Below are 121,536 nucleotides of genomic sequence, written 5' to 3' on the forward strand. Positions count from 1 at the left end.
ACAGTTGACAAGAACGTCTGAGGAACAGCGGGGGGAAGGGGGGGTGGAGAGGAATAAACATGGGAAAATAGTTTTACTTTGTGTAATGACCCATCCACTCCAGAGACTGGGAGTGGATGGGTCACCTCTGGAGTGGATGGGTCATTACACAAAGTAAAACTATTTCCCCATGTTTATTCCTCTTCCTCTCCCCCCCCCCCCCCCCGCCCCGCTGTTCCTCAGACGTTCTTGTCAACTGCTGGAAATGGCCCACCTTGATTATCACTACAAAAGGCCCCCCCTCCCCCCCCTTCCTCCGCTCTCCTGCTGATAATAGCTCATCTTAAGTGATCACTCTCCTCACAGTGTGTATGGTAACACCCATTGTTTCATATTCTCTATGTATATAAATCTCCCCACTGTATTTTCCACTGCATTTTCCACTGCATGCATCCAATGAAGTGAGCTGTAGCTCTCAAAAGCTTATGCTCAAATAAATGTGTTAGTCTCTAAGGTGCCAAAAGTCCTCCTTTTCTCTGTGTCCGGACCCCTGCACACACCTGCCCTCTAGGGCTCTGCAACGATCATACACCCTTATCTCACCACCTAGATACTTAAGAACTGCCTAGGGGAAACTGAGGCACCCCCACACTATTCAGAGGAAACATTAAGAACAGTCCCGCTTTGTCACACTCATGTAGTGAGCATCACAATCCCGCCTTTAAATGCACAGATGGGGAAACTGAGGCACAGAGCAGTGACGTGACATGCCCAGTGTCACATATCAGGTCAGTGGCAGAGCTGGCACTAGAACCCAGACTCCATGCAAAATGTGGCCCACCCAGGCAGGGAGAGAGAGTAAAATATGTTCAAGTGTTTATCGTCCGTGTCATGGGAAATTCTGAGGGAGCAGCCTGTGTGTCTGGGGTGTGTGTGTGAATTTCAGGACAGTCTGGCAAGGCTAACAACGTACGTATCACTGATCAGCTCCCAGACTGGGCTGGGAACGGGGAGACATTCAAGTTCCGGGGCCAGGGACTCAGCATGTGTCAGTGGGTGCAGCTCCGCGGACGTGATGCAGAGGAAGGATGAGGAGGCCAGCATGGCTGCCCAAGTAGGTTTTAGCTCTCTAACCCCCGCAAAGGGATCCAGACAGGCAGTGGCAGGAGGGGCATGTCACCAAGGAATAGCGCACGTGTGCAGGGACAAAAGCCAAGGCAAAGAATGAGTTACAGCTGGCAAGGAATGTTAGAGACAACAGGAGGCTCTACAAATATGTCAGACAAACAAGGAAGTTCAAGGACGGTGGGCGTCGGCTGCTCAGTGGAGAAACTGAGCTGGTAACGGACGACGATAGGGAGGCAGAGCAGCTCAATGGCTACTTTGCTTCGGTCTGCTCACAAAAAATAACAGGTGACTGGATGACTAGTGAAGTTCCCATAGACAACACAGGGGAAGGGACGCCGATCGGGGTAAGTAAAGAATACCTCAGAGACCTTCTCACCAATCTGAATGAATTCAGATCAGCAGGGCCTGATACTATTCACCTGGGGATGCTGAAGGAATTAGCTGAAGAAATCTGGGAGCCACTGGCAATAATTGCAAACTCATGGACAGGCGCTGACTCTGGGGGTGCTAGAGAACCCATGGGAAAAAACGTGGGTGCTCAGTACCCCACCGGTGGGCCCCGCCAATTAGCTCCTACTCCTCCCCCTCTCACCTGCCTCTGATCAGCTGTTCAGCGGAGGGTGGGAGGCGCTGGGGGGGGAGTGGGGGCAGGAAGAGGTGCAGTGAGGGTGGGGTGCGCGCGTGGGAGGGGGTGGAATGTGGCAGGAGGAGGAGGGGTGGGGGCGGAGCGGGGGTGGGAAGGGACAGGGCAGGGTGTGGCTTTGGGGGAAGGGGTGGAGTGCAGGTGGGGCCTGGAGCGGAGCGGGGGTCAACCACCCCCAGGCAAATCAGAAAGTCGGTGCCCGTGAACTCACAGATGACAGGAGAGGTGCCGGAAGTCTGGAGAAGGGCTAGCCTAGGGCCCGTCCTTAACAAGGGGGGAAAGGAGGAGCTGGGGAACTGTAGACCATTCAGCCTGACTTCAATACCTGGGAAGCTACTAGAACAAAGGTGGGCAAACTACAGCCCAGGGGACCCTCCTGCCCGGCCCCTGAGCTCCTGGCCCGGGAGGCTCGCCCCCGGCCCCTCCCCCGCTGTCTCCCCTCCCCCGCAGCCTCAGCGCGCCGTGCCGCCAGCGCAATGCTCTGGGCGCGGGGCTGCGAGCTCCTGGGGCAGCCCAGCTGCAGAGCCCGGCCTGACCCGGTGCTCTGCGCTGCACGGCGCGTGGCTGGCTCCAGCCGGGGGGCCCGGCTGCCTGTCCTGGTGCAGCTGCCCCCCAGCCACCGGTGCTCCAGGCAGCGCGGTAAGGGGGCAGGGAGCGGGGGAGGGGGGTTGGATAGAGGGCAGGGGAGTTCGTGGGGTGGTCAGGGGCCGGGGGTGTGGATAGGGGTGGGGGCGGTCAGAGGGCAGGGAACAGGGGGTTGAATGGGGGCTGGAGTCCCGGGGGGTGGTTAGGAAGGAGGGGGGGTTGGATGGTGCAGCGGGGGGCAGTCAGGGGCAGGGGTTCTGGGGGCTATCAGGGAACGGGGGGGTTGGATGGGGCAGGAGTCCTGGGGGCAGGGAGGGGCCTCAGGGAGCGAGAAGTAAGGGTCAGGGAAATAGGGGGCAGGGGCTGGGCCATGCCTGGCTGTTTGGGGAGGCACAGCCTCCCGTAACTGGCCCTCCATACAATTTCCGAAACCCAGTGCGGCCCTCAGGCCAAAAAGTTTGCCCGCCCCTGTACTAGAGCAATGTATAAAACATTCAATTTGCAAATACCTGGAGGATAAAGGGGTGATCACTAGCAGTCAGTGTGGGTTTACCAAGAACAAATCATGCCAAACCAGCTTGATTTCCTTCTCTGACAGGATAACTGGTTTGGTGGACGGGGGAATGCAGTGGACATAATATACCTGGACTTCAGCAAGGCTTTTGACACAGTCCCACAGGACATTCTGACAAGTAAGCTGAAGACATGGGGGCTTGGCAGAACTAGCAGTAAGTGGATACATAATTGGTTAAACAACCACAGACAAAGAGTAACTATTAATGGACTGAGGTCAGATTGGACGGAGGTCTCCAGTGCGCTCTGCAGGGATCTGTTCTGGGTCTGGTGGTGTTTGACATCTTTATTAATGACTTGGGTGTGGGACTGCAGACCACACTGATCAAATCTGCAGACGACCCAAAGCGGGGGGGAGGTGCTAACACGCTGGAGGTGAGAGCTAAAATTCAGAGGGATCTGGATAAACTGGAGAACTGGACTGTAGACAACAAACATGAAATTCAGCGAAGACAAATGGAAGGTGCTGCACTTCGGGAGAAAAAACCAAATGCACAAAGCCAGACTGGGGGTACCTGGCTTGCTCGGCAGCAGCCCTGCGGAGAAGGCTCTGGGAGTGGTGGGGGGTCACAGCCTCGACATCAGGCAGCAATGCCATGCTGTTGCGAAAAAAGCAAATACCATTTTGGGTTGCTGTGAGGGGGCGCTACCAGCATCACCCTGATGGCTGACATTGCTGCAGGCTGGGGACTGCAGGCTCTGGTAGGGGACTGTGAGCCCCTGGGTGACAGTCACTGGGTTTAACAAGGTAACTGGGGAGAATATAAGGGGAGGAATCAGGAAACAAGGGGCAACTCCAGAGGGGCTCAGAAGGCAGCTCAGAGAGCGAGGGCTGCAGGGAAGCTGCAGTGCACAAGTGTTATTCTGCACGAGGGAAATAAACATGCCCCTTGGTGAAAGATAAACAGTCTGGAGTGTGTGTTTGTGCCAGGGGAACCATCTGAACTGGCCAGGCAATGAGGTGCATGGGGTAGCCACAGAGGCGTATAGCATGCAGGTCACAGGGGTGACAGTACCACCCTACTTGGTGCTGGTTAGGCCTCAGTTGGAGACGGTGCCCAGTCTTAGTCACCAATGTGTAGACAGGATGTAGAAACTGGAGAGGATCCAGAGGTGACCAGCAAAGATGATCAGAGGGATGGAATGCAGCTGTACGAGCAAAGGCTGAAGGAATGGGGTAAGTTTCGTTTGGAAAAGAGGAGATTAAGGGGGGGACATGATAATGGTCTTTAGAAACTTGAAAGGCTGCCACAAAAAAGGTGGAGAAAAGTTGTTCTCTCTTGCCACAGAGGCAGGACAAGAGGCACTGGGGTCAAACTCCAGCACAGTAGATTTAGATTAAATCTGAGGAAAAACTCCCTCCCTGTAAGAACAGGATGTCGATGGAACAGACGCCTCGGGAGGTGGTGGAAGCTCCTTCGCTGGGGAGCTGGAGCCGTCTGCCTTGGATGGTTTAGAGCCAACAAATCCTGCATCTTGGCAGGGCTTAGACCAGATGACCCTTGCGGTCCCGTCTAACCCTGTGGGTCTATGTCTATGAGTCTCTGCTTGCCAGAGCAGCTGGGCACCTGGCCACAGGGTCCTTCATAGCCCAGGTGGGAAATGTGTCACACAGAGCCAGTGTCACACAGGAAGCTCTGTACTCGAGCCCCCCCACACCGCCACACCAGGCTGCCCCCTCGCAGACATATCCTCATTCCACAGCCCAGCTCTACACATTCCCAGCAGAGCAGCTCCCCCGCCCCCCCGGCCCCTGGTGCTATTCTCAGCAGAGGGGCCATGAGGAGCACTCTTCACTTGGTCCCAAGCGTGTGTTGCCCTTTCTGAGGAGCTAACCAAGGTTTGGGGCTCTGGACATTCCAGCTGGGAGCAGAAATCAGTGATAGTCACATATTGCTTTGATGCAGTTTTATTTACTTGCAAAGACTGTATGAAGTTCTGCTTCTCCAAATGCAGGAGGACCAACAATAAAGGGAGCAGTTTCTTAGCTGACAGCCTCAAGCCTCAACAGACCCAAATGCTGGCTCTAGGGTTGCCACCCGTCTGGGTTTTACCAGGACAGGACAGTTTTTGGTTTCTGTGTGCGGGTGCCATAGGGTTGCCAGGTGCCCAGTTTTTTACCAGAAAGTCCAGGCGGAAAGGGGACCTGTCAGTGTGTGGTCAGATGTACTGACCAGACACCAAAAGTCTGGCTACCACGGGGCGGGAGGAGGTGCCGGGCTGCACCACACCCTGCTCAGCCGGGGCCACCTCCTACCTGCAGACAGGCTCCTTGTCAGGCTGCAGCAGCTCCCAGCCCAGCCCCACTGCAGAGGGAGCACAGCTTGGGGGGCGGAGGGGGGAGGATGGAGGCAATCCAGCTAGCAGTTAGGGGAGGGGGGAGAGGAGTGAGCAACAGGGTTAGAGCCTTGGGGGAAGAGGCGGGGCCTGGGGGAAGAGGTGGGGCAGAGGGCAGGGCCTCGGGTACCAGCAATTAAAAAGGTGGCAACCCTCACTGGTTCTCCAGCTGTTCCCCGCTACTGCCTGGCTTTCTTGCTTTCTGCCTTGGCCTCTCTCTGTTCTTGCCTGTCCTCCGTTCCTAGTCTCCCCTGCATCCCCCTTGCTAGCAATACTCAGCAGCAGCCCTACGCCCACTCAGCCCCTGCCCTCCAGCCCAAACTCCTGGCCAGGTTCACAAGTTAGGTGGGGGGCTTGACTGATTCTGCTGACAGTTCTGTGCATTGCAGGCTGCGTTCCCTGAGAGACGCGTCCCCAGCTCAGCGTCACACGTGGTTCCTCCCGGTCCGGGTTAGGGCCCGTGGGCGGTGGCTGGGGGGAAGAGAAGCTGGCTATGTGGCTGCCCATTCCTGCCCTGCTTCAGGGACTAGCCTGACCTCCCCTGCCTGCCCTGTGCAGCACACCCCTGGCACCCGTGGAGGGTGGGGGGCGCGGTCCTGCTGCAGACACAGGCCCAGCTCTTCGCCCTCCTCCCTCACTGGACAGACACCTGCCCCGTGTCCTCCTCCTGCGTTTCCTCCCCCAGCTCCTCGGCTCCCCCTCGTGGCAATGCACAGGAGTGCTGGGCAGAGCCCGGGCCTGGGGGGAGGGTGATGCACTGTGTTCACGCGACTGCTGGTTGTGTTTGAAATGATCTCTGTTGTACACAAGGCAAAGGAGGGAATTCAATTACACACACACACACCCCGTGGTGCTGCTGGCACCGATCCCACAGAGCCTGGGAACGCACTAGGCCAGAGCCCAGCTGGGGTAAGCCAGGGCAGGGTCACTGAAATTACAGCAGCTGAGGATTGGGCCAACTGTCTTTAACCTGCTTGTGCCTAGGTCCTGACGGGCTCCCCACAGGGCTGAACTCACCTGTGAGCTGCAATGAGGAGGCCCACTGGGAAGAGTTAATGCGATTAGCACCTCGCCTGTCTCTAGTGCCTTCCGCCCCAGGATCTCAAAGCACTTCACAGACCCTGGGGGATGGTCAGTGTCATCACCCACATTTTACTGAAGGGGAAACTGAGGCACAGAGAGAGGAAGCAGTGCTCCCCAACCAACCCCAGGGAGGGTGTGACAGAGCCAGAAGAGGAATGCACATGTGCCAATGCCGGCTCTAACCGCTAGCTAACACGGTCCCATACATCAGAGAGAGGGTCTTCACCTTCACTCTTTGCCCTCTCTGCTCTGGGACCGGGTTCCTTTGCTCATTTCATGCCTGGTGTAAGAATGGCCCACCCGTAGTTGGGGCTGTTCAGCCACGAGGGCTGCCTACAGCCCAGGATTCACTCCGGCGCCGCTCCAGGGTGGGGATGTAACTGAGCCCAGCAGCATGGCACAGAGCCGTCGCGTCAGCAGTGCGGTGTTTGAGTGGCATGGCCAGGGGATTTGAAGACAGACGTGAGAGGACCTGGAGAGACAGGGAGGATCTCCCCTCCCCTTGTGCAGCGTGTCGGGACAGTGAAGAGCACTTCGCTTCTCCTCCTGCCACAGGAGCGAGTGGGGCACTGACCCAGAGAGAACAGCACCCCCTACTGAGCCTTCCTGGCGCACCTGGCTCTCCTTCCAGCCTGGCGTAGCTCACTAGGACGGACAAACTCCCTCCCCATGGCGGTGCCAGTTAGCGCAGTACACACCCGTGACACGCCCCTCGTCCCGAATCGGGGTGGCCAGGCCGCAAGGCAGCACGTAACCGGACTTTGCCTGACTTCTCGCCAGGTGATTGAACGGGGAGGTGGCTGCTCTCCAACTGAGCGTCCGGCTGGGAGCAGCCTCAGCCTCAGGAACAGCCAGAGCCCGTTGCTGGCCGGCTCGCAGTGCAGCCCAGGCCTGAAGCAGGGGCTGTTGGAAGAAATGAATCAAGGCAAAATGAAAAACAGAGCTTTAAAGAGTTGTAAACCTCATTCCAGACCCTAAACGGCTTCAGTACACAGGGAAATTTACCAGCACGGCTCTATGGGTATAATTATACCACAAGCGTTCCACGCTAGAATTCCCCACGTGGGCATGCTGTCACGGAGTGTGGGGGAGTCCAGGCCCTGCACCCCTCTTCCAGGGATTCACTGAGACTCTCAGCCAGCCAGTAAAACAGAAGGTTTATTGGACAACAGGAACACAGTCCAAAACAGAGCTTGTGGGTACACCCAGGACTCCTCAGTCAAGTCCTTCTGGGGGAGCAGGGAGCTTAGACCCCAGCCCTGGGGTTCCCTGCGTTCCTCCACCCAGCCCCAAACTGAAACTAAACCCCCCCAGCCGGCTCTCTCCTGCAGCCTCTGTTCACATTCCTGAGCAGAGGTGTTACTTCCCCCGCCCCCTCCTGGCTCAGGTGACAGGCTCTCAGGTCTCCCATTCCCAGGGCACATTCCCAGGTCAACACTCCCCTCTCCCTGCTGCGTCACATCGTCACACATGCTTATTGCAGAAAAAGAGGGCCTTGCTGTGGTTTAGCATTTACTGCTTTCAGCCCAGTAAAGAGCCACCTCACCTTGGTGCTGTGTTGTTCCTCCAGCCACAATGGGTTTTATTCTAATTTCAAAATGAAACGAGGACTTTCTAAGCGGTTCTACATTTTAAAGACCCCTTCTGGGATGTTCCATGATTTTTATGTTCATGACATGCAGAGAAATTGAATAAAAACATGAAAATCCTCCTGCTGGAAGGTTGTAACGTATCACGAGTTTATTGCTTAGAATTCAGAATGATAACACACAGGAACCCAATGCCAGAGAGAGACAAAGCAGGCTGCTCCATAAAACAGAGAGGCACAACTCACATCACTTTACTCTAGGCTGGGTTTTTTCAGGTTGACTGAGATTACATGCTTCCCTACAGAGCCCCTGGGCCTGCAGGCAGGACCAGGTAGCCCCTTACTCTTAAAGTGACAGCTTACAATTTGAACACCGTTTTCAGTACACCACAATGATGAGCAAAAGGGTTTGGCTGATATTTTCAACTGAGCCTTATGGAGCTCGGGGCTCAACTCCCAGAGGATTCCCCTGGGATCTGGGCTCCCCTAGCCCCGTGGAAAAGCCCAGCCTCTGCGCTGTAGATTTGGTTTGATTTTAATGCATGCCGAGCAAGCGCTGCTGCTGAGAAACTCCAGACGAAGCTGATTTCCCTAGCTCCTGCGCTGAGGCTCGCTGCGCTCCGAGGGAGCGCACTGCTGTGGATGAGGTTTACATTGCTCCACATCCATTCACAGAGGTCCAGGCTTTGCAATACAGACCCGTTGCCCAGAGGGTTAGTCCCACTGGAGATGCCCCACCAGGTGATGCTGGGGCCCAGGCAGCTCCCTTGATCCTTACTGTTCACTCCATGATGCACATGCTTCAGACTCCATTACTCAGCCAGAGAGAGCGCTTCAGGCCGCTGACAGACACAGAACAGTGCTGAGCTCTGAGGAGCACACTGAGCTTTCCATGAGCACACACCAACCACTGGCCTCCAGCACGTGGAACATCTCAGACATTTCTGAGACGCTGCTTCAGAAGGCCAGGCAAGAGCGTGAGCAGTCCCACTAGGCACTGCCTCAGGTGGGGATGTTCCCCCTTTTTACCTGAGATCCCTTGTGGGATGTTCTGTGATGAGGGCTTGAAGATGGCTGACCTTGTGGATAATGCCCTGCTAATGGACTCACCTCTCTTGGGCTCTGTTCCCAGCTCCGATACAGACTCTGAGCCTGATGCAGACACTTCACCTCTCTGTGCCTCAAACCTGCCTCGTCCACTCAGACATCTCACTCTGCATCGGGTGCAGTGCCCGGCATGACGGGGCCCTGATCCCTGCTGGGCCCCGGGACAGAAACCCTAATAAAGCCTGTCTGAGGCGGGTTTCTGGCTTCCCAGGCCTGACACAGCGGGGACAGTTTTGTCATTCATGCATGTCTCCCAGACAGAAGTTTTCCAGGACTCAGCACAGGCAGGATGCTGTGTCCCACCTCCTGACATGTACAAATCCGGCTGTATCACTCCCTTCTCACCAACTGCCCCCCGTGACAGCCCAATATTCATCACTGTCAGGTAATGAGGATGTGTTTTGTACAAAGTATGCCTTGTGAGGTATCCTTCTAGAAGTCACGATCTGCTAGACAGTAATATCTCGTTGGATTGTACGTGCCAGCGTCGTCTGTGAAGTTATGAAGTTTGGCTCTGTAGGTGCTACTGAAACCTGTCATGAGGTTGAAAACACCCACAAGCCGCCTTTCAGGTACAACAGTGAAAAGGCCAAACAATGTTAATGGCTTTTGGAGGAAACGCACACAAGCACCAGGGTTACCCCAGGAACTGTGTGCAATAGAAACCTCTCCGAGATAGCGCCACACATCGGGAACTGTCTAATCCAGGTCACAGCAAAAGAGCTTTCCAGCAAGTGGGAAGAATACATAAAAGGGGGACAATGACATCATGAGGGGACCTCACTCTCCTGACAACAACACACCTGGGAACACCTGTGGGGCAAGGACTGAACTGTGGGAAGCGATGGTCCCAGGCTAGAGGGATTTTTAGCCTGTGTATGAAAACCTGGGAAAGCCAGCCTGTTTATCACTCAGGGTGAGAATTTGCTAATTTATATCTTACCTGTCTAGTGTGTTTGTGTTTGTTTTATCTGCTCAGTAATCTGTTTTGATCTGTTTGCTATCACTTATAGTCATTTAGGATCTATCTTTTGTAGTTAATAAACTTGTTTTTGTTTTCTGTAAAAACAGTTTGTGGAATTCATAACTGGGTGGGAGGTGAAAGCTGTGCATATTTTTCTCCACATTGAGGGAGGGGGTGGATTTCATGAGCTTACGCTGTACAATTCTCTGTGCAGCACAAGACGATACGATTTGGGGTTTACACTCCAGACGGGGTGTGCACTTGGGTGCTGGGCAACTCTCTAGCTGAAGCCTTCCCATGCAGAGCTGATTTCAGTATCTGTGTCTTTCTGCAGCTGGGTGTGTCCCTACCTATGTGTGTGCCAGAGGAGGCTTGAGGGCCTGGCTCAGCAAGACAGTGTAAGGGAGCCCAGGCTGGCGGAACAGGTTGGCTCAGTGGTACCCCAATACATCAGGTGGCATCCCGGGGGGGGGTAACCTGTCACACCCCCATTCCCATCAGTCCTGCTCAACCCCGACCCCGGGCTTTGGCAGACATTGCCTGTCACCCACTCCGCTGGCCTGGCCCCAGCCTCCTCTCTCTCCCTCCCTGACTCTCAGCCTTCTCTGCAGCTCCTGCCATCCAGAACAGACCAGAGTCCTGATGCTCCAGCTCACTGCCCTTCTAAGCCCATCTCTTCTCCCACTTGCCGTCACTCCTCCCAAGCTTCCTCTCCCTATTATTAAACTGCACTGAGTGTCAGGCAATCCCAGTGTGCGTGACAGGGCACAGCTGGGGGACACCTGCATATTATAAGTTATTTAAACACAGACAGTGCTTAACGGGCCCCCACTGCCACAGTTCTCCCCTCTCACCACAGCTGCCTTCTGTGACTTTCTGTTCCTCTTAGGGGAAGCACCTTACCTCAGGCAGGACCTTGCTTCTCATTAGTATTTCTACCCCAGTAGCATCCCCGGCTCCAATTAAGCTCAGGCCTTCATTGTTCTGGGTGCTGCACGGACACAGGGTGAGACAGGATGATGCTGCAGGGGGGACCCAGAGCTGTGAGACATCTCGCTACCACCTGCCCTTAGCGTGAGGAGCCTTGGCTGTGCCTGCCGGGGTCAGCACCTAACACCACCAGCCTCTAGCAACACCACCACTGCCTGCCGGGCCTCCACAGGCCCCACTCTCTACAGGTGACCGGCACACTCCAACCCCCGAGTCCTCCGAACATCCCCATGCAGTGCCCAGCCCCAATCCACTGCACGCCCACAGACGTCCCAGCCCTCTGCTCCCAAAGGGACAGCGCACCCCAGCTTACCAGCCACACCCTGGAACTCAGCTCCGCTTAACACAGCCCAGGGATTTGTCTACAGAGACAGCGAGTGTCAGTTCACTAACAGAGCAGAGACGCAGGTGACAGCAGGCAGAAATACTGGAAACAAAGGGCTACCTATAAAATGAGAACATGCAAACTGAAGCCTAAGATTAACGAATAGTCCTTCTCATGGCAAAAGAGCAAAAGCTCATCCCAAATCCTTCCAGCATATCCATGCTGCCCTCTCACCTCCGCCATGGAAGGATGCCCAGTGTGTCTCTGTCCCTGCAGTTATAGTCCAGAAATCCACTGACTGCACGTGCAAACAGGGTCACTCCCCCACTGCCTGGGTTTTCCTGCCGAGGGTCTCCCCTGGAGACTTTGCAGTCACTTGATTAGCATTTTGCTCAGACTGTAAATAGGTGCTCATTGTGAACCATACAATACTCCATTTACACGTAGACAGACAGATAAACATCTCTGGCCCAAAAGAAACCTGTTTCTCCCCTTTTCCGGTGACTGGCCACAAGTCACAGACCTTAGGAACACTGTGTTCAGTGCCTGTACATAACTTCCCGTGTTATCCGTACACACATCTCACCATGGTTATGAGGACCAGTGTGACACGGGCTTTCATTAGAGACCTTACATGGCACTCTTTGGTGAACTAGTATGTAGATACCAGACCTTGGGGATCCCTGCAACCCTTATGCACCCTGTACCCTCTGCCGGTTGGCATCAAGACATCCCTGAGTCACACCTCCCCTCTTATGTTGATACAGTTGGGTCAGCCTTTGGCTGATGTGCAAGCGTGATTTCAGGGCCCTTCTGCCTGGACACAGCATCCTCTACCACATTTGCTTTACCCTTCATGTGAACAAATTTCCACATCATAGTCTGGAAGGGTGTCACAGAGTCCCCGGGCGATGCTCTGGAACTGCTCCCTATGAAGCCAGTCAGGACTCTGGGGAAGTCTCCTCTCTGTGAGAAGACTGTCTTCAGGACACACAGCTCACACAGCTTCCACCTTCCTGGGTCTGACCTCAGAGCATTCAGCATCCTCTGCCCCTCCGTGTGCTTCCCACAGCGAGTCCACCCACGCGGGGTCCTGGGGAAGCCAGAGGGTCCTGCACCCCAACTTCACAGTCAGACGTGACTCTCAGCCAGCCAGTAAAACAGAAGGTTTATTAGATGACAGGAACATGGTCTAAAACAGAGCTTGTAGGTACAGAGAACAGGACCCCTCAGCTGGGTCCATTTTGGGGGGCAGTGAGCCAGACAACCACATCTGCACTTCACTCCTCATCCCCAGCCAGCCCCAAACTGAAACTCTTTCCAGCCCCTCCTCCTGTGGGCTTTGTCCCTTTCCCGGGCCAGGAGGGCACCTGATTCTTTTGTTCTCCAACCCTTTAGCTCTCACCTTGCAGGGGGGAAGGGCCCAGGGCATCAGTTGCCAGGAAACAGGGTGTCGGCCATTCTCTGTGTCCAGATCCCTGCACACACCTGCCCTCTAGGGCTCTGCAGCGATCATACACCCTTACCCCACCACCTAGATACTTAAGAATTGCATAGGAGAAACTGAGGCACCCCCACACTATTCAGAGGAAACATTAAGAACAGTCCCGCTTCGTCACAAAGGGTGATTCTCCAGTGTAGCAGTTTGGAGTTGGTACTTTTCGCTCTGTAGCCAGGCCAATGGAGAGTGGTGGGTTAGGACCCTGAACGTCCTATTAAACAGGGAAGGTCTTCACCGCATGACCCCCCCACACAATCACATCACAAGCTTTCTATGACTGAGTGCTTTTGTTCAGCGGGGTTTGGTTTTTTATGCAGAAAAGCTTTTTATTCCCGTCCCCTTGCACTGCCCTAGACCTGTGCCAGCTGTGTCAGTGCACAGTTCAAACATCTTGTCAAAATCTGGCCTGGCCTGTGTGCCAGCTGCCCTCCACGCTGCCTGGGCCGCCTGTGACTTTCTGCACAAGTCTGTGCTAGCAGGCACAGTGCCACGGAGCCCCCCGAAATCTGTTGCAATAATTAGCCACTCCTAGAAAAGACTGGACTTGCTGTTTGGTTCTGGGTAAAAGCCAGTTAACAATGAATTCCACTTTCAAGGGATCCAGGCAAATTTGCCCCCTCCTCTCCAGAGACTTTAGCTGCCCCTGTCTTACACTCGGACTGTTTCACTGTGAGCTGGGCTCAGACATTTTGCCCTGCCGGAAGTGTCTAGAGCGTGCCCTCAGTTCTGGGCATCGGGTGCGCATCAGGAACTGTGACAGCGTCAAGCTTTCTGCAACCAACACAAAACCTTATGGCCCCATTGTTTTGGGGGACCATCACAACCGGCGAAGCCCAGGGACCGTCTGGCTCAGTAACTAGCCCAGCATGCTGGCTAGCGCCTTGCGAACTCACTCCTGCATTTTCCCAGTTGTTCAGTCTGCTCTGCTGGGGGCCGCTTGCGATCCCCCAGTGTTAACCTCGTGGACCATTTTCGGAGTCAGACCTGGCCAGCTGGAAGACACCTGCTGCGGCCTTTTCAGCACAGCCACGACCTCTGTCTGCTCAGTTAGCCGTAACTCTTCCCATACTTCCGTGCCCTCCAGCAAGCGTAACTATGGCGTTCAGCCCCCAGATCTACAGCGGGCTGGCTTGCAGCCCTGCTCTGTACAACGTGTCATGTTCGTGGCAGTGCTGTGCTCCCGGGCAGGGCAGCGGGAGAGGCAGAGACACTGGGAAGGAGACAGAAACCAGCCCTGGCTGCGCAGGTCAGGGCGACAGACAGTGCCTGGGTTGGGCGGAGGGGGCCTGTGCCTGTTTGTGTGGAGAGTGCCAGGGCCTGGGGTGTAGGAGCAGCTGAGGGGAAGGGGTGGGGACAGCAAGGCCTATGAAGGGAGAACAACGGGGAGGAACAGTCAGGGGTGGGCAATGGGGGACAGTGAAGGAGGAGGAGGAGATGGCATCCAGGAGTGAGACCAGGATGTGTAGGGGTGAAGGAGAAGACAAGGCAGGGGGAGACAGAGGGAGGCTCAGGCAGATGAATGTCTCTCCAGCCCAGCTCCTCGGGCCCCCGGCCCAGCCCCAGCCCAGCTCCTCGGGCCCCCGGCCCAGCTCCTCGAGCCCCTGGCCCAGCTCCTCGGGCCCAGCCCAGCTCCTCGGGCCCCCAGCCCAGCTCCTCAGGGCCCAGCCCAGCTCCCCAGACCCAGCCCAGCTCCTCGGGCCCCTGGCCCAGCTCCGCAGGGCCCAGCCCAGCTCCACAGGGCCCCCGACCCAGCCCCGACCCAGCTCCTCGGGCCCCCGGCCCAGCCCCAGCTCAGCTCCTCGGGCCCCCGGCCCAGCTCCGGGGGCCCCCGGGCCCTGGCCTTGCCCACCCTAGGAGGCTGGGGATGCCCTGCCGTTGCCCTGCTCTCTGGGAGCCCAGCGCAGTGCGCACAGGGTGTCTGCCAGAGAGGCCAGGAAGGGAGCTGCTGAACTGCCGCCCACCCTGCTGTGGGGCTTCCCTGCAGAAGGCGCCTGGCCCGAATCCCTGCCCCTCTCTGCTGGCTGGGCGCAGCGTATTTAACCCTTTCCCTGCTGAATCCTGCTCCAGCTCAGCAACATTTTCCAGCCCTTGGCAGAGACCGCCCCGGATCGGCGAGCCGGGCACACAGCAGAGCCCCCCCTCGCCCAGGAGCCTGCCTCCAACAGTGCCCTGAGCCCCAGGCTTCAGGGCAGAACCTGTGCCACCAGGGAAATGTCCAGGACTTAGGGGTCAGCTGCTTGTCCTCTGAAGCATGGACCACAAAGTCCTTCCATTGTCGGGGATGGAGGAGCAGCTGCACATTCCCAGTATGGGGGGGGGGGCAATTCCCAGTGTCCCTGGGGGGGGGCAATACCCAGTGCCCGGGGGGGGGGCAGATTCCCAGTGTTGCTGGGAGGTGTAAGGGGAGAGCCAGGACTGGAATAGAGCCCAGATGTTCTTATTCCCTGTCCCCAGCCTTTCCCCTGCTTTCCTGCTGTGTTTCCCCCTCTCCTCCGCAGAGCTCTCCCTACATTAACCCAGCCTCACAGCCCGCTGGGGTGGAGCGACGTGAATATCCCCAGCAAGGGGGACCCCCGGTCACCCAGTGAGTCAGAGGCAGAGCTGGGAAAGGAGCCCTGGAGCCTGCTGGAGTCAGGAGCCCCCCTGCCCACTGGATCCTGCAGCAGGCGAGCAGCTGTCTGTTCACGTGCGTTGGTCTCACTTCCAGGGATGTGACCCACCCTCAGGGCAGCCCCTCTGCTCCAGGTACCTTGTGCACCAGGCAGCATGGAAACTGTGTGGAGCAGCCTGTCATGCTTTGCAGAGCATACGTGGAGGCAGCCCCTCTGCTGTGATTGGTGCCAGACCCCTGACACAGGCCCTGCCCCAGAGCTAACGGTCTGGCTGGATGAGCAGTGGGAGAGGGGCAGTGACTTACCCAGTGGGTCAGTGGCAGGGCCAGCAGTAGAAGCCAGACTGCTCTCTTGAGCCCTGGGCCGGAGCCCGTTTGCTGACTCTCCTCCTGCGTCACCCAGGGTGCGGGGCAGCTGTTTTGTCTTGCTCACTGGAAACAGAAGCATCAAATGCCCAGGTGGAACCTGCCAGCTCTTGCTCCCGCCTGGGGCCCAGCCTGGAGGTGCCGTGGGCAGGGGCTCCGTGCCCACAGTGCCCCATATCACTCAGCTTTACTGTGTGTCTGCAGAGGCTCCAGGGCCCTTGGGAAGCTTGTCCCATCAAATGGCCTTGTGCTGAGCCCAGGGACAGGCGCCAGTGCGGGGGAGTCTGACAAGCCCAGCGAGCTGGGAGGGCAGCGCTGCGCCTAGGCTGGGAGGTGGGGCTGGAAGCACTGGAAAGGGACGAGCCTGGTGGGTGGCATGAGCTCTTCCTGCCCGGGCACCAGGCGTCTGGTAGCCAAACACAGAAGAAGGATATTTACAGGGGCCACCCAGTCTAAGCAGCAGCAGGGGCTCTTTGGGGTGGCGCCGGCCTGGTGCTTCGGTGCAATGGGTGCTCTGTGGGGCTCAGTAGACCTAGGTTCTGTTTCCAGCTCTGACACTGACTTGCTGAGTGACTTTGGGCAGGTTCCTGCCCCTCCCTGTGCCTCAGTTTCCCTCACACCTTTTGTCTATTCCAATTGTGAGATTCTTGTGGCAAGGCCTGTGTATGACCCAGTGGCCTCTTGTTGCCAACTGGCAGAGGCTACAGGAGTGCATAAAGGCTACAGGCATCCCTTGGCTCTAGTTCACCAAAGAGTGCCGTATAAGGTGTCTAATGAAAGCCCGTGTCACACTGGTCCTCATAACCATGGTGAGATGTGTGTACGGATAACACGGGAAGTTATGTACAGGCACTGAACACAGTGTTCCTAAGGTCTGTGACTTGTGGCCAGTCACCGGAAAAGGGGAGAAACAGGTTTCTTTCAGACCAGAGATGTTTATCTGTCTGTCTACATGTAAATGGAGTATTGTGTGGTTCACAATGGGCACCTATTTACAGTCTGAGCAAAATGCTAATCAAGTGACTGCAAAGTCTCCAGGGGAGACCCTCGGCAGGAAAACCCAGGCAGTGGGGGAGTGACCCTGTTTGCACGTGCAGTCAGTGGATTTCTGGACTATAACTGCAGGGACAGAGACACACTGGGCATCCTTCCATGGCGGAGGCGAGAGGGCAGCATGCTTGTCTCATGGATGGAAGATCACAGCCAAGCCTGGCTGTGATACACTGGAAGGATTTGGGATGAGCTTTTGCTCTTGTACCATGAGAACAACTATTCGTTAATCTTAGGCTTCAGTTTGCATGTTCTCATTTTATAGGTAGCCCTTTGTTTCCAGTATTTCTGCCTGCTGTCACCTGCGTCTCTGCTCTGTTAGTGAACTGACACTCGCTGTCTCTGTAGACAAATCCCTGGGCTGTGTTAAGCGGAGCTGAGTTCTAGGGTGTGGCTGGTAAGCTGGGGTGCGCTGTCCCTTTGGGAGCAGAGGGCTGGGACGTCTGTGGGCGTGCAGTGGATGGGGCTGGGCACTGCATGGGGATGTTCGGAGGACTCAGGGGTTGGAGTGTGCCAGTCGCCTGTAGAGAGTGGGGCCTGTGGAGGCCCGGCAGGCAGTGGTGGTGTTGCTAGAGGCTGGTGGTGTTAGGTGCTGACCCCGGCAGGCACAGCCAAGGCTCCTCACGCTAAGGGCAGGTGGTAGCGAGATGTCTCACAGCCCTGGGTCCCCCCTGGGAGCATCACAATGGTGTAGTGGGTAGGATCTATACCCAGTTCGCTGGTTAGCTCAGGGTCACACTCCAGGCACTTCTGTCCCAGCTAATATAAATACTGAGAGATTCACAAGTATGAAGGTTGGAAACATAATAAAAAGGCTACGGTTAGTTACTTTCTGTCTGTTTATTTCCAGTATGGAAAATAGAACCAAAGGAGGCCAGTATGAGTAAACCAGAGACATATGCTAAACTTAACAGACAGTATTGGAAAGACAGTGTACGGATCGTGGCTTGAATGCTGCAGGGAGGAATGTGGCTGGGATGAAATCTCTGCTCCTGGAACATGATAAGCAGCAAGGAGATGGGAATGATCCATCCACAGGGCCGGAGATGCAGGCTGAGAGAACCAGCCTGACACAATTCTCAGTGAGGCAGCAATAAACTAGAACGGGCTAAGTGTGGAGAGCCCACGGCTGGAACGAGAGGAGACAGCCAAAGAGCAGGAAGCAATGCGGCCAAAGCTGGAGGCGGAAAAGCAAAGACCGGAGGAAGAGAAAAGAGCTAGAAGTGGCCAGCCAGAGACCTGGAGCTGGAAGGCAAAGTGCAAAGCCCAAGAGAAGGAGCTTGAAGCAGACAAGCGACAGCAGGAGGTAGAAGGCCAGGAAAAGAGAGGGACAGACAGTAGACTCTGAGTATTTTGGATGTAAAAAACCAGATCCCTCAGCCCACCGGTCAGCCCCACCAGGGATCACCCAGCTGGGACAAACTGGGCTCTAGTTACTGGGCAGGTTGCCAGGTGTCCAGTTTTCAACCAAACACCCAGTCAAAAAGGAATCTTCCCCAGCCCTCCCCAGCCTGGTGAAAATGAGTGAGAGAGTGAGGGTGGGGGATAGCGAGCGACGGGGGTTGGGGTGGGGATGGAGTCAGCAGGGCGGAGCCTCGAAGAAGGGGCGAGGCAAGGGTGTTCGGTTTTGTTCGGTCAGAAAGTTGGCAATCCTAGCTTGCACTGAAGACTATTTAACCACCTTCAAAAGGAGAGGCAGTGTACGTAAAATCCCTGGCGATCAGAGAATGACTGGTTCACTCTGCAAACTGGCAGGGAACGCCTGCAGGTGTTTAATGAGATGGATGTAAATGAGGCTAGGAAGTATGATATTTCTAATGTATCTAACATTAAAAAACATTTCAAATCGCACCAGCAGCATGTCGCTGGACATCTGGAAACCCCCAAACTTGCCAAAACTAAGGACAGGATATTAGGATATTGGTTGGATATTAGGAAACACTATTTCATTAGGAGGGTGGTGAAGCACTGGAATGGCTTACCTAGGGAGGTGGTGGAATCTCCTTCCTTAGAGGTTTTTAAGGCCCGGCTTGACAAAGCCCTGGCTGGGATGATTTAGTTGGGATTGGTCCTGCTTTGAGCAGGGGGTTGGATTAGATGACCTCCTGAGATCTCTTCCAATCCTAATATTCTATGACAGGGATTCGGTTTGCAAAATGGAGGATTTTTGGAGGAGATGAATAAAAAGTAAAGGGCACCACATTATAACAAGGGAATAGAATTGCTCGGCAACATCTGCTCAGCTGAGCTGAGCGTGGCTGGGGAAGAAATCACAGGCTGCTGACTCATACTTACCAGCAAGACCCTTCATAGAGTTACAGGCCCCAAAGGGAAGGGCAAAAGCGTGTAGTAAAAGGGAGGGCCACGGTTTGTTCTTGGGAGGAGCAGAGACTAGCACCCTTCACTCCAGTCCCGACCACCTCCTGGTAACCTAGTGAGGTTAGTAGGCTGGCTAACCTAGTGAGGAGGGCTTTAAACTAGGTTCACCGGGGGAAGGAGACCAAAGCCCTGAGGTAAGTGGGGAAGTGGGATACCGGGAGGAAGCACGAGCAGGAGAGTGTGAGAGGGGAGGGCTCCTGCCTCATACTGAGAAAGAGGGGCGATCAGCGATTTATTTCATGTGCCTATACACAAATGCAAGAAGCCTGGGAAACAAGCAGGGAGAACTGGAGGTCCTGGCAAAGTCAGGGAATTATGATGTGATTGGAATAACAGAGACTTGGTGGGATAACTCGCATGACTGGAGTACTGTCATGGATGGATATAAACTGTTCAGGAAGGACATGGAGGCCAGAAAAGGTGGGGGAGTAGCACTGTATGTCAGAGAGCAGTATGACTGCTCAGAGCTCAAGTATGAAACTGCAGAAAAACCTGAGAGTCTCTGGATTAAGTTTAGAAGAATGAGCAACAAGGGTGATGTCATGGTGGGAGTCTGCTATAGACCACCGGACCAGGGAGATGAGGTGGACGAGGCTTTCTTCCGGCAACTCGCAGAAGCTACTAGATCGCACGCCCTGGTTCTCATGGGCGACTTCAATCATCCTGATATCTGCTGGGAGAGCAGTACAGCGGTGCACAGACAATCCAGGAAGTTTTTGGAAACTGTAAGGGACAATTTCCTGGTGCAAGTGCTGAAGGAACCAACTAGGGGCAGAGCTCTTCTTGACCTGCTGCTCACAAACCGGGAAGAATTAGTAGGGGAAGCAAAAGTGGATGGGAACCTGGGATGCAGTGACCATGAGATGGTCGAGTTCAGGATCCTGACACAGGGAAGAAAGGAGAGCAGCAGAATACGGACCCTGGACTTCAGAAAAGCAGACTTTGACTCCCTCAGGGAACTGATGGGCAAGATCCCTTGGGAGAATAACATGAGGGGGAAAGGAGTCCAGGAGAGCTGGCTGTATTTTAAAGAATCCTTATTGAGGTTACAGGGACAAACCATCCCGATGTGTAGAAAGAATAGTAAATATGGCAGGCGACCAGCTTGGCTTAACGGTGAAATCCTAGCAGATCTTAAACATAAAAAAGAAGCTTACAAGAAGTGGAAGGTTGGACATATGACCAGGGATGAGTATAAAAATATTTCTCGGGCATGTAGGAATGAAATCAGGAGGGCCAAATCGCACCTGGAGCTGCAGCTAGCAAGAGATGTCAAGAGTAACAAGAAGGGTTTCTTCAGGTATGTTGGCAACAAGAAGAAAGCCAAGGAAAGTGTGGGCCCCTTACTGAATGAGGGATGCAACCTAGTGACAGAGGATGTGGAAAAAGCTAATGCACTCAATGCGTTTTTTGCCTCTGTCTTCACGAACAAGGTCAGCTCCCAGACTACTGCACTGGGCAGCACAGCATGGGGTGAAGGTGACCAGCCCTCTGTGGAGAAAGAAGTGGTTCGGGACTATTTAGAAAAGCTGGACGAGCACAAGTCCATGGGGCCAGATGCGCTGCATCTGAGTGTGCTAAAGGAATTGGCGGCTGTGATTGCAGAGCCATTAGCCATTATCTTTGAAAACTCATGGCGATCAGGGGAAGTCCCGGAAGACTGGAAAAAGGCTAATGTAGTGCCCATCTTTAAAAAAGGGAAGAAGGAGGATCCTGGGAACTACAGGCCAGTCAGCCTCACCTCAGTCCCCGGAAAAATCATGGAGCAGGTCCTCAAGGAATCAATTCTGAAGCACTTCGAGGAGAGGAAAGTGATCAGGAACAGTCAGCATGGATTCATCAAGGGCAAGTCATGCCTGACTAATCTAATTGCCTTCTATGATGAGATAACTGGCTCTGTGGGTGAAGGGAAAGCAGTGGACGTGTTATTCCTCGACTTTAACAAAGCTTTTGACACGGTCTCCCACAGTATTCTTGTCAGCAAGTTAAAGAAGTATGGGCTGGATGGATGCACTACAAGGTGGGTAGAAAGTTGGCTAGATTGTTGGGCTCAACGGGTAGTGATCAATGGCTCCATGTCTAGTTGGCAGCCGGTATCTAGCGGAGTGCCCCAAGGGTTGGTCCTGGGGCCGGTTTTGTTCAATATCTTCATTAATGATCTGGAGGATGGTGTGGATTGCACCCTCAGCAAGTTTGCGGATGACACTAAACTGGGAGGAGTGGTAGATACGCTGGAGGGTAGGGATAGGATACAGAGGGACCTAGACAAATTGGAGGATTGGGCCAAAAGAAATCTGATGAGGTTCAACAAGGACAAGTGCAGAGTCCTGCACTTAGGATGGAAGAATCCAATGCACAGACTAGGGACCGAATGGCTCGGCAGCAGTTCTGCAGAGAAGGATCTAGGGGTGACAGTGAACAAGAAGCTGGATATGAATCAACAGTGTGCCCTTGTTGCCAAGAAGGCCAATGGCATTTTGGGGTGTGTAAGTAGGGACATTGCCAGCAGATCGAGGGACGTGATAGTTCCCCTCTATTCGACATTGGTGAGGCCTCATCTGGAGTACTGTGTCCAGTTTTGGGCCCCACACTACAAGAAGGATGTGGAGAAATTGGAGAGAGTCCAGCGAAGGGCAACAAAAATGATTAGGGGTCTGGAACACATGACTTATGAGGAGAGGCTGAGGGAACTGGGATTGTTTAGTCTGCAGAAGAGAAGAATGAGGGGGGATTTGATAGCTGCTTTTAGCTACCTGAAAGTTGGATCCAAAGAGGATAGATCTAGACTATTCTCAGTGACAGCAGATGACAGGACAAGGAGTAATGGTCTCAAGTTGCAGTGGGGGAGATTTAGGTTGGATATTAGGAAAAACTTTTTCACTAGGAGGGTGGTGAAACACTGGAATGCATTACCTAGGGAGGTGGTGGAATCTTCTTCCTTAGACGTTTTTAAGGTCAGGCTTGACAAAGCCCTGGCTGGGATGATTTAGTTGGGATTGGTCCTGCTCTGGGCAGGGGGTTGGACTAGATGGCCTCCAGAGGTCCCTTCCAACTCTGTTATTCTATGATTCTATGAACCTGATGATTGGACCCCAGCCCAAAGGCCCAAGGAAATGTTACTTACACTCATGAAAAAGCAATGCCCTGAGCATAGGGCATCCAGAGTCACTCCCCAGCTGTTCATAGATTCATAGATATTAAGGTCAGACGGGACCATTATGACCATCTAGTCTGACCTCCTGCACAACGCAGGCCACAGAATCTCACCCACCGACTCCTGTGAAAAATCTCTCACCTATGTCTGAGCTATTGAAGTCCTCAAATCATGGTTTAAAGACTTCAAGGAGCAGAGAATCCTCCAGCAAGTGACCCGTGCCCCATGCTACAGAGGAAGGCAAAAAACCTCCAGGGCCTCTTCCAATCTGCCCTGGAGGAAAATTCCTTCCTGACCCCAAATATGGCGATCAGCTGAACCGTGAGCATGTGGGCAAGATTCACCAGCCAGATACCCGGAAAGAATTTTCTGTAGTAACTCAGATCCCACCCCATCTAACATCCCATCACAGGCCATTGGGCCTATTTACCATGAATATTTAAAGATCACTTAATTACCAAAATCATGTTATCCCATCATACCATCTCCTCCATAAACTTATCGAGTTTTAATCTTAAAGCCAGATAGGTCTTTTCCCCCCACTGCTTCCCTGGGAAGGCTATCCCAAAACTTCACTCCTCTGATGGTTAGAAACTTTCATCTAATTTCAAGTCTAAACTTCCCAGTGACCAGTTTATATCCATTTGTTCTTGTGTCCACATTGGTACTGAGCTTAAATAATTCCTCTCCCTCTCTGGTATTTATCCCTCTGATATATTTACAGAGAGCAATCATATCTCCCCTCAGCCTTCTTTTGGTTAGGCTAAACAAGCCAAGCTCCTTGAGTCTCCTTTCATAAGACAAGTTTTCCATTCCTCGGATCATCCTAGTAGCCCTTCTCTGTACCTGTTCCAGTTTGAATTCATCCTTCTTAAACATGGGAGACCAGAACTGCACACAGTATTCCAGGTGAGGTCTCACCAGTGCCTTGTATAACGGTACTAACACCTCCTTATCTCTCCTGGAAATACCTCGCCTGGTGCATCCCAAGACCGCATTAGCTTTTTTCACGGCCATATCACATTGGCAGCTCATAGTCATCCTGTGATCAACCAATACTCCAAGGTCCTTCTCCTCCTCTGTTACTTCTAATTGATGCGTCCCCAGCTTATAACTAAAATTCTTGTTATTAGTCCCTAAATGCATGACCTTACACTTCTCACTATTAAATTTCATCCTATTACTATTACTCCAGTTTACAAGGTCATCCAGATCCTCCTGTATGACATCCCGGTCCTTCTCTGAACTGGCAATACCTCCCAGCTTTGTATCATCCGCAAACTTTATTAGCACACTCCCACTGTTTGTGCCGAGGTCAGTAATAAAAAGATTAAATAAGATTGGTCCCAAAACGGATCCCTGAGGAACTCCACTGGTAACCTCCCTCCAGCCTGACAGTTCACCTTTCAGTAGGACCCGCTGTAGTCTCCCTGTTAACCAATTCCTTATCCACCTTTCAATTTTCATATTGATCCCCATCTTTTCCACTTTAACTAATAATTCCCCATGTGGCACAGTATCAAACGCCTTACTGAAATCGAGGAAAATTAGATCCACTGCGTTTCCTTTGTCTAAAAAATCTGTTACTTTCTCAAAGAAGGAGATCAGGTTGGTTTGGCACGATCTACCTTTTGTAAAACCATGTTGTATTTTGTCCCATTTACCATTGACTTCAATGTCCTTAACTACAGGAGCCCGGGGTTAATCTGTCAGGGGGATGGAGTTCATGGAACATGCTCAGGTAGATGATACGCGTGCCACGCTGGAGCACTAATGTCTCTAGGCAGGAGCGACGTGACTAGGGAGGGTGATAGAACCCCAGGGGAGGAGGTAAACTCCCAGCCTTGGAGCCGTTAAAGCCATGGCGCCTTTACACTGCACTGAATTGTTAGGGGTTAAGAGGTGATTTCAGTGTGGGAGTCCTTAAACGTTTACCAGCTGCTGTGCTGGTTGAAAAGGACGTAACATCACTGCCCAAAGCCATGAGTGCTGTGATCCGCACGCGGCGCAAGGGACTATGTCTCTGAGTTCCCAGAGGTGAATCCTGAGCGGGAGGGGCAGCAGCAGATGGGGGACGGGGGGAAGAAGCGTCTGTGCCCTTATTGTTGGAAAGCAGCACTGTGTCACGGGGCTGGGGAGGAGACATCCCTCTTACCTGAGGCAGCCTCAGGGCAAGCAAAAGCTAATGGAGCTTGCTGCAGAGCAAAGTCCCCCCTCCACTCCCGAAAGCATAAGGGGTCCCCACGGCTATGCCCGATACCCAGATGGGAGCAGCTCTTCCTGGAAGAGGGACGGAGGTGCAGCCCAGAACGGACAAACAACCCAAAGCACCGTGCAGAGTTAATGTTACTAGCCCAGGCCTGCCCTTTGCTGCTCACCTGGGAACAGAAAGGGCATGAGAGAGATTGAGGGAAAACGTCTCTTGGCCTCAGATTCCAGCAGGACAGGAGCCCTGCAGGAGCCCTGCCGGACCTGGGACTTCTGCAGAAGCAGAAGAGGACACGGCAAGGCTCCCTTGCACCCACTACCGGTGACCAAAGAAGCTTTTTCCAGGGAGGCCCAGGGTATCCTAGAGCCCAAACCTCACCAACCCAGAGGGCAAAGATCTGTGTAACAGTCGTGGTGGATTTTGCCAGCAGGAACCCAGCAGCAGTTGCTCTGTCTAATGCGGCAGCTGAAAGAGCTGATAACACACTCTTTTCTCTATTCAACGGGCCGGGTTTTCCAAAGGAAACCTTACCAGCTCACAGGTCAGATTTCCCATCCCAGCTCCGGAGTGAGTGATGGAAGATGTGTGGGTTACAGCCAATAAGATCAGCCCCATATCACCCAGACACAGACAGGTCAGCTGGGAGGGTCAGGGGGACTCCAGAATCTATGCTGCAAACCAATGTAAATGCAAGGGCAAGTGACTGGGATGTAATGTTATCCTATTGGTTATTGGCTTATAGGGAGGTACCCTGGGACACCACAGGATTTGTCCCATTTGATCTCCTGTGTGGGAGAAAGATCAGACTTCCCCCTGGATGTCATCAAAGTCAGCACCTCTGCTAGGAGGATATAAAGACTCAGGTGGGAATGGCCCAGGAAAAGCTCACAAAAAGCCAAGCAGCTCAGAAAGAATGGTGTGCGCGCAGCAACAGCGAGCGAGCATTTGAAGTGGGTGATCTGGTACTGTCCTCACATCGCCCCGTAGCAAAATACAAACCGCAGACCTCCTGGGCAGGGCCTTTTGAGGGAGTGAAAAGGGTTAACGAGGTTATTTACAGCGTACTAAGGACCTGCATCAGGGCTGCACCTCAGACTGTCCCGATAAACAGGGTAAGAGCGTCTCACAGCTATGCACGGTGGATAAACGGACAGGCCCAGGGGGCCCATGCCAAATTTGGGCCCCCCACAGGAGCGCTGGAACCTGTATAGAAGTGAGGTGGCCCCACCCTTGATTCTCCTCTTCCCCCAAGGCTTCCCCCCACCCCCTGCCCAAAACGGGACACATGGTGACCCTAGGCTGTGGTAAGAGCCACCCAGGAAGCCCAGAACCCTCCACTTGCCCTGGACGAGGGCCCCTGAAAGCAGCTCCCAGGCCGTGTCCCCACCCCCTGGGGCTTACCGCCATGGGCAGATGGAGGGTCCAAGGCTCCCCACAGAAAGCCCAGGCTCCCTGCATAACTCCTATGATAACCTGACTCTGGCTTGGCCAGGGCGCCCGGCTTGGGGAGGAGCAGGGGGCAGGGCCCCATGGCAAGGGGGACTGTGAGGGCCCAAATGTTCTTCATGCCCAGAGCCCCAGTAAATCTTAATCCATCTCTACCCTGCCGTTACTCCTCCAGGCTCATGGAGTTTCTGGAATCTGTCATCTTCTCCTTAGAATTATAGAATCTCAGGGTTGGAAGGGCCCTCAGGAGGTATCTAGTCCAACGCCCTGCTCAAAGCAGGACCAATCCCCAGTTTTTGCCCCAGATCCCTAAATGGCTCCCTCAAGGATTGAGCTCACAGCCCTGGGTTTAGCAGGCCAATGCTATCCCTCCCCTCCCCGCTTCCTGCTCCTGGCTCCACGTCCCTGCTGTCCTGGGGAACCCCTCTTCCCCCCCAGGATCCCCTGGCAATCAGTGCTGACCCCAGGGCAGTGCGAGCGTGGAGGCGCTGTCTTTGAGCTGAGATGTGGACCCAGGCTCTAACTACTTGTGAGCAGGAAAGCGTCCACCGCACTTTTCACAAGCGTCTCTGCCCAGCTCACCCATGGCAACTGCGCTCTGCCTTCCTGCAGTCCCCTGAAGTTTCACCTGGGTGCAGTATTCTTCCCCGAGTCCCCTCCCACCCACTTGTGGAAGGCTGTTGTGCACTGTTAAATAGCTGCTGGGTCCCACTCCGGAGGTAGCTGCATTGCAGTGATGGCGGGTACCATTTCTGCACCACTGGGTTTCTTTGGGACCAGAGGCAGCACAGAAATACATGGCAGCAGTGCTGTCTTCTGCAGCAGGGGGACTGTCTGATACCATTACAGATGTCAGGCTAACCCATTGCCCCCTCCCCAATCAAACAATCCCACATGTGATGTGATCACCACCGCTGCTCGGAAACGGACTCTTGCATTTCAAAACCTCCTGGCATTTTGTCACCTGTTTTCCCATTTCTTTGTGATGCTCTGGCACTGCTGCTCCATGGGGCCATGTGACATTATGGCCAAATCTCACAAGTGAGTTCCTACAGTCAGCCACCTGCTGCGTCATGTAGCGTAGGCGCTGCAGGGCCCTTGCCCCTCAGATCACGAGGCCACAGCAGCGTCACTGTTCTCACTTAAAAAGAAAATTTCCAGCCCTCCTGATTGTGCAGGGAAGTTTGAAACCGTGCCCTGAGTGTAACTGCTGCAGCCGAGTCCGCCTGCGTCTGCAGAGAGCCTGAGGCAATCGCTTTGAGGAGGGATGGCCTGTGTATCTCCCTGGGGGGTTACTCGGGGGGGGGGGGGATCCTGCCAACCCCAGCAGAGGACTGTGTGTGTGACAGGAAAAGAAGAGTAAAGCAGGCCCTGGCCACCTAGCCACGCAGACACAGCCTGGCTGCTGGGAGAAGTACCAAGGGGCACCCCCAATGCCACTCCTGTTCCTGAGGAGTATAAAGGGCCGCCTGCCACGGCCCCCCGGGGGGGGGCATGGTGCAGGGGCAGGAGCCCTGTGTTGGGGTGAGCCAAGGATCCTCATCTGCCTTTGCACCCAAACCTTTAGGCACCTACCTCAGTGGGGGGGTTGATTTCCCATATGGTGCCCACCTCCCGGCCCCCATTGATTCAAGCACCCGCTCAGGAAGTGTTGCTCTCTGCTGGTTTCATTAGCAGCAGTTGGGTGATGCTGCAGCACGGAGAAACACGGCAGCCTGGGAGCCCCCAGCATGCTGCCTGCCAGGAAGCCACGTGCAGTCATATTTTTATATCTATATTCATCTTGCCGCGTTAAGGACTGGATAGTCCTTTCAGAAGTTTGTCCCTTATATTTCAATGTGTAATTGGGTTGCCTGTCACTCGTTCAGAGCTGCTATCCATCTCTGCACCTGACCCAGTGGCTTTAAGCACGATATTGGCTGGTGCTTTGAATGGAGGCGAAGCTTTATTATTTATACATGCAGCGCTGGGCGCGTGGAGGGGTGGGCGAGGGGGGTCTTCTGATTATTACATTTTCTAATTTAGTGTCTTTCACTTAGAGGGTATTAAAAAGCCATAACATTGTTCTCCAAATTGGCCTTAATAGAACATTATTGGATTAGAAGATGAGGGTTGGGGATTTTCTTTTCCTCCGCTGGTGCTGATTATTAGAGGGTGTCGAACGAAATTATCCAGCAGAAAGGGACGTATTCAGAACTGTTCCCAACGCCAGCCCAGATAAGCCCACGGCTCCAAAGGCCTTCCCAGAGTGGAGGTGCTCAGGCAATTAGGTGGGAGGAAGCAGAGAAAAGGCAAATAGAAAGGAAAATTCTGTCGACTAACATAATCATGGACTCAGCTCTTATTGGCCAAGAAAGACCATCCTGTCCTCTCTGCACCCCGGGCCCCTGCCGTGCTGGAAAGAGCCTCTTTGTCTGAATCTTCCAGCTCCCCTGTCAGTCTCTTCCCCTGCAGCCTCTCACCCTGTCAGCTCTTTGGGGCAGGGCCCGTCTCTTTGTTCTGCATTAATATAGCAGCAAGCACAACGGGGCCACGGCAACACAGCTAATCACTGCTCTTCCGGCCCTATCGGCACAGCATGCGAGCATCTCACCGACATTTACTGGATGCCCTCCCTCCCTCGGGCCACGCGATCCCCCTTGCACAGAAAGGGAGCTGAGGCACTCACTGGCCAAAGGCCACACAGGGAGTCTCCGGCAGAGCTGGGAAATGAATCCAGATCTCCTGAGTCCCAGCCCGGTGCTGTAACCACCCATCATCCCCTCCAAGTGCCCAGCGCTGCAGAGATCAATAAGGCGGCTCTTCTACCCATTCAAAACACTGGTCAATATCACGCTTAAAACCCTGGGGTCAGAAGCAGGGCTAGATCGCAGCTATGAACGAGCGGACAGTGGCAAGGGAATCCTTCCTCTCTGGAGGCTAATGGGAGGAACAGGTATTCGAGCCCTTTGCTGTGACTCCACCTGCCTAGCACTGAGCCCGCTTTGCACCCCGGGGAGGTCTCACACGGCCAGGGAATCAGGCCAGAAATTTGCTCCTCCACTGGCAGGGAGAGGCCGGGTAGGACTCACTTCCCCTTTGGCCCAGTGGGCTCTGGAGCAAGGGTGGGGACTGGAAATCGAGTCGCAAGTCCGCATGGGTCTGAGCAGCCTCCCGTAAGGCTGGTCCTGGCCTGGCGTGTGGGTCTCCTCTGGTAAATGGGGACGATGCAGGGCTATACGTCCAGTCCCACTGGCACAAAAGGAAGCAATTCGGCCTCCCTCCTGCTCTGTGAATACCGGGCTCTCCCCACGGGAGCCAGCCCCAGCCTAGCAGGTGTCCCTCAGTTACTGCCACTAGCTGCAATGCTGGGGAATGATCACTGGCAGTCCAGGTATTCCCCCTTTCCTGGTGCCCACTGGGCTCTGAGCACTTCCCTCAGAACCCGGGGAAAGTCTGGGCTGGGAACCAACCTGAGCTCATTACAATCACTAACGAAGAGCCTGGCATGGCCACACTGCAATCAATGGGGTTACATCAGGGATGAATTTGGCCCTTGCATTGGGATCCCGAGAGGTGCTGAGCACCGGAAACCCCTTTGACTTCAGAGGGAATTGCTAGCACTCAGGTCTGTGGCTTGGGCCAGCAGCTGGGGAATCGGGCAGGTCCTTGGTCATTGCACAAAGCTCTGTTTACTGGAGTGAGAAAGGGCAGACGCCCAAGGGCGCTTTGCTTCTTTAGTCTCATCTCTGTGGGTCCCAGCCCCAGGGCTATGCAATTAGGGATAGTGAGTCATGCTCCTGGGACTGGGGCAGGATCCCACGGCCTGGTTCCCCTCTCACACTGGGGTGGGCCAGGATGGACTCTGCTGAGTTAATGGAGTGACACTGGTGTGAAAGTGGCATAAGCAAAAGAAGAATCAGGTGCCGAGCCTGCCCCCTGTCCAAAGCTTCCCCCTGTGGGGCTGAACTCACTGAGCCAAGGCGGTTCTGCAAAGTCCTGATAAGAGGGTCCAGGTATCACAGGAAAGGCCTCTCCAGCTGGGGCAGGAAGCTGAAAAGCTGGCACCCTCAGGGAAACCCTGTTCTCTCCAGATCCTCAGGGAAACTGGGTGGCCCAAGCAGCTTAGGGGAGCACCCACACATCTAGATGGCTGTGCGAGCCACATGCCAAGCACTTGGCCATTCCTCCTGGCTCGTGACCTCGGGCAAAGAGCTGAGGCCGGGCTCACGAATTCAGGGCTCTAGTGATGGGCTGGATGCAGGATTTACTTGGTGAACTTCTCTGGCCTGTGCTAAGCAGGAGGTCAGACGAGCAGTCCCTTCTGGCCTTGAAAATCTGTGAATCGAAGGCATGGCTGGAAGTGGGTTGGTCCAGGAGCTCTTGCAGAATCTGAGGCATTTCAGGCACTGACTGGGGGCAGACACCACCAGCAGGTGCTGCCAGGTCTTCAGAGGTGGCTGTTGATTCGGGGTGCCTCGGGTTCTGAATGCCAGCCTGAGCGGCCTCCCAGACTCCACTCGCTCCAGCAGCAGCCAGCACGCTGAGCCCCACCGAGAGCCAGCTGCAAGCTGGGGTCAGAATTGGAGACAGCCAGACTCAGAGGCCACTTTTGAATATGCTGATGCTACAGTGACTCAGAGGGCCCAGGCATCAGGGCACCCCCCGAGGAAACACAGAGACCCCTGCTGCAGCCGGTGGCCGTCTGCTCAGCTCCCTTGGGGTGATTCCTGCAGAGAGGCACCGCGATTGTGCCTTTTCCTCGTAATTACCGGAGAGGGAGAGGACCCCCCCACCCACCCCCGCTTTTCCCTTCCTGTTAAACTCCCTGGGAGCAGCAGCAGCTCATGGGCCAAGATGGCTGTTAATTAACACGCTGGCGCCTTCTGCTCGGCAAAGTTTGAAGCTGTTATTTTCCACTCCAGCGAAGCATGGAGAATCCATCCGGGGCTGACAGCCACGGCACTTGGGTGGTGAAGGGAGCACCCGTGGGGGGAGGGCTGAGGACAGATCTCCGGGGGGTGAAGGGAGCACCCGTGGGGGGAGGGTTGAGGACAGATCTCCGGGCGGTGAAGGGAGCACCCGTGGGGGGAGGGTTGAGGACAGATCTCCGGGCGGTGAAGGGAGCACCCGTGGGGGGGAGGGTTGAGGACAGATCTCTGAGTGGTAAAGGGAGCACCCGTGGGGGGAGGGTTGAGGACAGATCTCTGGGGGGTGAAGGGAGCACCCGTGGGGGGGAGGGTTGAGGACAGATCTCTGGGTGGTGAAGGGAGCACCCGTGGGGGGAGGGTTGAGGACAGATCTCTGGGGGGTGAAGGGAGCACTCGTGGGGGGGAGGGTTGAGGACAGATCTCGGGGTGGTGAAGGGAGCACCCGTGTGGGGAGGGTTGAGGACAGATCTCGGGGTGGTGAAGGGAGCACCCGTGGGGGGGAGGGTTGAGCACAAATCTCCGGGCGGTGAAGGGAGCACCTGTGGGGGGAGGGTTGAGGACAGATCTCGGGGTGGTGAAGGGAGCACCCGTGGGGGGAGCGTTGAGGACAGATCTCCAGGCAGTGAAGGGAGCACGCGTGGGGGGGAGGGTTGAGGACAGATCTCCGGGCGGTGAAGGGAGCACCCGTGGGGGGGAGGGCTGAGGACAGATCTCTGGGTGGTGAAGGGAGCACCCATGGGTGGGAGGGCTGAGGACAGATCTCTGGGTGGTGAAGGGAGCACCCGTGGGGGGGAGGGTTGAGGACAGATCTCTGGGTGGTGAAGGGAGCACCCGTGGGGGGGAGGGTTGAGGACAGATCTCGGGGTGGTGAAGGGAGCACCCGTGGGGGGGAGGGCTGAGGACAGATCTCTGGGTGGTGAAGGGAGCACCCGTGGGGGGGAGGGCTGAGGACAGATCTCTGGGTGGTGAAGGGAGCACCCGTGGGGGGGAGGGCTGAGGACAGATCTCCCCGCTAATAGGGGGACCCCGGCACAGGTGGCTCTGGGCTGCAGGGAGAGGTGAGTGAAGGGTCATGGTGGGGAAGTTTGGGACTCCCACCGGGACCCTGCCTGGGTGCCCGATGCCTGAAGGGTGGGTGTTGCCAGAGGCCCAAAGCCAGGGGATCTCACCTGAACAGGTGGGTGGGAGAAAGGTCCAAGGACAGCAGCAGCTCCCTAAGCTGATGAACCCCATTTCAGCTCAAGTAGCCGCAGGGCCATGGAGCTGGGCTGGGGGAAGAGGCCAAGGCCCAGGGAAACTCGGCAGCTCCTCCTCCTTTCCATGCCCCACTGCGAAACTTCAGCTCGATTCTTTACCGGGGGAGTCGGACCTTACCTCCCGAGCAGCCTGGCCCCGTCCCTGGCCGGCCCGAGTCGGGGGCGCTGGAGATAAACTCGCTACGGGGCGGGACACGCCGCTTTCCCCGCCTGGCTGCACGGCTCGGCTGGGGCAGGGCTGGGCTGTGCGCCGGGGGAGACCGAAGCTGACAAATGTCCCGATGGCAGGAGACGCAACTCGCTTTGCGCAGCAGGGCCACGAGCCGCGGCAAAGGGAAACAGCGGCGGGCCGGGCCGGGCCGGGCCGGGCGGAGCAGCGACCCCGGCGGCCTGCCCCCGCCGCCCCCCAGTGCCCGACAGGCTCCAGCCCGAGCGACAAACACTCTAGAAACGGGCGGGGGCTGCAGTTGGCAGCCAGGTTTGGGGAGAAAGAAACTGAGGCACTAGTGAGGCCGGGCCTGCAGGATCCTGTCCTGCACTAGGAATAATGAGCGGTGGGTCCCCCCCGAAAGTCTCTCACTCCCCCCCCTCAGAAGTGAGGCACCCCAGCCCGAGGAGCCTGTGGGCTGAGCGGAGAGGGGAGGGCCATGGTCAGGGAACCCCGCTAAGTGTGACCCGCTCGGCCGCCTGCCTCCAGTCGGCGGCTCTGTCCGGTCGAGCTCAGCTGAGCCGTGGGACCCGAACGCCGGGAGCTGAACCCGCGACTCATTCCTCCGCTGGGCTCCCAGGAGAGCGAAAAGCCAGAGAAACCCACGGGAACGGTCCCGTGCCTGCTGGGTGCTGCGCTGTTATTTGTAACCAGCGGCAGCCCCCCCCCCCCGGGAGACAGGGCCCCCAGGAGACCCGGACCCCCCCGCCAGCCAGCGGCCCCCAGGAGACCCGGACCCCCCCGCCAGCCAGCGGCCCCCAGGAGACCCGGACCCCCCCCAGGGAGACAGCAGCCCCCAGGAGACCCGGACCCCCCCGCCAGCCAGCGGCCCCCAGGAGACCCGGACCCCCCCCAGGAAGACAGCAGCCCCCAGGAGACCCGGACCCCCCCGCCAGCCAGCGGCCCCCAGGAGACCCGGACCCCCTCCAAGGGAGACAGCAGCCCCCAGGAGACCCGGACCCCCCCGCCAGCCAGCGGCCCCCAGGAGACCCGGACCCCCCGCCAAGGGAAACAGGAGCCCCCAGGAGACCCGGACCCCCCCCTCCCGGGAGACAGCAGCCCCCAGGAGACCCGGACCCCCCCGCCAGCCAGCGGCCCCCAGGAGACCCGGACCCCCCCCCCCAGGGAGACAGCAGCCCCCAGGAGACCCGGACCCCCCCGCCAGGCAGCGGCCCCCAGGAGACCCGGACCCCCCCCCCAGGGAGACAGCAGCCCCCAGGAGACCCGGACCCCCCCGCCAGGCAGCGGCCCCCAGGAGACCCGGACCCCCCCCCAGGGAGACAGCTGCCCCCAGGAGACCCGGACCCCCCCGCCAGGCAGCGGCCCCCAGGAGACCCGGACCCCCCCCCAGGGAGACAGCTGCCCCCAGGAGACCCGGACCCCCCCGCCAGGCAGCGGCCCCCAGGAGACCCAGACCCCCGAGTCCTAGGGACACCCGGAGCTCCCTGGTCAGACCCAGAGCAGCTCACAAAGCGGCGAAGGCGACTTCTCCCCGGCCAACTTTCCGGCCGGGGGGCGGGGGACGGGGCGGGGCAGGGCCGGCCATCCCGCTCTGCCCCCCCCCCCCCGCAGGTATCGGCAGGAACCGCTGGTGGCGAAACCGAAGCGCTCCAACCAGGGGCGCGACCAATCCGCCGCCCCTCGGCCGGCCGTTCCCTGCCCCGCGCCCCCGCCCGCCCCGCCGCTCTTTGCCGGAGCCGGGCGCCCAGCCCCGCTGCGCTCCGGCGGGGGGGATCGATGGGCAGGGACCAGCCTCCCGCAGCTCCAGCCAGCAGACAGGCGGCGGGAGGAGACGAGCAGCCGGCCGCTCCGCCTTTGCTCCTTTCCCGTCCCGGGCTGGGGGCACCGCGCCGCGGTCACCCGCCCAGGGGACCCCCCGGCCCGCCGTCCCGCCCGGCGGCCCCGCCACCGGGCACCATTCCCCCGCCGGGGCGGCCGCGGCTGAGCGTGGGGAGGAAAACTTTGCTGGCCGCCGCGCTCGGCGTGGTGATGCTGCTGGCGCTGGTGATCCTCATCCCGGCGCTGGTGAGCTCGGCGGGCGCGGGCGGGCGCTACGAGATGCTGGGCACCTGCCGCATGGTCTGCGACCCCTACCTGGGCCGGGCGGCCGCCACCGCCAGCGCCCGCCCGGAGCCCGAGCGCCCCGGCGGGCCCCCGCCGCCCTCCACGCTGGTGCAGGGGCCGCAGGGCAAGCCGGGCCGGCCGGGCAAGGCGGGGGAGCCGGGCCCGCCGGGGGCCGTGGGCCCGCCCGGGGAGAGGGGCGAGCGCGGCCAGCCGGGGCCGCCCGGGCCGCCCGGGCCGGCGGGGGGCAGCGGCGCCTTCAGCACGGCCACGTACAGCACCGCGCCCCGGGTGGCCTTCTACGCCGGGCTCAAGAACCCGCACGAGGGCTACGAGATCCTCAAGTTCGACGACGTGGTGACCAACCTGGGCAACAGCTACGAGGCGGCCACGGGCAAGTTCACGTGCAGCGTCCCGGGCACCTACTTCTTCACCTACCACGTGCTGATGCGCGGCGGGGACGGCACCAGCATGTGGGCGGATCTGTGCAAGAACGGGCAGGTGGGTGCGGGGCGCCGCGGCCCCCCAGGGCAGGGCAGGGCAGGGGCACCCCAACCCCCCTCCCTCGGCGCGGGCGGAGCAAGCCGCCGCGGGGCAGGGGCAGCCCAGCGCCCCGAGCGGTGGGTCCGGCTCCTGCCTGCGGGGGCCGCGTGGCTTGCGGGTCTCCAGGCTCCCGTGGCTGAGCTGGGGCCGAGCCCAGCCCAGGGAGCTGGAAGTTGCGCTGGAGAATTTATTTTTAGACCGAGTCTTCCCTCCCCACCCCCCAACAAAGTTTCTGTTCGACGAGCGGGGCGAGAAGGGTCCCGGGGGGGTTGGTATGGGGGGGGAGGGAAGGGGTCTCCGGGCGGGGGTCCCGGGGCTGCAGTGGGGTCTCGGGGCGGGGGTCCCGGGGCTGGTATGGGGGGGAAGGGGTCTTCGGGCGGGGGTCCCGGGGCTGGTATGGGGGGGAAGGGGTCTCGGGGTGGGGGTCCCGGGGCTGCAGTGGGGTCTCGGGGAGGTGTGGGGCTGGTGCGTGGGGGGGGAAGGGGTCCCGGGGCTGCATTGGGTCTCGGGGCGGGGGTCCCAGGGCTGGTATGAAGGGGAAGGGGTCCTGGGGCTGCAGTGGGGTCTCAGGGCGGGGGGGTCCCTCACGTCTCCTGGCTGGGGAGGAGACAGGCTGGGCTTGGCCGGGCTCTCACGGTCGGTGGGTTTCAGAGAGTGGCGAGGCCCTTCGGCCAGCTGGTCTCTCCCTGGGTTCGCCCCCCCAGCCCGGCCCCTTCGCCCCTGGGGGTGCGGGTGCATGCAGGACGCTGGGGCATTGTTTGGAGGGGAAGAGTCCACGAAGGGAGCCCTGGACCCGCTCCCAGCCCCCGGGGCGGGTGACTGCGGGCACCACCCGAGGGCTCCTGTCCAACGGCCGCTGGACAAAGCGGCCAGCTGATCTGGTGCTTGCGGGACCCGCCTTGCGCCTGCCTCGGGGCCGCGCGGTGTCTGATTGTCCGTCTGGTCCCGCTGTCTGTCCCCCTGGGCGGGCGGATCCCGAGCTCCCTGCCTGGCTCGACGGGCCGGTCTCGGAGGAAGGGCTGCGGCCATCGTCCCGGCTGAGGCCTCGGGTGCGAGGAGAGAAACTTGTGCTCCGCTTCCCTCCCGCAAGCCTCTCCCGGGCTGGCTGCCCCGAGCCTGGCTCCGCGCCCCGGGGCGCAGCGGGCGCTTGGAAGTTCACCAGCTCGGACACACCCTGTGCTGGGGCCCTCCCGCCTCCCACCCCAGGGAAATTGCCAGGGACAGAGGGGCTGCGGGATCTGGGGCCTTTTTACAGCGAACGGTTGCACCCCACTGCTTATTCAATTGGCCATTGCGCATGAGCAGCTGCCTTTCACAAGGCTCACCTGTGGGGTGCAATGAGTTTGGTGGGTCTCCGGTAGCTCCTGGCAGAGGGATGTTCACTTCACCCAAACCACAGCTGCCCGCTGATGTACAGAGCCAGCGCTGCTCAGGCCAGAGGGGAAGGCCGGGATCCTCTGGTCTGGCCTCCTTTGTTAGAATATTTATTCATTCACCTGACGGTAGCACCCCCGGGTCCCAGCTGAGATCGCGCCCCATGGTAGAGGCGCTGCGGACAGAGTGAGAGACAGACCCTGCCCCACACTAAAGAGACAAAGGATAGGATGAGAAACAGGCACGGCCGTTTGCCCAAGGTCACACTGCCAGAGCTGGGACTAGAACCAACCTCACCTGCCGGCTATCAGTGCACTAGCCACTGGAGCCCACTGCCTTCTGTAAACCAGCAGAGGCACTGGGCAATTACAGCCTATACTTCCCCATCTGTACAATGGGGGTAATAGAACCCTGCTTTGTCAAGAGCTTGGCAGCCAAGGAGGAAAAGTGGCACAAAAGGTTATTTCTTCTTCTTGCTGCTACATTATAGATTGTTGTATTGACTCCTGGATTTGCTGTCCCAGGAGGCCAAAGGACCAGCGGGACCGTGGAAAGTGGAACTTAAATCCAGACAGGGGTTGTGGGCTGGGTGCAGGAAGGCCTGGGTGAGGGTCTCCGGCCTGTGTTACTCAGACATCAGCCTGGATGATCAGAATGGTCCCTTCTTATCTCATGGGCAGCATCCCATCAGCAGGGGCAGTGTGTGCCAGCCCATGCGGCACCAGCTCTGTGCATACACAGATTTTATCAGTCTCCAGGGCTGCCAATCCAGCACCTTTTACCAGAGCTAAATTCCCTTCACAATGTTAAGGCTTATTCATTCCCTCCTGCCACCCTAACACTGAAATATTCTTCACAGGGGTTTACTCCAGCACCTGGCAAAATGTCCTCTGCCCTCAGCCACTATCGGTGTTCTGCCAAGCTGCCACGCTCCACCCCAGAGGTGGCTGCACACTGGTGGTGTCCCCAATTTGTAAGGCTCCTTGAGATCCCACTTAGAATGCCCTGCAGACCTCATAGAAATGTCAAAGGCTATTTTATGCACTGAAATCTACCTTCCTCTCCACCGTCACTAGAATCCCTCCCTTCCAAAGAAAACTGTCTGTGATTTAATGCACAGATCATCAGCTTTAATAATGACTTTCCTGTCACACCTTAAATGTCACCTGAGCTTAATTTTCGTCGGTGTCACCCGCTATTGTAGTGGAGCAGTCGTGCCACCATCATTAAGGATGAGTCTCAGTGATTCATTTGTAGGCGAGGGAAATCTGAGAGTCACACCCTCCCCTTCGCGACGTGCTCTGGGGCTTTACATATCGACCAACTTCCATCCAGGGAGCAGGCTTTCTCCTCTAGTCTTTTCCCTGTAGTTCCCATTATCATTTGCTAAATGTGGGCCTGATCCTGTGTGCCCTGCACCCCCCACACTCCAAGGAACTCACAGTCTGAATGGACAAGACAGACACAGAACAAGAAGGGAAACAGAGGCAGAGAGAGGGCAGTCACTTGACAAGGTCATTGAGCACTCAGAGCCAGGATGAGACCTCAGCACTTGCTGCCCTGTTCACTGGGCCATGGTCCCTCCCTGTGCTCCCTTCAGACAGCCCCCCTTGTCAGATACTTTTCCTCTGTTAGCAGAACACAGCGATGCACGGCCCAAACTTGGGTTCCCGTGTCTGGGCTCAGATATGCAAGGTGCTGAGCATGCTGGCCCCAGCCCACCAAGGCACTTTGCAGGTGCCTAACTGGAAGCATGTGAGTCGTCCTGTTGAAGCCAATGCCTTGAGTCATGTAATTAACGTTCATCATCTGCTTGGGTGGTTTGGAGCCACTGTGCTTAGCAGGCTCACGTGCCGTCTGACAGGTAGGATGTATTCCTACCCCCATCAGCTCGGGCCAGGTTGGCCGCTGACTGCAGTGGGGACAGGATCTGGCCAATGTTACCTGTGTTTTCACCCACGTTCTTACCGGAAAATTCCCCCTGTTAAAAGCACAGCTAGCCAGCACCGACTTCAGCACTGCAGTTGGGCAGCCGGGGTCCTGGGGCAGAGTGGGAAATCGTTAAATGAGAGACGTCTACTTGTGGGGTTGCTGCATTATGTGAATAATAATAATAAGTTGGGAGTAATAGAAATGGCTTTTTTCCTATTCAAAGTTTTATTGTTCTTACACATCCCTGATGTGCCCCTCTCGGCTGCGTCCGCCTGTTAGCCGATGTGTCAGGATGCAGTCGGGACTGCAGGATCATCCATAAAGCTACAGGGTGGGGGTTTCAGAAAGGCCGACCAGAGACAGGCGTCAACATCCCAGGGGCTTCAGGCACTGAACTCCCTTCAGCTTTGCTGGAAGATCCCAGCCCTTGTCGGTAGTTAGACATTTCCTCCCTCAGGATTAACTTCTGCTCCCTATGGGCCCTCGGCAGCTCCCATTGAAATCAATGGGAAAACTCCCCTGAACTCCGGGGGCACGGGATGAAGGCCAGAGTCAGCCCTGCACCTGGCCCCAGACCTCTTTCTCCCGCTCTGTTAGAGCCTGATCCACAGGCCGCTGAACACGCAGGAGGCTCTTGACTGACTGCAGGGAGCTTTGGATCCGGCTCCTGAACTCTTGTTGTTTCCTGCACTCACGTAACCAGCTGCAGAGGTCTCGAAATGGTGGAGGGCTGGATCCTGCTGACACTGGTTTACTTGAGGGAAGCCCCTTCTAGCTGCTAGAACTTCCCGGCCCCGCAGGGTGAGGCTGGCTGCTGGGTGCGGGACGACCCCGAGCGCTCTGGCTGGAGGCAGGACAGCAGCGAGGTACATGCGTACGGCCCAGGGGAGTCATGGGGTTCAGCACGTGCTTAAAGTGAAATGTGCGGGTCCATCTCTGCTCCTGAAGTGGGGCCGAGCTTGGTGGTTGTACTTGCAAGGCCAGGCACTCACAGATGAACAGAGTAAATAAAATCCATTTGTGTGTCTCTGCAATCCAGCACAATCGCCTTGTAGCTGTTGATAACGGGGGTTGGGACATGCCAGTCTCCAGGCCCCGCTTACTAATTGTGAACCCAATCTAGCTGTTACCGTACTTATCCAAGACAACTCACAGGGGCGGCAAGTGCTCTGGGGGTGAACAGTGCTGGCTAAACGATCACTGGGACGAGCACTTGAATGGAAAATGTGACTAAGACACTTTCAAAGGAAAATTCGCAGTAATTAGTTTTCCTATCTAAAAAGAGGCAAAATCTCCTAAATGGGAACAGAAGTTGGGAGTCAGTGTTGGAGGCCCCTAGCCCCATATATCCAGAATGGGATCCCCCCTCCCACTCCAGCCCCAATTATAATGGTGTGTGAGAGAATGAGTGAGAAGGGGAGAGGGAGTCAGGACTCCTGGGTTTTATTCCCATACCTAGATGGGCTCATGATTTGTCTACTTGGCTGCATTCCTTTTGAACTGTAATACCCAGGTCTCAGAGCAGCGGGCAGGGCAGTCCAGTGGTCAGGGGAGTGGCCTGGGTGTCAGGACTCCTGGGTTCCAGTGATCACCACCAGTGGTTGCAGTGGGGAATAAGGACTCTTGGATCCTATTCCCACTTGTTTTCTGACCTTGGGCAAGTTCTTTAACCTGTCAGCACCACCCTCCCCACCCCCCCGTGAAATCAGGTTTTCCCACTGATCTGCCTCCCCCTGTGTTGTGCAGCCAGACTTGGGACTGTCTGTGATGTGCTCAGCTGCGGGGGCCGAGGGAGAGCGGGAATTCTTACCCAGGGTGGATGGGCAAGGACTTCTCTCTCCAAGGGAGAGCTCTCTGTTGCAACGGGAATCACGCTGTGACACTCCTAATTACCCAGATCATTCCCCTGGATTCCCTGCGATAGCATCTGTTGGACACCAGCCCACATTAGAAAGAAAGAAAGTTCCTTTGGAGCAAAGTGCTGCTAATTACTGATGACATGTTTGGAATCCATTGTAAATCGCCTGATCCTGGGGAAGGAGGGGGCCGGGGGGCCGTGGAGCCATTGATTTCCTGTGGCTCTAGCAGGCCGGATTCTGCCCACCTTGCACTTTGCAGAGGGGGAAGGCAGCTGGAGATATTCCTGGCACGTTTCTGAGCCAGGCTGTCTGTGGCCCCGAGACACCGCTGAGCAGCCTGCTTCTCACCACAGTGATTGGCCCAGCCCTGTGTTTGGGTGCTTGGCTCAGCACTTGAGCACCCAGAGTCCCAGAGCTCCCCCCAGCCACCCAATGGGCTGGGCTGGGCTCAGCGGCTAAACCCAGAGGCTGATCCATATTGTTTCTGGCTTGGTCCCTTCTCTGCAAAAGCCCCATGTTGAGCCCTCGGGGCTGATGTTGCTCCATGCAGGTGGAACCCTCCCCCCATTGACTAGGAGAGTGCAGGATCAAGCCCATAAGCTGGGGCTCCCGGTTATGCATTATAGTCCCGACTCAGCAAAGCACACAGGCAACACCCCATTATAAACACGCGCTAAAATTCATGGGGACTTCAGCCCCCAAAAACCCCCTGACCCCCTGCCCTCCATTCCTCTGACGTCACATTGTCCCTTTCTGCTATGCCACATCCCCTACCCCCTCAGCCTGCCTCCTGCCCCCCATATTCCCCTGCCCCCTCAGCCTGCCTCCTGCCCCCCGCATTCCCCTGCCCCCTCAGCCTGCATCCTGCCCCCCACATTCCTCGGCCCCCTCAGTCTTCCTCCTGCCCCCCACATTTCTCTGCCTCCTCAGAGTTTCCTGCTCCCTACCACTGTGCCCTCCATGCTGCCCCCGCAGCCCCATTGCAGGCACCTCCACATTCCCCTGCCCCCTTCCTAGCTCTTCCCTTTGGGCAGCTTGTGGCTTCAGCCCTTGTGACAGTCATGGGACATGGCGGCCATGTTGGATAAGGGTGACAATCGGTGAAACCCCTTTAAAAAGCCCTGGGCAGGTGGTGAAGGCGCAGACCCTCAGGACAGTGTCATGCTGCAGGCAGAGGTGCTGGAACGAGGGGTGCTGGGGGCTTGAAGTGGTTTCCATCACATGCAGGTTTACAGTTTGGTTCAATGGCTCTCAGGCCCCCACTCTACACATTGTCCCAGCACCCCGGCTGCGGGGGCAGCTAGGGAGACCCAGCGTAATGATCCCCGGTGGCATTTGGCCTGGACGCAAAGGGCGCTGGGATCTTTGGTGGTGAGAGGGATGAAGGGGCAGATACGAATGCAGAGAGACCCCAGCAGACCCCAGCCCTGCTCACGCAGCCTGAGCAGCTCCTCCCCGTCCGGCTGAAAACACTGACTGGGGGGCCCGGGGCTACCGGGACTGGGCTGGAACGTTTCTAATTGAACCAGGCACGTGGGGCTGAGGAGACGGTCAGGCAGGGCCTGGGGACACCTCGCCACTCACCCCTCCTGCCTTGTTACAGACGTGTAGCAAGGAGAAGGCTGAGGGGCTGAGACCCCGAGCCAGGAGGAGCCTCCTCCCTCTGCTAATTGGGAGGAAACGGAGCGTGGGCATCCCAGGTCTAGCGCTCAGCCCGCTGGGGAGAGCCGCAGCTGCCCCCGGAGTCGTCACCAGAGACCTGATCATGCCGAGTGCTCAGCACACTCCACTTGGGGTCCAGCAGATTCCAGCACCTTGCAGGATCTGACCTCGCAGGCCTCTTCCCGCAGCCTGTGCCCACAGCCCTGCCCCACACTGCCCCATGGAAGTCTGTGACATCGTGCACAGGCAAGGGATGTGGCTGGGAGTAAGAGCTGGAAAGGCAAGGCCCTTTGGACCCCAGAATGGGGTCTGGGAGCGAGGGGGTGGCCTGTCACAGGACAAGCCCCTCCAAACCTCTGGCTCTCTGGGCATGTCTCCGTGACACCTTGTTCCCCAAAGCTCCTGCCCAGAGGAGGCTGCAGGTGAATTGTTCTAGCTTGTAACACGCAAAAAACCAAACCAGAACCAAACCAAACCTGCTCTTTGATATTTACGTTTAATTTCCTCTGACAAACCCCAGCTCAGGGGTTGCTGATCTGTCTCTTATTTAAACTGCATTCCCACCGCAGGGCTTCCTCCCTGCCCGTCATGTGGGAATTTGCCTCTTGAGAGGAAAGCACCATCCTTTTGAGATAGCTGGTTGGTGCGTATTCCCGGGCGCTCTCATGCTGCGTTGCGGAGGGCTATGGAAATACCTGGGCAGAGAGATTCAGCTTCCGCTTATTAGTTATCATTATGATTTTTATGGTGTTGCAGTGGATTTTAGTGCACTGCCCTGGGACTGCGCTATCCCGAGTGTCTGCAGCGTTAAGCTACCAGCGCAGCAGGAAATGCAATCCAACCCACTGTCCAGGGATTGGGGACCCCAGCGCTCTAGGGGTGCTAGAGATCCCAGACTGTTGTGCAGAGATAGCTCTGGATTCCAAACACCCCAGATCCGGGGACTCCAGAGTTTTACTTTCAGACTCATCTTTATTGCCAGGCGCTGGGAGATGCTGTGCATGTGAATGGCACTACACGGATAGAGCACACATTGCTGTGTGGTTATTGAGCTCAGTTTGGGAGACTGTTGTTTAACCACGAGGCGCACAGTGGGGATTCCGGGCATTAGGGGCTCAGAGGGTTGGGAGCAGGTTGGAGTTTTGCAGCACTCATTATGTAATGAATCACAGCCTAGCCATGTATGGTGTGTCTACACTGCAATAAACCACACGCACACACAGCTGACTCCGGCTCACAGGGCTAATTGCAGTGTAGATGTTTAGGCTCGGACTGGAGCCCGGGCTCTGGGACCCTCCTCCCTCGTGGGATCTCAGAGCCTGGGCCCAGCCCGAGCCAGAACGTTTAAGCTGCGGTTTTATAGACCTTCCGCCTGAGCCGGAGTCAGCTGACCTGGGCCAGCCATGGGTGTTTTATTGCAGAGTAGACCTACCCTTAGGCAAGGATCAAACCTGGCGCTGTTAGCTCCAAAAACACTGGACTAAAGCAGCAACCCTTTTGGCTGTGAGTGACAGCTGCTCATCCCACTGAGACTGGCCCCGAGAAGAAGCAGGATCAATGTGCTAATCCAATGTCTTACCCTGTGGCCAGTCCCTTAACTCAGGACCTCACAGGTGCCTCCGATCGCACAGTGACATGGCCATCTGCTCATGCACCACTTTCTCCGTGCAAAGCAAACCCAGGTGCAAATGGCGCTGGTGCATGTGATCACCATTTTACACAGGCAGCCGTGACACACACGCATCTTGCAGGAGGCTCCTTGGGAAAGCTGGTGACAGTTTCACGGCAGGAATCTGAAGGCACAGGAAGTGTGCAGCCGGCTGGGTGTGTATTGTCTTGTGCACAGATCAGGGTGCACATGGAGATTTATGAGTGAATTTCACAGGGCGGACACTGAACACTATAATCTGTGGTCAGCACAACCCCAGATAGTCTGTGCTCCGCTTTTTATTACATGGGAAGCAACACTCTGCGGCCGAGTCACCTCGCTCCGGGGGCAGCAGCTAGCAGAGGGCGTTCTGCTCACCAGACAGTGGGGCTGAAGGAGTCTCATCTCTCAGTGCTGGCGGCCGAAGCTGAGCCTTAGAGCCCAGTGATAGATTCTGGATGTTTGAGCGTCTGTAATCATCCCAGAATGAATCAGCTACTCATGTGTTCAGCTCTGAATCCCCAAGTCTTCAGGGTTTAATCGGTGGTTCTTGTCTTTCATAGATAATTATGGGTCTTAGGTGTGGAGCCCTTTCTTAACGGGGCTCGGTCAATTTCATTTCACTCCAAAGTACCTGACCCACCACTGCCTTACTCCAGCGTTATGAAATCAGTGGAGTTACGCTGGCATAAAACTGGAGGAATGCAGCAGGGAATGAGACTCGAGATGTAGGTTTTCTTAAGTGGGGAGGGTTGAGGAGGTACAGAGTGTAGTGTGACTAGCAGTGTTTTGGCGAATTCCTTTTAATTTCAAAATATACAAAATATTTTTGGATTTGAATCTTCTGTAGCATCCTGGAGACAAACGTAACCAGAGCCTAACTGGACTAGTGCATCAGAACCAACAAGTGAAACTTACTAGAAAAAATAATTGAAGCCCCCCAGTGTTGCACACCCCAAGTGTTCAGACATCATGAGGCAGAACCCTCAAAACCATGAAACTGACTTCAAATCACGAAATTAAAAGAACAAGACCCCAAGCTGTGGGGTTTGTTGTCAGCTGGTGTCTGAGCCATTAGGGGACACCTGGGTTACATTTTTGAGTTTTTCCCTGCAACCAGGAAATGCTAGAAACTTTGAAACAAACACCAAATATCACAAGACTTGTGATGAAAATGGTGGGAATTGGCAAGGCCAAGTTTTCCCTTTTCAGGCATCATCCAATTGAAATGAACAATGATCATGAGCACAGAGAAGTCAATCAGCTTTTAACTTGCTTTCAGATTTTGCCCTCTAAGGCCCAGCCCTGCGAATACTGACGTGTGTGAGTAATGTTACTTGTGACTGCAATCTAACTGAAGTCACTGAGACTGCCCCAGGGTGTGAAACCCTCCCCAGGCCTAAGGGTCTGTCTGGTCAAGACCGAAGGGGTTACCAGTCAGACCAGTCAGGAGATTTTGTTTTAAAGAGGGGAGTTTTGATTTTGGCTGTGTCTCTTTCAGGCTCTTCTTTGTCCTAAAGGTCAATAAACCCAGAGCAAGGCTTTGTGCAGGACAGAGCTTGCGGCCATTGCGATTTTCGTCCATTGACCTCAGGGGGCTGAGCAGAGAGTGGGCCAGGGCAGACTGGGCCTTTGAGGCACAGTTTCCAGCGAGCTTGGGGCCAGGTTCTCACATGCGCGGTACCCCCAGCTGGTTCCCAGCCTTCCCACGAGCTCAGCACCCCCTGGTCATGCAGTGTGCTGAGCTCCTCTGACAATCTGCCTCCAGATGCGGGTGCTGAGCTGCTTTGACAGGGCCAGCGCTCTGCCCTCAGCCGTGCTAGCCCCTGAGCTCACTGGGGTGAGCGGACGTCGTCCCTCGTGCCTTGTGTCTAAGCCATACCGATGCCCCTGTAGGCCAAGGCTCCCTGGCATCCCTCCCCGGCAAACGGAAGGGTTATCTGCAAACAGCTGGGCAGGAGCCAGTCCAGTGGCATTTGGGTGGCAGCATTTGCCGACGACACAGAATTCTTTGGGGGGATTGTCACGGAGTGTGGGGGAGTCCAGGCCCTGCACCCCTCTTCCTGGGATTCACTGAGACTTTCAGCCAGCCAGTAAAACAGAAGGTTTATTGGACAACAGGAACACAGTCCAAAACAGAGCTTGTGGGGACACCCAGGACCCCTCAGTGAAGTCCTTCTGGGGGAGCAGGGAGCTTAGACCCCAGCCCTGGGGTTCCCTGTGTTCCTCCACCCAGCCCCAAACTGAAACTAAACCCACCGAGCAGGTTCCCTGCTGCAGCCTCCCTCCACATTCCTGGGCAGAGGTGTCACCTCCCCCTCCCCCTCCTGGCTCAGGTGACAGGCTCTCAGGTCTCCCGTCCCCAGGGCACATTCCCAGGTCAACACTCCCCCCTCCCTGCTGCGTCACATCGTCACATCTCTCCCCCCTTCGAGACTGAACTGAGCGGGGTCACTGTGACCAGTGACCTGGGGAAGTTCGGGGCCCCCTCTCCGGGACAGCGCATCCGCTATCAGGTTGGCACTTCCCTTCACGTGGACCACGTCCATGTCGTAATCCTGCAGGAGCAGGCTCCACCTCAGGAGCTTGGCGTTGGCTCCTTTCATCTGGTGCAGCCAGGTCAGGGGAGAGTGGTCGGTGTAGACGGTGAAGTGTCGCCCGAAGAGATAGGGCTCTAGTTTCTTGAGGGCCCACACCATGGCCAGGCACTCCTTCTCGATGGCCGCGTAGTGTTGCTCCCGGGGTAGCAACTTCTTGCTCAGGTACACGATGGGGTGTCTCTCCCCCTTTTCATCCTCCTGCATTAACACCGCCCCCAGTCCCGTGTCGGAGGCGTCGGTGAACACCACAAAGGGCTTGTCAAAGTCTGGGTTTGCTAGAACTGGGCCACTGACCAGAGCCTCCTTCAGCGCCCGGAAAGCCTCCTGGCACTGCTCGGTCCAGACCACCTTGTCTGGCTTCCCCTTCTTGCATAGCTCCGTGATGGGGGTGGCTATGGCGCTAAAGTGGGGCACAAATCTTCGGTAGTATCCTGCCATCCCAATAAAGGCTTGGACCTGCTTTTTGGTGTGGGGAGCGGGCCAGTCTCTGATCACCTCCACCTTGGCCGGTTCCGGCTTTAGGCGGCCGCTCCCCACCCGATGGCCCAGGTAAGATACTTCAGCCATCCCCACCTTGCACTTCTCCGCTTTGACAGTCAGCCCAGCCCCCTGGAGTCGGTCCAGCACTTGTCTAACCTGGGACACGTGGTCCTCCCAGGTCTGGCTAAAGACACAGATGTCGTCAATATACGCCACGGCAAAACTCTCCATCCCCCTCAGGAGCTGGTCCACCAGGCGCTGGAAGGTGGCCGGCGCTCCCTTGAGGCCGAAAGGCAGGGTCAGAAACTCATAGAGCCCCAGAGGGGTGATAAAGGCCGATTTCAGCCGGGCATCTGCATCCAGCGGCACTTGCCAGTAGCCCTTTGTAAGGTCCATGGTGGTAAGGTACCGAGCTCCTCCCAGCTTGTCTAGGAGCTCGTCCGGCCTGGGCATGGGGTAGGCATCCGATACAGTGATGGCATTGAGCTTCCGATAGTCCACACAGAACCGGACTGACCCATCCTTTTTGGGGACCAGCACCACCGGCGAGGCCCAAGGGCTGGCCGATGGCTGGATCACCCCCAAAGCCAGCATGTCCCGGACCTCTCTTTCCAGGTCCTGAGCAGTTTTCCCTGTGACTCGGAAGGGGGAGCATCTTATCGGCGGGTGCGACCCTGTCTGCACCCGGTGGACAGTCAGATTAGTGCGTCCAGGCTGGTTGGAAAACAGCTGTCGGTACGGATGCAGCACCCCCCTGACCTCGGCTTGCTGGGCAGGGGTGAGCTGATCCGAGAGGGGGATTGTTTCCAGGGGGGAACCAGCTCTGGTCCCAGGGAATAGATCTACTAAAGGGTCATCTCCCTGCTCCTCCCACTGACCACACACAGCTAACACCACATTCCCCCTGGCATAATATGGCTTCATCATATTCACATGGTACACCCGGCGGTGGTGGGCCCGGTTCGACAGCTCCACCACATAGTTTACCTCATTGAGCTGCTTGACGACCTTGAACGGGCCCTCCCAGGCGGCCTGTAGTTTGTTCTTTCTCACGGGGATGAGAACCATCACCTGATCCCCGGTGGCGTAGGCCCGGGCCCGCGCCGTGCGGTCATACCAGACCTTCTGCTTCCTCTGGGCTCTGGCCAGATTCTCCCTGGCCAGGCCCATGAGTTCAGCCAGTCTCTCTCGGAAGGTCAGGACATACTCCACCACTGACTCTCCATCGGGAGTGGCCTTCCCCTCCCACTCGTCTCTCATCAGGTCCAGGGGGCCCCTCACCCTCCTTCCATATAACAGTTCGAAAGGCGAAAATCCGGTAGACTCCTGGGGCACCTCCCTGTACGCGAACAGCAGGTGAGGTAAGTACTTGTCCCAATCCTGCGGGTGCTGGTTCATAAAGGTTTTCAGCATCATCTTTAGCGTCCCGTTAAACCTCTCCACCAGCCCATTGGACTGGGGGTGATACGCTGAGGCCCAGTCATGCCGGACCCCACATTTCTCCCACAAGCACCGGAGCAGGGCCGACATGAAGTTGGAGCCTTGGTCTGTCAAGACTTCCCTGGGGAACCCCACTCGGCTGAAAATGGTCAGGAGCGCATCTGCCACGGTGTCTGCTTCAATGGAAGCTAAGGGCACTGCCTCGGGGTAGCGGGTGGCGAAATCTACCACCACCAGAATGTATTTCTTCCCCGACCGGGTCGTCTTGCTGAGAGGCCCCACGATGTCCATGGCCACCTTCTGGAAAGGCTCCTCTATGATGGGCAAAGGTCTCAACGCCGCTTTCCCCTTGTCCCGGGCCTTCCCCACCCTCTGACAGGGGTCACAGGATCGGCAATACTGCCGGACGGTGGTAAAGACCCCGGGCCAGTAAAAGTTCTGTAGCAACCTCTGCCGGGTGCGCCGGATTCCCTGGTGCCCTGCGAGGGGGATGTCATGGGCCAGGGACAGGAGCTTGCGGCGGTACTTCTGGGGGACCACCAGCTGCCTCCTGATCCCACAGGACTCCCCTTCCCCTGGGGGAGCCCATTCTCGGTACAGGAACCCCTTCTCCCACAGGAACCTCTCCTGGCAGCCTCTCCTCATGGTCCGTCCCTCACTGAGGTCGGCCAGGTCCCTGAGCTTCTGCAAGGAGGGATCTTTCCTCAACTCGGCCTGGAACTCAGCGGCTGGGGAAGGGATGGGGCCCGGTTCCCCCTCCGTGGCCAGGTCTGAGGCCGCAGCCTCTCTGAGCCGTGCCCCTCGGCGCTCCCTCCCCACCCGAGTAGGGTCTCGCGCCTCCAGTGTGGTACCCTCCCCAGGGTCAGGTCGCAGTGCCCCTCGCCGGCTCTGGCTACGGGTCACAACCAGGGCGGTCTGGGGGTCGCTTGGCCAGTCCTCTAGGTCTCCCCCCATCAAAACTTCAGTGGGCAAATGGTGGTGTACCCCCACATCCTTGGGGCCCTCCTTGGTCCCCCATTTCAGGTGTACCCTTGCCACGGGCATCTTAAATGGGGTCCCGCCCACCCCCGTCAGGGTCAGGTAGGTGTTGGGCACCACCCGATCTGGGGCCACCACCTCGGGCCGGGCCAGCGTCACCTCCGCGCCCGTATCCCAGTATCCATTGACCTTCCTCCCATCCACCTCCAGGGGAACAAGGCACTCTCTCCGGAGGGACAGCCCCGCACCCACCCTGTAAACCGAGCACCCGGAGTCCAGAGCCTCCAGCCCTCTGGCGGGGCTGGCTGGGGGTACTCTTCCCTCCTGAGCAGGTGGCAAACTGGTAGCCCCCCTTTCCTGGGTCGCCTGCCCCTCGTCCAGCTGAGTCCCTACCCAGTTAACCCTGGGTAGGTTGGGTCTGCTCAGTTTGTCCCTGAGCCCGGGGCACTGGGCCCGTACATGGCCTCTCTGGCCACAGTGATAGCAGCTCAGGTCACGTTGGTCCCCTCGAACGGGTCGGAGGGGCCCGACACCAGGCGTTCCCCTTTGGAGGGGGTTCTCCCTATTTCCCCGCTGGGAGGCCCCATGGTGACTCTCTCTCTGCATCGGGGGGGGCCTGTTCTTTTGGGACTCCTCCCGGCTACCCCCTGACCGACTGTTCACAAACTCGTCGGCCAGCTGCCCTGCATGCTGGGGGTTCGCGAGCTTTTTGTCCACCAGCCACAGCCTCAGGTCGGAAGGGCACTGTTCATACAGGTGCTCCAGTACAAACAGGTCAAGCAGGTCCTCTTTAGTTTGGGCCCCCGCTGTCCACTTGCGGGCATATCCCTGCATCCTGTTGACCAGTTGTAGGTAGGTGACCTCAGGCGTTTTACGCTGACTCCGGAACCTTCTCCGGTACATCTCGGGGGTCAGCCCAAACTCACGGAGCAGGGCCTGTTTGAACAGTTCATAGTCCCCTGCCTCTGCCCCTGTCATCCGGCTGTAGACCTCCACGGCTTTGGGGTCCAGTAAGGGGGTGAGGAACTGGAGCCTGTCTGCAGGGTCAACCCTGTGCAGCTCGCAGGCATTCTCAAAGGCCATCAGGAAGCTATCTATGTCCTCCCCCTCCTTCCGCTGGGCCAGGAAGCACTTATCAAAGCTCCTTGCAGTCTTGGGTCCCCCCTCACTCACCGCAGCCGGGGCCCCACTGCTCCTCAGCCTGGCCAGCTCCAGTTCATGCTGTCTTTGTTTCTCCTTCTCCTGCTGCTCATGTTGACGCTCCCTCTCCTTCTCCTGACGCTCCCTCTCCTTCTCCTGACGCTCCCTCTCCTTCTCCTCCTGCTCATGTTGACGTTGTTTCTCCTTCTCCTCCTGCTCATGTTGACGTTGTTTCTCCTCATGTTGACGTTGTTTTTCATGATCCTCCAGCTCCCTCATTTTCCTCTCCCTCTCCCATTCCAGCCGCATCCGCTCCAGGGATGGGGAGCTCCGCTGGGAGGATCCCCTGCTGGCTGCTGGGGTCAGGGGGCCCTCGGTATTCGCTGGGCTTCCCACAACCCCTCCCCCAGGCATAGGTAGGAAGGGTCTCGGGGTGTCCTGGGCAGCAGTCTGACCCCTCCCAGCCTGGTCAGGCCCCAGGGCCCACGCTGCGTCCGCCGGGCGGCTTCCCTCAGGGACAGGGATCGGGTCATCCAAGCGATCCCTCTCCTCCAGCTGGGCAATCAGCTGTTCCTTGGTGGACCTCCCGACGCGCAGCCCCCGCTGCCTGCACAGCTCCACCAGGTCGCTCTTAAGGCGTTTAGCGTACATCTCCCGGCTGGCCACTCGCAGGCCGGGCAGCTGTCCACGGTTTCCAGGAAAAGCCCCTAGTGTGCCAGTCCTTCTTGAGGTCACCACCTCTTTGCCAGGGTCGAGCTGCAGACTCCTCCGCCCCTGGGACCGCTCGCTGCAATCCCCCGGGGGACCCTGTTACTGCAAAAGTCCTTCTCTCTGGTCACACACTCCCAGGGGTTAACCGCCCCCTGAAACCGTCTCTCTCTGAATCTTCAGCACGCCTGGTCCCCGTCAATCCCCCTTCGTTTTACTGTTCCCCAGTCACTTACTGCAGGAAGCGCCGTTCCCGGGGTGTAGTAGATCCCACCGCTGCCACCAGTTGTCACGGAGTGTGGGGGAGTCCAGGCCCTGCACCCCTCTTCCTGGGATTCACTGAGACTCTCAGCCAGCCAGTAAAACAGAAGGTTTATTGGACAACAGGAACACAGTCCAAAACAGAGCTTGTGGGTACACCCAGGACCCCTCAGTGAAGTCCTTCTGGGGGAGCAGGGAGCTTAGACCCCAGCCCTGGGGTTCCCTGTGTTCCTCCACCCAGCCCCAAACTGAAACTAAACCCACCGAGCAGGTTCCCTGCTGCAGCCTCCGTCCACATTCCTGGGCAGAGGTGTCACCTCCCCCTCCCCCTCCTGGCTCAGGTGACAGGCTCTCAGGTCTCCCGTCCCCAGGGCACATTCCCAGGTCAACACTCCCCCCTCCCTGCTGCGTCACATCGTCACAGGGATGAAGACAGAGCAGACGGAGGAAGCTCAGGGGGGCCGAACCCAGTTAGCCGGATGGCAGATGAAATTCGAAGTTGACAGATGGAAGTGAATGCACTTTGGGCAGGATCATTTGAACTGTTTGCACAGTCTGCATAGACCACTTGGCTCAGGGCCCCGGGCACCAGTGTGGGCAGCTCTGTGAAGGCCTCGGCTCGCCGCCCAGCTGCAAAGGGCAGCAAGCACGATGTATAAAGAATGGGCCAGAAGAATGATACTGGGAACAACTGTAATGTAAGTGTATAGCTCAGCGCGGGGCCTGCACCTGGCATCCTGTGCCTGGTTCTGGGCACCCCATCTCGAAAGGGCTGAACGGAAATGGAGGGGTTCAGAGACAGGCAACGGGGCGGACGATCTCCGTCTAACAAGAGAGTGATGTTCCCGGCACTGATGTACCCTCCAGCGCTGGCCAGGACCAGACAGGATACCACAGAGTAAACGTCCCGCTGGTCTGACCCACTCTGGCAGTTCCTACACCCCTAGTTACCGCAGTAAAGGGGGTGGGGTAGCCCTGCGCTGTAAAGGGAATTCTGGGTCTGAAATGGGGGGTATCCCTTGTAAAGGGAAGAGGCTTAGAGACACAGGCAAGGCTGTGAGGACCTGCTGCTGTTGGGTGGGGAGGATGGGAGAAGATCGGGGTTTCTATTTACAGAAATGAGGGTGGGGATCAGATTCTGGAAGCACAGCAGAGGCCACCTGGAAGTTTCCTTTTGCCTCAGTTTCCCCACATGCAGAGAGGGGATCATGCTGCTGTCCTGCTTTGAGCTCAATGGATGAAGAGGGCTAGATAAGGGCCAGCTGTTTGCATTGTTCCCTTTGCTTCCTTGGTATCAGACAATCCCCGCTCCCCATGGCAGGCTGCACCGTCCCCATACAGAGCACCCTCAGCCAGTCACATCTGCTGCAGGCATGGGCCGCATCTTGGACTTCCCTGGAGCTGGGTCCTCTTGCACCAGGGCTGAGCTTGGCCTGCCCTGTTCGCATGGTGGTTCTTTCCTGCAGGAGAAAGGCTCGGTCGCCAAGCAGGTTTGCGGGCGGGGAAGTGCTGCGTTTTGCAGGACTGGGACTGAGGAGCTAAGGGGAATATTAGAGATGGCTCGGCCTCCAAATAAAAGCCCATCAGGCGCTATCCTGGAATGAAATATTCATGAACAACTTCAGTGGCAGCCTCTTTGGAAGAAAGATGCTCCTTGTTCTATTGCGTGGCAGGGCGGGATCCGTGTGAAGTGCCGGCGAACGAACACGCAGCCCTCGGCAGGGCAGGGTTGTGTAATACTCACAGAAGCTGAAGGCGAAAGGTGAGCATAGCCAGCCTGGGCGGGGGGAAAGGGGGACTAGAAATAAGGGACGGCACTCTGCGCGGTGCTGAGCAGCTCGGTGAGGTGCTGGGAGCCTTTGGATCCCGCTGGAGTCGTGGGAGCTGGGGGCAGTCACGGGGACGGGGTCGCAGGAGATTTCATTGCCCTTACCTGCTGGGGGACTTGGCAAGGCTCTGCCCCTCCCCCCAGCGCTTTGGCGCAGGGCCTGGCTCTCCCCTGTCTGTGCTGCACCCGGCACCCGGGGCCTGATCTCAGCTGGGGCCTCCAGGGGGTGACGATCAATAGCAATAGTGGCCTTAGCTCCAGCCGCTCATTAGCACGGGCTGGCCCTGATGCTGACCGCCTGGCAGGGCAGGACAGAGGTGTCTTTCTTGCAGGGTCTCCGTGCTATTCAATGGGTGGGGGACAAGGCACCGGGGCTGTGTCCGGGAGAGTCAGGCAGGTTCCTGGGGATGGCAGGTCATTCAGAGACACCCTCTCATACAGGCCACGGCCCTGCCCAGGCTGCACAGAGACGGTAGATCCCATGGGACTCTGATGGCCAACGATTGCCCTCTCCCCACAGCCACTCAGATTGTGATTGATTGTGGGCCAGGGCCCCAGGCACTGCACAGACACAGAGTGGAGAGACGGGCCCTGCCCCAGAGGGTTGGCAGCCTGAGTAGACGAGAGATACCAAGTGGATGCAGCTGGGGGAGCGCAAGGACACACTGAGCCAGTGCCGGCCAGCAGGACAGGCTGTGGGCTCAGCACACCAGCTGCCTGACCTCTGCCCTGCACGCCCCGATGGGCAGCAAACACAGCTGGGTGCGAGGGGTGAGATAAATGGCTGATGAAATGGCCTTTAGATCCAACGGCAAATGCTACTTGTCCAGGAGAGCAGGCGATTAAATGCTGGGAGAGGGGGTGCTCAGGGGTTGTAAAGAAACTTTGACCTGAAGTTTGGAGCCAATTGACTTCTATGACCAGCAGGCAAAGGGCCAATGAAAACTCAAGGGCTTCTGAATCCAGAGGGCTCGGTGGGGAGTAGATTGCAACCCGGCCTTATCTCCAAGCTGGGCAGAATCCAATGGGTCTAGTTTATCATTTTGAGGGTATTATCAATGTTTATTTTTAAGCATTTTTTATTTTTATCAGTTCAAATTTTCACAGCTGTAGGACACAGAGAGGGTCGGAGGCTAATTATTCAATGACAGAAGTCTCTGAGAAGCCCAAAGTTAAAGCTTTATAACCCTTGAAACACCAAGTGCCCAAACAGACAAAGTAAATATCCATAATCGAACCGCTGGAAGTTGTCAGGCAGCATTTCTCTCCCTTCGCCTCTCTGGGGTCAATTTCTGTTGTTATCAATGGAAATAGATTTTCATGGGTGTGTGTGTGTGCGGTGAAATCCAGTTCCCCACATTTAGCGATACAAATCAAGTCCTTTCAAGCCTATTTATCCTTATCCTTAATAGAGGGGTGCAGCTCACTGAGACTAAAAGTCCCAGCGTGCAATGATCTTGCTATTTTGATCCAATTAATGGAATGTACGGACCCAAGCCTGCAACGCAGCCTGCTGGTGTGGAGCAAGCTGAAGCACTGCATGCTGGGAACTGTAGTCTCCGTGGATCACACCCTGACTCAAACAGGGAGGTTGCGTGCTGTGACTTGTAGCCTGTATGTCCAGGGGAACGGGAACCTTCAGATGAAGATGTGGGCGGTCACAGTCCAACCTGTAGGACTCCCATGGGCCCGGGATCACGTCTGGAACCACAGGCATGTCCCCTATATGACTAGAGAAGGTTCCTGTCCAGCCGTTGCCAGTGGCACTAGTGAGTGATGATTGTACCGGCTCTACCTAATCCCCCTCGGTGCGACCAAGGCTTTGCTTCTCCTCGCTCCTCTGAGTGAGGAAAGTGTGCGTGTGAGAGAGTGAATCAGAGAGAAGGAGATTCTCCCGCTGTTTACGCTTTAGGGGTCTGTTGCATTTGCCCCGCGCCTAGGAGAGGTGACTTGATGAGGTCTGTTACAGGAGTGGGCAGGCAGGGCAGGCGACATGCAGGAGGGCACAGCAGGTGATCACGATGGTCCCTTCTAGCCTTTGAGTCTATGACGTGCATAAGGCCCTTCATGGGGAGAAGATACCAGGTGCTAGAGGTTCGTTAGTCTAGCAGACCAAGGCTGGAAGCTGAAGCCAGACCAATTCAATGAGGCATATTGTTTAACAGATGGGTGATTGGAACTTACTCCCCAGGGAAGTGGGGGATTTTCCATCGCTGGGTGTCTTCAGAGCCAGACTGGAAGATGCTTTAGCCAACACAAGGTCCTGGGCTCAGTGCATGGTAACTGGGGGAAGTGTACTGGCCTCTGCTTCAGAGATGATCAAGCCCAGAAGGGGCCATTAGAACTTCACGAAATCTGTGAATTGCCGTAGATTTTAGGGCCCTGTGGCTTGCTTCTGTCCATGGTGTTCTGCAGTCTCAGTCGTGCATAGGATTCGTCTTCCATGCCGGCCTCAAACTGTTGTGCAGCGTAGCTGTGCGCAACAAGCAGCTGCCAGGTCTCACCCAAGAGGTGGCTGCACTGCAGTGATGGTGAAAACATCAGTCTTCCCCTATGTAGCTTGTACAGTCATTGAAATGCCTCCTGAAGTCAAACTGGCAGAAAGATGCTTCACAGGTGCAAGTTCATTATAGTCATTCATCACGGTAGCAGCTCAGGAGCTCTGACATCCCGTGTAATTGCCGGACAGGGGAGATCAAAGCTATTCCAGTCGCTGGGGAGAAACAAATGCACCTTTCCCTGGCTGATCTTTGGGGCTACTCCGGAGTGACCCACTAACAATCTCCCAGCAGAAGGGCTGTATCTCTGGGCACTGGAAGCAACCAGGTTTGCAGGCTACCAGGCAATACGAGCATATAACTGGGAGCTGGTTCCAACTGGTTCTTGAACACATTCCACCCACTGTTGAGAGTCCAAATTCAGCCCCTGCCTGGAGTTTGACCTTAACATAGAAATTAGTAATAGCACAATGTAAAGATCAGCTCAAATCATCTTTCCAGGCAGGGACGTTCCTCCCTCTGGGCTGCTCAGCCCACACCCTAGATCCTCTGTCCCCAGAGAACCACTCCCACCTCCCTTGCATCTGTATGGGAAAATGAGCCACCTGCCTCAGCAATCAGTGGAACCCACTTAACCCTTTCCCAGCAAGATTAACACATGCTGCCAGGGTGGGGTAGGGTGGAGAGGGTGGGACTCAGGCATAGCCCACCACCTTGTTACATTTTGTGGTCGATTTGCTGTTCCGGCTCCCAGACACTTACCCTCCCTGGGACTCAGTTTCCTGTACGTGTAAAATGGGAATGATGGTATATATATTACAGTTCTGCCAGAGCCGCCAACATGCCGAGCACTGTCCAGACACAGAGTAAGATGGTCGCTGCCCCAGAGGACTCATAGTCTGACTAGGCAAGGCCTAGGAGCGGAAGTGACATGGCCAAGGTCCCCAGCAGGTCTGTGGCAGAGCTGGGAACAGAGCCCAGATGTTGAGAGTCCCCACCCAGTGCTCCAGCCACTGGGCCACAGTGTCCTTTTCCGAGTCCCTCTGCTTGACAAAGGTTAGTGACACTGCAATAGCTCCACATTACCCCTGTTTCACGGACGGGGTAGCTGAGGTACAGGGAGAGGAAGGGATGTGCTGATGGTCACACAGCCAGTTAGGGGCAGAGCCACAATCAGAACTTAGGAGACCCAATCCTGTGCTCCAACCATTAGCTCATGCTGCCTCTTCAGTCAGCGCCAGAAATAAATGACCGTTAGCTGCTAGCAATATGGGGTCTATGACACACAGGAGATTAGTTCTGACTGAAGGCAGCAGGGCACTAGGCAAACAGCACCTAGGTCTGGGGCTTTATCCCTGTCTCTGTGTTTTAACCAAATCATCTTTATTAAACACCCTTCAAAGGGGGGTTTATGTAACTGACAAGATCATGTAAAGCTCCCCCTGAGCAGCTGCTGCTACATTCTGGCTCCATTTGCTGAACTGCTCCAGGTGAATTTATATCTTTGCTCCTGGAAAGACCAGTAGTTCCCCAGACAAGCTACTCACTTAATCAACACAAGGCTGGTTTTTTTCCTTGTCATCAAACTGGCGGACGCCAGGCAGGCTCGGCGCATGGCTTGATAGCTGGCTGGCCATTTTGCAGGACAGCAAACTGACTAACGTGGGGTGAAACGTCTGGATGTGGCTCAGCGAGAGACCTAGTGCCTAGGGCATGAGATTAGGTGCTGGGACACCTGGGTTCTATTCCCAGCCCTGCTGCTGGGTGAGCTGGGGTGACTCACTTGAGCGGCTGCTTCCCCTCCCACCCCTGTGAGCTCTCTGGGGCAGGGCCACTCTTGCCCTGTGTGTCACCAGCTCAGTCGGGGGTGATAATACACAGAATAATAAGAGGCAGGAGGAGGAGAGAAATGTCTGCTGTTGGGCCTTGAGCCATGGGGCAGCTTTTCCTGGCCTGGGATGGCCTGTTAGATGAAAGGCGCTGGCTATGTGCATACCCACTTGATTCAGTACTGATGTTTAGCCCTTGCATGGTGCTTCGCATATTCCAGGCATTGTCCAAAGGGTTAATTAAGCTTCCCAACACCCCAGTGAAATGGGGATGGGGAAACTGAGGCACGGAGGGGGAAGGGGCTCAGCTGGGGCAGCAGAACAGGGCAAGAGCTGGAATAGGGCTTGGGAGTTCCTGGCTTCAGGTCACCGGCTCAGTCCATTCCAGTTCCTGGCTGTGTTCTGTTGGGGGGGGGGGTGATGCCCCACCTCACCCTGGGTAGGGGGAGCAGGGCCCCCACATAGCACCCGCCCTCCTCCTCTGCTGTGGGAGAGCCCCTCCCCCCACTTGCTTCAATTTACTTTAATCCCAGACCCCGGTCTGTCATTGGCACTAGATTTGCTGCGTGGCTGTAAGACCTGAATTAACTCACTGCCATTCTACCAAGAATTTCAGCAGGCAAACTCCTCCACTGTAGGGCCAGCCCTGCAATGGTAAATCATTTGGCTTCTCTCTGTAACTGAGTGAGGCCCTTGGATTATTAGTATCCAGTGCGTGTACATCAGGAGGGACAGAGGCTGACAAAACAAGCGTTGAGGCCCTCTGGTGCCTGTCTGTCAATATCATTTTGTGTTTGTTTCATCCACCTGGAGGTAATTTGGGATCTCTAGTAACAAATCTGTGGCCACCTAGGAACTTTACAGTTGTCACTGCAGCATGCCACGACCGCTTGGAAGTTACATCAGGGACAGAACCTCCTGACCCTAGAGCCCAGGTCCAACACCAGTTGGAGATTCTCCATTAGCTGCTAGCAATATGGAATTTATGACACACAGCGGATTAGTTCTGAGTCCAGCCAGCAGAGGGCTGGTGCCTGTTCATTACACTCCTCTAAGGAGGTGAGAGGCAAACCGAAGCTTTGCTCTAAACACAAATCAGAGCAGAGCTGACATGGGCAAGGCTGGTTAGTGCCCCCAGGTCCCCATTTTCACAGCAGAGTTTGCTCTTCCTCACCAAGCTCAAGGGAGGAAGGTTATTACGGGGGGAGGAGGCTGTGTACAAATAAACAATCAGTGGGCTCAGGCTAGAGCCTTAACTTAATCAAACTAGCTGCTCCACGCTCTTGCTGTCTGTGTCTTAGCCTAAGCATCCTCTTGCGTTCACTGGCATGTGTCGCGTGTAACTCCCACTGTTCCTGTATGACTCGTGGACAGCCGCGCTGTGTGGATACGGTGGCACCTAGTGGCCCCAGCAGAGATCAAGGGCCTATTGTGCAAGGCACTGTACATATGCCCAGCGAGGGACAGCCCCTTTACAAGCTAAGTAAAGCAGAAAAAGGGCAGGAGGGGAAACAGAGGTGCAGAGGTGCACCCAGCATGTCGACCGCAGAGCCAGGCGTCCTGCTCGCTGTTCTAGCCAGTGGAGCACACTGCCTCTCTTGCCTTGCCACAGAGCCGCTTTCTGGAGATTTTGAGCCCTCTCATGCAGGCCCAAGGGACTTGGATTAGCATCAGCCTGTCTGAGGAGATGCAGTGTGACAGAGTGGGTGGGGAAACCGGACTGGGACGCCAGAACTCCTGGGTTCTGCATCTGGTTCTGCTGCTATTCCCTTGCTGCCTGACCGTAAGCAAGACGTGCTGTGTCACTTCCTCATTCTCTGCTTCGGTTGCAGAATGGGGCTAATGGGACCGACTCCCGGGGAGATCGCTGGGGGGGGGCCTCAGTGTCACTACCTATTACTCAGACTTTGTCCAAGCCCCCAGGCCCAAGCAGCCTCCCCCTGGATCCAAGGTTTGTGGCCCGAGCTCATCTCTGCCCCCTCAGCAACACGCAGTGCAGGAGACAGCGGCCTTCTCGAGCCCGGCGTTGGATCTGCCATTTATCTTCACTGGTTAGGGGATAATGTCAGAGCCAGCGACAGTGCTGTGACAAGGCATCTCCTTAACGAGGGAAGATGAATGGCCGTGGCGCAGGCACGCAGCTGATCTCGCCCCGTTAGTGTTTATCGAGCTGGCGGACGGGGGAGGAGGGGAAAGGGCTGCCAGTCCCAGCGCTGAGGATGCTCAAAGCAGCGGAATAAATGGCTCTTTCAGTGCTCTGTACCCAGCAGCCCCTTGGCTCAGCCCCCCGGGAGGGAGCCGTGTGAGAGCCACAGCAGGAGTGGAGGCAGTTCACACCCACCCCGAGCAAAGAGGCTTTGCCCTTGTCTAGCCCCCCAGGATCTCAAAGCATTGTCCGGGGGAGGGGGCGGGGGGGTGATGAGCAGGGCAGTGGGACTGCCTGGGGATCTGGGCTCAGTTCCCAGCTCTGTCACTTGTGTGACTGGGCCAGCCAGGGGAGGATCAGTGTTTTCACCTGCCCCCAGCGTCCTGAGCAGCTCTGGCCATCCGGCCCTTAGTTCAGCTGAGCTCTCTGGAGACCTGGCCCCGACTGTGACTGCTGGGCCCTCTGGTACCTGGCCTGAACTTACCTGGGCCTCACTTTCCCCGTGGGTCTGTCCTGTCTGCCCAGCCTGTGAGCTCTTTGGGCAGGACCTGTCTTGCGCTGTGTGTCTGGGCAGGGCCGGATTCTGATCTTGGGGCCACCAGGTGAGAAGGTCACACTGCAAATTGGCAGTAGAGTTGGGAACAGAAGTCGGGAGTGCAGCTTTTCAGCCCCATACGTGCTGTGCCCACAAGACTACGGTGCCTGGTGAAGGTGCCAGGGTTGGTGCCGTGGCTGCTAGTGCAGGGAGAGATCTTCATGCTTCATATTCCCCCCAGCTCCCCCCACCCCATTTCTGTAATCTCTGTAACATGGAGGAGCTTTAAGCACCCAGCCTGTGACAAGTATCCTACCCTCTGGAAATATAAATATCTTCCTCCTGATTACCTGTGCCGTGCCACTGATTGCAGCCAAGAAGAAAGGCTCATTAAGAGAGTCCTGAGATCTAAACTGACTCTCTCCAAGTAGCAGGCTCTGCCTTCCCCCGTCGCTGTCTGCCACCCTGCGGGGAGCCAGCTCTTGGGAGTGGTAATGTGGAAAGGAGGGTGTCTCGGGGCAGCTTTCCCTCCCCCGGGATTGTTCTCTGTCCTCACACACACCAGTGGCAAGTCCAACCCTTTCCCTACGGTGCGCTACACCAGGCCTGGTCCCCTCCAACAAAGGGCTTGAGGTCCTGCGCTTCTCTGGCCCTTCCCTTTCCTGCCTCTCTTTTAACTGTCCTCAGCTCATGAGCTGAATCACCCTGTGACCTGGTTAACCATCCAGTCTTTAGTCCCTCATCTGCTCAGTGTGGCCTACGTAGGGATACTCGCCAAGTGCTCAGAGTGGGGAACGAGCCGGCGACTCACCCCATTGCAGAGGGGTTATTAGGGTTTGACTGTGCTGCAGCAGCGCCCAGGGGCTTGTCGAGGGGCAGGCCCCTCTGGCGCTAGGTGCTGTACAAATACAGAACTCAGATAGTTCCTGCTCCAAAGAGCTCCCAGTCAAAGTGTGTGTGTGGGGGAAGGGGGGTTGGTGTAGCTAGGGCTGTTCTGGCCTGGAGTTAGAATAGGGATGGGTAAGGACATAGTGGGCCATGCTAGAACAAGATGGGGGCTTTGTTCGCACCGCCCCTGCTCGGGATCGCTCATTTCCAAGAGCAGGTGACTGCTGTGCAAGCAAACATGGCAGCAGTTCGTCTTCTGAGTCCTCCCCATGCAGCGCAAACAGCCGCCATCCGCCCAGGCCCCCTTTGCTCTGGCCAGACGGTAGGTACAGACGTGAGCGCGCAGTGTCTGGCTGCTCTGGGACACTCTGCACAGAGCTCCCCACAAAAATGGCTGCCCCTCGCCACTGGCAGCCGAGGCTGCAGCGATTTAAAGGGACAGTGCAAGGAAAACAAAAGCATCCCTGTTACGCAGCTGAGTGGGCCGCAGTGCTGGGTCGGCGATGGCCCGCTCGCCACCTGGGACGTCGGCTCCTGAGCGAGAGGATTTGCTGTGCCCAGTGCTCCGGCTAATGGAACAGAACCCGCGGGAGGGGTGCAATGCACACGCGCGAGCACTAGAGCACAAGGGAAAGGCCGCGGAGGCAGTCGTGGTGTGCTACAGGGCACAGGCCCCCCTTGTGCCGGGCACCCCACAACCCCAGCGAGGGCCGGGCCGGGCCTGGCTCGCTCACTGCCTGGCTCAGACAGCAGAGGGTGGGGAAAGGCAGGAGCGTTCTCCCCCATTCCGGCTGGGGAATTGGGGCACTGGAAATTAAAGGGCAGCCACTCCAGAGCCCAGCTCCCATCCAGACCCCCAAGTAAGGGCCAGATTTTCAGAAAATCAGCACCTGGGGGACACGCCTGAGAAGCAACAAAGGCCCCCCCTGCAGCCACTCCCCACGGCGAAGAGCAATCCCTGTCGCTCTGAGACCCTGGCCATCTGGGCTTGGGGAGGTTTCCCGGGCTCTGCTGGAGACACCCAGGGCAGCTCGCCTGGAGCCGGGACAGGGAGGATTCCCCAGGGCCCAGCCCGGGAGGGGCACAGCGGCTTGGGAGCAGGGGGTTGGACTAGATGACCTCCTGAGGTCCCTTCCAACCCTGATATTCTATGATTCTATGACTGGCTGGAGAATGGATGGCCGATGACGCTACAGAACCTAGACTCTGTTATTCGCCCGTACTGCCCTGGAAACCACGCCGGAGCCGGGGGAGGCAGCCAAGGAGGGGCAGGACCTGTCGCCTGGTCTACGCTGTGAAGTTAGGTCAAGGGAAGTCACCTTGTGGTGATCTATTGGTGCGTGTCTGTTGAATCAACCAGGCAAGATACTAACAAGCTTCAACAGGACTTTAGTGGAAACCTCTTTACCAAGCTGCTGCTGCTGCACCCTCTGTAGCTTTCCCCCAGCCTCTCAGCTCCTCCCCGTCCTTCCTGTTTCCTGTCCTCTCAGACGCCCAACAGCCAGTGCGCCCAATTCTAATAATTACAAGCAACATCTAAACACCCCAGTGTCACACTCAGCAGTGTCTCCGGATGCCCCGCTCCCGCAGCGCAGCAAAGCCACCTCCCTGATTGTCATGGAGCCACGACCGAGCTACTGAGGTCTGCACAGTGCCAGCGTAGCACTGCAGGACCTGCGTCAACCCCAGCCGTCCCCTGGCAGGTGCCACGGTGCAGCGTTCTCTGCGACGGCGACCGCTCTGCTCACACCTGTAAACTCCACTGCCGGGGCCACAGAGCCTGGAAGCCCCTTACAGCCCCCTGCGGGTTTTTGGAATGCCTTTTCCTGATTGCCCAGCTTGGCGAGGACACCTACACCCTCGCTGTGTACAACTGCCCAGCCAACCAGGCCGGCTCCATGCACTAGCTGCGCTCCGGCTTGGCGTAGACAGGAGGTAATGGATCTCCTCGGCCCAGCTACCGACCAGCCGTAGAAACATGGACATCTCTGAGCAGATCACACAGGGGATGCAGGAGAAGGGCTACGACAGGGACCAGCAGCAGTGCCGCGAGAAAGCCAGGGATTTGCGGCAGGTCTACCAGAAGGCCAGGGAGGCCAACAGTCAATCCAGTGCCAGGCTGCAGATCTGCCACTTTCACAACATGCTGCCTGCCATCCTCAGCAGAGACATCCTCACCTCCCTCCCCACCTCCAAGCAGCCCGAGACAGAGACCCCTGCTATGAACAGGGAGGCGGAGGAGGAAGAAAAGGAGCCGGGGAGATGCGGCAGAGGACTCCATGCCACAAGCTAGGGCCTGCTTGAGACTCTGCCCCAGGCCAACCAGTCCTGCCAGCTGAGCATGGATCTGGCTGATGAAGGAGACGGGAACCCGGGTGTACGCGCATTTCTCCTCACAGTGTTTAAGTATAAAGATGCCACCTGGCCCATCCCCAAGTGAGCAAGATCCTGGCATTGCCCTTTTGTTGTTTTACTTGGAGAAGAGCAGCTAGAAGTACAACAAAAGAGTTGGCATCTGGGTAGAGTTGGCATCTGCTTTGCATTCCCCTGGAGAGTTAGGCGGCAGGGCATGCGGAGCACTTTGTGGCTGTGCCTAGGGATGCCCCTTTTATCCTCCTGAGAGATCTCAGCTAAACTATCCTGGAGCTCCTCTGCAGTCCTCTCCCGGAGGTTTCTAGGGAGGCAGCCGTCTCCTCCTCCATGGCAGGACACGTTCCTGCACCACTCTGCCCCGGGTTCAGCTGGCACCACTGCAGCACACAGGCTAGCGGGCCTGGGGGCTTTGGGACACCAGCAGCAGCTGTGCTCTGTGCCTTCGTCACCCTCGGGAGTGAGGTATCAGTTCAAACACCACTGCCCGGAAAATGGAGCCCAGCCTTGGTGCCATTGTCCTGGGCTTGTACCTATGGATAGGGACCAACCTTTCACAGCTTCTTGCAACAGAGAATCCTTCACCCCGGCAGGCCATGCTCACGTGGCTGAGGCTGGAGAGCAGAGCTGGGCCAAGGCACTCTACTGCAGCAGTGCCAATAAGCATTTCTTACTCAAAGTGTTTATGTGAATAAGGGAAGTGAGTTTGGAATCTTATCTTCCCCTTTCCGCTGGGACTGTAATCCACAGAAGAAGAGGAGATCCACTGACAGTGTGGAGAAAGAGCCGACAGGAGACAGGCCCAGGAGTCCCAGCAGGACAAGGAGAGGGAGATGCACCAGGACACAATGGGGCTTCTCAGGCAGCAAACCCAAATGCTGCAGATCCCGGTTGGCCTACAGGTCCAAAAATCCAGGACTCTCCACCCTTTGCAGTCCTTGGAGAAATCACTGGTCACTGCTCCCTATACCCCTAAACATACCATGGGACATCATGGGGCACATCAGTACCCCCACCACTCCATGCCAAGGGACAGCAAGGAAAACCACAGCTTCACAGAGACTGACCTGTGAGAACCACAGCTGGGGTATATGTAGCCACAATGGACTACATTTGGGCACTGAAATGGGCATAGCTGTTTGCTTTCTTTCTAATTTGAAATGATCACCCCATGAATTATGTTAAAAATTTTCATGACATTGCCGTGGGGGGTTTTCCGCATTGATTTTCTGTACTGGTTTTTCCCATGCAATAAAGTTCTGTTTTTTGGGGAATCAAATTATCTTTATTAGTTCACAACAAATATTGCAGAATGGATAGCAGCAGTCAAAGCAAATTGTACTTGCAAATGAATCCCAAGCACCACAGAATTCATAGCTTCAGGAAAACACCCAGCCATATTTATAAATGTACAACAAGTACCACAGAATTCAGAGTTTAAGGAAAACACACATCATAGTTATAAATGCACAGCATACACTACGCTGTTCTTAGCAGCACCCAAAGCTGCAGGCCAGAGAATGCTCCAGCACAAAACACTGTTGGGGCTGACTGTTAAAAGTGCTCTTTCAAAGCCTCCCTCAACCACACAGCTACACGCTGAACTCTTGCACTGGCCCTGGTGTCTGGCTGTACAAAGGCAGCGGACAGCCACTCCCCGTCCGCCCTCCACTCTGGCAGCAGCTTTTCCCCCTTGCCTCACAGATATTATGCGGGACTCAAGAGGCAGCTATAACACTGGAATATCTTCCTTACTGAAATCCAATCTAGTGAGTAAACACCGCCAGCGTCCCTTCAGTCTACCAAAGGCACATTCAACTGTCATTCTGCACCTGCTGAGCTGGCAGTTGAGTCTTTCCTTGCTGCTGTCAAGGTGGCCGGTGTACGGCTTAATGAGCCAGGGGAGCAATGGGTGGGCTGGGTTACCTAGGATCACTCTTGGCATTTCAATTTCACCAGTGGTAATCTGCCAGTCAGCAAAGAAAGTCCCTGCTTGTCGCTTCCTAAATAGTCCTCCGTCCTTAAAGATGCAAGCATCATGCACCTTCCCTGACCAGCCAAAACTGATGTCAGTGGAGCGTCCTGGGTGACCCATCAGTGCTTGCAACACCATAGAAAAGTCACCCTTTCTGTTTGATGTACTCTGTGGCAAGGTGGACTAGTGCCAAAATAGGCTGTGCATGTCATCTATTGCTCCCCCGCGCACACAGTTCAGGAGCCCCATTGCTGCAAATCCATCCCCTATGTCCTACACGTTGTGCAGGGTCACAGTGCTGTGTAGAAGGAGACAGTTAATGGCCCTGCACCCTTGCATGACAACAGCCCCACAGTGGATTTTCTAGCTCCAAAATGATTTCCCACTGACTGGTAGCAATCCAGCATTGCAAGCTTCCAGAATGCGATCACCTCTCACTTCCCCACTGTCAATGCCATGCTCCTCTTGACCTGCTGCTCACAAACAGGGAAGAATTGGTAGGGGAAGTAGAAGTGGGTGGCAACCTGGGCAGCAGTGACCATGAGATGGTCGAGTTCAGGATCCTGACAAAAGGAAGAAAGCAGAGCAGCAGAATATGGACCCTGGACTTCAGAAAAGCAGACTTTGGCTCCCTCAGGGAATTGATGGGCAGGATCCCCTGGGAGGCTAATATGAGGGGGAAAGTTGTCTAGGAGAGCTGGCTGTATTTTAAAGAAGCCTTATTGAGGGTGCAGGAACTAACCATCCTGATGTGCATAAAGAATAGCAAATAAGCAAATAGCAAATAAGCAGGCGACCAGCTTGGCTTAACAGTGAAATCTTCGGTGAGCTTAAACACAAAAAGGAAGCTTACAAGAAGTGGAAACTTGGACAGATGACTAGGGAGGAGTATAAAAATATTGCTCAAGCATGCAGGGGTGTAATCAGGCACAATTGGAATTGCAGCTAGCAAGAGATGTGAAGGGTAACAAGAAGGGTTTCTACGGGTATGTTAGCAACAAGAAGGTCAGGGAAAGTGTGGGACCCTTACTGAATGGGGGTGGGGGACAACCTAGTGACAGATGATGTGGAAAAAGCTGACGTACTCGATGCTTTTTTTGCCTCGGTCTTTACAGACAAGGTCAGCTCCCAGATGGCTGCACTGGGCAGCACAGTATGGGGAGGAGGTGAGCAGCCCTCAGTGATGAAAGAACAGGTTATGGACTATTTAAGAAAGCTGGACATGCACAAGTCCATGGGTCCAGATCTAATGCATCTGAGGGTGTTGAGGGAATTGGCTGATGTGATTGCAGAGTCATTGGCCATTATCTTTGAAAACTCGTGGCGATCGGGGGAGGTCCCGGATGATTGGAAAAAAGCAAATATAGTGCCCATATTTAAAAAAGGGAAGAAGGAGAATCCGGGGAACTACAGACCAGTCAGCCTCACCTCAGTCCCTGGAAAAATCCTGGAGCATGTCCTCAAGGAAACCATTTTGAAGCACTTGGAGGAGAGGAAGGTGATCAGGAACAGTCAACATGGATTCATGAAGGGCAAGTCACACCTCACCGACCTAATTGCCTTCTATGATGAGATAACTGGCTCTGTGGATATGGGGAAAGCAGCGGACGTGATATATCTTGACTTTAGCAAAGCTTTTGATATGGTCTCCCACAGTATTCTTGCCAGCAAGTTAAAGAAGTATGGATTGGATGAATGGACTATAAGGTGGATAGAAAGCTGGCTAGATCGTCGGGTTCAACGGGTAGCGATCAATGGCTTGATGTCTAGTTGACAGCTGGTATCAAGCGGAGTGTCCCACGGGTTGGTCCTGGGGCCAGTTTTGTTCATCATCTTTATGAATGATCTGGATGATGGGATGGATTGCACCTTCAACAAGTTTGTGGATGAGACTAAGCTGGGGGGGAGAGGTAGATAAGCTGGAGGGTAGGGATAGGGTCCAGAATGACTTCGACAAATTGGAAGATTGGGCCCAAAGAAATCTGATGAGGTTCAATGAAGACAAGTGCAGAATCCTGCACTTAGGACAGAAGAATCCCATGCACGGCTACAGGCTGGGGACCGACTAGCTAAGCAGCAGTTCTGCAGAAAAGGACCTGGGGATTACAGTGGACAAGAAGCTGGATATGAGTGAGCAGTGTGCCCTTGTTGCCAAGAAGGCTAACAGTATATTGGGCTGCATTAGTAGGAGCATTGTCAGCAGATCGAAGGAAGTGATTATTCCCCTCTATTCGGCACTGGTGAGGCCACATCTGGAGCATTGCATCCAGTTTTGGGCCCCCCACTACAGAAAGGATGTGGACAAATTGGAGAGTGTCCAGCAGAGGGCAACAAAAATGATTAGGGGATTGGGGCACATGACTTATGAGGAGGGGCTGAGGGAACTGGGCTTATTTAGTCTGCAGAAGAGAAGAGTGAGGGGGAATTTGATATCAGCCTTCAACTCCCTGAAGGGGGGTTCCAGAGAGGATGGAGCTCGGCAGTTCTCAGTGGTGGCAGATGACAGAACAAGGAGTAATGGTCTCAAGTTGCAGTGGGGGAGGTTTAGGTTGGATATTAGGAAACACTATTTCACTAGGAGGGTGGTGAAGCACTGGAATGGGTTACCTAGGGAGGTGGTGGAAGCTCCTTCCTTAGAGGTTTTTAAGGTCAGGCTTGACAAAGCCCTGGCTGGGATGATTTAGTTGGGGATCGGTCCTGCTTTGAGCAGGGGGTTGGACTAGATGACCTCCTGAGGTCCCTTCCAACCCTGAGATTCTGTGATTCTATGATTCAATGCAGCACTTGTTCTGGTGTCCCTGCACGGCAGGGCTGGGGCGAGCTCGGCACACGGAGCCAGGAATGTGGCCTTTCACATCAGAAAGGTCTGCAGCCACTGTTCCGCGTCCCACACCTGCAGGACGCTGCAATCCCACCAGCCAGTGCCCAGAACCAGCGCTCCACTGTCTGCAGCTGCTCCGTTTTGCACTATGTCCCTCCATGAAATCCTCCTGTTCCCCTTTGCTGCCGAGCTTCCTGCGGGCCTGCAAATCAAGGAGAATTGTGCTTGTACTTGCACCATTCGCGAGGACCGTGCAGAGCGCTGCAGCTCCATGCTGCCCTCGGAGATGGCAGAGTCCGAAAAGTGCCGTGCGGGTTTGTGGGATTTTTAAGAAAAGGCACAAAAATTATGGGCTATGGGTATCATTATGGGATGGAGAAAGTTGCATGCTGAAAGCTTGACCCCTAGCACCCAGAGATCCTGGGTGAGTCATTTCTATCCCACAACACACTGTGAAAATTTCCCAAAAGGCCTTGTGTTGGATGGTGGCATGGGGCACACTAAGGTACCTACCCACGATGCACTGCACTTTGCATCTACACAAGCGCTCCTAGTGGGTGTGCACAGAGCCAGCCCAAGCAGCCACGTATGCACGTGCACAAGTGAGATACAAACTTTGGTGGCTATACACCGACGTAACTTGCATCGCCCATGGTTTGTAGTGTAGACAAGGCCTAAGATGCCCCAGCTCAGAGGAAATGCATCTCCCCGTCTTTCTCTAGGGGACATCTCATTTTGCATTAGGTTACCCCAGGGGTCTCCAGCTTATTCACTGTGTGGGACACACCTTAGCAGAGAGATTCTCTGGACACCCCCTTTCCCTGTGCCAGGAGCCAGAATTTTAAAAGAACTCTGCATCCCTGGTACCTGCTCGTGAACGGCAGCTGGGCCCTTGGGAAGATCTGGCACAGCTGTAGGTGCTGAGCCCAGGACAATGTGGCCCTGAGTGACCAGCAGCTCTGTACCATGGACCATGTGCAATCGGCCCCTCGTTACCGTGACCGGGGCCAAGAAAACCCTCAGCAATTATTCCAGCTGCTTGGGAAAGTCACCAAGTTCAACGTGGAGATGCAGTCACCCTCCCCCACAAAAGCCCTGTACAGTGGAGTCACATCTTACGTGGGGGTTAGGTTCTGAAGTCCGCGCATACGGCGAAAATCGCGTATAGTCAAAATTACCCTTGAAAATCCCTTATATCGCCCATAAAGTACAGTATACCCTCCATCACATTACGATTGGGATCAGCATCCATAGCGCTGCGTATCCATGAGAACGTAAGCCTCGTGTACGTGGCCTCGAAACAGCGAATCACGCCTTGGTCGAGAGGTTGGAGGTTGGAGGTGGTATTGGGGGGAGAAAGACGACTTCAGCATCGTTATGCCCAAACCAGAGTGCCACAGGGTGGCCAGGAGCATTGTCTACAATCAGCAGCACTTTAAAGTCCGGTCCTTTCTCTTTGAGGTACCCCTTGACCTCCGGAATGAAACACGTTTGGAACCAATCCAGAAATAATGCTGCCCTCACCCAAGCCTTTTTATTTGATTGCCAGAACACAGGCAGGAGATTTTTGTTCTTGCCTTTTAAGGCACGGGGATCTGCAGCCCTGTAGAGCAAGCCCGGCTTTATTGAATGCCCAGCCGCATTGCCACCAAACAACACAGCCACATGGTCGTTAGCTGCTTTGAAGCCAGGGGCTTGTCCTTCTGATTTCGAAAAGTAAGTGCGGTTGGGCGTTTTTTTCCAGAAGAGCCCAGTCTCGTCAGCATTCAAAATGTGTTCCAGAAGGTAGCCCTTTGCTTCTGGAATTTTCTTTAATTGTTCGGGGCAGGCTTTTGCTGCCTCTTTATTGGCAGATGCAGCTTCACCAGGAGTCTGCACGTTTTTGAGGTTGAAGCGGTTCCTAAAACTGTTAAGCCAACCGTGGCTGGCTTTGAATTCCTTCTGCTCAGAAGGCTGTCCCTCTTTGACGGGAGGTTTGAACAGCGCGTAGAGGCTAAGAGCCTTTTCTCACAACGTGTTGCCATCGATAGGCACATGTTTACGGTTCATGTCTTCCAGCCGTAAGTTTAATGCCTTTTCAGTCTTCACTAAAGTCTTATCACGCACCTGGCTCGTCACCTCAGCAGTTATTGGAGCACTTGATGCCACGGCTTGACGAATTTCCCTCTCTCGAATCTTGATGGCACGGATGCTAGATTCGCTGCGGCCGCGCTGGAGACCAATATACTGTCTCTCAATAAGTCCAACGCAGCCAGTTTCTCCTTCAGCATCGGAAGAGATTGCTGTTTCTTCGGTTGAGCACCAGATGAAGTAGTTGGCTGGCGTTTAGGGACCATGTTGTACAAAAAATATGTATCTTTAAACACACTCAGCGCGGCGAGATGCTCACACTGTGAGAGGCGGGCGGGAACTGAGACCGACTGAGGGAACAGCAGATTCACATCTCCCATCTCACGCTCACTCCGGGGCATACGCTCATTGAGTGGAATGGTGGGCGGAATCGTCCGCACTATTTACAGGTGTCTTGTTATTTTTCTTTTTTTTTGCCGAGCGCGTATAGCTGAATTCGCGTAAGTTAAATACGCGTCTGATGCGACTCGCCTGTAATCCGGGAGCTGCGAGGGGCCCGATCCGGAGCCAAATTTAACCAAGCCAAAGCTGAGCCAAGGCTATTTCAAGGGCAGCGAGAGGTTCCGAGCTGGGACGTGCAGGCGTCAGACTGACGGGCCTTTGGGGTAAAGAGCGAAAGGCGAGCAGTGGGCAGGGAGGCTGAGCCCTCTCTAAATGCCCTGATCTTTGCTGCCATCGCCTTCGTGTTTCCATGGCTGCAGCTGATCCTGGATGGGCCTGGAGGGATCAGGATCATGGGGTCACCGGAGGAGGCCCCAAAGAATCCAGCCCAAGCTTCCCCACACTCAGCTCAGGTGCTCTTGGCACGGGACTCAGTGTTGGGCTTTCCCCCGGCCATCTCCACCTCTCGCTGGCCTGGCTGCGCCATTGGTTTGTGCAGCACAGTGGTTCTCAACCGCCTCCGTACCGTGACCCTCGCTCCTGCATGGCAAGCCTGCCCCCTTCCCAGCTAGCCTGGACCTACTTGGGGCCCCTTCCATTTAGCAATAGAGGAGGGTCAGAAGGGTCAAGACTCTGGGGAGAGGGGCGTCAGAGCTCCAAGGCTGAGGACCCATGGTGTAGGGAGACATTTATTCTCCCTCCCATCCGAGGGTCCCAGGTGACCCATGTGATGGCAAGTGACAGTAGGAAAGTGATCGCACATCCCAGTGCTATCAGGACAGGCACCAGGCTTCATCCCCTGTCCCGAGTGCTTTTGTGGCCACAGCTGAAATGTGCTGGGCTTCCAGCATCTTCTGTTCTGTGGGCAGCTGCACCACGACTGCTCCCCCATCCATCCAACCTCATGCATCCAGACCCCCTCATACCCAGACCCTCTCACCGAGCCTCACCACCCTGCACTTAGAACCACCCCCCAATGAGCCCCACTCCCCCTGCACCTGAACCATCCTGACGAGCGACCCGCACCCAGATCCCCACCCCACTGAGCCCCAACCAGCTGCACCTGGATCCCCACCCCATGGAGCCTCACTCCCCCAGCATCCGGACACTCCACTGATCCCACACACACCCAGGCCCTGTGCTGAGCTCTATCCCCCCCACATCTAGACCCCCCGACGAGTCCCACTCCCCCTGCACCTGCACCACCCCAACAAGCCACCTGCACCCAGATCCCCACCCTATTGAGCCCCAGCAACTGGAACCCCCCAATGAGCCCCCTACACTCAGGACCCCCTGCTGAGCTCTATCCCCCCCCCACACCCAGACCCCTCCTCCTGGGCCCCAGCCACATTCACCTGCACATTGCACCCAGAACCCTCCAACAAGCCCCTGTGCATCCAGATCCCCCCCCAGCCCCGCCCACACCCAGATCCCCTACAGCACCGCCCTCACCCAGCTTGTCCCACACAGAACCCTCTCAACCCACACCTGGATCCCCCACACTGAGCCCCTCCACATGTGGATCCTGCCTTGCTGAGCCTCCCGGCCCACACCTGGTGGACCTGGCACGGAGGAGCAGGACCCTGGGGTGTTTCTGGGGCAGGCCCGGTCCTTGCACTGTGTCAGGGTTGGGTGCAGCCTCACTGCTGAGTCTCTGTCCTGCGGGGAGCTATACAGTGATCTCCCACCTCTGTGCAGCCAGTGGCCTGTGCTCCCCGAACGCCATGCTGGAGCCTCCACATTTATTTGACAAATAAAATTTGCAGAATTTTAAAATATTATGTGCAGAATTTTTAATGTTTTGGAGCAGAATGCCCTCAGGAGTCCTGCCCTGGTGACTCTGCACCTCGAAGGATGGATGCTCCGAGGCACAGGGTGCTGCACCTAGCCTGCTGGCTCCTTGCCTGCCAGAGGCTGCCCTGCCAGCTTCTGCTGCAGAGATTGGAGGGTCAGAACAACAGCAAGGACAGCTGCTTGAAAGGGGGTTCCAAAGAGGATGGACCTCGGCTGTTCTCAGTGGTGGCAGATGACAGAACAAGGAGTAATGGTCTCAAGTTGCAGTGGGGGAGGTCTAGGTTGGATATTAGGAAAAACTTTTTCACTAGGAGGGTGGTGAAACACTGGAATGGGTTACCTAGGGAGGTGGTGGAATCTCCTTCCTTGGAGGTTTTCAAGATCAGGCTTGACAAAGCCCTGGTTGGGAGGATTTAGTTGGGGTGGATCCTGCTTTGAGCAGGGGGTTGGACTAGATGACCTCCTGAAGTCCCTGCCAACCCTGATAGTCTATGATTCGAGGATCCTAAGGACAGTGCAGCTTGTCTGCTAGGCTCGGGCGCTGCACCTGGCCCACTGACTCCCCATGTGATCCCCCAAGACAGGAACTGGGCCAGAAACAGCAGGGTCCCAATCCTGTAATCAGTGCCACAGACTTCGGGGCAGGGGCTTGGCCGGCACCATATGGTGCCTGTGGGAAGCTCAGGGCCAGGTGGGGTCCTTAGACTCCTGTATGGAGACAGGGAGGCAGGGGTAGCAGCCAAAGGGTGGATTTCAAACTGGTGGCTACTCCTGGAGCTCTGATGCATGCAGCCCCCTTTCCCTCTCACTGCCCCGCAAGGGCCAGGCTGTCCGTGTGCTCCCATGCAGCCAGGCAGGCTGAAACCCGGCAGCCTGGTTCCAGGGTTCTGCTGTGCGGCAGACAAGAAATACCGTAGCAGCTTCATTCCCGTGACAAACAGCTGGGGCCCCTGTGATCACTGGGAGATGAGGAACCAGGAAAGACAGCAGCCTCCATGCTGTTTGCTCAGCCGCTCCGATCGGTGGATTTTACACCAGCCCCCGGTTTCATTCCCCGCTTGGATTGACACCGTGTAACTGCCTTGTGAGACAGCCTGGGCGGGGGAGGGAATGTCTTTTGTTGGACCAACTCCGCTGGAGAAATAGACAAGCTTTGGGGTGCCCCAGAGGAAGAGGAAGATGAAAGAAGGAGAGCGCTGTAGCTCGAAGGCTTGTCTCTCTCGCCAACAGCAGCTGATCCAGTAACAGACCTTACCTCACCCACCTTGTCTCCCTGACACCCTGGGGCTGACCCGGCTACAACTACCCTGCAACCAACCGCCCCCTGGCCATTCTCGGGGGAAGCTGGGGGCTTTGGCAGAGGGGTAGGTGGCAGGTGGCTCCAGGGGATGTGTGGGAAGCTGCTAGGGATTGTGGGTAAGCACATTACCTGGGTCTTTCTGTCTCAATGCTCAGCAGCAGTGAGAGAGTTAAACCATCTCTAGGTTTCAGAGCTAAGTCCCATGGGGATAAATGGGGTTGTTCTCCCCCCGCCCCCCGAGCTGTTGTTTCAGGCTGTCTGCAGACCCCGTCAGTGTCGCTGCCTCCCACACTCAGCTCACTCCCTCTTTTGCAACCACAAGGCTGGGGCCGTATCTCTGCAAGAAAACCTCAGCTCATGGACACGGTTCTGCGGCAAGTGCCGGACCAGCTGCTCGGAGTGCTGTTAGGAACCACCTGGCTCCATCCGAACCCTTTTTACCGAAGAAACAAAAACAGATGAGGACTTTCCACGCCAGACTGGGTCTGCCGGTCACATGGCAGCAGCAGATCTGATGTGGAAGGCCCCGGCCGGGCAGAGACCTCCCCGCACAGAGTCAGCACAATTCAGCCTTAACTCTGAATTTCCTGGACGCGCTGCTTCACCGTCCATCTCACTGCTACCATGCTCCATTTTCATTGTTCTTTATAAAGCATAGGGTGAGGTTCTGAAATGCCTCCCAAGGCACCGCACAACTCCGGTGCAATGAGACCCATTTACACCAGCTGTGGATCCGGCTCAGGTGTGGGACCTGAGTCCTCACTGCGTTACTCCAGTTACTGCCTGTGACACGGGAGTAACAGAGTGGTGACCCAGGACCTTTATCTAGAGGAGACCAGGGGGCCGGAGCCTCAAATGGCACAAATTGGCGTATTGACTTCAATGGAGTGATGCCAATTACCCAGCGGAGACTCATTCTCTTCTCAGACACAGTCGTCCAGATTCACTGGTGTGCTCCGGTAATGCAAAGCAGTCACAAGCCAGTTTCAGTGTTCGCTGGCTTTGCTGGAGTTACACCGAGTTACACCAGCCGAAAAGCCGGCCTGCGCTGCACTTTGTAACCCAGCTCTGAGCTTCCTCGTTAAGGCAAACGAAGCCCAAGGTGCTAAGTGCAAAGGGTGCGCACCTGCGAACTCAGTGACATACACGGACCAGACCTAGAGCCCAGCACGGGGGCAGACTTTCACAGGGGTGCGTGCTGGACTCTGAGCTCTTGGCAATCAGGCCTGTCGAGTCTGATTCTTCTCTTCTGTCCTGATGTTAGCAGGTGTGATGTGCATACTACCAGGCTCAGTGCTTTCAAAATCCATACGACGTCTGCGGCTGGCTATGTAACACCTGTCTGTACAGTATTAAATTAGCAAACAGCTTTCACCCTCAGGGCTTTGCACAATACAGGAGATTCCAAAATAGATCATTTCACCCAGCTCTTAGGTGGCACCCAACACAGCAACACAACAAAAGAGCTGATGCCCAGAGGGGATGGTAGGGGGATGGGCAGGTTATAATTACCCCAATTGAAATTTGGCCCTGGCAATGGTGTTACCCCCTAACTCCTGCACATGGTTTACACGTCCCATTAAAGGCAAGAAGCCCCAAGGAACTGAGTGTCACGTGTGCACGGCAGGGTCCCTGTTGTTACCAGTATTACAGTATGTCACAGTCACTGGGACCTATGCTCCCAGCTCATTGGGGCACTGCTGGGAATCCATCCGAAACCAGACAAAACCCAAAGAGCAGGAGAAGAAACAGAGGAGCAGGTACCTGCCCAATGTCACTGGCAGAACCAGGAATAGAACCCAGGAGTGCTGGCTCCTGGTCCACGCAGTCAAACTGCCCCACTTGAACTGTACAATACCTCCCCTCCCAGCCCAGCGAGGCACCAGGGCAGAGGAACGGGCACCTCCTAGCAGTGTTTCCTTGGATGTCTTTCATCCAAAGCCTGCTCCGCGGGGCTCCTGTTTCCATTAGGTGCTCAGCCCACGGCAGCGCATGGGGTGCTAGGTGCGGCTGCCGCTGCTCTGTGCAGTAGGTTGCAGAAAGGGGTATTTATCCACAGCCTAAAAGTGTCCCGTGATACCCCTGGCTGGGCTGTCAGCGGTGGATAGCAGCAGATCGCTGCACCTGAAAGCCAGGCTCCCTGCTCTGGTCGGTGGGGCTATAGCAGGCTCAGGCTCATCACCTGTATCTGTGACCCAGGCCCGCTGGAGGGGCTCAGAGTGCCACGCAGCGTGGCATGGCGTGGGGGGGAGTTACCGCCTCCCCCTGAGCTTCAGGGCTCAAATACCTGGCCAGGCTGCTGCTTGTGACTCAACGCCCTGGGGGAGGTCACTGACAGCCGGGATCAAACCCGGACCCCCCAACTCTAGCTCCTGGAGCTGGTGCAGATGGCGGCAACTCCTGCTGCTAGAGCTAAAGGCCTTGGCCTTGCTCACTGTGCTGACAGCCCGCCCAGAGACCAGCGGCAGAGCGAGCCGTCACTTCAGCCCTGGCTAGTTTGGTTTTTAGCCTCCCAGTCTTGCCTGGCGTCAATCTGCCCTTCCTCAAAACAGGAGCAAACCCTGGGGCCAAGCAGCCTCCTGCTTTAACGAATGTGCAAAACTGGGGCGATTGTTTTGCCTCCAGCACTTCTGGGCTGGGGGAGCAGAGCCTGTAACCGCCTGGTGCTCCGGTGAGGAGTTCAGGGCGGGCAGCCCAGTCCTGGACTTTGCTAATTAAAGGCCAGGGTTCTCCCGCTGGGCAGCGCTTAGCGTGTGAACTTTAATCCTGGTAAAATCACAGACCCAATGCCCCTGGAGTTATTTATCCAGTGGAGCAGCCTCCACGGGCGAGACGGAGCACCCCACCCAGGAACGCCGGGGGCAGGGCGGGGAGACCCAGCTCCAGGCTGTTCTTCCACATCAGGCAGAGCGGGGACCTGAGCCGCACACCCCCACGTCTGGGGGAGCGTCCCAGCACTGGGCTATAGGTTATACCGGGGGCAGCGGGGGGGGGGGCAGCGTCTCCCTGGGTTTTTGAACAAAAGAACATAGGCTGCCACCTGCGATGAGGGGTCACGGCTGAGAATCACAAGCAGAGGTGCCTAGAGCCCTTTGAGGGCAGGGCTTAGGGCATCCCCCTCTCCTTGGCATTGCCTAGTGTAGGTGGCTTCCCACTCAGCATCTGGATCCCATCCCCAAGTGTCTAACTCTCCTAGGCCCGCACAGGGAACTGGATTCCGCAAGGCAGCAGGGCACCGAGTCTAAGGCAGAAGCAGCGGACGCTCCCTATAAGTGGGGGAGCCACTGACATCCGAACTGTGGCCTTGTCCCCTCTCACTGCCCCTTCTCCCCAAGCCCCCGTCCCCCCGCTCGCTCCTCTCCATCACTCGCCCTTTTGGCCAGTAGAAAGAGGGAGGGCGTAGCACTCTCACTTTTAAAAGTGACGGGGCCAAGGCCCGCCCTGTTCCGGCCCCTCTGCTCTGAGACCTCTTTGTGGAGCTAGCTCTTAGCCCCTGCCCTAGCTGGTAGATCAGACCTGCTTTTAGTGCGCCTGCAAGACTGACGTGTTAGGGCTAATGAGAACCCAACAAAGATTGTGGGAAGGGGGGTATGTGGGGTGGGGCATGTGTGTGTGTGTGGGACAGAGAGAGCCTGCATTGACAGATACGCTTCCGTGCCCCAGCCTCTGTAGGCACTTGCACCTGCCAGGCGCAATGGCCTGTGTGTGCACTGCCGGTTGTCTAGCACTAGGGATGCACAAGGTCAAGCACTGTCCCTGCTGTGCCCTCCAGCAAGGCTGGATTCAGTCTGGCTGGAGAGGGAGGCTGGCAGAGTTTTGGGCACACTCTTTGTCTATTCAGTTCCTGCCCTTTACTGTTTTGCCACCACCCTTGCCGGACGCCAGCCATTCTATTGTTAAACTACCGTGGTTATTTCAGTTCCAGTTTTTAAACGTGATGGACCAACTGTAATGGTGAATAAAAACTGTTTTAATTTTGGCACATAACTGGCAGTAATACACATAGTGATGGTATGGATTTAATGACCTAATAGGTACCCCTGGGGGAATTCTGCACCACTGCGCATATGCAGAATGCATGTCCCCTGCAAATTTCTTTGCTTCCCCTCAGAAAAAATGACTTTCTAACAGGGAAGCTGCAAGAGCAGTCACGCCTCACTCCCTAGCTGCGCAGGTACATCATTTCAGGCACCTGGAGTAGCTGGTGGAGAGGGAAATCACTGCAGGGCTAATCCCAGCTGGGCTGGAGGCAGGAGAGGACAGGACTTCCTCTTCCCCTGCAAGCAGTGTCTGGGGCAGTGTCAGACTCACCCTCAGAAACCTTCCCCAGCTGCAGGAAGCTCAGCATCCTCCCCTTCTTCTTCCCCCATGGTTCCTCAGCTGCTGGGGGAGGGATCACTGTATGGGGAGCTGCTCCCCCATCCACCCAACTCCCATGTAACTGGACCTACCATACCCAGACACCCCCACCAAGCCTCACCCTGTATACCCAGAACCCCCCTAGCGCTCCATACCTGAACCCCACCCCACTGAACCTCAACCCCTGCATCTAGAGCCCCCCACACCCAGACCCCCTGCCTCCAGACCCCCACCCCTGCAGCCAGAACACCCCGCACTGAGCTCCCTGCACTCAAAGCCCACTCTGACGATCCCCACACCCCTGCACCACTCTGCGCCCGCACATCCAGACCCCCATGCCATTGACTCCCAGTTAGCTGCATCCAGACCCCCACCCCACCAAGCCCCACTCCCCCAGCACCCAGACCCCCCTGCTGAGACCCCCACACCCAGACCCCTCTGCTGAGCTGCAACCACTTTCACCTGGAAGCCCCTGCAGAATCCCATTGCTTCTGCACCTGAACCCCCCGCCCGCAATGAGCCTCTGTGCATCCAGACCCCCCACCTAGATCCACCCCCTCTGAGCTGCCTGCACCCAGATTGTCCCACACAGAATCCTTTCACCTGACACCTGGATCCCCCCACACTGAGCCCCTCCACACTTGGATCCTGCCTGGTTGAGCCTGCCTGCCCCACACCTGGTGTGCCGGGTCCAGAGGGGCAGGGCCCCAGGGTGTTTCTGGGGCAGGCCTAGGTCGTGCACTGTGTCAGGGTTGGTTTAATCCTCACCACTGAGTCCGTGTCCCCAGGATGGGGAGGCTGCAGGGTGATCTCCCACTTTCATGCACTGCCATGCTGGAGCCTCTGCATTTATTTATTGACAAATAAAACTTGCAGAATTTTAAAATATTGTGCGCATAATTTTAAATTTGGGTGGGGGGGCAGAATTTGTAATTTTTTGGCACAGAATGCCCGCAGGAGTAACCTAATTACCCGTAGTTGTGGTATGCAGTGTTGTGTAGCCTGGATATTAGACAGACAAGATGGAGGAAGGAATATCTTTTATTGGACCAACTTCTGTGGGTCACACTGAGCTCTTCTTCAGGTCTGGGAAAGGTACTCGGGGTGTCACAGCAAAATGCAACGTGGAACAGATTGTTTCGCATACGTAATTAGCACATATGTAAGGGACCATTCTCGGGGAAATGACCCTCTGTAGTCATATGGCAAAAAGGGGGGTTAGTGGGTTTCAGATTGTGGTAATAAGCCATAAACCGGTGCCTCTGTTCAGTCTGTGACGTTCAGTGTTTAGCGAAGTTATGAATTTAAGCTCCCAGGCTCGTCTTTTGAAAGTGTTGTGCAGGTTTCCTGTCAGGGTGAGGACTGAGAGGCTAAACGACGCTAAGCAATCTATTCCACGTTGCATTTTGCTGTGACACTCCGAGTACCTTTCCCAGACCTGAAGAAGAGCTCTGTGTGGCTCGAAAGCATGTCTCTCTCCCCAACAGAAGTTGGTCCAATAAAAGATATTCCCTTCCCCACATTATCTCTCTTGTTTGGTGAAGGCAGTTTTGAGTGTGTTAAGGTGTATATCCCGGACTTTCTCCTCAGAGCATATTCTGTGGTATCTAACTGCCTGGCTCTAGATAACAGATTTCTTGGTGTGCTTGGGGTGGTTACTGGATCTATGAAGGTACGTGTGGTGATCCCTGGGTTTCTAGTCTGTAGGGTTCTATCGTTCAAGCTGATCGTGGTGTCCAGGAAGTTGATTCTAGTGTGGAAGTGTTCCAGAGAGAGTTTAATTGATGTGTTGAAGTTGTGGCGGAAATCTATGAGGGAGTTTAGGTCATTTCTCCAGAGGATAAAAATATCATCTATATATCCCTGGTAGATCACTGGTTTCGTGCTGCATTTCTCTAGAAATTCTTCTTCAAGGTGGCCCATGAAGAGGTTGGCGTATTGGGGAGCCATCCCAGTAGCCATGGCTGCTCCCACCGTTTGGACAAAGTGTTTGTTGTTGAACGTAAAATTGTTATGGGTGAGGATGAAGTGGATGAGCTTGGCAATGTGTTTGGGGTGGTATAGTGAGGTGGAGTGGCCTCCCTACAAACTGGAGAGCGAGGGACCACTACATTCTCCCTGGTAGGTGGGAGAGGAAGTATAAAAGAAGAGCCCTGGAACTCAGTTGGGATCAGATGTCTCTTCCAGAGAGCTCAGCCCTCTGCAAGATCGCAGAGCAGCCCCCAAGTGGAGCTGCACCTTGCTGTCAGAGAAGACAGAAGACCCCAAGAAGGGGCTGATGTGGATGCTGCCTGATTGCGAGGTGACGAGACAGAGCCCCAGCTCAACGGAGCACCAATGACTAAGGGCGGTAGGAAGTAGCCCGGGGAGCTAGGCCTTGATGCAGTTGTGCTGCTGGGAAGTGAGGCAGTGTGTTTCAGTGGTTTCCCCGCTGACCCAATGGTAGGACCGCTCGCCACTTATAGGGCCCTTGCCTGGGAGGTGGTGGATGGGCTCGGCCCGGGTCCCTCTACCCTCTGCTGCCATCCCACACCTGGGGGTGGCTGCAGATTCACTCTAGGCCAAGAGGCCTGCACCAGAGATGGTGGCACTACTGTCTGTTCCAGCCAGAAGGCTGAGATCTAAAGACTTTGTGCATTGCCCTGCCCAGAGCTTCCCCTATTGAATACTGTCTGCCTGTAGTGAGGCGGAGTGGCCTCTCTCCCCACTTGAGAGTGAGGGACTACTGCAGGTGGAGATCTGAGTGTTGTCCATTGTCTTGTAGATATTTGAGGCAGGCAGCGATGCCGCCATTGTCAGGGATGTGGATGTATAGGGAGGAGACACCCAAGATGGTGAGGAGGGTGTTCTGAGGGAGGTTGTTAATGTTGCGGAGTTTGTGGAGGAAGTTAGTTGTGTCCTGGAGGAAGCTGGGCCTTTGCTTGGTGAGTGGTTTGAGGATGGTTTCTATGAGTCCTGATATTCCTGCAGGCAGAGTGCCGTGGCCAGATAGGATGGGGCTGCCTGGGTTCCCTTGTTTGTGTATCTTGGGGAGCATGTAGAAGATCCGTGGGGTAGGTTCATGGGGGATGAGTCTGTAGAGTTTCTCTAGGGGTTGTTTGGTGAAGGATTTGATGACACCCTTAAATTCCTGGGTAAAGTGTGGTGTGAGGTCTTTTTTGAGTTCCTTGTTGTTGCTGGTGTAAGAGAGCTGTTGATTGGGCTCATTAACGTAGTCATCACGGTTGAGGCCTACGATGGCACCCCCTTTGCCTGCTGGTTTGATCACTATCTGGTGCTTGGTTTCAGGGACGGCATAGCTGTCCTCTCAGGGGTGGAGAGACTGTGGTGGATGTGATGTTTGTTAAGGATTTCACAGTCAATCGTTTTCCTGACGCGATCAATGTAACGATCAACAGTGTGGTTATGTCCACACTGCGGTGTCCAGTCAGACGATTCCTTTTTCTTAGGATGGTCGGTGGGGATGTGGTAATTGTGAGTGATGTCATTGTTGTGAAAGAATTCTTTGGCAGAAGAATTCTTCTCGTCCTCCACATGCTTGTCAGGCATCAGGTTCCGCTGGCGCAGAAGTTCAGTCCCACCTGGGGGTAGTCTGGATAAACTGATGATGTCTGGGTGTCATGCTGTGTCCCTGTGGGGGGTCCTGCTGCCACGGTGTCTCCAGGAGATGGTGTTCTGGGGGTTGTGGGGTAGTTGTAGTTGGTTCCTCTTTTTGGTTTGGGGTTGGATGGCTGTCATCAGGTTTTCCTGATAGTTTTTCTTGGATTTCTCGCATGATTTCCAGGTGACTTTCTGATTTCTTTCTTGCAGTGTGTGAGAGCAAGTGATGATTTCTTGTTTGAGGGGGTCCCTTCTGGATGATGTGCGGTGTAGTAAGTGACTCCTGTTTTTCCGAAGTCCGTCTGCAGAGCTGTTCAGTGGGACTGGAGACGTAGGTGTGGTCAGAGGGTTATAGACGGTGACACCTCTGAGGATGTTGTTTTGTTTCTTGCATTTGCTTGGGAAGCTGCTGTCACTATTAAGTTTAGCTGTGGTATTCCGTTACATTTTCGAGTGGCCCAGGTAAGGGAGTGTCAAATCTCGGCGTGCTAAATGGTGCTCTCTAGGGCCAAAGGGCTCTTTGGGTGTTTGTTCTCTCATGAGCCTGCACCCGGCCAGGGGTCACCGCTTTTCCAGAGTCATGTGCTGGACTGTGTCTAGTAATCTCCGAATAAAGGGTTAAGAGTGTGGAGACAATATTCCAGTGAAATCTTGCAAACCAGTCATCATACAAATACACTGTAATGCTGTTCAAACAGCGTGCTACTAATATTCATTCTCTTAAAACTATGAGATTCACATGAGAAGTTAAACTCACAAGAAATGAATGGACATCAAATTTCCCTTCCTTATGGCCTGGAATTTTGACACTCGCGGCAACAGTCCCCCAGAAAGGTACCAGGCAACGTCCACAAGTTAACGAATGAAAGCGTGTCAATTATAGCTCGGTTGAAGTCACATAACCATCTGATAAAGTGCCTGATTAGAAGTTGTCAGGGTTCCCTCCCCACTCTGAGCTCTGGGGTACAGATGTGGGGACCCGCATAGATTCATAGATATTTAGGTCAGAAGGGACCATTATGATCATCTAGTCTGACCTCCTGCACAACACAGGCCACAGAGTTTCACCCACCACTCCTGCGAAAAACCTCACACCTATGTCTGTGATATTGAAGTCCTCAAATCGTAGTTTAAAGACTTCAAGGAGCAGAGAATCCTCCAGCAAGTGACCCATGCCCCATGCTACAGAGGAAGGCGAAAAACCTCCAGGGCCTCTTCCAATCTGCCCTGGAGGAAAATTCCTTCCCGACCCCAAATATGGCGATCAGCTAAACCCTGAGCATATGGGCAAGATTCATCAGCCAGATACTACAGAAAATTCTTTCCTGGGTAACTCAGATCCCACACCATTTAATATCCCATCACAGGCCATTGGGCCTATTTACCATGAATATTTAATTACCAAAACCATGTTATCCCATCATACCATCTCCTCCATAAACTTATCGAGTTTAATCTTAAAGCCAGATAGATCTTTTGCCCCCACTGCTTCTCTTGGAAGGCTATTTCAAAACTTCACTCCTCTGATGGTTAGAAACCTTCGTCTAATTTCTAGTCTAAATTTCCTGGTGGCCAGTTTATATCTATTTGTTCTTGTGTCCACATTGGTACTGAGCTTAAATAATTCCTCTCCCTCTCCAGTATTTATCCCTCTGATATATTTATAGAGAGCAATCATATCTCCCCTCAATCTTCTTTTAGTTAGGCTAAACAAGCCAAGCTCCTTGAGTCTCCTTTCATAAGACAGGTTTTCCATTCCTCGGATCATCCTAGTAGCCCTTCTCTGTACCTGTTCCAGTTTGAATTCATCCTTCTTAAACATGGGAGACCAGAACTGCACACAGTATTCCAGGTGAGGTCTCACCAGTGCCTTGTATAATGGTACTAAAACCTCCTTATCCCTACTGGAAATACCTCTCCTGATGCATCCCAAGACCGCATTAGCTTTTTTCACAGCCATATCACATTGGCGGCTCATAGTCATCCTATGATCAACCAATACTCCAAGGTCCTTCTCCTCCTCCGTTACTTCTAATTGATGCGTCCCCAGCTTATAACTAAAATTCTTGTTATTAATCCCTAAATGCATGACCTTACACTTCTCACTATTAAATTTCATCCTATTACTATTACTCCAGTTTACAAGGTCATCCAGATCCTCCTGTATGATATCCCGGTCCTTCTCTGAATTGGCAATACCTCCCAGCTTTGTATCATCCGCAAACTTTATTAGCACACTCCCACTTTTTGTGCAGAGGTCAGTAATAAAAAGATTAAATAAGATTGGTCCCAAAACCGATCCTTGAGGAACTCCACTGCTAACCTCCCTCCAGCCTGACAGTTCACCTTTCAGTAGGACCCGTTGTAGTCTCCCCTTTAACCAATTCCTTATCCACCTTTCAATTTTTCTATTGATCCCCATCTTATCCAATTTAACTAATAATTCCCCATGTGGCACGGTATCAAACGCCTTACTGAAATCTAGTTAAATTAGATCCTGCATTTCCTTTGTCTAAAAAATCTGTTATTTTCTCAAAGAAGGAGATCAGGTTGGTTTGGCATGATCTACCTTTTGTAAAACCATGTTGTATTTTGTCCCATTTACCATTGACTTCAATGTCCCTAACTACCTTCTCCTTCAAAATTTTTTCCAAGACCTTGCATACTACAGATGTCAAACTAACAGGCCTATAATTACCCGGGTCACTTTTTTTCCCTTTCTTAAAAATAGGAACTATGTTAGCAATTCTCCAATCATACAGTACAACCCCTGAGTTTACAGATTCATTAAAAATTCTTGCTAATGGGCTTGCAATATCATGTGCCAATTCCTTTAATATTCTTGGATGAAGATTATCTGGGCCCCCCGATTTAGTCCCATTAAGCTGTTTGAGTTTCGCTTCTACCTCAGATATGGTAATGTCTACCTCCATATCCTCATTCCCATTTGTCATGCTACCATTATCCCTAAGATCCTCTTTAGTCTTATTAAAGACTGAGGCAAAGTATTTGTTTAGATATTGGGCCATGCCTAGATTGTCCTTGACCTCCACTCCATCCTCAGTGTTTAGCGGTCCCACTTCTTCTTTCTTTGTTTTCTTCTTATTTATATGGCTATAGAACCTTTTACTATTGCTTTTAATTCCCTTTGCAAGGTCCAACTCTACTTGACTTTTAGCCTCTCTCACTTTATCCCTACACGTTCTGACCTCAATAAGGTAGCTTTCCTTGCTGATCCCTCCCTTCTTCCACTCCCTGTAAGCTTTCTGCTTTTTCTTAATCACCTCTCTGAGATGCTTGCTCATCCAGCTTGGTCTACAGCTCCTGCCTGTGAATTTTTTCCCCTTTCTTGGGATGCAGGCTTCTGATAGCTTCTGCAGCTTTGATTTAAAATAATCCCAGGCCTCCTCTACCTTTAGATCCATAAATTCTTCAGTCCAATCCACTTCCCTAACTAATTTCCTTAATTTTTGAAAGTCAGCCCTTTTGAAATCAAAAACGCTAGTTGCAGATTTATTTTTGTTTATCCTTCCATTCAGTTTGAACTGAATTAGCTCATGATCACTTGAACCAAGATTATCCCCTACAACCATTTCTTCTATGAGGTCCTCACTACTCACCAAAACCAAATCTAAAGTGGCATCCCCTCTAGTCGGTTCAGCAACTACTTGATGAAGGAATCCATCGGCTGTCGCATCTAGGAAAATCTGAGCCCTATTATTATTACCAGCACTCGTCCTCCAGTCTATATCTGGGAAGTTAAAGTCTCCCATGATCACACAGTTTCCATTAGTATTTACTTTATTAAAAACATTAAAAAGGGCTCTATCCATATCCAGATTAGATTCCGGTGTCTATAGCACACCCCAAGCACTATCCCAGGGGAGGCTCTAGTAATTTTCTTCCCCAATGTGATTTCTGCCCAGACGGACTCTGCCTTATCCATTCCATCGCTTCTTATTTCTTTACATTCTACCTCCTCATTGATAGACAATGCTACTCCACCACCTTTGCCTTTATTTCTGTCTTTCCTAAACAGCACATACCCTTCATTACCTGTAGTCCAGTCATGACGACTATTCCACCATGTTTCTGTTGTCCCTAGAATATCTGGTTTCACTTCCTGCACCAGTAGCTCTAGTTCCTCCATTTTGTTACCTAGGCTCCTCGCATTGGTGTACAAACATCTTAATTTTTGCTGTTTGGCCTCGCTCACATTCTGTACCCGATTAGGCACGGTCATTCTACAGCCAGTATGACCTATTAGACTGGTATCTACACTGCCCTTCCTCCTGCCCACGGCTGTATCCTCTTTTACTTCATTTTCTTTCCTCTCAATGCTAAAATCCGGCGTGGACATTACCTGGACATCTCCCAACCATCTCCCCCAAATTCCTAGTTTAAAGCTCTCTTAATCAGTTGTGCCAGCCTCCATCCTAGAAGTCTATTTCCTTCCCTACTCAGATGAAGTCCATCCTGCGAGAACTGTCCTCTGTCCATGAATGCCTCCCAGTGGCCATACATCCCAAAGCCCTCCTTATAGCACCACTGCCTGAGCCATCTGTTGATAGTCATAATCTTGTCACACCTTTGTTGCCCTTCTCTAGGAACAGGCAGAATCCCACTAAAGATCACCTGAGCCTCGATTTCCTTAAGCGTCTTCCCCAGCCTAGCATAGTCTCCCTTAATACCTTCCAGCGAGAATCTAGCCGTATCATTTGTTCCCACATGAAGGATAATTAGGGGATTCTTTCCTGCTCCCTTTAGAATCCTTTTCAACCTCAGGTCTACATCCTGTATCTTAGCACCTGGAAGACAGCACACCCTCCTATTCTCTGGATCAGCTCTGGTTACAGGCCTGTCTATTCTTCTCAGTAGAGAGTCCCCAATCACATAGACCTGCCTTTTCCTGGTGATGGTGCTATTCTCCAGTCTATCCCCTGTTCCCTCTGGCTGCAAGTTCTTTCCATTCCTATTCTCCCTTGTAATCCTCTTTAACCCATCCTGTATCCTCCTAGGGCTCATATTTGGTGTAGTCTCCATTAACTCTTCCCCTTTTCCTATAGGACTAGCCGCTCTTCTCTTCTTCCTTGCCCTTCCACCTTCAGTGACTGCCTGCTGAGTCCCTTCTTCATTTTCCAACTCTGCAAACCTGTTCTTGAGCTCTATTTCTCCTTCACTAACCCGTCTTTTCCTCTGCCTGGTTCTTTTAGTCACATGCTTCCACTGACCCCTTTCCTCACCCAGTCTCCCCTCAGAATTCCCCAGTCCTGCTTCCATGTGCAAGTCTGAGCTTTCCCCTTCAGATACCTCATGTCTTTGCTCCATAATCTGCTCAAACCCTGTCCTAAACTCAACCAGACTTTCCACCTGCATCTCCAAACCTCGGATCTTTTCCTCCATCAGCTCCATCAGTCGGCATTTCATACAGACAAAACTCTTACCAGGTGCCCCCTCCAGGGTCATGGACATACCGCAGCTTCCACATCCAGTCATCCTCATTGTGTCTTCCACGACATGGGTCACTCCCACTGCTGCCTCTGTATCTGTCATAGCCTTCCCACCTAAATCCTGTTAATCTGGGAAACACAGACCATACCAAAACACCACCACCCACAGAGAAAACAAAACAAAACAAAAAAAAACCAAAAAAAAACAAAAACGACACACACCCCAAACAAGCACCACAAGACAAACTCCCCTTGCAAACTCCCACTCAAACTCCCCTGTTTACAGCTCTGTTTGCTAGCTCCTGTGCATGAAAGACCCCCTAAGCTTATTTTCCCAAGGCACAAATTCCTTCCTTGTCCTTGGACAGTATTGCTGCCACCACCAAGTGATTTAGACAAAAATTCAGGAAAAGGGTCACTTGGAGTCCCTTGTTCCCCCAAATATTCCCCCAAGCCTCTGTACCCCCTTTCCTGGGGAGGCTTGAGAATAATATACTGACCAACTGGTTACAATGTGAGCACAGACCAAACCCCTTGGTTTTTAGGACACTGAAAATCAATCAGGTTCTTAAAAGAAGAATTTTATTTAAAAAAAAAAAAAAGAAGACTCATACCTGCAAAATTAGGATGGAAGGCAACTTTACAGGGTAAATAAAAAGATTTAAAACACAGAGGATTCCCCTATGACTCTGCTTCCCAGCTACAAAACAGGAATGAAATTACCTCTTAGCACAGGGAAAATTCACAAGCTAAAACAAAAGATAATCTAACACATTTCCTTGCCTTACTTACAATTTTTGTAATCTTAAATGCTTATTTCAGGTATGTTTTCAGGAGATGTTTTTCTGCCTGGTCTCTCTCTCCGTCCAGAGAGGGAACAAACAAAGAGAGCACAAACGAACCCCACCCCCGCCCCAGATTTGAAAGTATCTTCTTTCCCCATTGGTCCTTTTGGTCAGGTGCCAACCAGGTTTTTGAGCTTCTTGCAGATAAGGATTCAGTACAGCTGCTCAGGAGGGATTTTATGCTACCCTTAGCTGTATGTTGATGACAGAAGTGCACCACCGTAAATTGACATGGAGTGACACAGTCTAGCTCCGATCTGTTTAAGTGTAGATGAAAAGTTTCTAAATTAAATACATGGCATGATGGTAAATAGCGAAAATAAAGTGAAGTGTGTCTGCCCAGCCCCCATCAATTCAGCCCTCCCAGCCCCCCACCAGTTCTGCCTCTAGCCTCCCATCTGCCCAGCTCTCCACCAGTTCTGCATCTAACCCTCCCCACCTGCCCAGCCCCCAACAGCTGTAGCCCGCGCAGCCTCACATCTGCTCCTACTGGGGCTCTTCACCCCTGTCTTCCAGGCGGAGGGGGGGAGCTGCTGTGTAGTCCCCCGCTCAGCTGGGTGTTACAGGGAGGGTGGGGGACGTAGCCAGCCCTGCTCACAGGAGGTGGGGGAAGGAGGGAATGGAGGACTGAGCTCCCTCCACCCCTGCCCTCCCAGTGAGAATGGGCTAGGCTCCTGAGGGGAGCGGGAGCTCTGCTCCCCAGGAGACAGGACGGGGTGGCTGACACCCAGCAGCGAGGGCCAAACGGGAGCCCCTTGCAGCCAGATCTGGCCCACAGCCACCAACTGAAGAACAGTGCAGGAAACGAAATATAGTTTGGGGGGCCTCAAAATCTGAGAGCCCCGGCTGCAGCCCCTAAAGCCCCTGTGCTAATCGAGCCCTGCCCTCAAGGCAGCACTGGGCTGGAATCCTTCCCTGCTGGGGTCTATGCTTCCCAGGGGTGGCGAGAAGAGGTTCCCTGCCCCCCTTTTTTCTGCCCTCCAATGTCACCCCAGGCAGGACTATGCATGAAGGTGGGAGGGGCCCTTGTAGGTGTGCAAACTAGGGCTGTCGATTAATCACAGTTAACTCACACAATTAACTCAAAAAAATTCAGCGCAGTTTTAATCACGCTGTTAAACAATAAAATAGCAATTGAAATGTATGATGTATTTTGGATGTTTTTCTACGTTTTTATACATATTGTATTCTGTGGTGTAACTGAAATCAAAGTGTACATTATTTTTGATTTCAAATATTGGCACTGTAAAAATGATAAAAGAAATAGTATTTTTCACTTCACCTCATACAAGTGCCGGAGTGCAACCTCCTTGTCATGAAAGTGCAATTTACAAATGCAGATTTTTGTGTGTTACGTAACTGCACTCAAAAACAAAACAATGTAAAACTTCAGAGCCTACAAGTCCACTCAGTCCTACTTCCTGTTCAGCCAATCGCTAAGACAAACAAGTTTGTTTACATTTACAGGAGATAATGCTGCCCGCTTCTTAATTACAGTGTCACCAGAAAGTGAGAATAGGTGTTTGCATGGCACTTTTGTAGCCGGCTTTGCAAGGTATTTACATGCCAGATATGCTAAACATTTGTATGCCCTTTCATGCTTCGGCCACCATTCCAGTTGACTATGATGCTTCCATGCTGATGACGCTCATTAAAAAAAATAATATGTTAATTAAATTTGTGATTGAACTCCTTGGGGGAGAATTGTATGTCGCCTGCTCTGTTTTACCGCATTCTGCCATGTATTTCATGTTCGAGCAGTCTCGGATGATGACCTAGCACATGTTGTTCCTTTTAAGAACACTTTCACTGCAGATTTCACAAAACGCAAAGAAGGTACCAATGTCAGATTTCGAAAGATAGCGACAGCCTGGACCCAGGTTTAAGAATCTGAAGTGCCTTCCAGACTCTGAGAGGGACGAGGTGTGGAGCATGCCTTCAGCAGTCTTAAAAGAGCAACACTCAAGTGCAGAAACTACAGAACCCGAACCAACCTTCTGCTGGTGGCATCTGACTCAGATCATGAAAATGACCATGTGTCGGTCTCAGGGCCGGCCTTAGGGAAAATGGCACCCTGGGAGAATTTGTATTTTGGTGCCCTCCCCCCATCATTCCTAGCCCCCACGGGCTCCCTGGGCTTTCCGCACTCTCCCCGCCCCCCCCCCCCGCCCCACCTCTGGGCCCTGCCGCCTCCCACAGTGTTTAATTTGTATTGAAAGAGATGCCAGAGTTCAGACGTGGCTCAAATTAAGCCCTGGCAGGTCAGCCTGATACTTTAACCATGACTCCAGGGACTGCTTAGGTACCTGAAAACTCTAAGGTTTTTGCAGATAATAACTTAGGAATTAGCTGACAGGAGCACTGTATCTAATTGTTATATAAAGAAAGAAAAAATATATACAAACTCCAATTAAAGCCACGTTTAAAGTTTATATGTAAATTTAGAACAATCAAGAGATAACACAGCAAGATAGTCCCAATCCCAAACCTTGAGGTGTCAGTTCTAGATCTTTTACGCAGATCTCAGAAACACGTTTGATACTTTGTACACTATCTTTATTAGAGATACATAAAAATAAATAAAATCTACTTAAAATCTGTGTTACTGCCATTATCTACTAGTCAATTGTTTTTCACTAAAAACATAATTTTAACATATGTGATTGAGGATTGTTTTTTTCTTTTATTAAGGAAGGGACTGAATTTTTCTAATTATTTTGGCATTCATGTTTACCGATCACAATCGTGTCTGTGACTCACTACCATTTGACTCCATCATTGCTATTGGTATCAGAGCTGGAACTGCATTTATTTTCATGAACATTTTAAGTTATTTACAGCTATAACTAAAAATACGATCTGAAAATAAGCGACCTTCATCTGCCCCATGTCTAAAGTTCTGTGTTTCGCTAACGTTTTTTAAACTGGCCCTGCTACGGTTAGTACAATCTAAAGTTACATTCTAGGAGGATACTATTATTGGATTGTACCACCTTAAATAATGAATGACAAAGCACAATATGATAATAACAGTAATAATGATAATTACTCCGCCAGGACAGATTAGACATTTTAGAACTCAAGACTCAAAGAATTAAATGTAAGCATGAGAGAGAAATAAAATTATGAAATGCAGAGACCCGGCAAAAAACTAAAACAGCAGCACTCTGAAAGAGTAAAATTACAGCGAACATATGTGCATTGCAGGAAGTACCAACAAGTAACAACAACAACAACAATATAATTATGTGCTGGGGGTGAGTGTGAAAGAGACAGCGTGTGTGAGCTGGGGGAGTGTGTGAGAGACTGCGCGCGGCCCCTTTAAGAGAGCAGCACTCACCAGCCTGAAGGAAGCTCCTTCAGACACAGCAGCAGCTGCCAGCAGCTCCTCCCCTCTCTTGGTGAGCCCTGTCCTCCCCCCTCCCGCGCGGAGATGGGGTACATGGGTGGGGGGGCAGGGTACACCCTGATATCAGAGCCCCTCCTCCTGCCTCCCCCCGTACGGCAAACAGGAAGCTCCCAGGAGCAGCTGGCCAGGGGCAGCTCCAAGGCAGGGGGCAGAGCCGTGGGGCTGAAGACGCCAGCAGAGCAGCTGGGGAAGGGGCACCCCTGCTCTGAGGCGCCCCATTTATAACGATGCCCTGGGCGTTCGCCCAGTTTGCCCCTATGTAAGGCTGGCCCTGGTCGGTCTGCACTGCTTTGGATTGTTAGAGAGCAGAGCCCGTCATCAGCATGGACGCATGTCCCCTGGCACGGTGGTTGAAGCATGAAGGGACATATGAATCTTTAGCGCATCTGACATGTAAATACCTTGCGACACCGGCTACAACAGTGCCATGCGAACACCAGTTCTCACTGTCAGGTGACATTGTAAACAAGAAGCAGGCAGCATTATCTCCGGCAAATGTAAACAACTTGTTTGTCTGAGCGACTGGCTGAACAAGCAGTAGGACTGAGTGGACTTGCAGCCGCTAAAATTTTACATTGTTTTATTTTTTAATGCAGTTTTTTATACATAATTCTACATTTGTACATTCAACTTTAATGATAAAGAGATTGAACTACAGTACTTGTATTAGGTGAATTGAAAAATACTATTTCTTTAGTTTTTTAACACTGCAAATACTTGTAATCAAAATAAATATAAAGTGAGCACTGTGCACTTTGTATTCTGTGTTGTAATTGAAATCAATATATTTGAAAATGCAGAAAACATCCACAAATATTTAAATAAATGGTATTTTATTATTGTTTAACAGAGCGATTAATCACGATTAATCGCAATTAATTTTTTAAATCGCTTGACAGCCCTAGTACAAACACGTCGCTGCTCGCTCCCACCCTCTCACAGCTTCATAGATCCCAAGGCCAGAAGAGACCATTAGACCATCTGTTCTGACCTCCTGCATAGCACAGACCAGAAACCTGCCCCAAATAATTCCCAGTGCCGAGAGTTTAGAAAAACAGCCAGTCTGGATTTTAAAATTGCAGATGACGGAGACTCCATCCCCACCCTGGGTAAGTTGTTCCAATGGTTAATTAACCTGAGTGGTAAGAATTTGCACCTTATTTCCAGTCAGAATTTGTCTAGCTTCAACTTCCAGCCATTGGATGGTGTTATCCCTTTCTGTGCTAGACTGAAGAGCCCATTATTAAATATTTGTCCCCCATGTCCTCTTGAATTTAAAGAGCCAGAGGGATCGAAACCCCCCAGCCTTATCCCAAGGCAGAATCCTGTATAGCACTTGGCAGCAGTCAGGGCCAATGGGTACTGCCATCATTTGATACAGAAGGACTAACAATTAGACCAGGCCACTGGTCTAGATCCAGCAATCCCTGGACAGCAGGAGTGGGAAGAATCTAGCGGGTGATCCAGTGCATTCCCCTCCCACAGCTAGTGCAGGCCTGTGACCTCCACTTGGGCCCTCTGTCCTCATAGCAAACTGGCACCAAATTCTCTGACAGCCACTCTGTGGCAGCAGCCATTACAGTCCACTGCACCACCTGTGGATTCTTGGCCACGGGAGACCCTTTGTTCCTGCAGGAGGTGCACACTGCTAACAGGGAGGTAAGTAAGCCTTGGAACAACCTACCAGGGGTATGGGGGATCCTCTGTCCCAGGAACCCTCTAAACCGAGACAGGACGTCTCTTTCTAAGAGGCTCTTAATCAACCAGACGCTCTGGGCTGGCTGCAGGAACCCCAGGGCGCCGGCCTGCGCTCTTCAGGAGATGAGACATGGGGACCGTTACCCTCCCTTCCGGCTGTAAAACCTCCAGCTCTGTGAGTTCCCCCCTCCTTGTGCGCACACGCCACACGGGGCACACACGCTCCACACACAGCACACACACACACCACATGGGGCTCACACACTCCACACGCGGCACACACACACTCCACACACAGCACACACTCCACACGCGGCACACACACACTCCACACACAGCACACACTCCACACGCGGCACACACACACTCCACATGCGGCACACACACACTCCACACGGCGCACACACGCTCCACACACGGCGCACACACGCTCCACATGCAGTGCACACACACTCCACACGCGGCACACACGCTCCACACACGGCGCACATACACTCCACACGCAGTGCACACACTCCACACACAGCACACACGCTCCACACACGGCGCACACACACTCCACACCCGGAACACACACACTCCACACGGCGCACACACGCTCCACACACGGCGCACACACGCTCCACACACAGCGCACACACTCCACACGCGGCACACACGCTCCACACACGGCGCACATACACTCCACACGCAGTGCACACACTCCACACACAGCACACACGCTCCACACGCGGCACACACACACTCCACACGGCGCACACACACTCCACACACGGCGCACACACACTCCACACGCAGTGCACACACTCCACACACAGCACACACGCTCCACACGCAGTGCACACACTCCACACACAGCACACACGCTCCACACATGGCGCACACACGCTCCACACACAGCACACACGCTCCACACACGGCGCACACACACTCCACACGCAGCGCACACACACTCCACACGCGGCACACACACACTCCACACGGCGCACACACACTCCACACACGGCGCACACACACTTCACACGCGGTGCACACACTCCACACACAGCACACACGCTCCACACACGGCGCACACACGCTCCACACGCGGCACACACACACACCACATGGGGCGCACACACTCGAAACACAGCACACACACTCCACACACAGCACACACACACACACCACATGGGGCGCACACACACTCCACACACGGTGCACACACTCCACACACAGCACACACGCTCCACACACGGCACACACACACTCCACATGGGGTGCACAGACTCCACACAGGGCACACACGCTCCACACACAGCACACATGCTCCACACGGGGCACACACACACTCCACACACAGCACACATGCTCCACACGGGGCACACACACTCCACACACGGTGCACACACACTCCCCAGGGCGCACAGCTTCAGTGCTCCTCAGCATAAAAATTCATAGCCCATTCTGGACACTGACTGTCCCCGGAGAGGATTTTTGCGGTGCTCTCCAAACTATTCTGAGATAGTGTCTTACACACACACACACACTCTCTATTATTTATGACAGGTTTCAGAGTAACAGCCGTGTTAGTCTGGATTCGTAAAAAGAAAAAAGAAAAGAAGTACTTGTGGCACCTTAGAGACTAACCAGTTTATTTGAGCATGAGCTTTCGTGAGCTACAGCTCACTTCATCGGATGCATAGCATATCGTGGAAACTGCAGAAGACATTATATACACACAGAGACCATGAAACAAAACTTCCTCCCACCCCACTCTCCTGCTGGTAACAGCTTATCTAAAGTGATCATCAAGGAGGGCCATTTCCAGCACAAATCCAGGTTTTCTCACCCTTCCCCCCCCCCACAGACACACATACAAACTCACTCTCATGAGCTCATGAGCTATTGCCAGCAGGAGAGTGAGTTTGTGTGTGTGGTTTTTGGAGGGGGGTGTGTGTGGGGGGGGTGGTGGTGAGAAAACCTGGATTAGTGCTGGAAATGACTATTGCCAGCAGGAGAGTGAGTTTGTGTGTGTGGTTTTTGGAGGGGGGTGTGTGTGGGGGGGGGTGGTGAGAAAACCTGGATTAGTGCTGGAAATGACTATTGCCAGCAGGAGAGTGAGTTTGTGTGTGTGGTTTTTGGAGGGGGGTGTGTGTGGGGGGGGTGGTGGTGAGAAAACCTGGATTAGTGCTGGAAATGACCCACCTTGATTATCATGCGCATTATAAAGAGAGGTTTCAAAGAGGGATGGGCTATTACCAGCAGGAGAGTGAGTTTGTATGTGTGTCTGTGGGGGGGGGGAAGGGTGAGAAAACCTGGATTTGTGCTGGAAATGGCCCTCCTTGATGATCACTTTAGATAAGCTGTTACCAGCAGGAGAGTGGGGTGGGAGGAAGTTTTGTTTCATGGTCTCTGTGTGTATATAATGTCTTCTGCAGTTTCCACGATATGCTATGCATCCGATGAAGTGAGCTGTAGCTCACGAAAGCTCATGCTCAAATAAACTGGTTAGTCTCTAAGGTGCCACAAGTACTTCTTTTCTTTTTTCTATTATTTATGTTACAGTTGTGCCTAGGTCCAGGGCCCCTCAGGCTGCAAGCTGCACTGGTCCCCTCCAAACAGTTTAGAATCTGAACGACATCTCAGACAAAGGGTAGAAGAAAGGAAGACTGACTGGCCCCATTTTACAGATGGTGACCAAGGCACAGAGAAATGATCTAGCAAATCCCTTCAGCAGATGAATTCAGTGGGATTCTTTAAGCACATGCTTAAGAGTGTTGAATCCAGGCCTCAGGACCAGGGTCACAAAGATTTCTCAGCACCTAAAAGTGCAGCCAGCACCTACTGGGACTGACCAAAGTATCTAAGCTGGTTAGGTCCCTGTGTCCCATTGACATCTATGGGAGTTAGGTGCCTAACCTGCTTACGTGCCTTTGTAAACCCCACTAGACGCCTGTCTACATGTAGGTGCCTGAAGACCCTTAAAAATCTGGCCCGAATTGACTTGGTCAAGGTCATTGGGGGAATATGTGGTAGAGTGCCCCTGGAGGGCCTGAAGCACAAAACCATCTGTCCAGCCTCTGCCAAGTTTCTGCATAAATAAATAAATAAATACAAAAAGAAAAGGAGGACTTGTGGCAACTTAGAGACAAACAAATTTATTTGAGCCTAAGCTTTCATGAGCTACAGCTCACTTTATCCGATGCATTCAGTGGAAAATACAGTGGGGAGATTTATATACACAGAGAACATGAAACAATGGGTGTTACCATACACACTGTAAGGAGAGTGATCACTTAAGGTGAGCTATTACCAGCAGGAGAGCGGGAGGGGAGGAGGAGGGAAACCTTTTGTAGTGATAATCAAGATGGGCCATTTCCAGCAGTTGACAAGAACTTCTGAGGAACAGTGGGGGGTGGGAATAAACATGGGGAAATAGTTTTACTTTGTGTAATGACCCATCCACTTCCAGTCTCTATTCAAGCCTAAGTTAATTGTATCCAGTTTGCAAATTAATTCCAATTCAACAGTCTCTGCATTTGCTCCAACCCCTCAGACAGAGATAAACACCTACAAGATCTCGATCAAGCATTCTTACAACTACAATACCCACCTGCTGAAGAGAAAAAACAGATTGACAGAGCCAGAAGAGTTCCCAGAAGTCACCTACTACAGGACAGGCCCAACAAAGAAAATAACAGAACGCCACTAGCCGTCACCTTCAGCCCCCAACTAAAACCCCTCCAACACATTATTAAGGATCTACAACCTGTCCTGAAGGATAACCCAACACTCTCACAATATTGGGAGACAGGCCAGTCCTTGCCTACAGACAGCCCCCCAACCTGAAGCAAATACTCACCAGCAACCACACAGCACACAACAGAACCACTAACCCAGGACCTATCCTTGCAACAAAGCCCGTTGCCAACTGTGTCCACATATCTATTCAGGGGACACCATCACAGGGCCTAATCACATCAGCCACACTATCAGAGGCTCGTCCACCTGCACATCTAACAATGTGATATATGCCATCGTGTGCCAGCAATGCCCCTCTGCCATGTACATTGGGCAAACTGGACAGTCTCTACGTAAAAGAATAAATGGACACAAATCAGACGTCAAGAATTATAACATTCAAAAACCAGTTGGAGAACACTTCAGTCTCTTTGGCCACTCGATTACAGACCTAAAAGTTGAAATTCTTCAACAAAAAAACTTCAAAAACAGACTCCAACGAGAGACTGCTGAATTGGAATTAATTTGCAAACTGGGTACAAATAACTTAGGCTTGAATAGAGACTGGGAGTAGATGGGTCATTACACAAAGTAAAACTATTTCCCCATGTTTATTCCCCCCCCCCGCCCATCCCCCACTGTTCCTCAGATGTTCTTGTCAACTGCTAGAAATGGCCCACCTTGATTATCACTACAAAAGGTTCCCCCCCCTTCCCCCCCCCCGCTCTCCTGCTGGTAATAGCTCACCTTAAGTGATCACTCTCCTTACAGTGTGTATGATAACACCCATTGTTTTATGTTCTCTGTGTATATAAATCTCCCCACTGTATTTTCCACTGAATGCATCCGATGAAGTGAGCTGTAGCTCATGAAAGCTTATGCTCAAATACATGTGTTAGTCTCTAAGGTGCCACAAGTCCTCCTTTTCTTTTTGTGAATACAGACTAACACGACTGCTACTCTGAAACCTGTCATTAAATAAATACAGTCTCCTGTCTGCAAACAATCTCTCACGTCCAACAGAGAATTGTTCCAAGGGTAATTGGAGGAGGTCTCCTCGAAGCACTAGACTGTGGGAACAGTGCTGGGTTGTTTTTTTTAAACTATGTCTTTATATAGGAAGTTTAAATAGGTTTAAAAATCCAGCCATGAAATACCAGAGACAAAACATAATAATTACAACAGGTTTCAGAGCAGCAGTCATGTTAGTCTGTATTCGCAAAAAGAAAAGGAGGACTTGTGGCACCTTAGAGACTAACCAATTTATTAGAGCATAAGCTTTCGTGAGCTACAGCCACGGATGCATAGAATGGACCATATAGTAAGAAGATATATATATGCATACAGAGAAGGTGGAAGTTGCCATACAAACTGTAAGAGGCTAATTAGTTAAGATGACCTATTATCAGCATGAGAAAAAACTTTTGTAGTGATAATCAAGATGGCCCATTTAGACAGTTGATAAGAAGGTGTGAGGATACTTAACTTAGGGAAATAGATTCAATATGTGTAATGACCCAGCCACTCCCAGTCTCTATTCAAACCCAAATTAATGGGATCTGGTTTGCATGTTAATTCAAGCTCAGCAGTTTCTGGCTCGAGTTTGTTTTTGGAGCTTTTCTGTTGCAGAATTGCCACCCTTAAGTCTTTTACAACAGTGAGCCCTGGCTGGGATGATTTAACTGGGAATTGGTCCTGCTTCGAGCAGGGGGTTGGACTAGATGACCTTCTGGGGTCCCTTCCAACCCTGATATTCTATGATTCTATGATTCTATGATTCAGCGAAACAATGCACAGCAATATTCTCCCTGGAGCTCTCTGGTTAACAGGGTGTTACCGTCTTAAAGAGTGAGCATCTTTATGTTGCCCATTACATGTTGTTTCTGGTGGTTTTATTAAATTGATTGATATCCCTGATTACACATCTTTTAGCAAACCAGGCATGTCTATCAAATGTTAATACTTAAAAAATGTGGACAGGTGTGCTGGGTTCTTTGAAAGCGTGAATGCAATCAAATCTCTATCTATCTGTTCTCTTTTCAGAGCAGCAGCCGTGTTAGTCTGTATTCGCAAAAGAAAAGGAGGACTTGTGGCACCTTAGAGACTAACAAATTTATTTATTATTTATTATTTATTTATGCAACTGAATGCATCCGATGAAGTGAGCTGTAGCTCACGAAAGCGTATGCTCAAATAAATTTGTTAGTCTCTAAGGTGCCACAAGTCCTCCTTTTCTATCTGTTCTCTGTCTGTTTGCTGGGAACATAATTGGTGCATTAATTTTTCCACAACACCCACCTCCCGTATTATTTGAATCATTGTGGTTGAGCTATTTTATTTTTTCCAAGGGAGGCTCTCAGTAGCTGAGCAGCTACTCGCATATGAGAGATTAATTCTTCATTTCCTCTTGTTTCAGAGTAGCAGCCGTGTTAATCTGTATCCGCAAAAAGAAAAGGAGGACTTGTGGCACCTTAGAGACTAACAAATTTATCTGAGCATAAGCTTTCGTGAGCTACAGCTCACTTCATCGGATGCATTCAGTGGAAAATACAGTGGGGAGATTTATATTCATAGAGAACATGAAACAATGGGTGTTACCATACACACTGTAACGAGAGTGATCAGGTAAGGTGAGCTATTACCAGCAGGAGAGAAATAATCAAGGTGGGCCATTTCCAGCAGTTGACAAGAACATCTGAAAGGAATGCTAAAGGATCCCGCCCCCAGCCTAAGAGGGGGATCACAGGACCTGGAAACCAAATGAGTATGGGGGACAACTAATGAAATAACAGGGACAGGAGTTTGGTCAAAGGGTCAAACAAAGGGAACCAGACGGGGACACCGAGCAGAGAACCCCTGGACAGCACCCACTGCTCCTCAATACAGGAGACTGATAGAAGGCAGATATATTAACCCCAAGTTAAGTAGGTCCCTTTTCCCTGGGTAAGGTAACAGGGAAGGTTCCAGAACAATCAGGAACTTTCTAGAATCAATTAAGACAGGCAGGCTAATCAGGGCACCTGGGTTTAAAAAGTAGCTCACTTCAGTTTGTGGTGTGCGTGCAAGGAGCTGGGAGCAAGAGGCGCAAGAAGCTGAGAGTGAGAATGCGTACTACTGGGAAACTGAGAAGTACAAGTATTATCAGACATCAGGAGGAAGGTCCTGTGGTGAGAATAAAGAAGGTGTTGGGAGGAGGCCAAGGGGAAGTAGCCCAGGGAGTTGTAGCTGTCGCACAGCTGTTCCAGGAGCCACTCTAGACAGCTGCAATCCACAGGGCCCTGGGCTGGAACCCGGAGTAGAGGACGGGCCTGGGTTCCCCCATCCCTCCATCCCCCCAACTCCCTACTTGATACCGGAGGAGTTGAACTGGACTGTGGGTTCCACCAGAGGGGAAGGTCTCTGGCCTGTTCCCCGATCCACTAGTTGGATCAGCAGAGACTGCGGGGATTTTTCTTCTTCCTTTTCCCCATGCTAGCCAGTGATGAGGCTAACAGAGTGAACGGCAGATTTGAGCCACGAAAGTGGCCAAACTGAGGGCTGCCATGAACCTCTGAGGCGAGCAAATCCTCCAATAAGCGCAGGACCCACCAAGGCAGGGGAGGAACATTGTCACAGTATCTACACTCATTCTTGGTCTTTTCTTATTCCATATGAATTCTAAGAACATTCTCTGTATTCCTGCTAGGATTTTATCTGGGATGGTTACAAAAGATTTTAAATCAAGAAAGATAGAACAAAATGTTCATTTTGATCATGGTCTCTGCAAGTTTTATTCCTGTGGTGGATTCATTGTTCCTTATCCTCAGTGCAAAATGCTGCATGGCCAGTGCAAAAAGCAAAGGAGACAATAGACAACCCTGCCTTGTCCCACTGTGTGATTCCACCTCGCACAGCTGCTTTTGGCCTGGTGTAAGGAGCAGTTATCCAGGTATAGAACTGGGGCCAATGGCTCTATAGGACAGGACTTGAAACAGAAAGTTCCACATTTGGTTTCAAAAGCTTTCCGTGCATCAAGCGATATCAAAAGAAATGGATGGTTCTTTGAGCTGGCATTATGGATGAATCCAAGTACTGTCTGATTTTTGTCTGTCCTTAATGAATCTGGTCTGATCTGAGTTTATATAAACAGAGAACACGGACTGCAATTGGCTAGCTAGTATTTTTGCTAAAATCTTTATGCTAAGATTCAGAAGTGATATGGGCCTATCAGAGCTAAATAAGGTAAATTGCACTATACAGGAAGTCAGACTAGATGATCAACAAATGGTCCCTCTGGCCTGTAACCTGTGACTCCAGGGTCATTTCCAACGTTAGGGAGAACAACAACAGTAGTTTCTGTCATAGGCTGTGGAAGTTCCTCCCCTAAAAGAATGGCATTGAAGGTACATCTCAAAGGACTCCCAAATACCTCCTTAAATACTTTGTAATACTCGCTGGAATGCTGTCAGATCTTGGAGTTTTACCACTTTTCATACTTGTGATTGCCTTTAAGATTTCTTCTTCTGCTATTTCTTTATCTAAAGTTTCTTTATCAATTTTGTTTATCTTTGGCAAGCCTGATACTTCCAGATATAGAATTGTAGAATCGTAGGACTTGAAGGGACCTGGAGAGGTCATCTAGTTCAGTCCCCTGCACTCATGGCAGGACAAAGTATTATCTAGACCATCCCTGGCAGGTGTTTGTCTAACCTGCTCTTAAAAATCTCCAGTGACAGAGATTCCACAACCTCCCTGGGCATAGATGACTCATGCCGCCCGATACCAGGCGTGGAGGAGAGGGGACGGGGTGGGCCACTGCCCCAGCCAGTCTCTCTCAGGAAGCCCCCATGCTGCAGAGCAGTGACCCTGAGTGGTCCCTCCCCTTCCGCTCCCCACCAGGGGGCAGGCACAATGGGAGAAGGACAGAGCCCCTCTTCCTCCCCGACCCCGGCAGGCCAAGCAGAAATATGGGGGGCACTTGACCCCACATGCCCCCCCTACACATCACCTATGTGACCCCGAGGTAATTTATTCCAGTGCTTAACAACCCTGACAGTTAGGAAGCTTTTCCCAAGGTCCAACCTAAACTTCCCTTGCTGCAATTTAAGCCCATTGCTTCTTGTCCTGTCCTCAGAGGTTAAGAACAATTTTTCTCTCTCCTCCTTGTAACAACCTTTTATGTTCTTGAAAACTGTTATCATGTCCCCCCTCAGTCTTATCTTCTCCAGACTAAACAAACCCAATTTTTTCCAGTCTTCCCTCATAGGCCATGTTTTCTAGACCTTTAATCATTTTTGTTGCTCTTCTTTGGACTTTCTCCAATTTGTCCACATCTTTCCTGAAATGTGGCATGTAGAACTGGACACAATACTCCAGTTAAGGCCTAATCAGCCAGAGTAGAGTGGAAGAATTACTTCTCGTGTCTTGCTTACAACACTCCTGCCAATACATCCCAGAATGATGTTTACTTTTTTTGGAACAGCATTACACTGTTGACTCATATTTAGCTTGTGATCCACTATGACCCCCAGATCCCTTTCCGCAGTACTCCTTCCTAGGCAGTCATTTCCCATTTTGTGCAACTGATTGTTCCTTCCTAAGTGGAGTACTTTGCATTTGCCCTTATTGAATTTCATCCTATTTACTTCAGACCATTTCTCCAGTTTGTCCAGCTCATTTTTAATTTTAATCCTGTCGTCCAAAGCACTTGCAACCCCTCCCAGATTGGTATAGTCCGCAAACTTCATAAGTGTACTCTCTATGCCATTATCTACATCATTGATGAAGATATTGAACAGAACTGAACTCAGAATTGATCCCTGCAGGACCCCACTCATTATGTCCTTCCAGCTTAACTGTGAGCCACGGATAACTACTCTCTGGGAACAGTTTTCCAACCAGTTATGCACAAACCTTACAGTAGCTCCATCTCAAAAGTGTTACTAAAGTCAAGATATACCATATCTACTGCTTCCCCCCATCCACAAGGTTTGTTACCTTGTCAAAGAAAGCTATTAGGTTGGTTTGACACAATTTGTTCTTGACAAATCCATGCTGACTGTTATTTATCACCTTATTATCTTCTAGGTGTTTACAAATGGATTGCTTCATTATTTGCTCCAGTATCTTTCCGGGTACAGAAGTCAAGCTGACTAGTCTGTAATTCCCTGGGTTGTCCTTATTTCTCTTTTTATAGATTGGCACTAGATTTGCCCTTTCCAGTCCTCTGGAATCTCTCCTGTCTTCCATGACTTTTCAAAAATAAACACTAATGGCTCAGACATCTCCTTGAGTATTCTTCTAGAATGGATTTCATCAGGCCCTGGTGACTTAACAACAGCTAACTACTTATCTAAGTCATTTTTAACTTGTTCTTTCCCTATTTTAGCATCTGATCCTACCTCATTTTCACTGGCATTCACTAGGTTAGATGTCTGATCACTTCTAGCCCTAAATGGCCCCCTCAAGGATTGAACTCACAACCCTGGGTTTAGCAGACCAATGCTCAAACCACTGAGCTATTCCTGCATTGCCCCCATGCTGTCATAGTTGTATTTATTTACTAGCATTTCGAGTTCTTCCTGCTTATTCCCCATACTTCTTGCATTAGTATACAGACATTTCTTTGAGTGGGGTGGGAGGAGGTATTTTTTCATGCTTTGTGTGTATAAAAGATCTTCTATACTTTCCACAGTATGCATCCGATGAAGTGAGCTGTAGCTCACAAAAGCTTATGCTCAGATAAATTGGTTAGTCTCTAAGGTGCCACAAGTACTCCTTTTCTTTCAGAGTATCTGTTCCTGCTCACTCTGTTTTCTAGATCATCCAGTTTAAGCTGCACCCTTCTCTCTCTGCTCCATGAGTGCCATGTGGCTCTCTCTCACTTGCTTCTCTTAGGCCATTCTCTACAGGCTCAGTGACGCACTCTTCCAAGTCCGTAACTTCCTTCGTTACTGCGTGGTTGTCAGATCCTCTCTCGTGGCCGTAAACTCCGACATCACTCCCCACTGTCTGCTAGCCTTTGGTAGCCATTTGGGCTTCTGCAGCCCTGGCATTTCTGCCTGATTTGCCTGCCATATGTTCACTTGGCATCTGAGAGATCTCTCTCCTCTCCTCACTGAGAGCTGAAAACACTCATCTGAGTGAAGGATCGTTTTAAATTTCCGATTTTTTGGAGACTCTGCAATTCTGTGCTCGGGTTTTGGGGGAGGTTTCAGAGGGGTTGATCACGGGTGGTGGGTATTGAAGACTAAGCCTCCCCTGACGCAGGCCGTGGACCCGCCCAATCTCTGCCCCAAGGCCCTGCCCTCCTTCCCTGTCTACCCTTAAACTGGTGGGGGGTGCTCAGCTTCAGCCAGCAGCCTGGAGTTAGGGCCTGCTGGCGGCATGGGGTGGCACTCGGGCCAGGCCGGCCTGAGGGTGGTGGTATCAGGCCAGAGGCCCAGGGTGGCCCAGGGGCCAGGCCGGCGCTTGGGAGGGCCAGCCAGCATGGCTGGGGTGGGCAGGCTGGGGCTCCTCCAGCCATGGAGGGGGAGTCTCCAGGCGCCTCTGGTCACGGGAGGGGGCCTTGGGGCTCCAGCATACGGGGGGCAGGGCCTCAGGTGGAAGGGGCAAGGCCATTGGGCTAGCCTCCCCAAAGGCGGGGTTCATCTGCCACCCATGAGGTGGATGGAAGCAGATTACTTTGCTATCCCCTCAGAGCTCAGACTTCAGGCTGCCATGTTAGTTGGGCCCCTGCTGGTCTCCAGTGCTGCTGGGTTTTTTAATTCCTGAAAATTATCCTCACTTTTATTTTGGTGCACTCCTAGAAATGCCCCCCGAAGTGTTAAGCTGTAAGGAGCTATGAGAACTAGGGCCCGAGGCTATTAGGGCCAAGGTGTAGCACAAAGGTTTTTATTTATCAATTAGCCACGGCAGCTGCCCATGTTTCTCACATGGTATTAACCTCGTGTTCAAGGGATACAGCCTCAGCCTTCCTGGTGGGCTCTTCGCCTGGGAATAGATGGTAGTTCTACATGGAACTTTTCTGAAACCAAAACTGTCATGCCCCAGACTGGGACTTGGAAAATCTAGGTTCAATTTTCTGCTCTGCTACAGACTCGCCCTGGGACCTGGGGCAGCTCCTGAGGGGCCAGACTTTCAAACAGTTGGTAGCCAACAGGGAAATGTGGCTCAGTCTCTATCCATCACAGGGGCTGATGGTCCATCCTGGGCCTGGCTTGCCGGCATTAGCCTGCAGGCTGTGTGGAGCAGGGACTGTCTCTAGGCGAGTCTATGTGCCAGGCCCTGCTCTTGGCTGAGCCCCCTAGGAGTTCCTGGAACAATCACCCGAGCAGCCTAGCTGCGAGCTCTCCGGCCAGGCCTGTCTCGCCGAAAGCCTTCCCGCTGCCTGACTGACACTCGCAGCTTCGACGCCCCAGAGCACCCCAACCAGCCCCGCTCGAAACAGAAACACCATCAACAAGTGAAAAGGGACGTTAATCGCGTCCACCCCATGAGCCCCCAGCCCCTCCCACAAGCAGAGCTTAGCACAGAAAGGGGCTGCCCGAGATGCCACTAGGGGCTTTGCTATGCTATTGATTTTATGTACAAGGTACCTAGATACTATGGTGATGGGCGGCCGTATAAAACCCTCAGATAGAAGGGTTCCCCTTAACTTCCCTCCCCCTCGGGAAGCTGGGCTCTGGGCAGGGGAGGAGATGCCCTTGTACCCCTCCTGCGCTGGCAGCCTTGCTCCAGACTCAGAACAGGCTCTCTGCCGGGTGCTAGGCGTGTCCCTGCACTCTCAGCAGAGACCTCATGATGCAGCTCCTGTCTGCGCCAGGGTCATGCTGCACTCAGAGCCATGGCACCTCCAGAAACGTCTGCCTTCACTGTGCCTCCCTCCCAATTTATAACCTGCCCCTTCCCTTGCTGCCTAGCCTTGCCCAGCACTGATCCTTCGCCTGCTCTTCTAAGGAGTCCTTTCCTTTCTTCTTTACCTCTTCCCTTTCCCCATCCTGCCTTTTCTCTCCTCACCTTTGCTCGCTCTGCTCCAGCTGCTTCTTTCTTTCTTTCTTTCTTTCTTTCTTTCTTTCTTTCTTTCTTTCTTTCCCTCCCCTTGCCGGTTTCATAGATTCCAAGGCCAGATCATCCAGGCTGACCTTCTGTAGGACCCAGGCCATAACCCCTAGAGCAGATCTCTTAGAAAAACCTCCAGTCTTGAGTTGCACATTGTCGGTAGTGAAGAATCCATGCCCACCCCCAGGAAGCGGTTCCCATGGTCGCCAGTTCTCCAGCTCCACTACTTCCTGAGCCCTGCGCTGGCCGCAGGTTTCCAGCCACCGCGCTCCTGTTAGCCTCCCCATGATGTGGACCCCATCACAGCCTTGCAGGAGAAGAGTGAGGGGGGCTGGCCCAGGCAGTGCAGGACTAGGGGACACTGCGCTGGGCAGGAAGGGGCCCGGCCTCTGGCTCATGGTCAGGGAGGCAGCAAGGCATGGGGTCTGGGCCCCGAACAGCCCTGGTGATTGGTGCAGTGAGCCGGGATGGGGGCTGGCCGTGGGGCGACAGATGACCGCGCTCTCTCTCCTCCCGCAGGTGCGGGCCAGTGCGATTGCGCAGGACGCGGACCAGAACTACGACTACGCCAGCAACAGCGTCATCCTGCACCTGGACCCCGGCGACGAGGTCTTCGTCAAATTGGACGGCGGCAAGGCGCACGGGGGGAACAACAACAAATACAGCACGTTCTCGGGCTTCATCATCTACTCGGACTGAGCTGCCGCCCGCTCGCCCTCGCCAAGCAGACTGGGAAGGCTCCCCGGGGCGGGGCCCATCCCTAGAGCCTGGCCCGGGGGTCTGGCCCCAGCCTCCCTGCCACACGGAGCGCCGGGGAGGGCATCCGGCTGCCGACAATGAGACCTGACATCTGCCCCTTTCCCTTCACTTCTTTCCTCCCCCCAACAGCTACGCAGCCCCCAAGAGCCCCGTCTCACCTGACGGCCACGCGACCCCTCGTGAGCCCCGTCTCACCCCCGACAGCCACGTGGCCCCCCATGAGCCCCGTCTCACCTGACGGCCACGCGACCCCTCGTGAGCCCCGTCTCACCCCCGACAGCCACGTGGCCCCCCATGAGCCCCGTCTCACCCCCGACAGCCACGTGGCCCCCCATGAGCCCCGTCTCACCCCCGACAGCCACGTGGCCCCCCAAGAGCCCCGTCTCACCTGACGGCCACGCGACCCCTCGTGAGCCCCGTCTCACCCCCGACAGCCACGTGGCCCCCCATGAGCCCCGTCTCACCCCCGACAGCCACGTGGCCCCCCATGAGCCCCGTCTCACCCCCGACAGCCACGTGGCCCCCCAAGAGCCCCGTCTCACCTGACGGCCACGCGACCCCTCGTGAGCCCCGTCTCACCCCCTGACTGCCACACGGCCCCTCATGAGCCCCGTCTCACCCCCGACAGCCACGTGGCCCCCCATGAGCCCCGTCTCACCCCCCAACGGCCACGCAGCCCCCCATGAGCCTTGTCTCACCCCCAGACGGTCACATGACCCCTCGTGAGCCCCGTCTCACCCCACGATGGGCACGCGGCCCCTCACAAGCTCCGTTCCATCCCTACTACCACGTGGCCCCAGTGAGCCCCATCCCATCCCCCAATGACCATGTGGCCCCCCACAAGCCCCATCTCACCCCCCCAATGGCCACGCAGCTTCTCATTAGCCCCAGCCCACCCCCCAATAGCTACGCAGTGCCCACAAGCTCCCCCCGATGGCCACATGGCACCCCATGAGCTCCGTCCCATCCCCCGACGGCCACATGGCCCAAGAGCCCTATCCCACCCCCTGACAGCCATGCGGCCTCCAATAAGCCCCTTGCACGACTGACAGCCACACAGCCCCCCGCATGCCCCATTCCACCCCTCTCCCCGGCAGCTACCGAGCCCCCCTGCAAGGCCTGTTCCACACCCTGGTGGCCATAGGGCCCCCCATGGCGTCCCCAAGAGGCACATAGCCCCCGTGAGCTCCAAGTGCGCACAGCCCATCACCACAGCTCCTGTGGCTTACACCCATTCTGGGGGAAGGTGCTGGGGAAAGGCCAGTAGGGGGCGGGAGTGGGGGGAATGATCCACCGTAATATAACCTGTCCTGTCACCAGCCCGATCCCTTACAGCCCTCATTGCAAATTGGGTATTAAGCCCACTTGGCGCCCGCGTCCTCTCCTCCCCCCCACCCTACTTGGCGCACATGCCTTCTCTCCCCCAACTTGGTGCCCATGCCCTCCCCACCCCCATCACTCGGCACCCATGCCCTCTCTCCCCCAACTTGGTGCCCATGCTCTCCCCTCCCCCATCACTCAGCGCCCATGCCCTCTCTCCCCCAACTTGGTGCCCATGCCCTCCCCACCCCCATCACTCGGCGCCTGTGCCCTCCCCCACCCACCCTACTCGGCTCACATGCCCTCTCTTCTCCAACTTGGTGCCCATGCCCTCCCCTCCCCCATCACTCAGCGCCCATGCCCTCTCTCCCCCAACTTCGTGCCCATGCCCTCCCCTCCCCCATCACTCAGCACCCATGCCCTCTCTCCCCCAACTTCGTGCCCATGCCCTCCCCTCCCCCATCACTCAGCGCCCATGCCCTCTCTCCCCCCACTCGGTGACCATGTCCTCCCCCACTCAATGCCCATGCCCTCCCCTCCCCCACTTGGCGCCAGTGCCCTCCCTTCCCCCCCCACTCGGCGCCTGTGCCCTCTCCCCTTCACTCAACACTCGTGCCCTCCCCCCACACTCGTGCCCTCCCCCACACTTGACACCAATACCTTGCCTCCTGCTTCCATGGCTGTTGTCCCTCCTGCAATGGTGAGAACTGGGGGGCTGTGGGGGGCTCAGATCCCTGCTGCTCCCTGGTTCTGTCTTTGCCCTGGGAGCAGGCAGATCCCAGCTGGGCCCCAGGAGGGCACAGGGTGAGCGCTGGCTCCAGCGGGGAGGGCGGGCAGCTGTTCCTGGGCAGTCAGCCGCTCATCCCCTCCCGCTGGCTTGGCTGCTGGGTCCCCCCAGACCTTCCCCAGTGTGACAGTCCCCGCTGAGGGGCGCGGGCTCCCCAGCCAGCATGTACATATGTACAGGATGCGTGTATATTTATATGGGGGCCTCTCCTGGGGAGTGGTGGGGGGCAGCTGGACCTGCAGCCCCCTCCCCCGAAGAACGGGGTGGGGGAGACAACGCCACCATGGGTGCACCAGCCTCCCTTCCACATAAGCCATCGCAGGTGGAGCGAGGGACCCGGCCATGTCAGTCCCCTCCCCGACGCCCATCCCGACGCCAGAGCTGGGGGCTGGGGCTGGAGGTCAGGCAGGGGCAGGGATTGATTTTCTTACCAATATCAGAGCAAATCCGTGGTAAATAAGAGCTGTGACCTCTCCCGAGTCTGGTTTCTTCTTCCACGCGCTGCTCTCCACGGGCTCGGCTTGGCTGTCCTGCCTCAGGGACGGGGCGGGGAGCAGGCAGGCGGGAGTTGGGGGTTGCCAGACACGGCCTTTCTGAAACTCCATCACAGCCCGGAGCCAGGGTCAGATCAGCAACCGTCTGTCCGTCCATCCATCTGTCCAGCTATTCAGCCAGGCCTCTGGCCCTCCATCCCTCTATCCTTCTATCCAGCCAGCCAGTCCTCTGTCTATCCATCTCTCCATCCAGCCAGCCTTCCGCCCATCCCTCCGTCCATCCATCCTTCTGTCCATCCATCCCTCTCTCCATCCATCAGTACAGCCAGCCACCCCTCTGTCCATCTGTCTGTCCGTCCATCCATCCATCAACCCTCCCTCCCGCCATCCCTCTATCCTTCTGTCCAGCCAGCCAGTCCTCTGTCCATCCGTCCCTTCATCCATTCTTTTGTCCAGCCAGCCAGTCCTCTGTCCACCTGTCCCTCCATCCGTCCATCCATCCTTCTGTCCAGTCAGCCACGCCTCTGTCCATCCGTCCCTCCATCCGTCCCTCTGTCTAGCCAGCAAGCCCGCCAAGCCAGCAGCCAGTCTTCTGTCCATCCATCCAACCCTCCCTCCCTCCATCTGTCCAGTATCACTCCATGGGCTTGAATTAAACAAACAAGCAAGCTTATAAATGAACCCCCCCCCATCCACTAAGCTGGTGTTCACTTGGGGGTGGGGGCAGGCACCCAGGGGAGGCTGCTGGAGGCATCACATGCCAGGAAAGGGTCCTGACTGCCCTCTCCCCGGGGCACACTGAGCAACAGAAGGGTGCTCTGGCCCCCACCCCGTCAATGAGCTGGTGGGGAAAGGCAGCGGAGGGAGGGGAAGGGAGATGGGGAAGAGAGAGCAGCTGGGGGGAGGGGGATGGAAAGGGAGGGGACAGGCAGCAGCAGGAGCAGGAAGGGAAGAAGGATCTTCTCAGCGTATGCGCAACGTGCCTCAAGTGGTTCATGCCCAGGAGTCATCACCGAATTTGGGGTGCTGGTTGGATCATTCACTGCCTGGGCCCGGGCCTGTACTGACAGTGTGCCAGGCCCCCCGAGCCGTGCCCCTGTGGCGGGGAGCGCGCCAGGCCCCCCGAGCCGTGCCCCTGCGGCGGGGAGTGCGCCAAGCCCTCCGAGCCGTGCCCCAGTGCCGGGGAGCGCGCCAGGCCCCCCGAGCCATGCCCCTGGTGGCGGGGAGCGCGCCAGGCCCCCCGAGCCGTGCCCCAGTGCCGGGGAGTGCGCCAGGTCCCCCGAGCCGTGCCCCAGTGCCGGGGAGCGCACCAGGCCCTCCGAGCCGTGCCCCTGTGGCAGGGAGGTGCCAGGTCCCCCGAGCCGTGCCCCTGTGGTGGGGAGCGCGCCAGGCCCCCCGAGCCGTGCCCCTGCGGCGGGGAGTGCGCCAGGCCCCCCGAGCCGTGCCCCTGTGGTGGGGAGCGCGCCAGGCCCCCCGAGCCGTGCCCCTGTGGTGGGGAGCGCGCCAGGCCCCCCGAGCCGTGCCCCTGCGGCGGGGAGTGCGCCAGGCCCCCCGAGCCGTGCCCCTGTGGTGGGGAGCGCGCCAGGCCCCCCGAGCCGTGCCCCTGTGGTGGGGAGCGCGCCAGGCCCCCCGAGCCGTGCCCCTGTGGTGGGGAGTGCGCCAGGCCCCCCGAGCCGTGCCCCAGTGGCGGGAGGGGATGGTGCGGGGAAAATGCTAACGAAAAGGTAAGTGAGGCCCGGAGCTGAGGGTATGGGGGAAAGGAGCAGGTGTGAGATAACGGAGAGTGGGGGAAGGGGGCTTTTGTCTCAGGCTCTCTTCCTATTACAGCTCTCAGTGGGAGAACCTCCCGGCTAGTGCAGGCTGGGCAGGGTCTTCCCCATCCAGGCTGGCCTGCAGCAGGTCTAAGCACTTCGCCCTGATGAGCAGTGGTTTCAGCTCTAGCGGTCACTCAACAAAACAAAAAACTCTCAGTGAAGCCTAATCAGCTCTGTCTTTAAACAGGAGAGAGGAGCAGGTCCACTGGCACCCGTGACTCTTGGACGGAGCCCACACCTCCAAGCAAAACACCTGTCCCCACCCTCTCTCTCTCCCCTGGGGTCAGCCATCCAAAGCGCTAGCTTAGTGAGTGCAGTTTGGTTGTGGGTGATCAGTGTTTCATTTGTAATGAGAGAGATACCTGGGCTCACGCAACTTTTGTACTTTTTTCAGAGTAGCAGCCGTGTTAGTCTGTATTCACAAAAGAAAAGGAGGACTTGGGGCACCTTAGAGACTAACCAATTTATTTGAGCACAAGCTTTCGTGAGCTACAGCTCACTTCATCGGATGCAAGCTCACGAAAGCTTATGCTCAAATAAATGTGTTAGTCTCTAAGGTGCCACAAGTCCTCCTTTTCTTTTTGTACTTTTATAACTGATGTGGCAAGCCCAGAGGCCCCAAGGCTATGAATTACCAAGCCTAGATGTGCCAGGGTTCAGACCTGGCACAAATTAAGCACAGAGGGTGACTCCCTCAATCAGGACACGCTAAGTCCAGCCCTTCTGCCTTTACTCATACAAGAAGGATAACAGCATTTCATTCAATACGAAAGTGATTTGTAACCTAGCACCAGCCAGAACTGATCACAGCTCCATCTGCTGAATACCTAGGCAGAATAGGCGTGTTCACGTACAGACAGACTGTTCCTGAAGCCTTCCCTCCCCCCGCCCCCCACCTCATCACTGGCTGTCAGGGGACAGCTCGCTCAGACCTTGCTTACAAATCATAATTTGAAAATATTAGGATGGCCGAGATCGCCAAAACGAACGCACCGACATTGTCAGAAAAATCAAGGGCTGTGTGAGGAAGCTAGTCTTTGTTCAGACTTTTCAAACCCATTCTGCTTTCTGAGGTACAAGTATTTTCTCATACACTGTATCTGCTTTTTCAAATTTCAAACCAACGACTAAATTGGCAACACTGCATAGAACTAGTTGGCCACTGGGGGGTGTTGTGGAAAGTCATGGGGTGTGTACACCCTCCCTGGTGGGGGCGGGGGGCATACCTGCCACCAGGCCTCACCCTGAGCGGGAAGCATCACAGGAGCTGTTCCTTCTCCAGGGCTCGCAGGAGAGCCCTATTGGCAGATTTGCAACACTGGCCCCATGTCCCCACTGAAATGACCCGGTGTAGCTGAGTGTCCCTGCTCCTGGCACCGCATTCTGGCTCCACTGGCGTTGCCAGGACACTGAAAACACTCCCCTGAACAGCACCGGGGGGTGTGGGAATCTGCCAGGTGCAAGCAGGGTGGTGGGGTGAAGCTGTCAGGGGACAGACTTGCCAGCAATGCTTCACCCTCCCAGCCCACCTGGGCTAGACTCTTCAGCAAGAGCAACAGGAGAGGTGCCCAACAGACCTGCCTTGGACTGAGGCTGCCTGATACAGTCCTGTGATCCTGGTGACAACTGCAGACAGACAGACAGACAGCTCGTCGGCAACCCTGACAGATCTAGGAACAGCTCCCGGTTCGGAGCCTTCGAGCGCCCCCAACTCCAGCTGAAATTGATGGGACATGATGGGACTGTGCTGACAGGCAAGCAGGCTCTCCCGGCCAACGCACAGGACTGTGAGCTGGAGCCCTGAGTTCTGTGCTGGGCTCGCTGTGTGGCTGCAGGCAGGGCCCTTCCCAGCTCTGGGCCTCCATTTCCCGCCGGGTGTGAGCCTCGCACCAAGACCCTAGAAGGTGCTATGGAAAGGCAAAATGCACTGATGATAACGATTCCTAACCACTGCCCTTCTCGGCTACAGCTCCCAAAGTGCTCTGCAGAGGGCAGACTCCTTTGCCCCGTTTTCCAAGGAGCAGGGACGTCAGACAAAGGCCTGTGTTCAAGCACATGCTGATCTTGGTAACAGAGCTGGGATCTGGGGGAAAGTCTGGCTCCAGAGCCTGGCCCATCTCTGGTCAGGGGTTTATTTCCTGGGGTCGCAGGCGTTTTCCTCTGCCCCATGGAGCAGGGAAGCTCCTCCCTTGTTCTTCTCACCCTTCCGTGCAACCGGAGCACTTTGTTGGTAAGGTTCCAAACGGACCCGGAGCAGGCACTGAGCAGTACTAGCACCCGTCCTCCCAGGGACCCGCACGCTGCCCTTACCGAGCCTGGCCCGATTGACATCTCAGTGGCATGAGGCAAGGCTGGCTGCGCGAGCTGAGTGTGGCATCTCAGAGTCCTGGCCAAATTCCAGCAGGAACCCGTCTGTCCTGCATCCCCTGCCCCATGGACCATGGGGTTCTCCCTCCCTTGTACACTGTGAAACCGCCCCAGAGGTGGCTGCACTTGAAAACACAGGGACTCAAACTGTGCAAGTCAGCAGGGAGGTCCCAGTCTATCAAAGCCAAGGGGAGCTGCGGGCGCCCGACCCCCGCAGGACCCGGCCTGGGCAGTACAGGCACAGGGCAGCATGGTGCCTGCAGCACGCTCTGGTCTGCATGTGCTGCCCCAGCAGTCCAGCCGGGGGCGTGAACCTCTCGCCCACACCGGTGCGGTCACCACCTGGCTCTCCGGAGGAGGGAGAGAAGAACCGTGGAAGGAGCTCTCAGCGCGGCTGACGGACGCACAGACAGCTCTTGATTTAGCCTGGGCCGCTCCCAGACGCTTCTGCCTCTCCCCCGTGTCACCCACTTCTGCGGGCAGCCTCAGGGGCAGTGCCGCTTTCTCCGCCTGCCGCTGTCTGGGCTGCGAGCCGCACGTGAGCACAAAGCACTTGGCTGGCAGACGCTTCCTTCCAGCTCAGTGGCTCCCTGACACCTACCCCAGCCTGACAGCCGCTCCCGCGTGCTGCGCGGCTCGTCAGGCATCGGCATCGCTGTGGGGGGAGGGCCACGGTCAGTGCGCCTGCCCGCGGGAGGGTTTGGGGCAGGGAAGCTGAGGAGTGTGACCCCCTGCCTGCCCCTCCCTGGCCCAGCCCGAGAGCAGGGGCACTCCGGGACGAGCGAGCAGCTCCTCAGCTGCAGTTGGATGCAGGTGGCCCTAATGCACCAGCCTGGGTGCCATGCAGCTGGTGATGGAGGGAAGCACATGAGCAGCCTGCTTCTTTCGACTGGCATCCCTGGAGCGCTCCGGCTAGAAGAGCAGCTGGCCTGGAGGAGGGCACCCTGCAACACATCTGGGAGCACCTCAGGGGATGGGCATGAGGAACCAGCCACACCCTCCCTCTGCACAATGGCCCAGGTGCCGTCTACTTTGCATGGCACCTCTCCCCAGCTGTGCTGTGTCCAGCCCCGCTCCACCCTCTGCTCTCTGGTCTAGAACAGCTGGGAGGGAGGGGAGCAGCAAGTCACCCCGGAAAGCCATGGTAATAGCAGGCAGCTGCAATGGGAGGGCGCAGTGATAGGGTGAAGCAGTTGCAGGAGGCCAAGGGGATGGCAGGTGGCGGTTACAGAGGTTGTGGGTGTTTCAGGCGGCGGTTACAGAGGCCGTGGCAGAGGCAGGCAGAGGTTACGGAGGCCATGGTGGAGGCAGGCAGAGGTTACGGAGGCCGTGGTGGAGGCAGGCGGAGGTTACAGAGCCCGTGGTGGAGGCAGGCGGAGGTTACGGAGGTCGTGGGTGTTTCAGGCAGAGGTTACGGACGTCGTGGTGGAGGCAGGCAGCGGTTACAGAGGTCGTGGGTGTTTCAGGCAGTGGTTACGGAGGCCGTGGTGGAGGCAGGCAGAGGTTACGGAGGCCGTGGTGGAGGCAGGCAGAGGTTACGGAGGCCATGGTGGAGCCAGGCAGCGGTTATGGAGGTCATGGATGTTTCAGGCAGCGGTTACGGAGGCCATGGTGGAAGCAGGCGGCGGTTACAGAGGTCGTGGGTGTTTCAGGCAGAGGTTACGGAGGCCATGGTGGAGGCAGGCGGCGGTTACAGAGGTCGTGGGTGTTTCAGGCAGAGGTTACGGAGGCCGTGGTGGAGGCAGGCAGAGGTTACGGAGGTCACGGGTGTTTCAGGCAGCGGTTACGGAGGTTGTGGTGGAGGCAGGCAGCGGTTACGGAGGCCGTGGTGGAGGCAGGCAGCAGTTACGGAGGCCGTGGTGGAGGCAGGCGGTTGTCACGGAGGCCGCGGTGGAGGCAGGCAGCGGTTACGGAGGCCGTGGTGGAGGCAGGCAGCGGTTACGGAGGCCGTGGTGGAGGCAGGCGGTTGTCACGGAGGCCGTGGTGGAGGCAGGTAGTGGTTACGGAGGCCGTGGTGGGGAGGCAGGCTGTTGTCATGGAGGCTGTGGTGGAGGCAGGCAGAGGTTACAGAGGTCGTGGTGGAGACAGGAGGTTGTCACAGAGGACGTGGTGGAGGCAGGTGGAGGTTACGGAGGCCGTGGTGGAGGCAGGCAGTGGTTACGGAGGCCGTGGTGGAGGCAGGCAGAGGTTACGGAGGCCGTGGTGGAGGCAGGCAGAGGTTACGGAGGTCATGGGTGTTTCAGGCAGCGGTTACGGAGGTTGTGGTGGAGGCAGGCAGCGGTTACGGAGGCCGTGGTGGAGGCAGGCGGTTGTCACGGAGGCCGTGGTGGAGGCAGGCAGTGGTTACGGAGGCCGTGGTGGAGGCAGGCTGTTGTCATGGAGGCTGTGGTGGAGGCAGGCAGAGGTTACGGAGGTCGTGGTGGAGGCAGGCAGTGGTTACGGAGGTCGTGGTGGAGGCAGGCAGAGGTTACGGAGGCCGTGGTGGAGGCAGGCACTGGTTACGGAGGTCGTGGTGGAGGCAGGCAGAGGTTACGGAGGCCGTGGTGGAGGCAGGCAGTGGTTACGGAGGTCATAGTGGAGGCAGGCAGAGGTTACGGAGGCCGTGGTGGAGGCAGGCACTGGTTACGGAGGTCGTGGTGGAGGCAGGCAGAGGTTACTCCATCACAGTATGGAGACCTAAGCAAAAATTTAAAAAAATACGGTTTAATGTGAACTGAAACAAAAATGTTCCTTGTTCCTTCCTGAATCGGAAAATCCCCCCAAATGTTTGTTTCAGAATCGTCGCCGCAGTGTGTTTCTAAAAGGAAATTAGCTCCCCGGCACTGCTGCCAGCAAGTCAGTTTCACTCAGCATCTGAGCAGCTCCCAGGGTCTGCGGCTCTAGGGCAGCCCTGCCAAGCGGCCAGCAGGCCAGTCTGGAGTCTGGAAGGCCCCCTGCCCCAAAGCTACAGAGCCTTGGACCCCACCCCAGAGCCGCCAGGCTACCGGCTCCATAGGTGTGGGTCTCCTTGCTCCCTGCTGCAGATCGAGGAGCCAGCCTCAGTTCGAGTCAGGGCTCCCAGGGTCTCCAGGATCCCTGCCGAGGAGCTGGGACCGTGGAGTTCCTGGGAACCTGGACACCCAGGCCTGGCTGGTCTGTCCCTGAGCTGCTGACCTCAGAAGCACCAGGATCCTCTGCAACCCACCAGGGTCCCGGCAGGTTTCTGTGGGAAAATTTCTGACCAGCTCCAGTGGTAAGACATCTCTGCACCTCCCTCACTCTGGACCCAGGCCCCACGTAACAGTAACCTCAGACCTAGCGGCTCTTTGTGAGGTTCCTGAACCATTAAATCCAAATCTTAGTGCTGGCGTTGGCTTCGGAGCCAGTCTCCAACCCCCTGACCCCTCCAGGAATAACCCTTCCTCAGCCCTTGCACCATTTCCCTAGTGCCTTTTATTCCAAATGATCCTGAAGCACTTTTCAGATGGTAGACCCCCCTTTCCGCTGCAGTACAGCCACTTCTGGGGTGGAACACACCAGCCGGTTTGCAGCACACCACAACAGAGTAGGACATCAAAATGATGAGAAATTCTGTACTCAGCTGAATTTAATTCCCCAAATGGGCCCCAGACACCCTTAGAAATGGGTGCGTGTGGCAGTACTAGGGGATGTGGGTTCATTTCCCCCCTGAGCTTGGGAGTTGGGTTCATGACCCCCCGAGCACAGAATCAGCCATGGAGGCGGGGAAGCCAGCACACACAGTGCTGCTTGTCGCATGGAGGGCTGGTGACTAGCTCGGAGGGATACAGCCCCAGTGAGACGCTGCTGCCTGGAGCACGCAGTGCTTGCAAATCTGTTTTCTGCTTCATTCGATCATTCGCTTCCCTTGTGTTCTGTTCTGTTACCCCTGGTCCCAGACACTGCCACGCAAACACGCCACCAAGTGCCAGGCGACCAGCCCCCTCACCAAACAAGCTGCTCAGAGAAGCCAATACTATGCACGCTGAACTTCAGGTGACGGCCAAACTAACCCCAGTTTAGCTTGCTGAATGTGACCGAGCAGCAGCCTAGAGGTCAGGACTCCTGGGTTCTATTCCTGGGTCTGACATTGTGGCCAAATCATAACCCCTCTCTGTGCCCCATTTGTAAACCAAAGGTGATCATACAGCCCTAGTTCACAAGGAAGATGAGAGGAGTTCTTAGTCCAAGGCTTTGCAGCAATGTCACCTCTTCAGAATAAAAGCACTAGGGGAATGCAAAGGATCAGATCATTACCTGGAGCTGGACTCACACAGCCACTGGGCCCTTCTCCCTTGCAGGGTCCAGTCCAGGCTCCAGTCCAGGTCCAACCGTCTACACACAATGAAACAGCCCCTTAGCCCAAGCCCCACAACCCCAAGTCAGGTGGCCTGGGCCAGTGGAGGGTGTCAGGGTAGACATACCCTATGTTACAGCCTGGCCACAAAGCCAGTGGATCTGGCTCCCCACATGACTTAAGCCGACACAGTGGCTCTATGCCACTTCCCACCATGGTCCCTGGCACAGGGCCATGGCCCCGGAGCTGCACTCCAGCTACTCTCAGCTGCTGAAATGGAATCTTAAAGCCACAGGCCTCTGAGCGTAGGTCAAGCACCTCTGAGGCTGCTCTCACTCATCCTGACAGCTGGCTCCAGAATAGGGGCGGTCCGGAGTTGGCCCTTTGCCCTGTCCATTCCTGTGCCAAGTACGAAGTCTCAAGCTGGGCACTCAAAAATTAAGAGACCCAAAATCAGAGGCCATTTTCAAACTACAAAGCCTGATTCACACACAGCTCTGCTACGGCACAAGCCATTCCACAAACAGATCTCTCAGAACTTGGTACCTCCCCTTCCTTCCACTCTGAATTTATCCTTCGCTCTTCTGGCTATGGAGCCACAGCTGCCTTTGCAGGGCTCTTTCCCCTGGCAATGAGAAGGAATATTTTGAGGCTCTGGAATCTGAGGTGTGAGCTGCTCTAATCTCACTGGCAGGTATCAAACCTTTAACTCTCCCTGGGAGGTGACAATGAGAGAGGCACACACAGCGGGAGCATGTTAAAAGCAGTGCTAGGCTACAGATGTTGCCAAAAAAACACTTCTATTTCCCCTTGTTTATTCCCCCCCTCCCCCCCACTGTTCCTCAGACGTTCTTGTTAACTGCTGGAAATGGCCCACCTTGATTATCACTACAAAAGGTCCCATCCCCCCCACGCCCCGCCGCTCTCCTGCTGGTAATAGCTCACCTTAAGTGATCACTCTCGTTACAGTGTGTATGATAACACCCATTGTTTCATGTTCTCTATGTATATAAATCTCCCCACTGTATTTTCCACAGTATGCATCCGATGAAGTGAGCTACAGCTCACGAAAGCTCATGCTCAAATAAATTGGTTAGTCTCTAAGGTGCCACAAGTCCTCCTTTTCTTTTTGCGAATACAGACTAACACGGCTGCTACTCTGAAACTTCTCCATCTGTATCCCCTGCCCCTCCACAGAGGAGTCTCCCGCTGTGATAGTACTGGCTGGAGGGGGCTAAAGTCTCTGGTAGAGAGCCAGTATTCCCATTTCGCTTGATGGTCTCCACCACCTAGAACATGGGGACCATGGTCATGAGTAGAGCTGGGCAAAATTTTTCAGACAAATAATTTATTCACTGAAAAATGCAGCTTTGGTCAACCTGCAATTTGCAAATGTGACCAGCTTGGGTTTGGCTGGGAAAATATTTGTCAAGGCCAGTTTGAGAAAAGTAAGAGTGTCCCTACCCCTTTTATAGCCTCAGACCAGTGGCTAGGCTGCTTGCCCAGAACATAAAAGTCCCCGATTTCAATCCACACTGGAGCAGGGACTTGACGTCAGAGGCTACTCCCCACCCCCAGGTGAGCAGCCGGACCAATGGCTATAGGCTATGTTAGGGGAGAGGACTCTCAATCCCTCCTGTTGAAGCTGTTCTACTTTGTATAAATACTAAATAGTCCTTGGGTCAGTGTGTGAATGAGAACAACACTGGAGCCTGGTGCTTCAGACAGACAGGTGGGTGGTAGGAGATATGAATTCACATTTTCTCTCCACCTGTTTCAGAGGAAAGATTTGAATCCTGTCTCCTACTTGGCAGGTGAGTGTCTTCATCACCAGGCTATAGAAATGCTGCTTCTCTCTTTTTGGCCCAGTGAATTTGTATGTGGTTATTTAAAGTGGACCAGGTTCAACAGGGGAGCTTGAGAGCTCCTTGCTCCAGCCTAGCCTGTACCCTGGTGGGTTGGCAGAGGGATTATCTGAGTTCAGATCCCTGCTCTGGAGCAGGAACTCAAACCTGGGTCTCCCACCTCCCACATGAGTGTGCTAGTCCCTGGCTAAAGATCACAAAGGAATGCATGGTTGCTGGCCTGGAACAGAATTTTGTTGCTTTTCAAACATTTTCAGAACTGAACCAAGTATTTTCCTGGGTGTTTCCATGTGGTGGCCAAACTGCCGCATCGGTTATTCACCAGCTCCAGTCATGAGTCCACCAGAGCAGGAGCTGAGGTATCCTGAGGGGGAAACATTTTGCAGTTGTACTACTCATTGCCCCCCAGGGGGCAGCATGGAACCCTAAGAAATGCTTCTTTCTTGTGCATGGCGGGGCAGGCGCTCTCTGCGAGACCTGAGCTCAAGGCCTGGCAGGTTATTTGGCGCCCTCTACCGGTGAAGTGGGAGAATGGAGGAAGTGGGCCACAATGGGGGGAGGGATAGCTCAGTGGTTTGAGCATTGGCCTGCTCAACCCAGGGTTGTGAGTTCAATGCTTGAGGGGGCCATTTAGGGATATGGGGCAAAAATTGGGGATCGGTCCTGCTTTGAGCAAGGAGTTGGACTAGATGACTTCCTGAGGTCCATTCCAACCCTGATATTCTATGATTCTATTCTGTGTCAGGGGCTAATTTGCATGTTCTGCTCTCTGGGTAAATGGGGAAGACTGAAGCCCATTGTACTTGCTGGCAGGTATAATTTCCATATACCTCAGGAGCTATATAATGTACCAAATGTGAACAATCTGGAATTCCACACTCCCAAACTCTGATATACTTATGGCAGATACCTGGCAGGGGAAGGGAATGGGAAAACATCTGTGAGTTGTCCAATGGGGAAAGTAGAGCACCCTAATCTAGACAGCTGTGGGCCCAGATTGGAAGGTCAAGCTCAGTAAGGAATTTGGGGGTCTTTTTGAACTTTTAAGTAGGATCTTTTTGGTGAGTCTTCTCTTAGAATGTGTTGCTCTGATTGCCTTGGGTGTATTAAAGCTGCTCCAAATGACAAGGGGTTATGTGCCCGGGTATTTCAGGTTCTGGGTGTGGAGAAAGGTACTGGGGGGTTTACATTTTTAATTTGTAAAACATAAAAGGGGACAAAGTTTTAGCAGGGGCTGGGATTTGAGCCATTTACTTTCACTATGTTAAGTGGAATCTTAAAATATTGTTAGAACCAGGCCATTATTACTGCAAATAATACCACCCCAGCTGAAGGATTATACAGAGCAGATAGGGCTCCTGTCAAACATATCATGTATTTCTAATCCCTCTGGCTCTGAAGCAGAACCATTGACTTCACTGTGGTAGCATTTGCTTACTCCAGGGATTAATCTGGTTGTTTGGTTTTGATGGGCCTGGTGAACCTTCACAGCAGAACCACCTTATGACCCCAATGTACCGTGTTTTCTCTATTGTGCTGCATGTGGGTTCACCCCCACTTCGTTTCTGTTTCAGCTTCCCACAAAGCCTCAGCAGCTCCCCACAAACTGCCTGGCCCTCCCTCCACGGAAGGGCTGGTAGTCCCGTCCAACCCCTGAACTATCAAAATAAAAGTGACAATCCCAAAGGATATTTCCACAGCTTTCTTAAGGGATGTTAAATCCTTGGCCCTTTCACATGACCTAGAGTTGTATATTGTGGAGCTGGGATTTTCAAAGCCTCCGAAGGGAAATTTCCATTGATTTTTAATCAGACGCAGGCATCCAAATAGGAGGGTCTGACAATCCCAGCCTGGGTGTATATTAGCCGTTCGACAGCGGGCACTGAAGAAAATAAACCCCAGTAATACATATTGAATCACAGGGGCCCAAGCAGTTATTGGCCTTGCTGGTGCTTAGGGGCAGCCCTGCGTGTCCAGCCCTGCAGATCCCCCATGCTGCCCGCACCCCACCCCATAGCACCCTCCCTCTGCCTGGGTAGCCCCTTCCCAGGGGGGAGCTCAACTGCTTTACTAGCCCCAATCCCCGCTGCGGGCCTGGGCGTCTGGGCTCAGCGCTACCATGCGGCGGGTGGGGAAACTG

General features: G+C 54.5%; 1 protein-coding gene across 1 annotated transcript; it reads left to right on the forward strand.

Annotated features, from left to right (window-relative positions):
• Positions 1–34,129: 34,129 nt before the first annotated feature.
• On the forward strand, positions 34,130–106,724 carry C1QL1 (complement C1q like 1). The gene is made up of 2 exons (XM_074940627.1): positions 34,130–34,954; positions 106,216–106,724. Exons 1-2 carry the CDS (start codon positions 34,130–34,132, stop codon positions 106,393–106,395), a joined length of 1,005 nt encoding a protein of 334 aa, XP_074796728.1. The 3' UTR covers positions 106,396–106,724.
• The last annotated feature ends 14,812 nt before the right edge of the window (positions 106,725–121,536 follow it).

The sequence above is a fragment of the Natator depressus genome, chromosome 27 (assembly GCF_965152275.1).
Source record: "Natator depressus isolate rNatDep1 chromosome 27, rNatDep2.hap1, whole genome shotgun sequence".
Taxonomy (NCBI): Eukaryota; Metazoa; Chordata; order Testudines; family Cheloniidae; genus Natator; species Natator depressus.

Bases quoted from the DNA above. Each gene is read 5' to 3' on its own strand.
- C1QL1 (XM_074940627.1), top strand. From the start codon at position 34,130: ATGGGCAGGGACCAGCCTCCCGCAGCTCCAGCCAGCAGACAGGCGGCG. The intron at 34,955-106,215 runs GTGGGTGCGGGG...CTCCTCCCGCAG, and splicing joins ATCTGTGCAAGAACGGGCAG to GTGCGGGCCAGTGCGATTGC.